The sequence below is a fragment of the Rhinatrema bivittatum genome, chromosome 5 (genome assembly GCF_901001135.1).
Source record: "Rhinatrema bivittatum chromosome 5, aRhiBiv1.1, whole genome shotgun sequence".
Taxonomy (NCBI): domain Eukaryota; kingdom Metazoa; phylum Chordata; class Amphibia; order Gymnophiona; family Rhinatrematidae; genus Rhinatrema; species Rhinatrema bivittatum.
The window spans coordinates 65,708,759-65,852,937 of record NC_042619.1 but is presented as its reverse complement, the minus strand read 5'-3'; the positions used below and the strand labels follow the sequence as shown (position 1 = coordinate 65,852,937).

The 144,179-nt window shown below is 44.6% G+C and overlaps 1 protein-coding gene across 2 annotated transcripts; it reads left to right on the top strand.

Annotated features, from left to right (window-relative positions):
- The first annotated feature begins 42,859 nt into the window (after positions 1–42,859).
- DCUN1D5 (defective in cullin neddylation 1 domain containing 5) lies at positions 42,860–123,688 on the top strand. Of its 2 annotated transcripts, XM_029602425.1 has the most exons (10): positions 42,860–43,216; positions 50,183–50,306; positions 62,116–62,207; positions 68,583–68,653; positions 74,582–74,673; positions 91,112–91,220; positions 91,313–91,417; positions 101,358–101,460; positions 101,917–101,941; positions 123,192–123,688. In XM_029602425.1, the coding sequence occupies exons 2-9, from the start codon at positions 50,236–50,238 to the stop codon at positions 101,931–101,933; spliced, it is 660 nt and encodes a 219-aa protein (XP_029458285.1). In that variant the 5' UTR covers positions 42,860–43,216; positions 50,183–50,235; the 3' UTR covers positions 101,934–101,941; positions 123,192–123,688. The 2 variants fall into 2 exon arrangements, with proteins under 2 accessions (XP_029458285.1, XP_029458284.1); XM_029602424.1 differs by lacking the exon at positions 101,917–101,941 and having other exon boundaries at positions 42,862–43,216.
- The last annotated feature ends 20,491 nt before the right edge of the window (positions 123,689–144,179 follow it).

Genomic DNA, 144,179 nt, shown 5'->3' with positions numbered 1-144,179 from the left:
AAAGGAGGAGGCGCCGCCTGCTGGGCCTCTGTCTCTACTGCGGAGGCAAGGGGCACTTCCTCGCCAATTGCCCGGAACGTCCGGGAAACGACCGTGCCTAGGTTATACCGAGGAGCTACACCTAGGCTCTACAGGATCAGCTCCTCTATGTACCTTGCCAGTGACTCTGAAATACCCCGGTGGGGAACTCCAGATCCGCGCTTTCATCGATTCTGGTGCTGAGGGGAATTTCATTGTGGCCGACCTGGTGAATCAGCTGTATCTCCCCACGCTACAGAAAGTTCCTCCACTGCGGATTTCCTCTATCCGGGGCACCCTGCTCCCTGGTGTCATCACCTGCTCTACAGCCCCCTTGACTCTTCAGACAGGCTTGTTTCATTCCGAGGAGATCTCTCTGCTAGTCCTGGAGCGAGCTGTGCACCCCCTGGTTCTTGGATTACCCTGGTTACGACAGCATTCGCCCGTAATTCAGTGAGACAACTTTCAGCTAACCCAATGGAGTCTCTTCTGTTTTGAACATTGTTTACGTCTCCCACGTCCACTGAAAGCCCTGCACCTTTGCTCCTTGCTTCTGCTGCCCAAGCTATATCGAGACTTCGCTGACGTCTTTTCCAAAGAGATGGCTGAAATACTCCCTCAACACCGGCCTTTTGATTGCCCTATTGACTTGTTGCCGGGCACCACGCCTCCCCGTGGCCGGGTGTACCCTTTGTCTTTGCCAGAAACTACTGCTATGTCTCAGTATGTGACTGAGAACCTTGCCAAGGGCTTCATTCGTCCTTCTCGCTCGCCTGCGGGAGCTGGCTTCTTCTTCGTGGCCAAAAAGGATGGCTCCCTCCGTCCATGTATAGACTATCGTGTCTTGAATGCCATCACCAAGCGAGACCGGTACCCGCTTCCTTTGATCCCCGAGCTTTTGGACCGCCTTCAGGGAGCACGCATCTTCACCAAGCTAGACCTCCGAGGGGCCTATAACCTCGTCCGCATTCGCCCTGGGGATGAGTGGAAGACGGCCTTTAATACCAGGGATGGGCATTACGAGTACTTGGTAATGCCCTTTGGACTCTGCAACGCCCCAGCCGTCTTCCAGAACCTCATGAACGAGGTCCTACGTGACATGCTCCATTCGCATGTCATTGTCTATCTCGATGACGTGCTCATCTTCTCCAAGGATCTGAAGACTCACCGTTGCCATGTCGTACAAGTCCTGCAGGCTCTCCGACACAATCACTTGTACGCCAAGCTAGAAAAATGCGTTTTCGAGGCTGAGGCCCTGCCCTTCCTCGGCTATATCATCTCCTCCACAGGATTTCGAATGGACCCCGAAAAAGTAGCTGCCATAACTAGGTGGCCTCAACCCAAGGGGCTCAAGGCCCTCCAGAGATTCTTGGGCTTCTCTAAATTTTACAGACATTTTATTCCACAGTACTCACATCGGGTCGCTCCCCTTACTGCCTTGACCCGCAAGGGAGCCGACACCAAGAACTGGCCTGATGCTGCGGTTGCGCTTTCACTGACTTAAAGGAGGCATTCCTCACAGACACCTGTCTCCGTCATCCAGATCCCGCCAGACCTTTCATCGTCGAGGTTGACGCCTCCAGCATTGCTGTCGGAGCGGTCCTCAGTCAGCACTCCGACTCCGGACAGCTCCTGCCATGTTCCTACTTCTCCCGGAAGTTTTCCCCCGCCGAGATTAATTACTCCATCGGCGACAAGGAGCTCCTGGCGATTAAACTCACCTTTGAAGAATGGAGGCAATGGCTCGAGGGGGCCCGGCACACGACCACCGTATACACAGATCACAAAAACTTAGTTTTTGTCCCAGGCTCAACGACTAAACCCTCGCCAAGCCCGCTGGGCCCTGTTCTTCAGTCGCTTTGATTTCATTTTACAATACCAGCCGGCGGCCAAGAATCTCCGAGCGGATGCTCTCTCTCAGACTTCCTTTACCGAAGAGGACCAAGAACCTCCACCATATATCCTCGACCCTAGTAAGGTTCGCCTGTCCGCCCTGATGGTCCTCTCGCAAGATAGAACCGTGGTTCCCCGACAAGACCGTTTAAAGACGCTACGCTGGGCTCATGACTCCCTCACTGGAGGACACGCAGGACGCAAAAGAACCCTGGAACTCCTTAATCGCTTCTACTGGTGGCCCAACATCCGACAAGATGTACGCAACTACATTGGTTCCTGTCCCACCTGTGCCCGTCAAAAACCCAGTCCCGGACCCCCGTGCGGTCTTCTACAGCCTCTGCCCGTTCCCACAGAGCCCTGGACCCATTTAGCTACAGACTTCATGGTGGACTTGCCCCCTTCTCGCGGTCAAACGGTTATCTGGGTTACCGTTGACCGCTTCTCTAAGATGGTGCATCTTGTTCCGTTGACCAAGTTACCCTCTGCACCCGAACTAGCTCTCCTCTTTGCTCAGCACATTTTCAGGCTACACGGCCTCCCGCAGGACATCGTTTCCGACCGGGGACCCCAGTTTGTTGCACGCTACTGGAGGGCTCTCTGCAAGTGCTTCAAGGTAAAGCTCAGCTTCTCTACAGCTTTCCACCCGCAGAGTAACGGACAGTCCGAATGAATGAATCGTTCTCTGAAGACCTACCTCCGAGCCTTCACCAATGAAAAGCAAGACAACTGGTCGGAACTACTGCCCTGGGCCGAGTTTGCCTATAACAATCAAGCTCATGCAGCCACTGGGCTCTCACCATTCCAGCTAGTCTACGGGAAACAGCTGAGACCTCCACTTCCCCTCGCTATCCCCAGCGCCTCTCCAGCCGCCCAGTTGACGGCGCGCCAGCTACAGACCTTGTGGCAGAAGACCCAGAACAAACTGCTCCGCTCAGCCTCTTCCGCCAAACATGCGGCTGACCGCCACCGACGACCACCCCCTACCTACCAGCCAGGAGACCGGGTCTGGCTTAGCACCAAAAACATCCGTCTCCGTCTCCCCTCACGAAGATTTGCGCCCAGATTCTGTGGGCCATTCCAGGTCGCCGAAAGAGTGGGGTCAGTTTCGTATCGGCTGAGGTTGCCGTCCTCTCTTCGAGTCCACAATGTTTTCCACGTATCCTTGCTTAAGCCCGTAGTTCTCTCCCGCTACCACCGCAAACCTCCGGATCCTTCTTCTACCACCATCGATGATGATCCCACTTACCAGGTACGCGAGGTCCTGGACGTTCGCTTCTACAACCGCAGGTAGAAATATCTACTCGCATGGGAAGGTTGCTGTGATGAGGACAGCATTTGGGAACCTAGCCGCAACATCCTGGACAAGTCCTTGTTGCAGCAGTTCCACCGTGACCATCCAGAGAAACCTGGTCCTCTCAAGAGGGGCCGTAAAGGGGGGGGTACTGTTGCGGTCTCCACTGCTTCCCTCCGCCCACGGCTCAAACCTGCCTACCTCCGCCTTAGGAATCGCCGCGATCCGCCCGCTCTGGACCCCGGGGGCTTCTCTCACTCCACGTGGCGGCCGCCATTATGTGCCTGCTTCTCGTAAGTCTCGCGCAGGTGCGAGGATGCCCGTCTTGAGCGCTCAACTCCCGGAAGCCTGGCCCCGCCCGTGCTGCTGACGTCACGCCCAAGCCCCGATATAACCGGCATTCAAACTCTCTCTCATCGCCTTGCAACGAGGTTCACAACTCCATAGTTGTTCTTACTTGCGTTCCTGGTGATCTCCTCGTTTCCTGCTTTTGACTCTGGTTTGCTTCCGACTCCGCTTCAGCCTGCTGCCTGCCTTTGACTCCGGTTTGCCTCTGACTCCGCTTCAGCCTGCTGCCTACCTCTGACTCCGGTTTGCCTCTGACTCCGCTTCTGCCTGCTGCCTGCCTCCGACCCCGGTTTGCCTCTGACTCCGCTTCAGCCTGCAGCCAGCCTCTGACCCCGGTCTGCTTCCGCTTCAGCCTACAGCCTGCTTCAGCCTCCGGTTTGCTACCGACTCCGCTTCAGCCTACAGCCTGCTTCAGCCTCCGGTTTGCTACCGACTCTGCTTCAGCCTACAGCCTGCTTCAGCCTCCGGTTTGCTACAGACTCCGCTGCCGCCCACTGCCCTGTCTTCAGCTGGCCCTCGGCCCTGTACAGCCGGTCCCTTGCTTCCCGGGTACCTTTGGACTTCCATTCCCCCTGTTTGCTCTAGTCCCGGTCTAGCCCTTCTCACTCCCTGGACTTTCTGCCTGTATTTCCAAGTCCCGAGGTCCCAGGGCCCTACAGGCTCCTCCTGGGGGGCTCCTGGTTCCCGGGTGAACACCTCCTGCCTGTGGCTCTGCCTCCCGGCCTACCCTGTCACTCTAGGTAGGCCGGCCCAAGGGTCCACCATCTCGCCAGCAGTGTCCGACTGCAACAATGTGAGGGAGGGGGATTGTAAGGAGTTCCCTCTTGGAATTTGGTCCTTTCAGTGATTTGAAATGCTGCAGAAGTGGGGAGTCAGGAGTCAAGCTACACAGAAACTGCATGCCAGTAGAATACCTCACCTCAGTCACACATGCAGAACACAAACAAAGCCTCACCAAATAAAGAATAAAGAGACCATAAAGTATAAATAGAAACATGCAGTCAAAAACCAAACTGGAAACCACAAGCTCTCACACATATACACGCACACAGGCTCTCATCACACTCTCTCTACTTGTTCATGCTCTCACACACTCCCTTTCTCATACACATACCCATACTCGCTCACACACTCCCTCTTCTCACATGCATAGGCTCTCTCTGACACACACATGGACTCTTACACAGGCTCTCACATACACACTCCACACTAAGGGCCATGCACTTAAATAATGAGAGTAACTTATTTATTTATTTATTTTTTATTTTTATATACCGATGATCCTGTATACAATACATATCGCACCGGTTTACATAGAACTGAACAGTCGCCTCTGGGGCTGAATACATTAAAACAGGTGTACAGGAACACTTTTAGGGAGACATTCAAAAACTCAGTTAACTGAAACTAGGATCCAAACTCAGAAAACATATGTACATAGGTATATATAACGACTATTGTATTATCAGGTTTTAGCTCTCAGGGAAAGCTTTGGTGAATAGCCAAGTCTTAAGCTTCTTTTTGAAAGTCAAGAGGCTTACTTACGTGGCTGGGCCTTGCGCATACCGCGCACATTTTTGGAAGGGCCTGGCAATGCATAATGTGCATTATGGCATTATGCATTGCCAAAGTGCCAGGCCTCTAAAGGGGCAGGGCGGAAGTGGGGTCTGGGTGGGGCGGGGGCAGACCAGGACAGCTCCATTTGACACTGTCCCAGAGAAGCACGCACTGGTTACTTCTGCTCATCAAAGCAGGTAAGTGACAGAACAAAAAAAATAGGGTAGGTAGGTAGGGGTTGGGGTAGAGAGGGGAAAAGGGAGAAAGGTTAGGTAGGGGTTTAGGGAAATTCCTTAATAGGAGTGGACTGGGAGGGAACTGGAAAAAAGGCCAATCGCATCGCCACACATAATTTGAACATTGTGTCAGATCGATCCAGTAAAGTGCGGCCACGTTTACCCCGCTCCTAACTCGCGTTCTACTCACTTTCCGGCCGCGTTAGCCCTTCCTGCGATACACTAACCCCTTTAACCTACTCCTACCGCGTCCTAAAATCCCCGGGCAACCCCTTCCGCACGCAGCATGTATATTGCATGCAAGCGATCGAATTAGCTATTCCCTACCATCCAGTAACGCGCGCCCCGACTATCCCTTTTTTACCCTGCCGTTTTGCCGCGCATTTAACCTGCTAACTTACTGCCTACCCCTACCCCTGCGTTAGAGGCAGGGGTAAGGGTAGGCGGCAAACTTTCCCCCAGCCCCCGCTCTCCTGCCCTGGCCGCGTCCATGGGTGCCGGTCTCCGGGGCAGCCCCAGTCCTCCTCTCCCCTCCTCCCGAAGCAACAAAAGCAAAAAAAATCGAAAAAAAAGTTGCAAGAGAGAGAGGGGAGAGAGGACGGGCAATCCTACGCTCGGGATGGCCAGTCCCTCTCCCCTCCTCCCGAGGCAAGGCGCGAAAAGCAGCCTTGCTCCGGGAGGAGGGGAGAGAGGACTGGCAGTGTGAAGCGACCAAGCGACTTACTTTTTTTTGCAGCCCTCCGGAGGAGACGGCCATCAGCAGAAACGGATCGCGGGTCCCCTCCCCTGCCTCCCGGCGAAAATGGACGCCTGCACGGGGGAAAGCGGCCCCTGTGCGTGCAATTGGCCGCTCAAGACGTGACGTCACATGCCTTGACGCCAAACGTCGTGATGTTAAGTCTTGAGCGGCCAATTGCACGCACAGGGGCCGCTTTCCCCCGTGCAGGTGTCCATCTTCGCCGGGAGCAGCGATCCGTTTCTGCTGATGGCCGTCTCCTCCGGAGGGCTGCAAAAAAAAGTAAGTCGCTTGGTCACGTCACACTGCCAGTCCTCTCTCCCCTCCTCCCGGAGCAAGGCTGCTTTTCGCGCCTGCCTCGGGAGGAGGGGAGAGGGACTGGCCATCCGGAGCATAGGATTGCCCGTCCTCTCTCCCCTCGCTCTTGCTACTTTTTTTTTCGCTTTACACTGCCAGTCCTGTCTCCCCTTCTCCCGGAGCAAGGCTGCTTTCGCGCCTTGCTTCGGGAGGAGGGGAGAGGGCTGACAATCACCCGCCCGCCGGCTCCCGCCTTGATGACAGCCCGCCGGCTACCGCCTCGATGAACTCGCTCCCGCCTCGAACGTGCGCCCGCTGGCTCCCACCAGTAAGTTAACTTTTTTTACACTTTTGTTTTAATTTTCGCCTGCGCCTTGCTTCGGGAGGGGGGAAACCATCCACTTCCTGGTACCTGTCATTTCAAAAGGAAAATTAGTTTCTTACCTGATAATTTTCGTTCCTGTAGTACCAAGGATCAGTCCAGGACACCTGGGTTGTGACTCCGCACCAGTAGATGGAGACAGAGCAAAACTTGTGGGCGGAGCCATATATGCCCCTGTGTCAGTCACAGCCCCTCAGTCATACGTAATGTCAAAGTAGAAAATTCCATAAGGCAACCATAGCGAACCATACAAACTTGCTATTTAAACGGAAATAATTCCGACACCCCCATAGGAACCAGACTCCGCAACCGGGAGAGCGAATAACCAAGGGGTCAGCTTACTGAAAACAACGATGAGCGGACTCCCCGTTACTTTAATGTAGCACTGCGGGCGGGATCCTGGACTGATCCTTGGTACTACAGGAACGAAAATTATCAGGTAAGAAACTAATTTTCCTTTCCCTGTACGTACCAGGATCAGTCCAGGACACCTGGGATGTACCAGAGCCAACTCATCGAGGGTGGGAAGCAGAGAGTCCCGCTCGGAGTACCCTCTCTTCAAACCCCCCAGAATCAGTAGCCTGCATATGCAATCGGCAGTGCCTAATGAAAGTGAGTAACGACTTCCAGGTGGCCGCCCTGCAAATCTCTTGAGGTGACACCTGAGAAGAGTTCACCTAAGACGCTGCGTGGGGACGCGTCGAGTGAGCCCTGAGAACCACTGGAACCGGTTTTCCCCCAAATAGATATGCTGAGCCAATGGCCTCCTGGAGCCAATGGACGAGCGACATCCGGGAAGCCGCGATACCTTTCGTTGAACCCGAAAACAGAACCAAAAAAAAGGTGATCCATCACCCGGAAAGAATTGGGGACCTCCAGATAGCGCAGGAGAGACCGCCGTACATCCAGCTTCCGCAAACTTTCAGTTTCGGGTCTGAGGACTCCCGTACCGCAAAAGCGGGAAGCGCAATAGACTGATTCAGATGAAACGCCGCCACGACTTTGGCAAGAAGGAAGGGACCCTTCGCAAGAAGACCCCAGAATCGGAAATACACAAAAACAAAACGGCTCCCGACAGGAAAATGCCTGCAACTCCGAAACTCGCCGCGCCGAGAGGATCGCGACAGTCTTCAACGTGAGATCCTTAAGAGTCGACCGCCTCAAAGGTGCGAACGGCGCCGAGCACAGAGTAGAGAGAACCCAAAGAGGTTCCAGGACGGACAAGGATGACGTAAGGGAGGACGGAGGAGCTGGGAGGTTCCGCGAACCTTTTCCCCCGCAAACAACCAAGCGCCGCCACATGGACTCACAGAGAACTGCACACTAAACCCTTGGCAAGGCCGGCCCGGAGGAACGCTAGGATATCGGAAACGGAGGCGGAGGTAGGATCCACCCCGCACTCTACGCACCAATCCTCAAAAACACCCAGACTCGGACATACGCCAACGACGTGGAACACCTCCTGGACCTCAACAGCGTGGCTACCACCGCAGCTGAGTAACCCTTACTCTTCAACCGATTCCGCTCACAAACCATGCCGCGAGACAAAAGTGATCCGTATCCTCCCAACAGACGGGGCCCTGACGGAGGAGCCCCGCAAACCCCTGGAGACGGAAGGGGGCTTCCACCGACAACTGCATGGGGTCCGCGAACCACGGACGTCGTGACCACTCCGGTGCTACCATGACCACGTTGGACGGGTGCAACTCTATGCGCCGAAGAAGTTTGCCTATCATCGGCCCCGGGGAAAACACCTACAGCAACAGAACCGTCGGCCCGGGAAGAACTAACGCATCGACACCCTCGGCTCTTCTCACTTGACGTCGGCTGTAAAATAGTGGGGCCTCCGCGTTGTAGTAAGCGGCCATCAGATTCATATGGGGCATCCCCCACTTCTCGCAGATGAGAAGAAAGGCGTCGTCTGCCAGCTCCCACTCTCCGGGAGCCAGGTGATGACGACTGAGAAAATCCGCCTGGATGCTGTCGACTCCGGCGATGTGAGACGCTGCGACGTTGCTGAAATGTTGCTCGGCCCAACTCATCAAGAACTGAGCCACCTCCGCCACCAGTGGGCTTCTTGTCCCTCCTTGGCGATTGATGTAGGCCACGGTGGTCGCATTGTCCGACAACACTCGGACCGCCTGTCCCCGAACCAACGGCAGACAGGACGGGAGCGCCAGGCGAGCCGCTCTGGTCTCTAGCCGGTTGATGGACCATTGCGCTTGCGTCACTGACCACCGGCCTTGTGCGGACTTGCCTAGGCAAACCGCTCCCCAGCCGGAAAAACTGGAATCCGTGGCCACCACCGTCCAGCTGGGAACTAGCAGGGACACACCGCAGGCGAAATGATGTGAGTTCAGCCACCAGGACAGGCTGGATCTCGCGTGAGACGTGAGAAGAAGTGGCAGATGAAACTCCTCGGAAAACCGGGTTCCAGCGGGATAGCAACAAGGACTGGTAGTCGAAGAGACAATAACCGCCTCACCCGAGACTGAAGCTTGCATATCCGGTCCTGGGCCAGGAACACCTTGCCCTGTTTCGTGTCGAATAAAGCTCCAAGGTATTCCAAGAACTGGGGGGTACCAGTCGACTCTTGCTGAAGTTGACGACCCAAGCCAGCGACTGCCAGAGCTGAAAGACCCTGGTCCCTGCCAGACGGCACTGGGTGTCGGACTTGGCTCCAAACAACCAATCGTCCAAATAGGGATGAGCCAGGAACCTTCCCGGCGGAGCTGCGCTGCCACCACCACCATCACCTTTGTGACGGTCCGAGGGGCCGTAGCGAGACCAAGCGGAGGCACCCGGAACTGGTAATGCTTTCCCATAATGCAGAACCTGAGAAAACGGTGGAACGACTGCTGGATACCGACATGGAGGCACGCTTCCGTAAGTTCCAGAGAGGCCAGGAATGCGCCTGGACGTACCGAGGCAATCAGCAATCGAATCGTCGCCAATTGAAGTGAGGAACGCGAAGACATTGGTTTACGCCCTTCAGATCCAAGATAGGACTTGACATGCCTTCATTCTTTGGCACGATGAAATAAACGAAGTAACGGCCCTTGCCTTGCTGACCGGGAGGTACGGGGGCAATAGCCCCCAGGCTCCCCAAGCGTTGAAGGGTTCCTAGCACTGCTGCCCTCTTCTCCAGACACTTGCAGGGCGAGACCAGGAACTTGTCGGATGGAGTTCGAGCAAAATCTAACGCGGAGCCGTGTCGTATCACGTCGAGGACCCACTGATCCGTCGTTACCTTGGCCCATTCCCCGAAGAATACCGTCAACCTCGCCCCGATGTTTGGAACAACGGCTTGAGGTTGAAGCGAGGGATGGGTCGGCCGTATCTTATGGCGAAGCTTATTGCAAAGCTTTGGGCCCCGTTCCTGACGGGGTCCCTCCTTGTCTACCGAACCGATTCCCCCGAAAGGACTGCGGCCACTGAGAGGAGCGAGAGGAGACTGACCTGTAGGAAGACCCTGCAGAACTCTGAGGACGCGACCTAACGTTTCCCCGAAAACGGGACCTACCAGTGAATAAGGACCAAGCTCTGGACCTGTCCTCAGGCAACCTAAGCCCTGTGCTCCCTAAGAGACAGCATCAAATCATCCACCTCCTTGCCGAACAACAGCTTGCCCTTGAACGGCAGCGCATCCGCCGCCCAAGTGCGCGGCCACGAAAAAAACGGCACGCCGAGACGGAAGGCACCATGGCTCGCTCCGATGTGCGAAGAAGATCATGTAAAGCCTCCGCTCCGTATGCGATTGCCGCCTCCAAACGATCCGTCTGTGATGACTCCTCTGCAGACCGATCCGCGTTAGCCTGAAGAACCGGAGCCCAGCGCAGACTGGCCCGTATAACGAAGTTGGTACAGATGGCGGGCTGGACCCCCAAAGCTGAGACCTCAAATCTCTTTGAGCTGCACCTCCAGCTTCCTGTCCTGTATGCCTCGGAGAGCAGTAGCCCCCCGTGACCGGGATCGTCGACCTCTTCGTCACCGCGGACTGCCGCATCCACCTTCGGGAACATCTTCAGGGAGCGGATAGAGCCTATTCCTAGCCTTACTGATCTTGAGGCCGAACTCCGGTGTATCCCATTCCCGAAACAGGATATCCGTAGACGAAAATGAAAAGGAAAAGCCACTGCTGGGCCCGTGACACCCCACAGTACCGGGTCCAAGTGGGCTTCCTGTCTGGTACCACCGGCGGCGCAGCTATCCCCAGCTCTTGGAGAATGGCCGGAATAAGTGGGGACAGTTTTTCCCTGCGAAACGACGGACCACCTTAGGGTCGTCCCCTTCTACGGCCTGCGCCCCTTGCCTGCGGAGGGCTGAGTGGGAACATCGCCTGTCGGCCCTTGGGACCCCGATGGAGGCTCTTCCGAGTAATCCTCATCCTCCTCTGAAATGGAGTCGCTGTCAGAGTCCTGCGGGACCCCCCTGAGAGGCCGCTTCCCTTTGGGTGGAGCATGGGGCAAATCCGTGGGGCCCTTGGACCCCTTCTGCGGAAGACCGGACCGAGACGCTCCCCTGGACGCTTCTGGACGATTGCGCTTGCGGCTTTTACAGTGGAGAAGTTTGCGCAACAGCAGCGCAAAAAACCTCAGAAAACTGCCCGGAGCCCGACGAACTCGACGAACTCATCGCACTAGTAGCCTCAGGGGACCCGTTCCCCCCAAGACATCCCCTCCCGGCTGGCCCCCGCCGCGGGGAAAAAAACGCGGGAAGAGGGCCGACATCCCCTGCCGGCTCCCGCGGGCGGAGCCTAAAATGGCCGACACTCCCGCTCTGGGCGGGAAAGCTCAGGAGGCTTGACTGCTGCTGCGCTGCCGCGCGGTGGCGAACGAACGGGCCGCAAACGGTTGCTCCGCGGCGCCCCAGAGGGACCTACACCTCCCGGGACACAAGAGGAACACGAGTCCTCCCGAGAAAGGCGCGCGCGCGTCGAGCCACAGGCCCGACAAATCGATCCCCAAGGCATTCGCGCGATCGCGGCGCGAGAAGAAATCAAAATACAATTAAAATTAAAATTTACCCCCCCCCGGCAAACGGCGACCCCACCCCGAGGTACCCCGAGACAGAGCCGAACGTAAAGGAGAGCCGGCGGGACGCAAACTGAAAAGAAAACTTTTTTTTTTTTTTTTCAAACCTGTCGCTGTCCTCGGTCCTGGGGCCCTGCTCCAGCGGGGTGAGTGAACCGGGCTCCCCGGTGTCACCCCCGACGCTGCCACTAGAAAAGCCGGGTCCTCAACCCTGGCAGCGGCCTCAACCCGGGGGGGGGGGGGGGTAGTCCCCTCAGGACCTCTCAACCCCCCTGGGAGGCAGGGCGGACGGGACATCCTCACAGGAAATTTAAGAAAAATTAAGAAAAAATAAGAAAATACTTTTAAGAAACAAAAGACTGGAACTATAGCAACCAGCACTGACTAAAAAACACAAAAAAAAAAAAAACTCAACCCTGACTAAAAACCAGTACCAGGGCAGGCAGAGGCTGTGACTGCACCTGCACCATCTACTGGAGACAGAGTAAGACTGAGGGGCTGTGACTGACACAGGGGCATATATGGCTCCGCCCACAAGTTTTGCTCTGTCTCCATCTACTGGTGCGGAGTCACAACCCAGGTGTCCTGGACTGATCCTGGTACGTACAGGGAATGTCAGTTGAAATGACATTTGAAATGACAGGTACCAGCGCACCCAGGATACTGTATAGGCGCTATATTAAGCGCCAATACAGTAAAATGGGTTGCGCAGGCCTAACCCTTCGCCTAACGCTTCGCAGACACGGCTTGCATTTGCAAGCAATTTAAATAGAGTATCGAGCGGTATGTGAGCAGGACTGTGCGTGCGGGGAACGAGGGTGCGCCCGGCACTGCCGCACTCTTTCTAATGCGGCCTTGCTGTATCGACCCGTGTGTGAGTCGCGGTCCATCGCCAGGAACCTCGCGCATATGGACACGTGCACTTCTTTTAAAATTGACCTCATTATGTGTGCTTTTGAGAGAGAAAGCCTATGAGTGTGTGCATGTGAGAACCTGTATATGACAGAGGCTCACACACATGCACACAAGGTTTCTCTTACACATACATGCACTTACACACAGGCTCACGCTCCCTCTCTCAAACACACGCGCACACACATTTATACATGATCATTCTCTCACACACTCCCATTCTCAGGCATATGCCCATCCTCTCACACACATTCCCTCTCTTTCACATACACAGGCTTTCTCTCCCTCACATACACAAACACATAGACTCACAAACACACATAAACATAGGCTCTCACACACACACATGCAGGCTCTAACTTTTTTTCACAAACTTACATGCAGAGTCTCACATACACACACTCTCTCAGGACCTCCCCCTCTCTTCAGTCTGACCCAGCTCCTCTATCCTTCCCTTTTCAAGTTGTGACAGGATGGAGTCTGCCATAGCCTCACTGCATCTCTTCTCTCTTCGAGCCATGACAGGAAGGCTCTGCTGGCCTTCTCTTTCAGTCTGCAGCAGTATGGAGTCTGCTGCAGCCCCACCAGGCCTCCCCTCTGTTTGGGTCATGGCAGGATGCAGTTCACTGTGGCTTTGCCTCTCTTCTCCTCAGGTCATGATGCCCCCTGAGTCACAATGCCCTGTGCAGTCGTACAAATTGCACACCCCAAAAGCTGGCTCTGTCTGGAACTTGGATGAGACGAGGACTCCAGGACTTGGACGAGACGAGACTCTGGAGACTTGGACGAGACGAGATGAGACTCTTGGAACATGGAAGAGACGAGACTCTTGGAACTTGGAAGGTGCTGTCCCTCAGGGCACCCTACACAGCCTGATGTGGACTGGTCATGGACCACCCTGTCCTGCTGCGCGCCCAACACAACCTGGGAGGCTGTGCACAGAATGGAGGCATTCTGCTGCGTGATGGAAGAAGGAACAGGCGGAGGCGGCTCCTGCCACGAAGAGGAGCCACGCTGGGGGCGACTTCCTGACCCAAAGATGAAGGGAAGACGGTGGTGGCTCCGTGCCGCTGAAGGAGATCTCAGTGGGGCCTCCCCACAGAAGGCGGAGTCAGCAGCGCGGCACCAGCCGCAAGGGAGGAGAGCAGCAACAAGCCGCGCAATGGAACACTGGCGGCAGCCCAAGGCCGCAAAGAGAGACAGCAACGTCGGCAGCGCAGGAGAGATGAGAACCTGTCTGCGGGATGGGGTCCGCGGGCAGGATCGTAACACTCACACCACTTACAGTAGAAACACCTGTTGCTGAGGCAAAATGCTGTTGGAAGTCTGCCCTTTTATAGGGAGCATCGACAATGTCATCTCTAAGGGCCGCTGGGACTTTCCTGCTGCGGTCCCTTTAAGGAAGAAAAAGTGACACATGTGCTTGCCTAGGGAGGTTGCACCATGTGGGAATCATCATCGGGGTCTCACCGCAGCAAGGAATAGCGGTTGGCTCGGCCAAGATCAGCGGCAGCTGTCTGCCACAACTCGGGCCGGCCTGGAGGTCCGTGGGGCCGCACATGGACCGACAATCGCAACACATTCCTTCCACCTCCATCCCTTTTCCTCCATCTACACATTAGCCATAATCCATATAATGCCTCCATTTCCATTCTTAACCCTTGCCAACAGCAACCTTCTATTTCCCCATCCCCAACATCCACACTTTTGCCTCCTTCTCCCCCATCCCAGCATCCACCCTTCTGCAATCTCCACATATGAATAGACATGGCTTAACGGGGAACAGCCAAGATGGATTTAACAAAGGAAGTCTTCCTTACCAGTCTATTAGATTTTTTTGATAATATAAATAAGAATGTGAATAAGGTAAACCTGTCAACATGGTGTATCTGGATTATCAGCAATCATTTGATAAAGTTGCTCATGAAAAGGCTCTCAGTTAATTGAAAAGTGATGAGATAGGCAATGTTCTATTGTGGACTGGTAACTGGTTCAGGATAGGAAATAAAGTAGGATTATATGATCAGTTTTCCTAAAGGACAGATGTAGAAACAGACTGCTACAGGGATCTGTACTGGGACTAGTATTTAATAAATTCATTAATGAACTGAAGAAGAGGACAATGAGTAAGATGATCAAATCTGCAGATGGCACAAAACTATTTAACATAGTAAAAACACAAGCAGACTGTGAGGAATTGCAGAAGGCAGGTGTTATGAAAACAAAGTTACAAACACCACAACCAGCAAGAGATTGGAAGTTCTTTTATGTTAACCCTTTATTCATTCATGAATGCCTGCATAGGGTGTCAGCATGAAATACTGATTCCAAATTGACATGGCATATGCAAGTTTTAAATACACTTTCTTACCAAAGTAAAATGTTAAGATAAGTACTTTTTGTTTGAAGATGAAAGAGTGAAGACATCTGCATTCCTAACTACTCTGGGAAAGCTAATTTAACCTTGAAAACATCCTGAGGGAGATTAAGTTTACAGCCTCCTTTTATAATCACAAGGGAAGCAATGAAACATTTGTCCATCCTTATCTTGCACCAGACAGCTCAATTTATTTCTGAGACCTCATGGTGCAAATGTTTAAACGAACAATGTATAGCACTTTGAAATTCTTTATTGAAAGCATCTAAATTATTTTAACTATTTCAGTCCCTCCATGAGGTCCAGAACAGTGGGAGGGGGGCCTAGAGACTAAGGAACCTCTAATATATGATCACTCATAGCACATAATTTACCAAGTTCTTCATTTAAGGAGGTGTCCTGGGGTACTGCAAGAGTTGTTGAGGGCATTATTTAGGGATGCTTCTTTTACATAGCATTAATATATTTTGAACTGATATACACAAGATGAGAAGAAATACAAACACAATAATAAGCATCATTAGTAACCTTTGACCAAAAGCTCCCAAGATTCGACCTAAACCCAAAAAGTCCCAGGAGAGGTTCTCGGTGTCAGTAAAGTGGATTAGATGTGATTGCAAAGTATCTATAGTCTGTATGTGATTTCTAATGCTTCCATCATTATTAATATAGGAGCAGCAAGAAGAGTTAATAAATTAACAGACCCCCTCCTTTGGCAGCAAGTAATATATATAAAGCTATATGATTATCTAAAACTACTTCTTTAAGAGACTGGATCTTAATTTTGCATTAATCATGCAATTTTCATATTCTCATTCATAGTGACTTCCACAGTGGCAGAAAGATTTTTTAAAGTATTTTCAAGTTAAAAACTCCTAAACCAGGAAAAAAGATTTTTAAAATATGATGAAAGGGGTTCTTGTCCAATTGAAAGGTTTCCGTCTTCTCTTAGAAGTAAGCCAGTTCTGATAATGCTTGTTTAGGGAGAACAGAGGGACAACATATTCGAAGGAGAATTGAGCAATAGTATTAAAGGAAATAGTGTTTACTACTTCCCATGGTGTAAAGAACCACAGTCCTGAAGTAATATAAACAGATAATCTGCTGTCATTTCCTCTTACCTCAGAGGTGGCAAAGTAGATTTTTGAGATGTTTCACCCCAGGTATAACAGGGAGGCCCAACATCAAACAACCTTGTGCTTTGAAGTAAGCCTTGGCAAGCAGGAACATGGGGGAAGGGGTATACTCATCATGAGTGTAATTATCAGTACATCTGAGGTTGTGCCCATAACCTGTGGAAAATGTCCCTCAGATGGGATTTCCGGCTTCCTTAGGGCACAACTGACTAATGGAATGTACTGATCGTCTACCACCACCATAATTGCAATGGTACAGAGTCCTGTTAAAGCATGGAGGATAGGTGGGACACTTGAGTCGATAGTCTCCTCAATACTATTTTGTTGTTGACCTTGTACAAATAGACAGTCATGTTTAGTTCATGATCAAAACATATATGTAAAATGTTCCACCATGTAGACAAGTGATATTTCACCTCATAGTAGGAACCTTTTCTTGTTAGTCACTGTTATTATGTCAGTATAGTTTGCCCAAAGTGTGGCAATTCTCAGGTTTAAAACACCAGCCTGCCTGTTTGGTGCATAGAGGCAGGGCATAAGGGTTAGAATGGGCAAGAGAGACAGTAGTGGGTGCAAGGTAGGTGGCTTGGTTAAGGATGGAGGATTCATTAAAAGGAATTGGAGTAAATCTAGAGCCATCTGATTTCAAATGGTAGCATAGCCAACAGTCTGAAAGATTCAGAGACTCCTGCAATGTCTTAGTATAGGCCAGGTAAGTCTGCACATGTCGTCCCATATATGGCCATGCTATAGTGGAGTGCAGACAAATCAGGAGAGGAAGCAATATCATGTTATTGGTAGGCCAGAATAAGTCTTTAAGTGGTAGCAAAGGTCCAGGGATTCAAAATCAATGATTAGGTGCTTCCTGTTAACTCAGCACTGTAGGCTTTCTTACAGCGTGATAGATGTGCCCACGTAGGGTGTCTTCTAATTTCACAGCAGAATGTGAAGTTAACAATACCTGAAAGTGCCCCCTCCACCTGGGGACCAGAGAATTCTTCCACTGAAAAATCTTCAGAAAAACAAAATCACCTGGTTGCACATGTTATGGTTTTGAGGTGTTTGGTGGATGCTTAGGTGCTGCAGTGATGACCAATCCCAAGGGGAGGAACCCCGCAGGGAACTGCAGTACCAGGCTAGATTCCGATGCACAAACACAGAGATAGTTTTATTATACAGCTTGTAGAGTTCACCAGAGGTGGCAGTAGTCAGTAGATTCCTGCAGCAACAGTCTTGGGTCCTCGGCTGAGGAGACCCACCTCACAATGGTGGTGTAGGGAGCTCCGACGCAGGTTTCCAATGAGGAGCTGTAGGTGAGACAGACTGGTAGATGTTAGATTACTCACAACTCTTGTAGCTGTAATCAGTGGCGTAGCCAGAATTGATTTTTTGGGTGGACATAAGGTTAACATGGGTGGGCTATAGGCATGCAGGTGTGAGACCTACTAGTTGTATTCTTATTGATAAATAATGCCATATACTGCACCCTACAATGGCTTTCTAAGTAGTTTGCAACAGCCATTATGCATCATGCAAGAAACTTTAAAATATTTTACCTCAATTATTTCCAGCACTTACCAGCATTAAAAATTCCTTATTAAGAACATAAGAACATAAGAAATTGCCATTTTCTTCAAAATAGAAAGCCCGAGAAACTAGACTCTGAACAGTGGAATACTGAAGAAAGAGCCAAATTAAAAAATATAAGAAATGCACATTCCCAAAGATGGCATAGTCCAACTGCTAAAATCCCAAAATAATTTATTTTTATCTTTGTTGTCTGATCTTTGTACTTTTCTAATCAGTTGGTCCTGGTCTCTTTTTCCCATTTTTACCTTGTCACTCATTTCCTAATCCTTTTCAGTGTCTCTCTTCTCCTACTGTCAAATTGTCAATAAGCCCACTCATAAAGCTGGCCATACACTAGACCTTATTTTCATTAATTCGGGATTCACACACTCCTTACCTCCTAAATGTGTTCCCGTCCCTTAGTCTGACCACTCCTTGATTTCCACCACCCTCAAGATGGAAGAAAATCCTACACCGCACCCACTCCAATCCACATTTCAATACAGGAGATCATGCACGTCAGATGTCCTAAGCGAACACCTAGCCAAAGAACTCACTAACCTAGATGTCTCAAACCCTAACTCGGCCCTACTCTCATGGCATAACATCACTGAAATGGTAGCAAACAAACTATGCCCTCTGTCAACCAAAAAAATCAACCCGGTGTTAAAAAATAAACAACCCTGGTTCTCCAATGAACTCCGGAAACTTAAGCAAGACCTTAGACAAAAAGAAAACAAATGGCGCAAGGCCCCATGCCCCAGTACATGAGCGGCCTACAAATCCGCCCTCCACTTCTATAGGAATTCAACACTACGAACTAAAAAAGACTTCTACGCTCTCAGAATTCACGACCTCGTATTTGATGCTAAGGCACTATTCTCATACGTATCAGAACTCACAAAAACGACCACTCCGCCCATACCGGACGACCAAGCACAAACCAAAGCCAACGAACTGGCATCATTCTTCCAGAGCAAAATTTCCAACCTCCTAACATGCCTACCCCCAGTTCTACCACTCCTCCCATCCCCTTCTCTTCCTTCTCAAATAAGGGAGCATCACTTGAATCATTTGAACTCACATCTGCCATGGAAATTGAAATCATTCTAAAAAGAATGAAACCCTCTACCCATCCTTCCGACCAAATCCCGACTAAACTACTCCTATTCATCCTGGATACTATCTTCAAATATCTGGCCGAGATCATTAACTGCTTTCTTTCACAAGGAATCTTCCCGGATGCCCTAAAACTCGCCACCCTCAAACCACTTCTTAAGAAACCAAACTTAGACACAAAGACCCCAACAACTTCCGCCCTATCCCCAACCTTCCCTTCATCGCTAAGGTAATGGAAAAAGTAGTTAATGTTCAACTCTCAAACTATCTCGAAGACCACAATATACTCTGCAACACTCAATATGGATTCCGAAAATCGCTAAGCACTGAAACCCTACTCATCTCCCTCACAGACCACATCATTATGGGCCTAGACAAAGGGCACTCCTTCCTGCTAGTGCTCCTCGACATCTCGGCGGCCTTCGATACGGTGAACCACACCATCCTCCTCAACCGACTATCCGACATAGGGATAACAGGAACGGCCCTCAGATGGTTCAACTCCTTTCTCACCAGTAGAGGCTATAAAGTTAAAGTCAATAACAAAGAGTATCCACGCATCAATCCCACACTAGGAGTTCCCCAGGGCTCCTCCCTGTCTCCCACCCTCTTCAACATCTACCTCCTTCCCCTCTGCCAACTGCTAACAAACCTAAGGCTGAAACATTATCTGTACGCCGACGATGTACCAATTCTGATCCCCATAACCGAATCCCTCACAAAAACCCTCAAGTTCTGGGACAACTGCCTCCAAGCTATCAACCTCCTCCTCTCCAGCCTAAACTTGGTACTTAACTCGGCCAAGACGGAAATTCTCCTCATATCACCAGAACACAGCGACACACCTCAACCAACTCAACCCAACACTCTAATCACACAAGCAAGAGACCTTGGAGTAATAATCGACAACCATCTGAACCTTAAGAAATTCATCAACAAACCACCAAGGACTGCTTCTACAAATTACAGGTACTCAAACGACTTAAACCGCTCCTGCATTTTCAAGATTTCAGATCGGTTTTCCAAGCCATTCTGTTCTCTAAGATTGACTCCTGCAACTCCATTCTGCTTCGTCTCCCCGCCTCATCCACCAAACCCCTTCAAATGATCCAAAATGCGGCTGCTAGGATCCTTACAAACACCAACAGAAGTGAGCATATCACACCCATTCTCAGAGATTTGCACTGGCTGCCTATAGGCTTTAGAATCATGCACAAATCCCTTACTATCATTCATAAAACTATTCACCACCAGGTCCCCATCAACCTACAACTCCCACTCAGACTCCATACGTCATTAAGACCTATCAGGGAAATGTACAAAGGATCCCTACATGCCTCCTCCACCAAATCAACTCACCTAACAACCACTAGAGAACGGGCTTTCTCGACAGCGGGGCCAACCATATGGAATGCCATCCCCCCGGATCTCAGACAGGAACCTTGTTTGCTGACTTTCAAAAAAAAGCTTAAGACCTGGCTGTTTCTACAAGCCTTCCCGTAACCAGACCAGCTCCAGATTTGTCACGGATATGTCCCGTGACTAGACCAGCTCCAGCTATGTCACGGACACATGTCTCAAATATGTCACGGACACATGCCTCAAATATGTCACACTTATTGAAGCATCCAACCCAATACACACCCTCTCAGACATTGTTACTGCACTGTTATTATTATTGAGTTACTCTGTCAACTTCTAGCTTCTCCTCCTCCTTTACCCACTTCCCTTGTTTTATTGTAACTTTTTTGCATCTTTGTTAATGTTATATCACACTGTTCCTTGTAAACTGATATGATATGATTTTCTTCATGAATGTCAATATAAAAAAAAAAGCATAAATAAATAAATAAATAAATAAATAAATAATAAATACTGTCTTCTTCCTTTCCTCCCTCAAACACACACACACACACACGTTTTCTCTCACAGACTCCCTAACACACAAGCTCTCACTCCCGCACAGGCTCCCATTCTTATGCACACAGAGATGCGCACCCAGGCTCCCATTCTCACCCACACACACACAGGGCTTTTTCATTAGGCACCGCCAAAGTCCTACTTCTGCCACCATGGGGATGGAACCTATGGCAACCTGTCTGGCCCCTTCCTGTCCACGTTGACTCTTTAATACAGTGGTTCTCAACCTTTTTCCCCATTGTGACACACCTGACAGACCATGCTCACATGTGTGACACTGTTCATTACAATTCACAGCGGAAATAAAAAATAAAGGTCCAGTATTATTTTTATTGTTAAGAATGACACAAGGAAAGATACATATTCTGTCTGAACAGAAATTGCATAAATAGTAAATATCCCACACCAAAACAGCACCAATTTCCAGCACTTAAACAGTAACCACCTTACCTAAGAAAAGGCAACACTGAAAATATTACACCAGGCCTTAAGACACCAATACATACATCTCCTATTAGGAAAATGGATCAAGTCAGGCTGCTATAGAGCCCTACACAGAAACTACACGCCAGCAGAAAACCTCACCTGAATCACATGTGCTGACCCTCACCTAACAAATAATAAAGAGACCAAAACGCATAACTAGAAGCATGCAGACAAAACTGAATTGGAAACCGCAACAAGCCAGAGACTCTGTATGCAGTGTAACAAAGGAAAAAAAGAAACATCACCAGTCCTTATAAAACAAATCAAGAAATATAAAATCAGTAGCAGTAAAACCATATTAACTAAAAGAACAGATTATTTCAAAACAGCTGATGAATGGAATATCCAATAATTAAAAAATCACGCGCGCGCACCCTAGGAGGCCCTCAGGTGAATCATGGCAGAATGCCTTGCCATAGCCGATCCGGGGACGCCGGGAAGTGCAGCAAGCCGATGCGGCGGTCGCCATTTTCCCGAGGCTGGTGGAGAAAGCGAATATTGAGGTGAGGCATGTGGGATAAAGCCATCTGAGTCCGACGGACACAAAGGTACCCCCCCTTCAAAGGACCTCTTCCAGACCCCCTACCTGGTCTTGGTTTCTGAGGATGCGATTGATGATACTGATTCAGCACCTCTTTGTCCATGATATTAGCCATAGGTTCCCACAAGTTATTTTCTGGTCCATAGCCCTCCCATGACAGGAGGTATTCCCAAACTCTGCCTCTCTTCCTTACATCAAGTATTGCATCAACTTTGTACTCGATGTCCTCTTCTGCGTCAACAGGAGGAGGATCTGGTGTCTTGGAGCTGAATTTGTTGAGAATGAGTGGTTTCAATAGAGAGACATGAAATGCGTTATGGATCTTCATTGCTGGAGGAAGTCTGAGACTGTAGGAGAGGTTGCCCAGATGTCGGAGGATGGGAAAAGGTCTGACATAGCGTGGAGCGAAGCAAGCTGATGGTAGCTTGAGTCTAAGGTGTTTTGTAGACAGCCAGACTTTATCACCGGGCTTGAAGTCAGGAGCCTTGCAGTGATGAGCGTCAAAGCCCCTTTTAGCTCAGATTCCAGCTTTAATGAGCATCTCCTTGGTCTTCTTCCAAAGTTGTTGAATCTCGTCGGCAGTAGTTTGAGCTGCCGGGGACGACATTGACAGCGGAAGTGGCAAAGGTGGTGAAGGTAGTCGTCCATATATCACTACGAATGGTGTTGATCCAGTAGATGTAGCTGGATGGGAGTTGATGGCAAACTCGGCCCATGGTAACAGTTCAGCCCAGTCATTCTGATGTGAACCAACGTAGGCACGGAGGAACTGCTTGAAGGTATGGTTCATCCTCTCAGTTTGACCATTAGAATGAGGATGGTATGATGAAGTGAAGTCGAGAGTGATATCAAACTTCTTGCACAAAGCCTTCCAGAATTTGGCTGTGAATTGTATACCTCTATCTGAGACGATGTGTTTAGGTATGCCGTGCAGGTGGAAAATGTGGTTGATGAAAAGCTTTGCAAGTTCACTAGCAGTTGGTAAGCCAGGAAGAGCCATAAAGAGAGCCATCTTTGAGAAACGATCCGCTGCTACTCAGATGGTACTGTTGCCTCCAGAGAGTGGTAAGTCCACCATAAAGTCTGTGGCGATGTGCGTCCAGGGCTCGTCTGGTACTGGCAGGGGTAGAAGCTGGCCCCAAGGACGTCCGGGCGGAGGTTTCTGTCTGGCACAGTTGGCACACGCCACTACGTAAGCAAAAGTGTCCTCTTTCATCAACGCCCCACCAGTAGTGTTTCTGTAGCTTTGCCAGAGTTCTCCGTTGACCAGAATGTCCAGCCAATTTAGAGTCATGAGCCCATGCTAGTAGTTTCTTCCGGAGGTTGTTAGCCACAATAGTTTTGCCAAAGGCACTGGGTGAGTAGCAGACAGAATGACTCTCTCTGGGTCAATATGTTGCGGAGCATCTGTTGCGTCCGTCGCTGCTCGACGCCCTCACTCCACCCTTTTTACCTCTGTGGTGACTCCCTCTGGGTCTGATGGATGGCTAGCTGCCTCGGCGTCTTCTTGCCATCTCCCTCCGGCGTCCCTGGACTGGCATGACACTGTGGATCCGCCATGTTGCCTGATGACGTAGGGCGCGCGCTCCCATTGATGTACCAGCAAGGGCGCAAACTTCGGGGGCGTTCCCCGAGATGACGACATCCGCTTCCAATATAAAAGGTCTCAGAATTTACTAACGAATTGAGTTAGCAAGGGTTTCGCTATCTAAGCTACTCTGCCTCCTCGGACTTACCAGAGGTACCCGCTCCTCGGGGGCCTCGCTCTCTTTTCTTTATTTCAGATTGTCGATAGGAACCGGTACTCGCTCCTCGAGGGCCCATGTTCCTGAACACTCTGAAGATTCTCTACTGCCTGGAAGCTATCGCAGATACAGACATTTGTGAGTTACTTTCGCTCTAGCAGAGCTTTCCCTGGAACCAGGTACTCGCTCCTTGATGGCCTAACCTTTTCCAGCTACTGAGCTTCATTAAGACCTTATGTGAGTTTTGTCATCCAGTTCTGGCTATGAACACAGCATACCCTGTCTACTCACTATCTATAGTTGCTCTACAGCTCAGCAACCCTGGGATCGCTGTTCCAGTACCTGAGGGACTTTAGCCCTGCCGGGCATATCAGCTCACTACTGCCACCTCTGGTGGTTCTACTAACCTGTCTAATAAAAGAACTATCTGTATCTGTCTCCATACCCAAGCCTAGACTGTGGTCCCTCTCGGGATATCCTCCTAGGGGCGCAGTCATCTGCCATCGGCCCAAGGATCCACCTATCTACATTCCTCTACAGCTGAGTGTCCTCTCCAAGCACTCCACTGATAACAGATTGTTACTCCTTTCTCATCAGGAGCTGAGCATATCAGATGGCTAACTCCTCCTTCCACAGGAGCCAGTTCATAACAGATTACTAACTCCTCCTTCTACAGGAGCAAAGCGTAACAAAAAAAAAAGCGTAACAAACAAAAAAAAAGGTTCTTTCAAGTTCAGATCAACAACACACTATCAGACAAATTCAATCTTGAAACAGGTGTACCACAGGGATCAGCCTTGTCCACAACCCTTTTTAACATATACATGCTTCCATTATGCCATCTACTAGCAGGATTAGGAGTCATACATTACATCTATGCAGATGATATTCAATTAATTCTACCAATCGACGACACAATAGAAAAAACATTAAACCTAGCTAACATGTACCTAGACATCATAAAACAACTATTAAACTGAATGGAACTAGTGATCAATATTGAAAAAACTGAATTTTTACACTTAGAAAGAAAAAATATCGAAATCATTCAAATCCCAATTATACTCAAAAACAACCAGAAAATAGAACTATCAGAAAAAGTAAGGAACCTTGGAATAATAATGGACCCCGAAATTAATCTAAAACAACACATATCACTCAAAGTAAAAGAAAGCTATGCTAAATTCATGATCCTCAGAAAACTTAAACCGTTACTAACTCCTGCAGATTTCAGAACAGTGCTTCAGGCACTAGTTTTCACCAGTACCGATTACTGTAATGCACTTTTTCTAGGACTCCCAAATACAACAATAAGACCACTTCAAATTCTACAAAACACAGCAGTGAGAATACTAACTGGAAAAAGAAGAAGAGACCATATAACTGAAGCTCTGGCCGAACTTCACTGGCTACCCATAGAACAAAGAATAAAATACAAAGCACTATGCACCATACATAAACTAATACATGATGAAAAAGTGGACTGGCTAAACACTGCACTACGGGTACACGTACCACACAGGAACCTTCGTTCAGCAAACAAAGCTCTCTTAACCATTCCCTCAGTCAAGACTGCGAGACTAACCCAGGTAAGAGAAAGGGCATTGTCTTTAGCAGGACCCACACTCTAGAACACAATGCCTTTGGAGATCAGATTACAGAGAGACCCCAAAACATTCAAGAGAAGTCTAAAGACATGGTTTTTTAAACAAGCCTTTTATAAAGAGACCGGAAAATAGAAAATACACTGGAATAAACAGAAGAGCACCGGCACACAGCACTATTCTCATAAATGTGCATTACAATATTTTAACAAATTGAGTTCACAATAAATGTAATAATATAACACAGTAAATGTGATTTTTTTTAACCTGTAAAAGTACTTTCTAGGCACACCTGGCCAGAACCTACATCACTAAACATTTGTATGTATTTTTATGATTTAATGTAACCGAAACTTAATGGCACCTGTTAGAATGTACTATAGTATGCTAACTCCAAACTTACTTATGTGCCTACATGTAAACCGTTGCGATGGTATAGAAAAGACTTTAAATAAATAAATAAATAGATAAATAACAGATTGTTGACTCCTCTCCTCCGCAGGAGTAGAACCTAACAGATTGCTAGCTCCTCCCTTCTTTAGGTGCAGATTCATAACAGATTGCTAACTCCTAGCTCTAACACAGAGCTTTCCTAACAGATTGCTAATTCCTATCTGATTGCTCTGCCCATCTGGCATCAGATTCCTAACAGATTGCTAACTCTTCCCTTCATGGGAGCTAGTTCCTAACAGCATCAGTTACGTCTTCAGATATGAAGGAGTAAGATAGGGCATCCGCTTGATGTTTTTATCTCCAGGTCAGTATTTCAAGATGAAATCAAACCTGTTTGTTTTTAATACTGAGTACATTGTATTGAAAAAAAAAAAAACCCCACAAAAAAGTAGCAAGAAGCTAGAAATAAGCTAGGAGCAGTATATACCAAAGTAAAAAAAGTTGAATAGTTCAGCTCAGTTACTCACCTTGGAAAGGTGTTGAGGTAGTGTGATTGGGTTTGAATAGGGACCAACATTTGTTAATCAAGGGAGCAGTGAGTCACTCAGGCTGACTAACTGAAGTTAGACTGTTTGTATTTCCCAACCCTCGCTCATCCCTTAATTTATAGGCAGGTGCCACTTTCACAAAAAAAAAAAAAAAACAAACCATCAACAAAAACTTTATTGAGAGTTTGATCAGACTCCGGTAGGCCACTACCAGACATATAGTGAATTCACTAATACATTTAAAGGAAGTTAGACACATTCCTACTCCCATAGCAAACTAAAACTTAACTAGGAACTGATCAAAATTGAGATGAAGGCAGCAGTCCAGCAGCAAGAGGGGGGCTTCCCAGTCTTTTGCATCAAGTGTCACATGTATGATTTTTTACCCACCGGTGAGAAGTTGTACATGTGCATGTGATGCAAAGAGCTCCTGGCTCTCAGAGAACGAGTCCGATCTCTGGAGGCTAGAGTGGCAGACCTGGAGGAGCTGAGGCAGACAGAGAGGTATATAGATGAGACCTTCAGGGACATAGTAGTCAAGTCCCAACTTCAGACTGGCAGCCCTGGTGCTGCCTTGGAGGAAGAAGGTCTCATAATGGGAGAGCACCAACCAGGTGTAGCAGGAAAGGATCCTGTAGCAAGGGCCTGCTCTCTAGGTGATGCATTGTCCTTTCGCACTGAGGATATCTCCCCAAGGCCTACTGCCCAGGAGGGAAGGGTTAGGTCGGCCGTCATAGTTGGTGATTCGATTATTAGGAATGTAGATAGCTGGGTGGCTGGTGGGCGTGAGGATCGCCTGGTAACATGCCTACCTGGTGGCGGACCTCACGCGTCACCTAGATAGGATTTTAGACAGTGCTGGGGAGGAGCCGGCTGTTGTGGTACACGTGGGCACCAACGACATAGGAAAATGTGGGAGGGAGGTTCTGGAAGCCAAATTTAGGCTCTTAGGTAGAAAGATTAAATCCAGAACCTCCAGGGTAGCATTCTCTGAAATGCTCCCTGTTTCACGCGCAGGTCACCAAAGGCAGGCAGAGCTCCGGAGTCTCAATGCGTGGATGAGACGATGGTGCAAGGAAGAGGGATTCAGTTTTGTTAGGAACTGGGGAACCTTTTGGGGAAGGGGGAGTCTCTTCCGAAGGGATGGGCTCCACCTTAACCAGGGTGGAAACAGACTGCTGGCGCTAACCTTTAAAAAGGAGATAGAGCAGCTTTTAAACTAGAACAAAGGGGAAAGCCGACAGTCGCTCAGCAGCGCATGGTTCGGAGAGAGGTATCTTTAAAGGATACTAATGATGCATTAGAATTAGGGCATCCCGACAGTGAGGTTCCAATAATTAGAAAAGTAGTCCAAGTGCCTGTAACTAAAAACTCACCTGAGCTAAAAAATTCTAACTTATCCCTATCAATTAAAAAACAGAATAAAAATACAAACAAAAACCAAACTTTGAAATGTTTGTATGCTAATGCCAGAAGTCTAAGAAGTAAGATGGGAGAATTAGAATGTATAGCAGTAAATGATGACATAGACTTAATTGGCATCTCAGAGACATGGTGGAAAGAGGATAACCAATGGGACAGTGCTATACCAGGGTACAAATTATATCGCAATGACAGAGAGGAGCAGTCGGGAGGAGGTGTGGCGCTTTATGTCCGGGATGGCATAGAGTCCAACAGGATAACCATCCTGCATGAGACTAAATACAAAATTGAATCTTTATGGGTAGAAATCCCTTGTGTGTCAGGGAAGACTACAGTGATAGGGGTATACTACCGTCCACCTGGTCAAGTTGGTGAGATGGACAGTGAAATGCTAAGAGAAATTAGGGAAGCTAACCAAATTGGTAGTGCAGTAATAATGGGAGACTTCAATTACCCCAATATAGACTGGGTAAATGTATCATCGGGTCACACTAGAGAAATAACGTTCCTAGATGGAATAAATGATAGCTTTATGGAGCAATTGGTTCAGGAACCGACGAGAGAGGGAGCAATTTTAGATCTAATTCTCAGTGGAGCACAGGACTTGGTGAGAGAGGTAACGGTGGTGGGGCCGCTTGGCAATAGTGATCATAATATGATCAAATTTGATTTAATGACTGGAAAAGGAACAGTGTGCAAATCCAAGGCTCTCGTGCTAAACTTTCAAAAGGGAAACTTTGATAAAATGAGAAAAATTGTTAGAAAAAAACTGAAAGGAGCAGCAACAAAAGTAAAAATGTCCAAGAGGCGTGGTCATTGTTAAAAAATACCATTCTAGAAGCACAGTCCAGATGTATTCCACACATTAAGAAAGGTGGAAAGAAGGCAAAACGATTATCGGCATGGTTAAAAGGGGAGGTGAAAGAAGCTATTTAGCCAAAAGATCTTCATTCAAAAATTGGAAGAAGGATCCAACAGAAGAAAATAGGATAAAGCATAAACATTGGCAAGTTAAATGTAAGACATTGATAAGACAGGCTAAGAGAGAATTTGAAAAGAAGTTGGCTGTAGAGGCAAAAACTCACAGTAAAAACTTTTTTAAATATATCCGAAGCAGAAAGCCTGTGAGGGAGTCAGTTGGACCGTTAGATGATCGAGGGGTTAAAGGGGCACTTAGAGAAGATAAGGCCCTCGCGGAAATATTAAATGATTTCTTTGCTTCGGTGTTTACTGAAGAGGATGTTGGGGAGGTACCCGTAATGGAGAAGGTTTTCATGGGTAATGATTCAGATGGACTGAATCAAATCACGGTGAACGTAGAAGATGTGGTAGGCCTGATTGACAAACTGAAGAGTAGTAAATCACCTGGACCGGATGGTATACACCCCAGAGTTCTGAAGGAACTAAAAAATGAAATTTCAGACCTATTAGTAAAAATTTGTAACTTATCATTAAAATCATCCATTGTACCTGAAGACTGGAGGATAGCAAATGTAACCCCAATATTTAAAAAGGGCTCCAGGGGCGATCCGGGAAACTACAGACCGGTTAGCCTGACTTCAGTGCCAGGAAAAATAGTGGAAAGTGTTCTAAACATCAAAATCACAGAACATATAGAAAGACATGGTTTAATGGAACAAAGTCAGCATGGCTTTACCCAGGGCAAGTCTTGCCTCACAAATCTGCTTCACTTTTTTGAAGGAGTTAATAAACATGTGGATAAAGGTGAACCGGTAGATATAGTATACTTGGATTTTCAGAAGGCGTTTGACAAAGTTCCTCATGAGAGGCTTCTAGGAAAAGTAAAAAGTCATGGGATAGGTGGCGATGTCCTTTCGTGGATTGCAAACTGGCTAAAAGACAGGAAACAGAGAGTAGGATTAAATGGGCAATTTTCTCAGTGGAAGGGAGTGGACAGTGGAGTGCCTCAGGGATCTGTATTGGGACCCTTACTGTTCAATATATTTATAAATGATCTGGAAAGAAATACGAGTGAGATAATCAAATTTGCAGATGACACAAAATTGTTCAGAGTAGTTAAATCACAAGCAGATTGTGATAAATTGCAGGAAGACCTTGTGAGACTGGAAAATTGGGCATCCAAATGGCAGATGAAATTTAATGTGGATAAGTGCAAGGTGATGCATATAGGGAAAAATAACCCATGCTATAATTACACAATGTTGGGTTCCATATTAGGTGCTACAACCCAAGAAAGAGATCTAGGTGTCATAGTGGATAACACATTGAAATTGTCGGTGCAGTGTGCTGCGGCAGTCAAAAAAGCAAACAGAATGTTGGGAATTATTAGTGTCCTCATCAGGGTACGGTGAGGCTGCATAGCAGCCAAAATTGTAACACTGCTATTGTCCTTCCTATCAGAAATCAATCTGTACCTCATGATTTGCCAGTAGACTACGGATACAGGACTGCTAAGCTGTAGCCTTTACAGAAACTTTGTATCTATCCATAAAGCTAGCTACAAAGTGGCAGGTATTGTTCATGAGTGACCACTGATGTCCTCAGTAGCAATGGTGAGAATTTGTATATACTTTCTGACTGAGATGAAATCATACCAGAAGCCCACCGATTGCATGTCTATAAATGATAGTAACATCCAATCAAGATCAACATTGGAACATATGTATATGTAATGAAGTCCTGAACAAAGACTCTGGGCTACACAGACTGTGGAACCTTTTTCCCAGGACTACTGCTACTGCTGCTGTTTTGCAGATTGAGAACGTTTTCTTTATTCTCTTGCTGTTGTTCACATGAAATCTAAGTGGTGAACTAATCAGCACTGAAGACTGGTTTCAAAGTTTGACCCAGCCCTGCTCCATAACAATGGCATGCCTGTCAGTCTTGAGCATCCCGGCCCTGACAAAGTGATCTGTTCTTCATTGTTCCTGCTTCGCTTAACGAGACATCTGTGAGTCTTCTGGTCTGCTTTCCTGAGATTGTTGCCTGCCAAAGGTGTTGCTGCATTCCTTTCGTGTCGTGAGACAGGTCCCGGATCTCATTATACTTGTAACCCACCTACAGCTAAGGGAAGAGCTCTAGCTTAATTACTTTTAGCTGGAATAATTAATTGGCATTACATATTGAGAAATGCAGGTTGATTTTGAGTTATTACAGGAATATTTACTTAATCTTTACAAACAATGCTTTGCTCTGTAACATTAACAAAATTAAATCTACTGTACAATTTTGTATACTTATACTTGTATACTTATGCTGCTATTATTAATGTGACAAGGCGATAGCTAAAGCCAGAAGAATGCTGGGCTGCATAGAGAGAGGAATATCGAGTAAGAAAATGGAAGTAATTATCCCCTTATACAGGTCCTTGGTGAGGCCTCACCTGGATTACTTTGTTCAGTTCTGGAGACCGTATCTCCAAAGAGACAGAGACAGGATGGAGGCGGTCCAGAGAAGGGCGACCAGAAAGGTGGATGGTCTTCATCGAATGACTTATGAGGAGAGATTGAAGAATCTAAATATGTACACCCTGGAGGAAAGGAGGAGCAGAGGTGATATAATACAGACTTTCAGATACGTGAAAGGTTTTAATGATCCAAAGACAATGACAAACCTTTTCCGTCAGAAAAAAATCAGCAGAACCAGGGGTCACGAGTTGAAGCTCCAGGGAGGAAGACTCAGAACCAATGTCAGGAAGTATTTCTTCACGGAGAGGGTGGTGGATGCCTGGAATGCCCTTCTGAAGGAAGTGGTGAAGACCAGAAGTGTGAAAGACTTCAAAGGGGCGTGGGATAAACACTGTGGATCCATAAAGTCTAGAGGACGTGAATGAATGTGGAAAAAAAGATTTGTATTCACAAAACAGCGGGGAGTAGCTTGCTTCTTATGGCAGTTACTACCCCAAACCAAATAAGCCTGATACTTCACTTTCAATGCATATCCAGCATAGCTCTCTGCTTCAACTGCAGGGGAGAAAGACTGATACTTCTCACATATCCAGCATAGCTGTCTGCTTCAACGGCAGGGGAGAAAGACTGATACTTCACTTTCAATGCATATCCAGCATAACTCTCTGCTTCAACGGCAAGGGGAATGAAGAAAAGTGGATCTATATACAGACAACCAACAAGGACTGAATTACATAAGAAGATAAGAAAATGCCATACTGGGTCAGACCAAGGGTCCATCAAGCCCAGCATCCTGTTTCCAACAGTGGCCAATCCAGGCCATAAGAACCTGGCAAGTACCCATGCAGAGTTGTGGACTGAGCCAGGTGGAGGTGTCATCGTTTAGAAAATTATGAATAATGGAAAGAATTTTGAATCTGATCCTGAATTCAATGGGTAACCAATGTATATAGTACGGGCGAAATGTGGTTTCTATGTGACTTTCCGTTGAGGATGCATGCTACTGCGTTTTGGATTAACTGTAGCGGGCAGATGGCATTTTGGTGAAGATCAAGAAATAGAGCATTACAATAGTCTAAGTTACTGAAAATTAAGGACTGCAGAATTGTTCTAAAGTCTTGCTGGTATAGTAGAGATTTAAGATGCTTCAACATATGTAATTTAAAAAAAGAGTTTTTTACTATTAGGGATGTGTGGTGGGATATGGAAAGACTGGAGTCAATTATGACTCCAAGATTGCGGGCCTTTGATATAATGGGTAGGAAAGTGCCATTGAGATCTAGCTGAGCGGAAGGGCTACAGTCAGACAATGGAATGGAGGATAGGTGTATGATTTCTGTTTATGAAGTGTTAAGTTTCAAATGATTGTGGGAAAGCCAGGAATTTATGATATTAATATATAAGGAAACTAAAGACAGGTAGGACCAAGATATTGAATATGATACGAAAAACTGGCTATCATCTGCATATATTTTGAATTGAATATTGAGAATGTCTATCAAGTAGCATAGTGGTACGAGATAAATATTAAAGAGAATGGGTGAAAGTAAAGAGCCTTGTGGAACACCAGAGGAAATTGAGTATTGCTTGGATGAACATGAACCAATGTGTTTTTGATATTGTCGATTGGTGAGAAAGGAATTGAACCAGTTGTAAACTGTGTCTGAAATACCAATTGAGCGTAACCTTGATAGTAATATAGAGCAGCGGTTCTCAACCGGTGTGTCGCAACACACCAGTGTGTCCTGAAGCACTCCACAGGTGTGTCACTACACTTCCTGGTCCCCTGCTGGCCCAGAGCTCCCCCTGCCCCAGCGAAATAGGAATTCATCCTCTGCCCAAGCTTAAAATGCTGATAGCCTGGCCGGAATGCAGCAGGAGAGCTGGAGTTAGCGGCACCAGAATGGTCTCTTCTTCCTGCCCCCCCCCCCCCCGTGGTCTGGAAGAGGAAGTGGAATGTAGTGGCCGCGCACGTGGGAAGAAGAGACCATGCTAGTGCTAGCAGTGTGGCCCGAAGAAGAAAGGCATGGCCTTACGAAAGAGCAGCGCAGCACAGAGCACAAGAGGAGCAACGTCAGCCCCCGCGGCTGATGGGAGTCCTTTCTCGAGGCTGTGAGGACTGGAAGTGGAGGAGGCTGCTGCTGCCGCTAGTTAGCTGGGGGGAGTGAGAAAGCATGTATGCATATGTGTTTGAGATCCTGTGTGTGTGTGTGTGTGTGTGTGTGTGTGTGTGTGTGAGAGAGAGACAGCATGTATATAAGTGAGTGACTGAGAGCCTGTATGTGTAAGTGTGTGATTGAAAACCTGTTTGTGTAAAAGAGAATATGTGTGTGTGATTGAGATTCTTTGTGTGTGAGAGAGATAGCATGAATGTAAGTGTATGTGTTCTGTCCCCAGCAGTGGGTACATGTTTGTATCTGTACATATTGTAGTTTAACTGTGTTTAGTGCAGTCCTCCCTTCTGAGGATTCTTGATGCTGAAACACCCTTTGTAACCCATGATAAAAGTCTGTGAGCCTTTGCCTTTAAGAGGAGCCTTTGCCCTTAAGAGAAGCTCCCTCCCCCCCTCCACTCTCTCTATCGAAAGAGCTTGAATGCCCCTCAATCTAACTTGAGTCTTCCTAGGTGCCTTATAGGCTCAAGGGACTGCCCTCCATGCTCCCCCTGTGTCACATGGTTCTTAGGCTCGCTGCCATTGGACCTTGCCCCCCTGCCCCCAGCTTGTGGAGGCGTTTCCTTTAGCAGCTCTCGACGAGAGCGCAGTCTTGCCCATGCTTGCTTCTGAGCCATCAGCGCTCTGTAAAACCCTGTGAAACGATCGGGTTTTTTACCTTTTCTCTTACTGCCTTCGTCCGAAGACTAAATCAGCCTCATATATCCCTCAAGCTTCCTACCTCTACCATAAACTATCTCCTGCAACACAAGAGTCCTCCTTCTCCCTCCTGCTACCCTGTCTCCAGTTACCAAAGATCTTTGCCTAGGAGCTCACGTTTGAAATGCAACAATTGTAAGTAGAATTTATCTGTACAATAAATAATTTCAAACTTAAAGAATCTTTGACTTGAGGACTGATTGGAGAAATAGTTTAGCTGCCTGATTAGGAAAAAGCATGGATGTTTACCTGATTCAGAACAGTATGACTGAGATCCTGTATGTGTAAATGAGAGAGATCATGTGTATGATTAAGAGCATGTGTGTTTGTGTGTGACTGAGAGCCTGTGTAGGTGAGAGAGTAAGTGATCGAGAGCCTGTGTGTAAGTGAGAGAAAGAGAGAGAGCATGTTTGTAAGTGTGTGAATGAGTCTATGTGTGTGAGTGAAAGACACAACATATATGTAAGTGTGTGACTGAAAGCCTGTGTGTGGTATGTGTGAAAAGACAGCATGTGTGATTAAGAGCATATATAAGTGAGAGAGAAAAAGCATGTGTAAATGTGCATGATTGAGAGTCTATGTAAGTGAGGGAGAGAGCATGTGTATATTTATTTATTTTTATATACCAACATTCGATTTGACATATCACATCAGTTTACATTCAGGTACTGTAGGTATTTTCCTATCCCCAGAGGGCTTACAATCTAAGTTTGTACCTGAGGCAATGGAGGGTAAAGTGACTTGCCCAAGGTCACAAGGAGTGACAGTGGGACTCAAACCCTGGTCTCCTGGTTCATAGCCCACTGCTCTAACCACTAGGCTATTCCTCCTCCCATATGTGTGTGATTGAGAGCCAGTGTGAGAGAGAGCTTGTGTGTGACTGAGAGAGAGGAGAAAGTTGCAAGCAAACCATCCCTCCTCCTGCTAACTCAAAACAATCTCAGGGTACCTGGATATCAAATGTTCCCAGGTATGCAGAGCAAAGCATTATTTTTATCATTATTATTTTTCATTATTAGGTCTTTGTGCCTGCTATTTGGAAATATTTTGTTGGTCTCTAGAAAGTTTTGGTATGAGTTTTTAATTATTGGATATTTCATTCATCAGCTGGTTTTACTGCTATTGATTTTATATTTCTTGATTTGTTTATGACACTGGTGATGTTTCTCTTTTTCCTTTGTTACACTGCACACAGAATCTCTGGCTTGTTATCGTTTCTAGTTCAGTTTTCATTGACATGTTTCTATTTATACTTTATGGTCTCTTTATTCTTTGTTAGGTGAGGATCTGAACGTGTGACTGAGCTGAGGTATTCTGCTGGTGTGTAGTTTCTATGTAGGACTCTATAGCAGCCTGGCTTGGTCCGTTTTCCTAATAGGAGGAGTATTGAAGTTTTACGGCCTGGTGTAATATTTTCAGTTTTGCCTTTTAAGTTTGAGTGCTGAAAATTGGCGCTGTTTTGGTATGGGATGTTTATGCAATTTCTGTTCAGACAGAGTACTTATCTTTCCCTTGTGTCATTCTTAACAATAAAAATAATACTGGGCCTTTATTTTTTATTTCCACCATGAATTGTAATGAGCAGTGTGTCACAGATGTGAGAGTGGGCTGTCAGGTGTGTCACAACGGGAAAAAGGCTGAGAACTACTGATATATAGTGATCGAGAGTATCAAATGCTGCCAAGATGCCTAAGAGCACTAGTATATAGTCAACGTTGGAATCAAATCCTCTTAATAAGGTATCAAAAGAAGATATCAGTAGAGTTTCCGTGCTGGTTTTTTTTTTTTTTTTTTAAGAAGCTCATTGTCATAGAGATAATTGTTTAGTTGGTATAGAACAATGGATTCTGTTACTTTGGCTAATGTGGTAAGTGAAGCTATGAGGTGTAAGTTGTTTAAGTTGGAAAAATCTTTGGGTTTTTTTTGTTTTTTTAATTGGTAGGATTGAAATCAATTTAAACTGGTCAGGGTATACACCAGTGCATAGTGATTGATTTATTAAATTGACAAGAAAATCATATATCGTTATGGAGAGTGATTTCAAATAATATTCGGGACAGAGATTGAAAGGGGAGAAGGAAATTTTTGTTTTTTGAAGAACACGTATAATTATATCTGAATCGGTAGGAGAGAATGAAGACCAGGTGCAATTGGCTTTGTGAATAAAGTCTTTAGGGTAGGGTAAATGTATGAAATCTGATGATATGTTGATTATTTTATTTTTGAAATAGGAAGCAATTTGGTTACAGAAATCGTTACTTAGAGCAGGAGGGACAGGTGATGGGAGGGATGTTACACCATATTAAATAGCACCAAAGTGTTACCATTAGCTGCTTTAATTTTTGAAGAGTAAAAGTTCTTTTTTGCTAAAAAGACTTCTTTTCTATATTTTCTGAGACAAATAAAGTAGTATCTTTTAGAGTTGGGAGTTTTATGATTTTTCCAGGCACATTCTGATTGTCGCAATTTGGTTTTTAATATTCTGAGTTCGGTTGAGTACCAGGCAGCAGCATGTTTGGATTTAGAACGGAAGCCAGATATCGGAGCTAAGGAGTCTAGGACATTGGAAATAGTGTTATTCCAAAGATCAACTGTTGAGTTAATATCATTTAGATTAGAATCGGGTAGGTTTTCTGAGAGATGTGTTACAAATTCTTCAGGGTCAATTTTTTTCCATTTGGGAAGTGACTGGGAGGTTGCAGACAGAGTAGGTTTATTATTGGACCTTAGATAAATGCTTATATGAATCAGGCTATGGTCAGACCAGGGAATAGGAGCTATAGCTAAGGTAGTATCTTCAGGTTTTATAAAACTGTAGAATTGCAAAAAATGTGGTCTAAAGTGTGACCAAATTTATGAGTGGGGGTAGTGATATTGTAAAGCCAGCCTAGTCCGGATAAAGCGCCAACAAAAGAAGTCGTGATATTTATTTTATTTATTTATTTATTTATTTAAATTCTTTTATATACTGAAGTATAGCAGATTGCCTTCACTCCGGTTTACATTGTAACAATTCATACAAGAAACACGTTTTTTTTTTTGTTTTTTTTTTTTAACTCATAACGTAAGAACAGAAAAATATGAAAATAACACCTCAACAGAGGTAGAGTAAAACAAGTTAGCAGTATACAATGTACATCTTAAGTTCGAAGAAATTTAATACAGAAGTATTAGGGTTCAAGATGAGGATTAATGTTATTCGAAATAGTCTGTGAACGATTGTCTAAACAACCAAGTTTTTAGTTCTTTTTTGAAAGATTTGGAATCTCTGATAGAACTTAAGTAGTTTGGAATAGAGTTCCATTCTAAGGGTCCTGCTATCGAGAAGGCTCTATTTCTAGTAGCAGATAGTTTCACAGATGACAAGGGGGGAATGATTAGTTGTAATTTGTCAGAAGATCGTGAAGAACGGGGAGACTTGTGAATTGCGATCATATTATCTAGAGAGGAATTCTTTTCTTTGTAAATTTCGCTATGTAGAATAGTTAAGGTCTTGTACTTGATTCTTTGTGAGATTGGTAGCCAATGAAGGTTTTTTAAAGTTGGAGAGATATGATCAAATTTCCTTTTGCCCGTGAGCACTCGTGCTGCTGCGTTCTGTAATAATTGTAACGGTTTTAAAGTGGATTGAGGAAGTCCTAAAAAGATTGTGTTGCAGTAATCTATGCTTGAGAAAATAAGAGTTTGTAGAATCGTTCTAAAGTCATTTGGGTACAGTAAGGGTTTGAGATGTTTGAGAATCTGTAGTTTATGAAAGCCTTCTCTCATTTTTATGGCTATACAGTTTTTAAAGCTCAGTTCATTATCTAACCAGATACCAAGGTCCTTTATAGGATTCTTCATTTGGATGTTAGAGTTGTCAATTTGAATGTTGGGTATTTGAGAAGATTGAGTTGATATGTTTCTCTTTATTAATATCCATTCAGTTTTGTTCATATTTAATATGATATGATATGAGGGTTTACTGCGTCGAAATGAATATTGAAGTCTCCTGCAATGATGGTTTTGGTGAGATCTACTGGGAGTGTGGATCTAGCTTCAATAAGTGTTGATGGATCCTTATAAATTGTCCCGGGACGGCAGTATATCAGGAGGATGTTTAGAATGCTGGTCGAAATTAGAAGAATTTCATAGGGAGGAATAAGAGGAAGGATGATTTTTCGTGGGGATAGTGAGGATTTCCAGATGGCTAGGAGGCCTCCTCCTCGCTGATTTGGTCTGTGTTCTGAGACTGGAAAATAGCCAGGAGGGCATAGTGAGTTGATAATAACATCATCTGTTTCTGTCAGCCATGATTCTGTAATAAGGAAACAGGTTTTGTTTTTCCTGTCAAAATGTCACATATAATGGTAGTGTTTTTTCTGATTGATTGCACATTACAGAGCAGTAGTCTGAATGAGTAAAGAAAAAGTAGGGGTGCCATTAATGAAGTAGAAATGTTAATTAGAGATGATCTAGTGACTGTTTTTGATTTCAAAGGTTTGTATTTATTATTATGGTGAGTCAGGTCACCGTATTTACCATGACCACTTATTGTTGGTATATCCATGGCAGTATCTAGCCAGACGCGTAGTTATGAAAGCAAAGTAGCAGAGACAAGAAATGGTTAATACAATAGAAAGTCTGTGTTTTTTTGTTTTGTTTTTTGACTTAAGTTCTTTTGCTAGTTGCATGATGGACGCACGAAGGGGCACACAAAGGGGTGTGCTCCTTTGTCACATTCCTTCGGCACGTGGCGCCTCTGGCGTCACTTTAGGCTATTTGAGCTTCCGTTCCAGATGACGTTTGGGGGGGAGGGGAGCAGAGCGACTTAGTCCCAGCGGCAGGCAGCAGTAGAGATTGTACAGAAGCTGCTGGAGGTGAGTTTAAAGCGCAGGAGTTGATGTGGCCCAAAGGATTTGCTCCAGTGTCAGCAGGAGCAGCACAGAGACAAGGGTGCTTTGGCCCCTCTGGTGTCGCTGCGGGCTATTTGAGTTTCCGCCCCAGATGATGTCAGGGGGGGGTGGGGGGCGGAAAGACTTAGTCCCAGTGGCAGGCAGCAGTAGAGATGGTAAAGTGAGATGGAGGTGAGTTCAACGCACAGGAGTTGATGTAGCCCAAAGGATTTCCTGAAGAGTGTCAGCAGAAGCAGATATCTATGTAGGTTTGTTTCTTGATCTTTTTCCTCAAATCTTTTGGGACACTCTCCCATAATTGTGATAAAGCTGTCAGAGCTAGGGGGCCTCTAGATGCATCTGACTCCGTTGCATCCTGCTTATCTCGGATGAGGAATTGGTGCTGGAAAAATCGGAGGAACTGGATGCACTAGAGTCGGATTTGTTCTTACCTCTTGATATTTTCTTACCTTTCCCTGACTTCTTAATTATTTCGCCTTTTTCGTTGCAGCAGTTCACCCTTGTGATGCCTACTAACTCATCCGTTATATCTGTCGCTGGATCTCCTGCACTGCTTCCAGGATTCGCTGTTGGTGGCTCTATCTGATCTCTATCTTCACTCCTATCCTGGGAGACATGCTGTAATGTGTTTGCGACTGACGCTGGGATAGCCGTTTCTTGCCCAGTCGGAGCGTGTTCCTCGCGTTGTGCTCCTCTAGCTGGCTCTGTTCGGCTGAGGGTGCCTTCAACCGAAGGCTCGGTGCTGGGTTGTCCTGGTATACCCCAGAATCCCCACTGGTGCACTGGCATCGTATTAACTGCTATGCCAGTGAGACTGGGGTAAAATCCTGAGCACCAAGATGTATGCTGACTTAGGTTCCCGCCTGCCCAGGGATAATTGAATGGCATGACTGCGAGTGGGTTCACCTGTAGCCAATTTAGCGTGGCAGTGAAAAATAAGCTTTGTCTGCCCACTCCCTACTCCCACCCATGCCAAACCCCATCATACCAAACAGGCAGAGAAGACAGGCACTTACATTCTGACTGCAGCACATGAAGGTTGCCAACGAAGATAGGGCACGGGCCCAATCGCAGGGCAAGAACGCTTTCGCCTGAGCTGTGTCCAGTCTAGCTCCTATGAAGTCCAACTGGGGAGGCAGGCAGAGGTAAGATTTCAGGAGTTGATGACAAAACCCAGAGATTGCAGCACCTGCATCATGAAGGCCAAAGTGTCCAGCGCTCCTGCGTGGGAGTTGCTTTTGACCAACCAGTCGTCCAGGTATGAGAAGACATGCACTGCACGGTGCCTGAGATGTGCTGCCATCACTACCAGGTACTAGGTGAAGATATGAGGGGCTGAGGCCAAACCAAAAGGCAGCACCTTGTACTGCTAGTGAGCCTTCCCCACCACAAAGCGAAGATACTTGCTGTGTTCAGGGAAGATGACATGGGCGTAAGTGTCCTTGACATCGAGGGAGCACAGCCAGTCTCCTCTTTTGAGGAGGGGAATCAGGGTACCCAGAGAAACCATCTAGAACTTTTCTCTTCTGAGGAATTTATTTAATACCCTGAGATAGAGAATGGGGTGCAAGCCCCCAGTCCTCTTTGGAACTTCAAATAGAATCCTTGGCCCTGCTGATGACGAGGAACGGGCTCTACTGCTCCCACCGAGAGAAGGGCGGATAGTTCTGTCTGAAGTATGACCTGCTAGGCAGACGACCCCCACGCTGGACATGGGGAAAGTCCTCTGGGATCCTGCTGAAATTTAGTCGATACCGCTGGCAAACTATGGTGTGGACCCAGTGGTCCGAAGTGATGGTCGACCAGTGGTGGGTGAAGGTTATCTCTAATGAATATGCATGAGATTTATTTGCATGCACTACCTCCTGTGTATGCAAATATTTCTCATGCATATTCATTAGAGATATCCTGAAAACCTGACTGGCTGGCTGGGGGGGCTTGTAGAACCGGTTTGAGCACCCCTGGGGTAAGGGATGAGGCGGGAGAGGTCAGGGGGACTCCTGGCAGCTGAAGAAACTAGTGCAGTGATGGCAAACTCCAATCCTCGAGTACCACAAACAGGCCAGGTTTTCAGGATAGCTACAATAAATATGCATGAGAAAAATGTGCATGCCCTGTATTTCCGATGTACACAAATCTCATGCATATTCATTCTGACAATCCTGAAAATCCAATTGGCTAGGTGTGCCTCCAGAAGAGGATTGAGAAACAATGGGATAGAGCAGTAGATGGAGTTCAAATCCCAATGACTATTTGGGGCTTTGGGAAAGTTTCTTTTCTATCCATTGCCTTAGGTACAATCTTAGATTCAGTGTTTCCCAACCTTTTCAAGCCCAAGATGCACCTACATTAACATAAATGTGTTGGGTAGCACCCCAATCTCCTCAAAGCAGGCACTGTGGACATAGAGATGACTTGTACGACCAAAGACAAAAGAACTAGGGAAGCACTGAAAGCCAGTCTTCACATTTTAAAACAATGGGAGAGAGGGGACAGAGGTATAAATGAATCCATCACCGTGGACCAGGAGAAGGGAAAAGTCAGTGTGGTGTAGACCAGATGTTTTCAACTCAGGCCTCAGGACACACCAACCAGTCAGGTTTTCAGGATATCCACAGTGAATATGCATAAGATAGATCTGTACACAACAGAGTTAATATATGCAAATCAACTTCATATTCATTGTGAATATCCTGAAAACTTGACTAGCTAGGTGTCTCTCAAGGAGTGGGTTGAAAACTATTGTGTAGACAGCCATTACCTTGACTGCCACATATAGAGCCAGCCTTCTTTCACTGTACCAATCCCAACGGTCTGCGAATCACAGCCAGTAATTGGTGCATACTTCCCATCTCACTCAACCTGGGGATAAGACAAAGGCTGGAAGAACTCAAAGGAGGAGGCTCAGTAAAGGCAAAATAAGGATGTGCTATGTGTATTACACAAAGTAGGGACCAACTATCCATGTCCTGCATGCTGCCCATTAAATATCACACTCCAGGGCTTATGCTATAGCTAGGAAGAAGAGACATGTATGACTACACATGTTCTCAGAAAGGAACTTCTTGAACAACCACTGCTGGTGTCTTGTTGCTGGGATGTACTGACAGCAGAGCCTGGGTGCTGGCCTGGATCAGAATATGACAGTGGTGATTTTTCTGGGGCAAAACCTGATCAAGTCTGAAGGCAGACCAGATAAGAAATCTGACTTAGATTGTAAGTCCTCTAGAACAGGACCTATCCACTGTACTTGAATGAAACTCACCTTGAAATACCCAGTGCAACAGGCCTTTGGTTCTTCCGTGCTTCCCCCATAACTTGTGAATTTTCAAAATGTTACATGCATAAGTAGCATATACTCACATATTCCATATTTTATAAAAATTGAAAATATGCACATATTTTCACTTTCACACACACAAATGCATGTAAAAAATGGGGCAGTCTAGGGACAAATTTGGATGGGGCCAACATTTACATATACAAGTAGCTATTTTAAAAGACACTTATACATGTAGATTTAACAACTTACTTTGGTAATTATATAGAGGTTAATTATATGGCTGATATTAAATATGCTCCTATAGTACTAACTGGGACTTGGAAACAAACTGGTGGACACATTTTAGAATAAATTGATTTACAACTATTTCATTTTTATTGCATATAATCAACCATACATGTATATAGCATCACGTGAGTTACATACTAGCATAGATCCATTCGTGGCCATATACACCACCATGTGCATTTGCTCGAAAGCTATTCTCCGTTATTTAGGACAGCTATAATTCTCACCTGAACAAAGCTCAATCACTGCAGAGCCTATTTTCCTCAAAAAGCAGACTTAAAATAACGCTGTCCTTTACAAATTGTATCCTCAGATTGAGAGGGAAAAATAAGTTGGACCTATCTGAAAAATAGTGTAATAGGCACATTCCACAAAAGGACGGACACCGCTATTTCAAAAGCAGTTGCTTGCAATACCCTCTAACTCTCGGCACCACAGCCACTCCAGCAACTCACTTCTTCACCTCCGCGAGGGAACTACAAGCACCCTAGCAGGAGGGATTGCGACAACCGTTAGCGTAGACTCACGTCACGATCCCACGTTATCACGGGACCGCGCTCCTCCCCCGTCACTCCTCCCACTGGCGTTACGCAAGTTCTCGCGCTCCTTTCCAACCACCGCCGGTCGCCGCGGGAGAAGAAAAGCTTCCGTCGGCCATCTTCAACGGAGCTAGGAGCTGTGGCCTCAGGGATTAAAAGAGAAACCTGACAGCGGACTGGTGGGGGTATAGACAGCCTGGCTACACGTGAGACCGGCTGTAATAGTCCAATTCGCTACCGCAACTGTGCGTCAGGCGGCCCACTGTAGCTATGCAGCCCTTGGTTGCCGCTCCTCTTTGATATCCGTGCGCGGTGTGCTGCGGTGGCTCCTCCTCCTCACCCGGTTATTCCGCCTGTGCCTCCCGCCCCCTCCTCCCGGCACAGGTAAGTCCCTCCCTGTCCGATCCTTGCATCGTGCATCTACGCTTTTACCTTGTCTTTTTTTCCCTTCAACTTTATTTTTTGTCAGTTTTGTTTCAGATTTTGCTACCAGCTTTGCTTATTTAGTTTTGTTGTACAGTTTTGCCATACGCACAGTTGCATGCTTTAGGCAGGAGTCATACTGGATTCTGTGGAGGAAGAAGTTTCATATAAGAATGTCTGATGCCCTTATAACTATAAATTAACTCCGAGTCTGGGTTGGTTTGAAATTTCTGGACAGACTTGAAGCGTGATCCCTCATGCAGCACCTGTTTCATCTTCGGAGTCAGCTTTACTGGGTTGGAGTCTACCTGGTTACTTTGCACCTTGTAACAAGATAATGTGAACAGAGTATAGCAAAGTATAATCACTGTTTTGTATCTTTTTGGTTAAACTGTGCTCCGTTCTTCCAGTTATATGAAAACCGTACAGGAACCGGATGGCAATAAGTTAAGTAACAACATGATACAACTTCTCTCAGCTTCTGTTAGAAGGGTATGGTTTCTAGCAGAAGTTCAGAGTGGATCTTAAAATTGTTTGTCATGCTGTGGAAAAATAACACACATCCCACTGAAAAAAACAATTTAGAAATGTAATCCATAATTAAACTTCAAAGTAACAACTGAAAAATTTTATTACAGAAATCATCTAAATAAATAGTGCAAAAAGAGTTTACTGGTATAAGTTTTTAGAATGGCATCCTTTTAACCAGTTTAGCTGGTGAAATTTTCTGAAAATATTTGCAAAAAACAGTCAAGCCAATTCAGTAAAAGTCGTGGGAGAGCGGGCGAGCGCCCACTCTCCCGAAGCGCGCACAGGCCACTCTCCTGTGCGCGCGATTCAGGAGGGAACAACATGCAAATGAGGGCCTGCAGTAAAAGAAGGTGCTAGGGACACTAGCGTGTCCCTAGAGCCTCCTTTTTGACAGAAGTGACGGCTGTCAGCGGGTTTGACAGCCGACGCTCAATTTTACCTGCGTCTGTTCTCGAATCCGCTGACAGCTGCGGGTTCGGAAAACGGGCGCTGGCAAAATTGAGCATCTGTCTTCAGACCCGCGGGCTGCGGGCATATTTTTACTTTTTTTTTTTTTTTTTACTTTTGGGGCCTCCTACTTAATATTGCTATGATATTAAGTCACGACGTTTGGCGTCACGGCATGTGACGTCACGTCTTGAGCGGCCCAATTGCATGCACAGGGGCCGCTTTCGCCCGTGCGATGCGTCCATCTTCGCGGGCAGCTGGAAGCACGGGAACCGCGGTCGTCTTCGCCGATGTCCGTCTCCGGAGGGGGGCTGCAAAAAAAGTAAGTCGCTTCGTTGCTTTACACTGCCAGTCCTTTCTCCCCTCTTCCCGAAGCAAGGCTGCTTTTCGCGCCTTGCTTCGGGAGGAGGGGAGAAAGGACTGGCAGTGTAAAGCAACGAAGCGACTTACTTTTTTTGCAGCCCCCCTCCGGAGACGGACATCGGCGAAGACGACCGCGGCTCCCCTGCCTCCAGCTGCCCGCGAAGATGGATGCATCGCACGGGCGAAAGCCGCCCCTTGCTTCGGGAGGAGGGGAGAGAGGACTGGCAATCCTGAGCGTCGGAGAACCATCCACTTCCTGGTACCTGTCATTTCAAATGACATTTGAAATGACAGATAGCGTGTCCGTGAGGCGTTAGGCCAGCGCACCCAGGATACCGTATAGCGCTCTATACAGTAAAATGGGTTGCGCGGGCCTAGTGCTTCACGGACGCTTCTTAGACGCAGCTTGCATTTGCAAGCTATTTACATACAGTATCGAGCGGTAGGTGAGCTGGACTGTGTGTGCGGCAACCGCGGGTGTGCCCGGCACTAATGCAGCTCTTCCTACCGCTCCTTACTGTATCGGCCTGATAGATAGGATATATGTATATATAAAAATATATATATGTGACTGGCTTCATCATTTAAAATCTGTCATGTCCTTTATTATTATTGAGTATATAATTTATTAAAGCGAGGCTTAAAATTTAAAGAGAATTCAAGAGAATTCTCAGACTCGTGTTCTTCAATCTAAAAAATGGCTTAGAATTTTACAGTTCAATATCACATGCTGTTTGAGCTTAACCCAAATGCAGGCCTGCATTTCCCACTAGTCACCATAGCCTAGGGGTGCTGTGGTGAAAAGGGCATCTCCTCCACTCTCAGTGGTGCTTTTTTCCAAGCACTATTGAGCCTGCATTCCATCAGATATGTCCTTTTAAACACAGGAATTTGCAAGCCTGTCCTTGTACCTTTTTAAGGAGCTGGGTTCAATGATGGATTTATGTTTTTGTCCCCTCTTATGCCTGTCTGCAGACAATAGACCAGTGGTTCTCAACTCAGTCCTTGAGGCATGCCTGGCCAGTCAAATTTTCATGGTATCCACAATGAATATACAAGAGAGAGGTTTGCATATAATGGAGGCAGTTCATGCAAATCTGTCTCATACATATTCATTACAGATATCCTGAAAACCTGACTGGTTAGTTGTGCCCTGAAAACTGGGTTGAGAATCACTTTAATAGGGAGCAGAAGATCTAAGGCAGGAATGGCCAACTTCAGTTTTCAGGCACCACAAACAGGTCATGTTTTCACAATATCCATAATGAATATGCATGCAATAGATCTGTCTTCATTGTATGACATTTGTGCCTCTTGAAGTTTGGAATTGGCCACCCCTAGTCTAAGGCAAGTGCTTCTTTACTCATTTGCTCGAGGCCAACCCCCTCCCTGAGTGACAGGAGGGAGGGTCTGGATAAGGGAGCAGAGTGGCTCTTTTTTTCTCCCTGCTGCAGCCTCACTTCCTCCCCTCCCATTTTGTTCCCTACATAGCACAAGCGGGGAGGGTCTGGGTTAGGGAACAAAGTAGCTTTGCTCCGCTCTTCCCTCTCTAGCCTTGTCCTATCTCATTCTCTGCACTGGAAAGAGTGAAATCAGCACAGTTGAGAAGCATCAAATCTTTAGCTGGTTTGCTACCCCCAGATATTTGCCATGTTAATCATAGGCCCAATGTGCCTATCAGCAATCCAGGCCTGGGCAGGAGCAAGAGGATGCTGTTTTTTTTTTAGATGAATGCTCAGATACAGGAGGGGGGCATTCTTCATTTTGAAGCATCATGTAAGTGGTGGAATCCCTCTTAGTGTTTGCTTTCTGAGAAGGGGGAGCATTTTCCATTGCTCTTGTACTTAAAGAAGTCCAAGAGATAAATCTTGCTAGGTTTGGCAGTTTCATAATTAACATTTTGGAAATTTGTGTTCCCTATGTGCACATAAAAAAAATTCAGGTCATGCTAGGAGTGCCTGGTTTCTCTTTTTTTTTCTGTGCATCACTTTCTGAAGTCTTTTGGTCAGAAAGGCGATTGATACATTTTAAATTAAATTAATATACCCATATACTTTGTATATGGTATGTACATGGTTACGTGCATATTGTCAATATTCATACCGGTTCAGAACAGCTGTGGAGATGGACAATGACTCTTATTGCTGCTCCTCAAAACAGTTCTTTATTGCTGTGGATAGCACTCGGGATACTTGTGGTCGTAACAAGTTCATATTGGGACATTCCTTGTCAAGTGGACCAATTTAGAAAATTGTCCATGCTCGACTTTCAAATTGAATAAAATTTTGTGTGGATGTTTGCTAGGGCTTCAAAGAAAACTGTGCAACATTTTTCAGATGGATCTCTATTGGTTCAAGAGCTAGAGGCAGCTGAATGAAGGTCACTCTTAAGAGTACTGTGCTCCACGCAACACAAAATGGCCACTTTGTCTGGGCACTTCAACCAAACAACCCCTGTTAGGGGCCTGAAATTTTGTGGATTATTACAGCTTCTGGTGCTATGTTCCTATGCATAGTTTGGAATCTAACATGAGCTTGCCACCCTTTCTATGGCCAGTAAAGTATGTGAAAAAATTTACAAAGAAATGTAAGGCCTACTTTGACTCCTCATTGCTCCTGATGTATACTTCGATTCAGGCCATAACTGGATCAGTAGTCAAGGCCCATGCCATTATACATATAAGATTTGCACTAAGACTTTACAGGCAACTGGAAGCAAAGATATAATTACATAAAGACACAATGTCACTTTTTTATGCAAGTTTTTGTCATTTTTTTGGGTGCAAATATCTCTACTCTGTAGTCTTTTTTTTTAAAAATGTTTTCTTTCTAATATAATTTGAAAGAGTACCTATTTTGCTACAAAAGTCACCCTGTTTCAAGTTGGACCCAGCCTTGCTTTGCTCAGAATTACAGTCTTAAAAACAAGTATCATTTGCACTTTGTTAAAAAGAGCCATCTTTGGCACTCAACTGTGAACCATGCAAATGATCTAGAGATGTGAAATTTTACAATGCAGCTCAGTTTGCTGTGCTCACCACACTTTTAGCTTTTGACACATTTGTTTAGACATTTTCATAGATTAGTCATCAAAGTCAGTGCAAAACTTTGTATGCTGATTAGTTACCTTGCAATGGTCAACAGTGGCTGAGCCATTGACAACGCCATCACCTAGGGGTCACTTCAGACAGCCAGACAAGGTACCAGCCACAGGTTTCCAAGCTTTTATTTAAGCACAAAACAAGAAAAGGCAAGACACTTCATACAAGAATTGCTTAAACTGAAGATTTCACAAAAAGTCACTTAGTGTTTTTTCCTGCCTTTCACAAGCTTTTGAATGTCCCATCAATGTGTGACAAACTGGCTTGTGAATAAATATACTGCCTGCCTGATAAAGCTGTTAATGGTGCATCAAGGGTAGCAATACTGTGCTCTTCTGGAACCCAACAGTTGTCTATACAGGGCAGCCAGTAAAATGACCTGGCAGACCTTGGGGGGTGCAAGAAATTGACCAAGGCATTACGTTCTTCGATTGAAACTTCACATATATGGCCAAGCCACCAGAAATTATCATAGATGCAAGCTAAATACTGACCAGGTTGGAAGCTGGATACTTGAAGAGCAGGAAAATATTCACGTTCATGTTCTAGAACACTTGAAATGAATGAGGTGACGTCATTTGAAATTTTGCTAATTCAAATTTTAGTTGCATCAGTGGGCTTGAATTGATGATTTTCCCTTGTGCCAGCAATTGTATGACTTTTGCTAAACCTCATCCTGAACAGGGGTTATTGCTTCAATGTCTTCCTTTGGAACAAAGAAAAATTTGATACCACAAAGAGCACAATGGTGTCACAGGCCAGGGCATGTACCCAAAATCTCTGCCCCAACACACTGCTAACATTACATTACTATAGTTCCTTGTGAAGGTGGTACTTTTGCATGTTCAGACTTGCATGCAGTACATAACAGCACAATAAAATGTCCATTTTGAGGAGTCATTTATAAAAGTATGTTGAAGCAAGATGTGTCATAAGCTACAAGCATGGTAAGCGCAACGAGCTTCACCACACTGTAAAATTTCACATTTCTAGCTCATTTGCGTGTTACACAGCAGGGTGCCGAAGATGCCTCTTTTTAACATAGCGCACCCATGCATGCAAACGATGCATATTGTTGGGGCCTTAATTCTGACCAAAGCAAAATTGGGTCCAAAATGAAACAGGGCAACTTTTGTAGAAAAAAAAAGATGCTCTTCCAAATGACATAAGAAAAGATTTAAAAACTACACAGTAGAGAGATTTGTACCTGAAAAGGGCAAAAATTTGCATTAAAAAAGTGACATTGTGTCTTTATGTAATTATATATTTGCTTCCAGTTGCCTATAAAGCCTCTTAGTGCAAATCTTATATGTATATGCCATGGGCCTTGACTTCTGGACCCGTCAGGGTCTGATTTAAAGTATAGGTAAGGAGCAATGAGGAGTCAAAGTAGGCCTTATATTTCTTTGTAAAGTTTTTCACATACTTTACTGGCCATAGAAAGGGTGGATTTGGAAGAGATTGAGCCAGGACCCCTGGTCCACTTGATATGGAATGACCCATTGCTATAATATTTCTATGGAGATGAGACTCTGATCCGACAGTATGATATTGCTACCGACAGTGTTAGGAACCAGTTGAAGGTTAAAGTGAATTTGTGGTCTTTCAGCTCCTCCAGCTTTAAAAAGGTCTTGCTAAAACACTGATTGGGCTTGATTCATAATGGTCCTTTTTTCATAGTCACAGAATGAAAGAAAAGCTTTTAATAAATCAGGTTTTTAATGTTTGAGAGCAACACCTGAGTGAGAATGTTCACAATAATACAAAATAGACATCAATATTGATAGTAATCATCTAGCATAAACAGCTGCATTTAGCTATTGCTACCCATGCTAAGTGAATTGCGGGATTGATATGAACATAGATGCTTTTAAATCCTCCAAGAGATTGATTAGAAAGGCAATTACTTGGATAGGTCTTATAAAACCAGAAAAATCCTCATAAATTCTTAAAGAAGAACTGTTAGAGTAATGTTGAAGGTTATAAATTTATTTATTTATTTATTTAAGGTTTTTCTATACCGAATTTCTTGATGCAGATCAAATCAACTCGGTTTACATCGAACAAAAGTTTTAACAATAACATAGCCAATAAACATATTACATGAGGCAGATATTTGCAGAGTCAAAAGTTACATTATAACAAGGGCGAGCAACTGGGGATTAGGAAAAGAAAGGGGGGAAAACAAGAGTATACAACAATCGGCAAACTTTATACAGAGAGTGAGGGTGGCTAGGATAGCCAATCTCTAAGGATACTTCTAAATATTAAGACATCTATGCGACATAATGAGTGATTATGTGAAGCGTAGCGAAAAAATAAATAAATGTTCAAAAGTCAAGAATTTCAAGTAACATGTTTTCTGTCTTGTATTACTTGATTTCTATGAGTTTATAATATAGCATGGTGTATGTATGTAATCAAATACCTTCTGTACTTATATCATGCAGGAAATCTGTGATTGATAATTCAACTATATTTTTCAGGCACGTCTTCACAGTGACACTGTATAGAGAACTTGTCTGCACGGAAGAAAAATATGCCTGTGAAAAAAAAGAGAAAATCATCAGGTTCAGAAGATATGGGCCTAAAAAAATGTAAAATTACAAGGTAGTGCTGCAATTTATTTTCCCCCTTTGATAGATTTTAAATTATCTTCTCTTCTCTCCTCCCCCTCTTCACCCCCCAAAAAATCCTACTGCTTTATTTCTCTAGTTATGATTAGTATTACTGGTCCTTCCATACCTTTTTCACTGGAAAAGAGAGAGGTTAACATTGAGTGGGTTGATTTCATTTTTTTCAGTCTTTAAAAGGACTGCTGTAATACTCTTCTAGATGTGGCATTTTCTGTTACAAGATGTCAGGATGTTGACAATTTGGGAAAAGTCACAAAGTATACATTAAACATAAAGAGAGGAGAGATATGATAAATGTCTATAAAATAATGACTGGAGTGGAATGGGTGAACACGAATCGGTTGTTTACTCTTTCAAAAAGTACAAACACTAGAATATTCAATGAAGTTACTAGGTGATACATTTAAAACAAAAGATTTTTTTACTCAATGCATAATTGAAATTCATTGCTGGAGGATGTGGTGAAAACTATTAGTGTAGCTGGGTTTAAAAAAGGTTTAGACAAGTTTCTGGAAGAAAAGTCTATAAACCATTTGTAAGGTAGACTTGGGGAAATACATTGCTTAACCCTGGGATAAGCAGCATGGAATATATCGACCTTTTGGGATCTTGCCTGGTACTTGTTTCCTGGATTAAGGACTTTGTTGGAAACAGCATTCTGGGCTTAGTGGACCTTAAGATTTGCCATTGTGGGTCAGACTAATGTTCTTATGATATTCAAAGGCATTTATCTGGTTAAATGATAAGTTTTGAATGTCGTTGACACTTATGTGGTAAATTTTTATCCAGAATAACTGAGAGGCATTTTGGTGTGGTTAAGTGAGCTGACTAACTTATCTGGCTAACTCTGATATTTGTTGCCAAGTTATTCAGATAACTTAAGACGGAGTCAAGTGCAGAGCTAAAATGAATCCAGCTTAGATGTACTTGGTTAATTTATATTCAATATAGTAGAGTAGTGATTCTAACTTAAAAAAAAAAATTAAAACCTTAAAGGCCTTCCCCCACCTGGGTAAAACAAATGTTTGCCTGATGGCTGAGCCCCTCCCCCTCTCTAAAAGTTGTTCCAAAATGTTGCTGGCCTTTAGGCCTGAAAAGCTTCTTTTCCTGTACGTACCCTGATTAGTCCAGACTCCTGGGTTTTGCCTCCCCTTCTGCAGATGGAGACAGATAAAGTTTTTACAGACTCTGCCTTATATGCCAAGGTGCCACCCACAGTCTGTCAGTATTACTCTGTCTCCAGCAGATGGTGGAGGTGCAAAACTCAGTTTGTACTGGTTACTTGGTTAAAAAAAAAAAAAAGTAGTCTTAGTCGGATAGGACTTAGGGTTTAATTTAATTAAAAAAAAAAAAAAAAGACAAAGTCAGAAGGAGAGCGTCCTTCAGCCTCCCAAGGGGTTGTAGGGTCGTGAGGGGACCATCCCGCCTGGTGTTTGAGGCAGCTGCGGCTAAGGGTCGAGGGCCCTTTTGCCACGGTGCAGCAGTGCTTGGGGTGATACTGGGGAGCCTGGATCACTCACCCCAGCAGGACCACACCAGGGCCGGGAAGGTTTGGGGAAAAAAAAACATTTTGCTGACCAGTTTTTTGGTTTCCTCCCGGGGCTCTCCTTTACTCCTCTGCCGCGGCCACGGGGAGCACTTGATTTTTTATTGCCATCCTTTCACCGTTTAAAAAAAAAAAAGTTTCTCTGTTCTTTTTTCCTGGCTCTCTCATGCCGCGCAGAGTGTTGTGTCGCATGTGCGGCTCGGGTGCGCGTGCCTTTCAAGAGATGGACTGTGTTCGGCCTGCATCCCCGGAGGCGAGGGAACCTCCGAGACCGCCGGGGGGAGGGGGGGGAGGTTGTTCTTTGCGGGAGGTCAGTGTCGCTAGCTTTTGGAGACCTGCAGGCTCTTTCCTCCAGTCCATTCCTGCTGAGCGCGGGAACCGGTGCCATTTTAGGCTCCTTCACTTCGGCGGCTCAACTTGCGATGGGGGAGGGGAATCTCCCGCCCCATTGTCTCTCCAGCAGCCAGCTCCGCGGCCTAAATCTCCTGTGCTTGCTGACTCAGATGCATAGGGAGATGACAAAGGGACGAAATCTGATGGCTCTTCTTCCTCTTCCTTTTTATCAGACTTTATTTTATTATTACATAAGGCATTTAAGGCCAGGAAGGCCAGTAAAAAGCAGTCTGCTAACAAGGTAGCCTTCTTGTCTCCACTTTCTAAGGTCAAAAGCGGCCACAGTCTGAGGGCAAACTGGGCCCTCAAAAGCAAAACGCCTCTTAAGGACCATGGCGCCACAGGATGACTCGGCACGTCTTCAGACATAGCTGATCCTGGTCAGGACCTACCAGCCCAGCCCCCAAGGGGGGGGGGGGGGTGGAGGGTGATGGGGATCCACAGCAGAGTGATGCTCGCGAGTCCCATGTTGTTGAGGGAGATGACCCGAAGGTGGACCGCCTATTTAGAAAGGAGGAGCTCGGGCCTCTCATTCTCACTATTTTGGAAGAATTGATGCTCCACAAGAAGAATCTCGCTTAGGTTCTATGGTTCCTGTGTTATTGGGCCTGAGGGGTCCTCCTATGTCTTTCTCTTTCCATTTCTCAGGGAAAGGGATACCCCAGATTTGGGGTTGAAAGTCACTAAAGCAATGGACAAGCTCTATCCTTTGCCTGAGGAAGCTTTGGATATTCTTTGAGTTCCCAAGGTTGATGCAGCAGTGTCAGCAGTCACGAAAAAGAGCACTATCTCAGTCACAGAGTCGACGGCCCTCAAGGATTTGCACGATTGAAAGCTGGAGTTGCACCTTAAGAAAATCTTCGAGGTCTCTGCACTGGGAGTCTGAGCAGCGATGTGTAGCAATTTTTCTTTGAGAGTGGGCCTCCGCTGGGTGCAGCAGCTACAGGCCAACGAGTCACTGTCTGAAGGAGAAGTTCTTCAGGCAGGGCGTCGTGAGGCTGTGATCGCTTATAGTGCGGATGCTCTTTATGACCTGTTATGGACATCTGCTCGGTCCGTGGTTTCTGCAGTCTCGGCGCATAGATTATTGTGGTTACGAAACTGGTCTGCGGATGTTTCTTCTAAATCCCAGTTCAGGTTCCCGCCTTTTAAGGGCAAGCTGCTGTTTGGAAAGGAGCTGGAGAATAAGATTCACTGGCTGCCGGAAGATAGGCCAAGGTCGAGAGAGTTCTTTTCTTCTAGGTCTCGCTTTCGTGGGAATCTAAGGCCTCGAGCGCCCCGAAGCTCCTCTTCCTCCTTTCGGCAGAATTCTAGCCGACAACAGTCGTGGTCTCAGTCCTTTCGTGGGCAACGCTTTGGTAGACCTGGTAACACACAGTCCGCACAGGTAGGTAAGCCTTTGCAATAATGTGCGGCCAGTCCATTCCTCGGTTCCAGTTGTAGGGGGCAGATTGTCTGTTTTACGAGGAGTGGACCAAACTCACATCGGACCAGACACGGCTATGCGTTAGATTTAGCATGTCGGCTCCGTCATCAGTTCCTGGTCTCCCCATGCGGCTATGCAACAAAGCGTCGGGCAGTAAAGGAGGCGTTGCAGCGCCTTCTCGACCTTGGAGCAATTACGCCGGTGCATCCATTGGAATAATGGAAAGGCCGCTACTCCATCTACTTTGTAGTACCAAAAAAGGAGGGGACCTTCTGGCCCATACTCAATTTAAAGCGGGTCAAGAGATGTCTTCGGATCCCCCGCTTTTGCATGGAGACACTGCGGTCCGTCATTGCTTCAGTTTGACAGAGGGAGTTTCTAGCATCCCTAGATCTGACGGAGGCGAATTTACACATCGCGGTCCGAGCCGACCACCAGAAGTTTGAGGTTTTCTATCCTGGGGCATCATTATCAGTTTCAAGCTCTGCCTTTTGGCCTCGCTACAGCACCCAGGACGTTCACCAAGATAATGCTGGTGGTGGCGGCGCAGCTACGCAAGGAAGAACATAAGAAATTGCCATGCTGGGTGAGACCAAGGGTCCATCAAGCCCAGCATCCTGTTTCCAACAGAGGCCAAAACCAGGCCACAAGAACCTGGCAATTACCCAAACACTAAGAAGAACCCATGCTACTGATGCAGTTAATAGCAGTGGCTATTCCCTAAGTATAATTGATTAATAGCCATTAATGGACTTCTCCTCCAAGAACTTATCCAAACCTTTTTTGAACCCAGCTACACTAACTGCACTAACCACCTCCTCTGGCAACAAATTCCAGAGCTTTGTGCGTTGAGTGAAAAAGAATTTTCTCCGATTAGTCTTAAATGTGCTTCTTGTTAACTTCATGGAATGCCCCCTGGTCCTTCTATTATTCGAAAGTGTAAATAACCGAGTCACATCTACTCGTTCAAGACCTCTCATGATCTTAAAGACCTCTATCATATCCCCCCTCAGCTGTCTCTTCTCCAAGCTGAACAGCCCTAACCTCTTCAGCCTTTCCTCATAGGGGAGCTGTTCCATCCCCTTTATCATTTTGGTTGCCCTTCTCTGTACCTTCTCCATCGCAACTATATCTTTTTTGAGATGCGGCGACCAGAATTGTATACAGTATTCAAGGTGCGGTCTCACCAAGGAGCGATACAGAGGCATTATGACATTTTGCGTTCTATTAACCATTCCCTTCCTAATAATTCCTAACATTCTATTTGCTTTTTTGACTGCTGCAGCACACTGAGCCGACGATTTTAAAGTATTATCCACTATGATGCCTAGATCTTTTTCCTGGGTGGTAGCTCCTAATATGGAACCTAACATCGTGTAACTACAGCAAGGGTTATTTTTCCCTATGTGCAACACCTTGCACTTGTCCACATTAAATTTCATCTGCCATTTGGATGCCCAATCTTCCAGTCTTGCAAGGTCCTCCTGTAATGTATCACAGTCTGCTTGTGATTTAACTACTCTGAATAATTTTGTATCATCCGCAAATTTGATAACCTCACTCGTATTCCTTTCCAGATCATTTATATATATATATATATTGAAAAGCACCGGTCCAAGTACAGATCCCTGAGGCACTCCACTGTTTACCCTTTTCCACTGAGAAAATTGACCATTTAATCCTACTCTCTGTTTCCTGTCTTTTAACCAGTTTGTAATTCACGAAAAGACATCGCCTCCTATCCCATGACTTTTTAGTTTTCGTAGAAGCCTCTCATGAGGGACTTTGTCAAACGCCTTCTGAAAATCCAAATACACTACATCTACCGGTTCACCTTTATCCACATGTTTATTAACCCCTTCAAAAAAATGAAACAGATTTGTTAGGCAAGACTTCCCTTTGGTAAATCCGTGTTGACTGTGTTCCATTAAATCATGTCTTTCTATATGCTCTACGATTTTGATCTTGAGAATAGTTTCCACTATTTTTTCCGGCATTGAAGTCAGGCTCACTGGTCTATAGTTACCCGGATCTCCCCTGGAGCCTTTTTTAAATATTGGGGTTACATTGGCCACCCTCCAATCTTCAGGTACAGTGGATGATTTTAATGATAGGTTACAAATTTTAACTAATAGATCAGAAATTTCATTTTTTATTTCCTTCAGAACCCTAGGATGTATACCCTCCAGTCCAGGTGATTTGCTACTCTTTAGTTTGTCAATCTGGCCTACTACATCTTCCAGGTTCACACTGATTTCGTTCAGTTCGTCTGACTCATCACCCCTGAAAACCATCTCTGGAACTGGTATCTCCCCAACATCCTCATTAGTAAACAAGGAGGCAAAGAATTAATTTAGTCTTTCTGCAATGGCCTTATCTTCTCTAAGAGCCCCTTTAACCCCTCTGTCATCTAATGGTCCAACCGACTCCCTCACAGGTTTCTTGCTTTGGATATATTTAAAATGTTTTGATTATGAGTTTTTGCCTCTATGGCCAACTTCATTTCAAATTCTCTCTTCGCCTGTCTTATCAGTGTTTTACACTTACCTTGACAATGCTTATGTTTTATATATGAAATTAAAACTGAGAAACGTAGAAAAAGGACAATATTTTTAACACTTTGCAAATAGCCTTTATTACTAAACTATGTTACCGGACTCTAATGGCACTTCCTATAGATAGTATTAACTTATATATTTTCCAAAAATGTATATATGTGCCTCATTGTAAACCGTTGTAATGGTATACTACTTGACGACGGTATAGAAAAGATTTTAAATAAATAAAATAAATAAAAATCCTATTTTCTTCAGATGGATCCTCCTTCCAATTTTTGAAGGATGTTTTTTTGGCTAAAATAGCCTCTTTCACCTCCATACTTGGACGATTGGCTGATTCGAGTGAAATTGGAGGTGCTTTGCCACTTGGCGATCCACTGGGTGCTTCAGCTATTACGAGCGCTCAGATTGGTTGCCAACCTTGCCAAGAGTCGTCTAATTCCCTCCCAGTCATTGGAATTTCTGGGGGCTCTATTTGATATGCAACAGGGCAGAGTATTTCTGATGCTCTTAAAAAAAAAACAACTTAAGACCTGGCTTTTCCTCCAGGCCTTCCCTTAACTTTCACAACCATTAATTGTCAACCGGACAGGATTCCGCTTACCGGACTAATTTTCCCCGTCACGTTAAACGTCATATTTATGCCTCTGTTTCTTGGTCTCATTGCCTCATCTAGTTTGTTATTCTGTCCTTTACCTCTGGCTAACCTAGCCCCCCCCCCCCCAAGTTATTAATTCCTTGTTATATGTAACTTTCGCCTCTGGTTAATAGATGTTTAAGTTCTATCCCTTGTTTACATGTAAACCGATCTGATATGAAATCTTTTCATGAAGGTCGGTATATAAAAGTGTTAAATAAATAAATGTCTGAACGAATCGTCAAATTCAGGTTTGGTTGTCCAAGCATCCTCCCAAAGTGTGGGATTACTTGCGGGTCCTGGGCTCAATGATGTCTACGCTGGAACTGGTTCCATGGGACTTTGTGCACATGCATCCTTTACACTCCAGTTTCTGAACAATTTCATCTGCCTCTGCCTCTGACTGAGTCTGCACGGTCCAGTCTGGATTGGTGGCTGCTCTCGGACAGCTTGAGTCGCGTGGTTCCAGAATGGATGGTGGTCACCACGGATGTGAGTCTTTCCGGTTGGGGAGCAATGTGTTTCGGGAAGTCCGTGCAGGGCCAATGGTCCCAAGAGGGAGTCCCAATGGTCCATCAGTTGTCTTGAGACCAGGGCGGTACGGCTGGCATTGCATGCCTTCTTTCCGATCCTCAAGGGGAAATCGGTCAGGGTGCTGTTGGACAATGCGACCACAGTGGCTTACATCAATCGACAAGGAGGAACAAAAAGCCAGCCAGTAGCATTTGGAAGCTCATCAGCTCAGCTGGGTGGAGCAGAACCTGGTCAGTATAGCTGCATCCCATGTTGCCGGGGTCGACAACGTTCACGCGGATTTCCTCAGTCAACATCGGCTCTATCCAGGAGAATGGGAGTTGGCCGACAAAGTGTTTCAGCTCATCTGCGACACGTGGGGCACATCCTGCATGGATCTGATGGCGACGTTCAAGAATGCCAAGGCTCCATGCTTCTATGCTCACCGCAGAGACATGGGAGCAGAGGGAGTGGACGCTCTGGTTCTTCCTTGGCCGTCGAACGTCCTGCTCTACGTATTCCCGCCTTGGCCTCTAATTGGCAAAGTGCTCAGGTGAATAGAACTACATCCAGCAGAAGTGATCCTGGTGGCTCCTGAATGGCCACATCGTCCATGGTTTGCGGATCTGGTCAATCTAGCTGTGGTGTGTCCCCTGTGGTTTCTGGATCTTCCGGACCTGATGCATCAGGGGCCTTTCTGTTTCGACCAGGCCGATCGCGTTTCTCTAGTGGCATGGCTTTTGAGAGGCAGCAGCTGAAGGGCAAAGTTTATTCGGATGCTGTAGAGGCTACTCTTTTAAGGTCGTGTAAAACTTCCACTTCCATGTCTTATGTCCGAGTATTGAAGATCTTCGCGTCTTGGTGTTAAGAGCGACAGATTGTCCCTACCCGGGCGTCCGTGCCAGATTATTTTGGGTTTCCTTTAAGCTGGGTTAGCTAAGGGTTTATTGTGTAGTTCCTTGAGGGTGCAGGTGGCAGCTCTTGGTTGTTTACGCGGTACCATATAGGGGGTAGCATTGGCTGCGCATCCAGATGTCTTGCGTTTTCTTCGGGGAGCGAAGCATTTAGGTCCACCGGTGAGACATCCTTGTCTGTCTTGGAACCTGAACTTAGTCCTCACAGCCTTGTGTGTGGCGCCCTTTGAGCCTTTGAAAAGGGCAACGTTGAAAGACCTCACGTTGAAGGTGGTTTTTCTAGTGGCAATTTCCTCTGCTCGTAGAGTGTCCAAACTTCAGGCATTATCTTGCAGGGAGCCCTTTTTAAGGATTTCAGATTCTGGAGTATCCTTGTGAACGGTTCCTTCCTTTCTTCGAAAAGTAGTTTCCTCTTTTCATTTGAATCAATCGGTGGAGCTTCCGTCCTTTTCGGAACTGGACCGGTCAGATCCCCTTTCTAAGGACTTAAGGAAGTTGGATTTCCGCAGGGCTTTACTGTATTATTTGGAAGTTACCAACAGTTTTCGGGTCTCAGATCATCTCTTTGTGCTCTGGAGTGGCCCAAAAAGGGGTAATATGGCGTCTAAGACCACGATAGCCCATTGGCTGAAAGAGGCTATAAATTCTGCATATTTGCTACGTGGTAGGCCCTTACCGGTGGGACTTCGGGCACATTCTACCCGTTCCTAGACTGCTTCTTGGGCGGAATGTTAACAGGTTTCACCGCAGGAAATTTGCAGAGCAGCTTCATGGATATCCTTACATATCTTTGCGAGGCATTACAGGCTGGATGTCCAGGTCCCGGAGGCGGGAGGATTTGGAGAAGGTCTGCTGAGAGCGGGCCTCTCTGGATCCCATCCCAGGTAAGAAAAGCTCTGGTACATCTCAGGAGTCTGGACTGATCCGGGTACATACAGGGAAAAGAAACTTGGTTCTTGTCTGATAATTTTCGTTCCTGTAGTACCATGGATCAGTCCAGAGTCCCGCCCGCTTGGTGCAAAGAGGTAATGGAGAGTCCGCTCGTTCAGCATTTGTTTACTTCTGGTCTGCAGATAAATCTTATTTACCCTATTTAACAGGTTTGGTTCACAGTTGGGGGTTAGTGATCCAGTTCGAGTTTATGGTTCGTGTATATAGTTAGTTTAGTTTTGAACCATTCTGCTTTGACACTGAGTAATACTGACAGACTGTGGGTGGCACCTTGGCATATAAGGCAGAATCTGTCAATTTTTTCTGTCTCCATCTGCTGGAGGGGAGGCAAAACCCAGGAGTCTGGACTGATCCGTGGTAGATTATCAGGTAAGAGCCAAGTTTTTTTTGCACTCCCTCCCATCCCCCACTGTCAATTCCTGTTGGAACTCCCAAAATCTCTTACCACAGCCAGGAATGCAAAACAATCATCTGGTTCCTGGTGCATCTAATATCGCTGTTGTATTGCTTTGATAGCAACTCTGCACTTGCCAAGAGCCAGATGATTGTTCCAAATTCCTGGTGACAGTAAGGGGTTTGAGGGATTCCAGGTGGGGTTGGGAGGATTCAGGTAAGGTTTACAGGGAGTGGGGTGGGTTTATGACTGGGACCTACCTCACAATTCTATTTTAGCAAATTCAGTGGTGGAGGGGATAGGCAGGAGGACTTTCGGGCCTACAGACCCCCACAACATTTTGGAACTACTTTGGGGGCTTGGCCTGTAGGGTCAACATTTTTCACTGAGGTGGGGGGGGGGTGAAGTATTGGGCTGGCAGACCCGCAAGGGTGGGTTATTTTTTTGTTTTGTTTTGTTTTTTTAAGAATCACTACTTCACTGGCTATATTTTTGAATATAGCTGGTTAAAATTATCTGGGAATATGTTTCTGGATAATGTTTTGAAACCTAAGCAGCAATATTCAAACCTAGCTGGTTAGGTTTCAAAGTTATCCTGCTATGTATGCCTGGATAATTTTATTCAAGGGTATTCAGTGGTGTGTTTTATCGTGCTGAATAATATCCCTGATAACTTATCCAGCTAACTTTAGCCAGATAAGCTATTCATTTTATCCTTTTTTTTTTTTTTAATATTGACCTCTGATCTCTTCAGCAAACATCTTGGAAAACCAGTCATAATTGAGAAAAATATACCTTTCATTCTGCTTTATATTTTTTTGTTTTATTTAGATATATTAGGTTTTTATGTGTTTGGCAGGTTTTGGATTTCTTGAGGTACTGGTGTGATTCAGGAAATGTTGTTTTGTTTTGTTTTTTTAAACCCATTCTGTTTCTCTGGGTTAAGACTTTAATGAATTAAGCTCTGAATCCTCTCTAAATTCAGCTTTAATTCAGGAGCATTTTCATACTGCTTTATCAGTTTTTGGATGTAATTTTAGTTATGGCTCAACTTTCCAATGCTAAATATATGCATAACTGTCTAGTTTTAATATATGCTGAATATTTTTGTGGATGCGCAAACCTCCAGCATTTTTTCAAAGTAAGAACCTCCAGCTGTGATGACACCACCACTGAACATTTTTAAATCATTTTTATAACTGTTGCATCAAAATATAAAACCGATCTGATGCTGCTTGTTTGCTTTGGTTTAGACGACTGTGCCATTGAAGATATTTTTGCCTACACAAACACATCAGATTTGCAGAGCAAACAAATACCTCAGGTTGTCTTCCATGTTCTTTGAAGGATGAAGAGGGAATTGTTTGCCTAGATTTTTGTATTTTCACTTTTGTATGAATTTGTGAAGAATTTTCATTTTTTAGCTATTGAATTTAAGTACTTTCATTTTTCCTTTTGACTAACAGGAAAAGACCTTGATATTGTGTTCTTATCTGGTTAAGAATTTATCCGGCTAATTTTATCTGGCTAACCTAACTGGAATATTGAATATGCAGGTCTAACTTATCTGGCTAACTTTACCACCCATTACTTAGCTGGATAAATACTTGGCCATTAAGTACTTCTCTGACTATATGGCGGCTGCTGAACAAAGCACAATATTTAAACGCTGTCACTTAGCCGGATAAGTGGCGCTAAGTACCGGTAGTTACCTCAACATGATTCTTTTTCCCTGATGCATTTTTACTGAACTTTTTAAAATTTAATACACAATCCACCAAATTTATCAAATCCACCTATATCAAATTTAGAATAATGATTTGAGACCTGTTGTTCATAAATAGGGCCCACTGAGATTAATGGGACCAATTTACTAACAACATTTGGTAAATACTCCCCATTAGGATTCTAACAGCTTAACTTCATCTGCCTTTGAGAATACCTAAGATCTGAAGAAATGACAAGAGGCCAGTGACACCTTATAGACTAACCAATTTCTTGAGGCTTCTGGTTTCTAGGACAGAATCTACTTTATCAGATGCAGAGGAACAGGTTTCCCCTGAAAATGTTAAGGAATGTGTGTATCTGTTAGACATGTGTTCAATATATACATGTCTAATTTTCACATGAGTGTGAGGCTACAGGGTCTGATCTGAAAATAGATGGCGGGCTAAGCATGAGCTAGACACAATTAACTGCCAAAAATAGGAAGGGCAGGATATATTAAGAGAAAATCAGCTTGTTATGACACTCAGAATGAAGTTGCACATAGTGGAGGAAAATGCCTGAAAGTATATGCAGTTAACTGTAAGGAAATGTAACTTGAAAACCCCAGATGTCTTACTTTAACACAATGGTATATATAAGCATAAATCCCTAAAATGTGCTTTGTACACTTTTTGTGTGCTGTATTGTATTTTATTTAAGTAATTTTGCAATTGTTTTTAAAAGTTATTGCAGATCACAAACACCTAGTAGACTAATAAGTGGAGATGATCTTTTTTCAAGCAAGAAGTGCCTAGCTTGGTTTTATGAATATGCAGGTATGTAGTTTTTATCTGGGTGCTAATTTAAGTTTAACCCTTTGCCGGGGGGGAGGGGGTTGATGTTTCTCCTAGGGCCATAAAAGTATTTGTTAGTTGGGGGGGGCTACTCTTTCCATCCTACCCCTTCTCTCTGCAAATCCCAGGGAAGGGAGTTCTTGCTTTGGGGGTAAAGGAAATCCTCCTTGGCCCAAGTGATGGAGTGTTTCTCCATAAGTGTGTGTATTTTTCAGATATTGTATTCTCCTTAGGGACAGACAGGCTGGACACTGACTGGGTGTTCAAATAAAATTTACTAATTATCTCCAAAATATCAATCTCTGTCCCACAAACTTTCCACAAATGAAATTGTACATTTGAACTATTTACATAGTCTTTCTGCTGGGGTGCTTGTGTCCATCTCTCTAGCTCCTGGGAGGGAGCTTGCCACTCTTTTCTCATCAGGGTACAAACAGTCCGGTAAGATGGGGGGGAACCCTAAGCCATGAAAAGGTCCTACCTGAGTCCAAAATTCTGTCTTTTTGCCCACAGCCTGTGTCCTGGTCCCTTTCGGATAAAGATCTGGTTGGGAGTCTCCAGATCTTGATGTTCCAATCCTATACTCTCTCTCCATGCTATATGACTTTTCTGGGAGTAAAGCCTGATTTTTCCAGTTTTGAACAAAGTTCTTTATCTTCTTACTCCAAGTTGTGAGGAGGGGTAGGAAAAAAAACCTCCACACAAAGAAAAGGGGGGAAAAATACAAATTGCTCAAAGTCCAAAAACCCCATGCTGGGTAGTATTGTCACTGCTTTTCCTCCTTTAGGGAGTAGAGGGGTAGCTCACAGGTCTCCAGCCCCTGCCTTCAGGATTGGGGCATGTCCCTCTCCCAAAGCACAAAGTGTTCCCCAGAATGAGGAAAAACTAATCAAAAACCTGACTAAAATGTCAAAAAATCTTTCTTCCAAAAATGAGACCGACAAAACAGGGAATGTACTGATGAGGAATCTCCTCTGAATACAAGAAAAATACCAGATTGGTTTATTGGGCTCAACTTAGCAGGGTAAAGGGAAAAATAGCTCTCTTTACTTTTCAAGAGCCAGCTCAAAATGACCACACTCTTGCTACCTGTAGCTCCACCGTATACACTTGGGATAGCAAGTCACAGTCGGCTCATTGAAGAGACTGAAAAAGGAATGGAAAATCCCACTATGTTGCCCTGATGATAAGGGACCTAGGACCATCTAGTGGCTAACTGAAGGGCTGGCCAGATAAGCATAACCAGAGCCTCTGGTACTCTTTTGTGTTTAGGTGGGTCCAATGCATTTCTTGTGTTTGCTGTGTACATTTTATTGTCTTTATGGTGATTTGTAATCACTCCACTTTACACTAAATATGACTCTACTATCATTAGTGCAACCAGCATTGCTGGCTTATTGAAACATGTTTCTCGACAGCTTTAACTAGAGTAGGTTCTTTTAATGTGTTTTACAACTGGAAGCCTTTTGTGAGGTTAAAACTGTGCTGCCATGTAAGGGAATGGAAGAATACATTTCTTAACATAGAAACATAGAAATGACGGCAGAAGAAGACCAAACGGCCCATCCAGTCTGCCCAGCAAGCTATGCACTTTTTTTTTCCTCTTACTTGTTATGCTTGGCTCTTAGTACCTTTTAATTTTATTTCCCTTCCACCCCACCATTAATGTAGGACAGCAATAGTTTCCTAATTTCTGACTTTTCTTTTTGACTTGTAAAACCTTGTTTTGATTTCCTGTTCCATTCTGCTTGTATTGTCATGTGTCTTTGTTTTACCCAGCACATCTTTAGCATTTCTAGAGCCTTCCTGCTTCAAGCCAGTGATAACTCAACTGTGATACAAGTTGCAACAGCATGGGAAAAAGGATTGTTCTGTGGCTACAAATAGACTAGAATTATTGTTGCTTCTGAGAACCGCAGAAGTGGGTTACAGAACTAGAGGGACAGAAGACCCCGTAACCTTTATTGGAATTTAGAAAATGTTACTACTGCTTTTCTTAAAGCCCTTCATGGCAAGTAAAATGTGATATTTTGTCTGCATTCCTGAACTTTTTGTTTGTTTGCCCAGATCTCTTGCTATCATGGTAGTCTTTCAGTAGACTAAGGTACTTGCAAATTCAGATTTTTCTGCCTTCTCTTTCTAGGTCAGGCCAACAACTTATTTGACCTTGAACTTTAGACCTCTAGTATTTACTGAGAACCCCCTGATACTGTAACCCGTTGTGGGGTGGCTATATTGATGCATGCATTCGTGCTGATACAGCATCACTACAGAGAAAGTTTTTAATGCATTTAGTCATAGCTTTTATATTACCTAATAGGAAGATCGATATGGATACTAATACCAATTCATTGGTTTTTATAGGAGTACAGTAGTATTCTCAACAATATTCTTTATGCCATTTTTATCATTTTTAACATTTGTATATTGCTGTATCCAAAGTTCTAGGCAGCTTACATAAAAATAAAACATACATAAATATAGGATGGATTCTACACCTCAAACAAATTCTGTAGAACAGACTGGCCAAACCTACTGTCACATCAGCCATCCCTCTCTAAACAGTAGTGGGATGTGAATTTGTGGAGGGAACTCCACATCGCAGCCTTGCATAATGCTGTGAATATCAGTATGAGCCCTGAAGAATTCAAATGAATATTGGCAGTTAACATCCCTCTGATAGTTTCTTGAATTTATCATCTGTGCTTAAGAAGCAGAAATTATAAAGTTAAGGATTCCCCCCACAACTATAACTCATCAGCTTTTTACACTATCATGACAATGAGTATTCTATGATACACAGTTACTGTATTTATATCTAGGTAGGAGTTTTATGTGGTACCCCTAATTGAGGATGTAGTAAAGCAAATTACAGGTACAGTGAATCCTTGCCCTGAAGAATTTAGAATCTACCTGAGTATGTGAGACAAGGGGAGATAATGGCCTGCTGAAGGTCATTGCAAGTATCAATGACAGAAGCAGTGCTTGAATTTATATACCCTGCTTCCCAGAATATTATTCTAACCTCTAGATTATTTTTAATATTTAGAAACCTAATGCATCAGTTTTTTCTGGAGCCATGTCCAATATAAAATGCAGCATGTGGTCACAAATGTGTGCATTAACAATTACATGCAGTAATATCAAGCATGCATACATTGGAAACACATTTTCATTTCAACAATGCATAATCTATGAATCTGATAACTAAACTTTCAGCTTGATGTATGAAGACAGCATTGCTTCTTAACTTTCAAACATTTTGTTTTGAATAAAACTGGAAAACATGTAACTTACTGCATGATGACATGGAAAGAAAAGTAACTTGTTACTGTTACAGCTGTGATGAATCCTTCTTGAATACTTATGCTGAATTAGTGTAAAAAGCAATGCTTGCTACAGGTTCAGGGAGACAGGCAAATGAGTGGCGCAGCAGAATCTTTATTTAGTGAGGCAAATCTCTGCACTGATGTTTCCCCAATTGGAGCAAAGTTTACTACTTTTCTGTTAAGAGCAAATGTGGTGAATACTAATATACAGGCCGATACAATTCATTGTGCTCGGTTGAGCGCATGACTTTACCGGCACTTAGACGCTCATTTTGGACGCTTGTCCAAAACCCCTCATGCAATAAGGGGATTAGCATGTCCAAACAAGCACAAAGTTAATAGAGCTCGTTACAGTTCATGTTGATGAGGCTATTGGCTATTACCTCCTGATGCAAAAAAAAAAAAAAAAGTGCACCCAACGTGCACATTTTTACTCTCAAAAATTAATACATGCCCTGGAGAGGAACCTAAAAAAGAACAGAAAAAAAAAGGTATTGCCGGCGGTCAGGTTAGGAAAATGGACACTCAGTTAACAAGTGTCCATTTTCCTAACCCGTGGGTGTGCTTGTAAAATTGAATGTCTGTTTTCCTAACCCGCTGACAGCCACCTCTCGTGGGCGCCAGATGCCGAGGAGGCGCTAGGGATGAAAATTGTTCCCTGGCACCTCCTTTCTACCGCGGCAGCGCATTTAAATATTAAGTTGGATGCTTGGGAGAGATAGATTGGCACGTGTTAAGAAAGCGGGCGCTCAATCATGAGCGCCTGTTTAATGCACACCGATATTCCATTGGCCTCATGGTTATTTTCTTACCACTAGATGACAGCATAGTATATAAGCATACAGAACATTGAAATTCAGAATGACAATATAGCTTGAGATTACTGTGAAGCCGAAACAAGGGATATGAAGTGCAGATCTACATCAACGATGTAGCTTTTCGGACATTATAGCCTGCTTCCAGGTCCAATATGGTTACTAGAATTTTATACTAGATTTGCAGAATAACATTTTTGACAAATTTTTTGTTTTAACTGTGATCTGGACAAAAGGGCATTTGCAAACATTTTTTTCTTTTAATTATGGTTTAAATTCTAGGTTTTCCACTGCTGATTTACATTTTTATCAGAGCAACTGTAATGTATGGAAGAGTATGTTCCAGGTAGTGTAGCGGAAACCCCATTAGCATGCTATGAGACAGGCTTACATTTTTGATAAATCACCTTTTCTAGATGTAGCCTTTGCTTTTCTTCTAAAAGCAAAATATTTCTTCAGGAAGGAGAGGCGTTCATTCAGGGCTAGCTTCTTAAGGCATCTTCTGGTTCCGATTTTGAACAGAATACCAAATAGTTTGAATGAAAGAACGATGATCTAACTCCAGCATCTCTCTCCGTTTTGACAGTGGGGGGCGGGGGCGGGAAAGGGTTTTGGATTCTGAAGACAGCCAGTGCTGGGCCCTGACTTTTATAGTCTGGGGTACTGATTTGCAGACATTAGGGATAAAGCTCAGGACTTCTACGGCCAAGTCCAAAAGCAGCGCATGTTCAAGCTGCATTGTCTGACTTATCAGGAAGGCCAGCAGTAATTGTGTTCTGGGTTTGACTGTTGCTCGGTTTTGATTGTAAATATTACTATCCTTAACATTAAGGCATGAGGGTAACCTTCAAAGAGTAGCAGTTATTACCATAAGAATCTTGCTGAGCAGACTGGATGGACCATTTGCTCTTAATACTATGTTACTATGTAAATTACAAAACTTATTAACAGATTAAGGGTGTCTTGGTTTTTTTTTTACATACAAAAGAAGAAAAAATTATGGCTCATAATTGGGGTTTGAAAAATCTGCTTGTCTAAGGAGGGTGGATTTATTTACGGGTGAGACAATGGTGTCTTTGGCCTAGATCAGGGCCTTAGAAGAGGAGCTGGCATCTTTGACACCAGCTGGGACCTGGGAGGACAAAGAGGGCTGCGGAAAGTGGTGGAGTGAGATAGCAGGGGGATGGGGAGTAGAAGAAAAGAGTGAGGGGTGGGGGGAGGGGGGAGGGGGGAGGGAGTTGAGAGTCAGGAATGAAGGGGTTGGTAGTGAAAGAGGGGTTGGGGACAGAAGGAAGAGAGAGGACTGCACCTAGATGGAGTGTGTAGGAAAGAATGGGCTGCATGGGTGGAGGGGAGGGGGGGGGTATATACATTCACTAGGGAAGAAATGCACTTGCCATGTAATTTTGCCACCTGCCTACCTCAAAGCAAATTATTGGGGTGGGTGGAATATGTGATGAGTACATTTTGGAAGAATTTTTCAAACCTTGTTCATAATGCATACTATATTAATGACCATTTTCATAAATCAAACATGTGATATACAATTCTGTACTCCTTAGGGAAATGCAATCAGAAATGCTGTAAAATGGGATAGAAAAACCCCCCACAAGACTCAGTGTTGTGGAAAACCTGACGTGTTTCAGTCACAAAGAAGCAATATGGGATGAGGGAAATGCTGAAAATAATGGTGTGTGCACAAAGATTTGTGGTGATAATGTTCCTTTCATAAATTCCTCCTGGTATGTTGACTGCTCTGGGCTAGCATACCATCATCAGTTGTTTGAAGAACATGATGCTGTATCAGATCACGTGAAAAATAAAATAAATATCACAGTTAAAATATAACTGACAATTATTTCTAAATGTATGGAAAATGAATAACAATACAAAATAACCTGTGACTAATAATCAGTTATTTAGAATCTAACTAGTCTCCTGTAAAAGTTCATGAAAAAAATATAACCTGTTAAATGACCATGCACAGAGATTTAAATAATATACAGAAATTAGAAAACGCTATAACTACTAATCATTTGTATTGATGATAGCCTTGGCATAAGTCTCAAGAAGATCACTGCATACAAGATGCAAAGCCCATGCTAAATTTCATGGATTGGTAATTAGGATATTTATTAGGATATTTATTTTTGTCTATGTAAATGAGTATAACATTTAGACCATTTGTAAGTAATCTTTATTGTGTGTTAAAGGTCCTGATGAAGTTGTAGGGCCAGAAGGGATGGAAAAGTTTTGTGAAGACATTGGCGTTGAACCTGAAAATGTACGTTTCCTTCTGTGAAAAATGTTATATATGAGTTATGTAGTTAATTTAACTTTGTATACTTGAATATTTGTCTTCAATAAGTGCTAGATCATTTGTTGGCTTGTAATTAGTTGGTTGATCTTTTCTGTATTTGAAAAATCATTGCAGATATCAGCAGATACCAGTGTTGAAAGTCTGCTAGAACATTAAGGGCTAGATTTTAATAGCCCTACGCGCGTAAATCCATAGGGGCGGATTTTAAAAGGGTTATGCGCGTAACCCCGAAAACCTGCTCCTGCGTGCGCCGAGCATAGCGACGCGCGCAAGCCCCCAGGACATGTGTAAGCCCCAGGGCTTGAAAAAAGGGGTGGGGTGTGGGCGGCCGGGGGCGAGGCATGGCCAGAGGCCTCTCCACTGCCTCTGGGCCCGGGGATCATGCGCTGGCACTCAGCCGGTGTGCGCAACCTACGCCTGCCCAGAGGCAGGCGTAAATAAAAAAAAAAAAAAAGGTAGGGGGGAGATTTATGTAGGGCTGGGGGGTGGGTTAGATAGGGGAATGGAGGGGAAGTTGTGGGGCAGAGGGAATGGGGAAAGCCATCGGGGCTCCCCTAGGGCTCGGCATGCACAAATGGGCACCTCCTTGCGCGCACCGACCCCGAATTTTATAACATGTGCGCGTAGATTTGTGCACGCTGCGTTGCACGCACAATTCTACGCCCACGCGTAGGTACGAATATCTGGCCCATAGAATTTACACGCATAGGTGGGGTTACGTGCGCTAAGCCTATTTTACAAAGGCCTGGCGATGCACGTAAAGCCCCGGGATGCGTCTAAGTCCCAGGGCTTCGAAAAAGGGGCGGGGGGTGGGTCCGGGGGGCGGGGCCAGAGACCTCCGGCACAGCGGCCATTTGCTGCTGTGTCGAGGGATTGCAGGCCGGCGCAAGAGGTAAAATAAAGGTTGGGGGGGTTAGGATAGGGCTAGGGGGCGGGAGGGTTAGGGGGTTAGGAAGTGGAGTGGCCTTGGAGGGAACCGGTGAAGGCCACGGGGGTCGGCGTGCACAGGGTGCACAATTGCGCATTAACCCCCGATTTCATAACATGCACGCACCTGCGCGTGTCCCGTAGCGCACCGCACGTTCGTGGGGAACCTGGTGCTAAATCATTCGTAGACTACCTGATTCTGGGTCAGGGTTTCGTAGCAGAGCAGCTAGTGTGCATGTTATAAAATCAGGCATTCATGTGTGCGCGCACATGGACGCCCGCGCACAATTTCTTAAAATCTACCCCAAGGCTATCAGTAATAGTTGGTACAAGTTTCTAAGAATCTGTCCCAGTTTCTTACTGTTTGTTCTAATGGCAAATCTGATACATCAGATACACTAATGCTAGCTACATAATACCACCCATGCCCCAATAGCTCCAATTCCTTGAATATTTAACTAATTGAAATGTGCTCAAGCATCTAAAATCAGAAAACCCCCCCACTGGTTTTCTAATCAGGAATGTACAAAAATGTCCTAAAAAAAAAGGTTGAGATATTTTGTATACAGCCTTCAAGATTAGTGCTTGCAAAATGCAGTCAAATTTATTCTTTGTATTACAATATGCTTTCAGCAACGTTGGGCACTATACAGAATAAAGTAGTCAATACAGAAGGAACCAGTGAACAGCAGAACCATGCCCTGAATATTAATCTTTGTGCAATTTTCCACTAATATCCAAATTATATTTTCCAAAATGTAATAGTGAATTAAATGAATGCATTGTCATCATAAGGGCATGTAACACAATTAATATTTTATGAAAGTCAGGATATTGACATGTAAATAAGTAGTTTTGTCTAAGTAATTTGATTCCTTTCACCATAGCTACTATGAAAGCATCATATGAGGTGCTAGTAATGTTTGAATATTAGAAAGTAGATTTTTTTTAGATGGATTCCAAAGGTTGCGTACATATATGTTTGTAGAGAGAGTTACATGTAATCCTTACTAGTCAGCAACCAGAATGTCTATGAAAAAAAAAGTTGTTTTTTTTTTTTGAAGGGAGAGGGGAATTATACTGTTATGTGCTGTTTTTTATTTTATTTTTTTAATTGAATTAGTGTAGTTGCTGCTTTGGGATACAAATTACTTTTCTGATGACAGACAAGCACATATAATGGAGCCATCCATACATGTGGGCACATGTGACCCCCATCTCATGCCAGAATGGAGGATCATTGCAGAGCTTTCAAAGAAATCTTTCTAGGCATGATCAGTGGTTTTCTGCATATTACTGGACCTTCAGCTACTCAGCTTATACCTTTTTCTGTCAAAGAATATCCCACTGAACTGCTTTGGTAGCCATTTTTGACCCGAATTTTGTGTTTGCATGCTTCAGAATTATTTTTTCTGTACTCTGTTTCTACTACTTTTTCTCAGATATCACCTTAGTTACGCTTTTTTTTTTAATTTTTGTTTTTGACACTGCAGTATATGGTTGCAATTGTTTCTGTCCTGCAGATGCACATTCGATGTTAGTGGCCTAATAATGAAACCTCTCCCTCTCTTGGTATGTTATCTTGAAAATTGTCTTTACATTTGATTTTGCATCAAAGGAAGGAAGGCAGTTGTTACAAGGGATGCTCAAAATGCTCGCAGAGCATATCCCTGATGAATCATCACACTGAATGCAGCAAGTGTTCTGGCACAGGTTACATTGACTTTTTGTGTGGCTTCTGCACCTAGATGGCACCAAAAAGTCTGGTCTAGCAGGAAGAGACTTTGAGCTTTAACCATCCATAACAAACGGCCAGCACAAAGCTGGCCTCAAAGCCAAAGAAGACCCAGGAAACCAACCTGAGACCCACTGTTGACCAGGCCCTGTTGGCGCAATCCTTAGCTGCTTTAAATTTCACAGACTAAAATTAGGCTCTTAAACCAGAACAAATCCCTCTCAAGTTGTCATAAAGGCTGGACAGACTTGATTCCTGAATTGAGGCAGGTGAGTGGCAAGTGGCCGCAGAAATGCAGCATCTACCTGGCAGCCATCTTGACTCCTCCCCCCTAAGTAGTACAGGGGACTACTCATTTTAACAGTTAGCCAAGCTAGGAGCAAGGGAAACAATTACACCTCCACAAGGAAGAATCAGATAAACTGTATAAGAGAATTATAATTTCCTCTGCTTTCTCATGAAGGAGAAACTGAGTTCTGTGGGAAACAAATTTGGATCAAAGAATTTGTGCTATTATGGTCAAAAGTAAGGGGAAATGGCAATTGTATGCAGTTGCCTCTTCCCTGGTGGTCGGTCCTATTGATATCTCTATCTCTAAAATCCAGAAGGTTAATGCTATACTTGATGTTCGGGTAGTACATAATAAAACTGAGGTTTTGATGATCATTCCCAAGAGACCAAATTTGCATTATTAACTTTCCTAAATTGTCACCACTTCATATGCTCAAAAAAAAATTCTTTGAAATTTTGAAATATTCAGCAGAGGCTTTCCTGCCCTTATCTCAGATCTATTATTTATTAGTTGGCAATAAGGGAGGTGGACAACAGTTTGGTTTTGAACAAAATAGATTTAACTGACTCACTAAAACAGGAATTGTAAATAATTTGCAGAACTTTGTTACGTTTGCTTGGAGCCCTCTAGAGATTTGGCTCTTTTTTTCCAGAAAAAAAAATGTATTGTTTTATAATGCTAAATAGAGGGTATATCTGTATTTTTGAAAGCAGTCCCTAGAAAAGTGTAAATCTGTTTTGTCCTTTAGGCAATGTTTTTGAAGTTTCCCACAAATTGTATAGGGGCTTCCTATGTTTTTAATATTTATTTAATTTTTATTTGTTTTTAAATTCTTTACAGCTCTGGAGATTTGTTGCAAATAATTCTCAGTGAGGTTACGTTATTTCTTTTCCTTCTTTCCCAAGAAATTGTTGGGTTTTTTCCCGAATGATTTTTTTTCCTTTTGGAGTTATTTCCTTTTATTGTTATGTATAGCCGTGAGGACCTTTGTCTTGTTAGTGATTTTCCTGTTTAATTTTGTTATAAAATGAGAAAAAAATGAATAGCCTTACGTCATCCAGTGGCATGCAAGAAACCACTTTACATACCTAGAAACATTTTCCTAGAAAACGCTGGCATGATCCTCTAGCATTAGGTGGTATCACAGGACCCCAGATGTGTGGATTTTTTACATCGGTGCCTTGTAAGTAGTTTTGCTTTTTTTTGCCTGTTATATTGTGTATTTCTTATAGACGCCAGCATTTCATTTATATAGATTTTAGAAATACAGTAAAAGCTGCAGTATCCAGCATGTAACCAACTCTAAAGCTCAATCAACTGGTGTCCAACAGTGTTGCTTTTAAATTTAATTTTTTTACTGAGAGACTGCACAGGGTGCAGGGACTTTCACAGAGCAGGGTGCCATGGCATCAAAAAGGAACACATGTTCCTTTCTGATGCCATGGACCACACCAAGCTAGGGCATATATCAACCTTTAAAGGTAAGGGAGTGTGTTTTTTTTTGTTTTTTTTGGGGGGGGGGGGGGAGGAAGAGAAAGACAAAGTATGGGAAGAAGGAGGAAGAGTATTGGGTGGAGGGAGAGCAGTGGGTGGGGTGTGACTGATATTCTGGGGGATGACATAGAGGACCCCATTCCACATGTCAGTACGGGCACTTTTTTCTAGAAAACCCCCCCACCATTCTAGCTTATCCTGCAACTGTGGTTATAAATGCTTCCATCAACAAGTGGAGGACAGAAGCAAAAGCATGCTGTATTGATTATCGCACAGAAATTGGACATAATCACCTGGAGAAATGAGAAAACAGAAGCAGGTTGAGACAGGAATTCAGTGTTGGCTCATATAAAATCTGTGACATCATTTCACAGAAGACAGAGTTACAACATTTAGTGACAAATGCTGAAATAAAGCAATTAATCAATGTATGCTGCATGAACCAAAACTGGAACATTTAGAATAAGGTATTGTGTGAATAATTTGCCATAAATCATTCGTAGGGAGCTCTAACTTGTACCACAATTCTGATTGGAAAAAGTTACAAAAGACTTGGAGAAAATTGTGGACAGCAGTGATTTTTGCAGAGGAATTTGAAGAATTTGAAAGTTTGTGTGCAAGAGAGAGAGAATTTGCTAAGATATTGTTTTTGCCCTTCCAAATGTTGATTCCACAACCCTGTCACTGAACTTGAAGAGTGGGTTGATGTTGATCAAAACCTTGATGTTACAGCAACCTGTTACTGTGCTAAAATTATACAAAACATGCATATGAAGAGAGACACTGCACCTAAAGAAGATCAAAATGAAGAAACTGAAGTGATCTGCTGCATATTGCATTGAATCATTCTTGAAATTTGCTGAACTTATTCCACTAAATTTATTCCACTAAAGAGGTGATGTAACTTTAAATTCACAACTGTTTTCTAAAGAAACATTCGCAAGTTGCTTCAAAGAGCTTCTCCAAGCCTGTATCAAGGATTAAGGAATTTCATCACCATTGATATTGGATATTATTAATATTGATGTTTAAAACAATACAAGGGTATGAACAGTGTGGTGAAGAGAGGAAGTGGGAATAAGTAGTGTAGTGGGAAGAGGCATGAGTGAGGGAGCAAATGGGGTAGTTTGTGTGTGAGGGGGGGGGGCAAGGGAATGGGATAAGTAGTAAGTGGAGTGACCATTGAGTAATCTGTGTCTTCTATATCATTAATTATTGGGTTTCAATCAATACAGCATACATTTGTAAACAAAAAATATAGTGCATTTAATTTTTCACTCAAGTAGTTTTCATGAAAGAGAAATTCTCAGATACCAGTACAGTCAGTTAATTGGCGTGGAATATTCTCCATGCATGCCGGATAATGGGGCTTTTACTGCATACATTTTTCTGTTTTCTTGTTGTCTGACTTTTTTCTCTTTTCTAATTTATGCATTATTTCCAGATTATTATGTTAGTTTTAGCCTGGAAATTGGAGGCTGAAAGCATGGGATTTTTTACAAAGGAAGAATGGTTGAAGGGGATGACCTTATTACAGTAAGAGTTTTTGGTTGGCATATAAAAGCATTATTTTTTGATTTTTCTTTTATAGTAATCTAGTTCTTCACAGGTTATTAACTAGAAATGTTCAAGTCAGCATCCCTTTGTTTTTTGTTACTTTTGATACTTCATGACAAAATAACTTTGGTTGTCTTAGATTAATATAATCTAAACTATTAGATGACAACCTGTTGAATACTTTTTTCCACAGTTCACCTGTCCATTAATAGTATGTTGATTTGGAGTCAAAATAATATGAATATGGTAATTTCCCTTGTTTGGAATGTTCATGACTTCCACCCCATTTTTAAAAATATTGTGGACGATGGCTCTAAGCATAACTATAGTAGGAATAAAACTCCTCTTGAACAGGGAAATGTATGTCCTCTGGTAAAAAACCTTGCTTTTCAACTCTTCGGATGGCACAGAATTAACAAAAAATGTCTTGTCATTTGTATATTATCTTACATGATTATTGTTTGGAAGTTTTGTTTTTTTGGTGCTTGGGAAGATATTGGGTTGAAGTGGATAAGTAAGAACTAATCAGTTTTAAAAAGGTTACAATGTCAAGATGTTTGTGACTACAAAATGTTACTAAATAAAGGTCATATTTCACAAAAAAAAATTATAGCATTTGTAGAATATCTCTGCTGTACATATCTGTCACCTGGATCCTTGCTTACCATGAATCAAGAGGAGACTGGACAGTTGTTTAGAAAGTGGTAATTGACCAGGTTCCCCTTGCTTGCTGACAGTAGCATTCTGTTGGAAATAACATCGTGGCAGGATGTTATAACTAAATACATTTGATTTGTTTAGAATTGCAGCCATGCATGCAGCAGCCCAATTAGAGGCTCTGCTTTTTTACATCTGGGAAAAGAATGCAATTATAACATTGAAAAAGGGGTCTGTAGAAAGAGTACCCTACTGGGTCATAAACTTGTAGAGTTTCCCCAAACGTTTAGCTAATGTGACCCCATTTTAGCACTTGGAAATTCATATGACCCTAGAGAGGTTAGCAAGCCCTGGGAGGCGCGTATGTCCCGGGGCTTGCAAAAAGGGGCGGGGCCTGAGCCTCCAGGCACAGCGGCCATTTGCTGCTGTGCCTGGGATTGCGGGCCGGCCGTTGGCTGGCGCGCGTAACTTCTTCAACAAAGGTAAGGGGGGGCTTCTAGGTAGGGCTGGGGGGCAGGTTAGGGAGGGGAATGTGCAGGGGGGCAGAAGGAAAGTTCCCTCCAAGGCCGCAGTGAATTCTCAAAGTTATGAGCAGCATTGTGTGATGCTAGATAAATAAATTGCATTGGATAGTAAAGTCATCTACCGATGCGCTGGCAGTTTAGAGATGCTAGTGAATGTACTAAATTACCTCATGTTTGTAAGATTTCGGAGCGGCTTCGGAGGGAACGGAGGCAGGCTGTGCGGCTCGGCGCGCACAAGTTGCACAATTGTGCATCCCCTTGTGATCGCCGACCCTGGATTTTATAACATGCGCGCGACTGCGCGCACATGTTATAAAATCGGGCATAGATTTGTTCACGCCGGGTTGTGCGAACAAATCTGTGCTCGCGCGCGGGTTTTAAAATCTGCCCCTGAGAGTGTGTAAAGATGAAAATAGTTCCTTTCCCTCTGCTACCTGTCGGGTCGATACAGTAAGGCCGCGTTAGAGTGCGGCAGTGCCGGGCGCACCCTCGTTTGCCCCATGCACTGTTCTGATCACATACCGCTCGATACGCTATTTAAATTGCTTGCAAATGCAAGCCGCGTATGCAAAGCGTTAGGCGAAGCGTTAGGCCCGCGCAACCCATTTTACTGTATAGGCGCTTAATACAGCGCCTATACAGTATCCTGGGTGCGCTGGTACCTGTCATTTCAAATGACATTTGAAATGACAGGCACCAGGAAGTGGATTCCAACTTTAACCCAGGAAAACCTAAAAACCGAAAATCCTCTCCTCCCGAAGCGGCTCGACATGTGCCAACTTACCTTTTGTTGCTTTTCAGCCCCTTCCCTTCTCTGCCACCCTCCGGAGGGGGCAGCCGGCAGCGAAAGTGGCTCGCAGCGGTCCCCCCCGCGCAGGTCCCGGTTCTCCTGGCTCGGCAACAGCAGTACAACAGCTAGGGCTCCATCCATCCCAATCCTTCCTTCCTTCCTGGCTTGGACAAATTGTGAAGCGGCTTGCTTCACAATTTGGGGGTTAGGGTTGTGAAGCGGAGCGAAGCGTTCTTTCGTTGGCCGGAGCGCCCGTCGATTTGGGCGCTCCGGCCAATGAAAGCACATAGACGGGCGCGCGTGACGCACGCCGTGACGTCACGCGCGCCCGTCTATGTGCTTTCATTGGCCGGAGCGCCCAAATCGACGGGCGCTCCGGCCAACGAAAGAACGCTTCGCTCCGCTCGTGATGGAGAGGGCACAGAACAGTGGGCTCTCACCTCTCGCCGAGCCAGGAGAACCGGGACCTGCGCGGGGGGGGACACGCTGCAAGCCGCTTCACAATTTGGCCGAGCCAGGAAGGAAGGAAGGAAGGAAGGATTGGGGTAGATAGAGCCCTAGCTGTTGTACTGCTGTTGCTGTTGCCGAGCCAGGAGAACCGGGACCTGCACCGGGGGGACCGCTGCGAGCCGCTTTTGCCGCCGGCTGCCCCCTCCGGAGGGCGGCAGAGAAGGGGCTGAAAAGCAACAAAAGGTAAGAAAACAACAGAAAGTAATGTCGAGTCGCTTCGGGAGGAGGGGATTTTAGGTTTTTAGAGGTTTCCTTTTGGGGGAAAGTTTGTCGTCTACCTTACCCCTGCCTCTAAAGCAGGGGTAAGGCGGTAAGTTAGCAGGTTAACGCGGGGGCAAAATGGCAGGGTAAAAATGCGATAGTTGGGGCGGCGGCGTTACTGTATGGGAGGGAATAGCTAATTCGAATCGTTTACATCTCATATACATGCGCGTACGGAAGGGTTACCCGGGATTTAAAGAGGCGGTAAAAGATGGGTTAAACGGGGATAGTGTATCGCAGGAAGGGCTAACGCGGGCCGGAAAGTGAGTAGAAAAGCGGGTTAGGAGCGGGGTAACCGCGGCCCCACTTTACTATACCGAGCTGTGTGATACTACTGGCTGACCACAGGCTCCAGGTATCCGGATGCTGGTACTGACTTTGCCCTGCCACAGTGTTCTCCAGTGCCTGCTCTTTTCCCCCAGGTTGTGTGGACACCTATGTCTACCTAACAGCTTTTTTTGATTTGTATTCTGGTCAAACACTTCAAAGCGGAATGCCTACACTATTTCCTTGTCCCCAGAGGGCTTAAAAATATTAGTCATTTAACAAGCTCTGACTTTTATTATCATGGGAGGGAAGGTGTCACTGCAATATCAAGCTCCCTGATAAACTATCATGGTGTAATTTTTTTTATTTCAGCAAAAACCTGTGACAAAATATCATGCCAAGGTACCAGGGCCTATTAGTGTGGCGGCCCACCATAAAGAGCCAAATGGCCCGAAACAATCCCCTCCCTCCAAACTCTTACAATTTCCCCCCAGAAGTCTTTGGAGACTCCCAGCATCCCCTCTGCCACCTTCTGAGGCAATTCTGGATTCCCCATGAAAGAAAAAACTAGCATATTTCAATCCAGGCAGCGACAACCCATCCCTTTGCAAACTCTTCCCCTTTTATAAAAACAAAAAACAAAAAAATGCTCCCATAACTTCAAACCCTCCCCCCCCCCTGCAGCAGCACCCACCTTTCCCTTCCCTTCCCCTGTCCAGGATCCGAAGAAGCAACAATCACCAGGGTCTAGTGGATTTTCCCCAAACCCTTGCACATCCCCCTGCCACAGAAAATTACATTGGTGGTCTGAGGGTACCCTACCCCCAGCCTCCCTACCTTTCTGAAGGCTCAGTGCTGACTAGTGGGTTTCCTGGAGTGCCACCTAGCTCTGGGCCTGATTTATTTTCTAAAAGGACATTAACCTGACCTTGCCCCTATCGCATATGACTTTAGGTTTTTACTTTAATGAATGGATATTTTTGTATTTGTTTTAATTATGAATAGATGTATTGTAACCCTCTTGGCACGACAGGTTTGTTATAAATGGTCTATAAATGTGTTAAAATTTAAAAACAAAAATGTATATACCTTCAAACCTTCTAAAAGGTAGTGGGAGGCCAAGGGTGGGGAATTGGGGGTGAGGTTTCCCCAGCCCACCAGGGTTTCTTTTTTTTTTTTGTGGGAGGAAGCTTGGGGGCCACTAGTCCCAGGGATTGTTACTTCTTCAGATCTGGGGGTGAAGGGAGAGGAGGGGTAGGGGGCTGCTGGGGGGGGGGGGGGGATTAGGGTGTTTTGAAGACATTTGGGGGTACTTTTTTTGATAAAAGGGGACAGGTTTGGGAAAGGGTTAGGCTGTCACCACACAGATTAAAATATACTATTTTTTCTTTTTTTGGGGTGGGGGGGGGGCAGTAGGGTTCTCCAGGTTTGGGTGGGGTGTTTCAGGCCACTTTGCCTGCTAAATTTTCTTGTGTGCCCATCAGGTCTTGCGCTAGGCTAGTATCCCGATCCTCCCGCAAGAAAATAACTACACCTCTCTCAAACATGATAAATAAGGGCTTATTTTATTTATTTTATTTATTTATTTAAGGTTTTTATATACCGGCATTCATGAAGCGATCACATCATGCTGGTTTACAAATAAACAGGGGTGCAATAAATACATCAAAACAGAAATAACGTGTCGAAGAAAGCAGTTACAATTAACATAACATAAGAAATTGCCATGCTGGGACAGACCAAGGGTCCATCAAGCCCAGCATCCTGTCTCCAACAGAGGCCAAAAACCAGGCCACAAGAACCTGGCAATTACCCAAACACTAAGAAGAATCCATGCTACTGATGCAATTAATAGCAGTGGCTAATCCCTAAGTATAATTGATTAATAGCCATTAATGGACTTCTCCTCCAAGAACTTATCCAAACCTTTTTTAAACCCAGCTACACTAACTGCACTAACTACCTTCTCTGGCAACAAATTCCAGAGCTTTATTGTGCGTTGAGTGAAAAAGAATTTTCCTCCGATTAGTCCTTAAATGTGTTACTTGCTAACTTCATGGAATGCCCCCTAGTACTTCTATTATTCGTATCGGTAAATAACCGAGTCATATCTACTCGTTCAAGACCTCTCATGATCTTAAAGACCTCTATCATATCCCCCCTCAGCCGTCTCTTCTCCAAGCTGAACAGCCCTAACCTCTTCAGCCTTTCCTCATAGGGGAGCTGTTCCATCCCCTTTATCATTTTGGTTGCTCTTCTCTGTACCTTCTCCATTGCAACTATATCTTTTTTAAGATGCGGTGACCAGAATTGTACACAGTATTCAAGGTGCGGTCTCACCATGGAGCGATACAGAGGCATTATGACATTTTCCGTTCTATGAGGTACCCTTCCTAATAATTCCTAACATTCTATTTGCTTTTTTGACTGCTGCAGCACACTGAGCCGACGATTTTAAAGTATTATCCACTATGATGCCTAGATCTTTTTCCTGGGTGGTAGCTCCTAATATGGAACCTAACATCGTGTAATTACAGCAAGGGTTATTTTTCCCTATGTGCAACACCTTGCACTTGTCCACATTAAATTTCATCTGCCATTTGGATGCCCAATCTTCCAGTCTTGCAAGGTCCTCCTGTAATGTATCACAGTCTGCCTGTGATTTAACTACTCTGAATAATTTTGTATCATCCGCAAATTTGATAACCTCACTAGTTGTATTCCTTTCCAGATCATTTATATATATATTGAAAAGCACCGGTCCCAATACAGATCCCTGAGGTACTCCACTGTTTACCCTTTTCCACTGAGAATATTGACCATTTAATCCTACTCTCTGTTTCCTGTCTTTTAACCAGTTTGTAATCCACGAAAGGGCATCGCCTCCTATCCCATGACTTTTTAATTTTCGTAGAAGCCTCTCATGAGGGACTTTGTCAAACGCCTTCTGAAAATCCAAATACACTACATCTACTGGTTCACCTTTATCCACATGTTTATTAACCCCTTCAAAAAAATGAAGCAGATTTGTTAGGCAAGACTTCTCTTGGGTAAATCCATGTTGACTGTGTCCCATTAAATCATGTCTTTCTATATGCTCTACAATTTTGATCTTGAGAATAGTTTCCACTATTTTTCCTGGCACTGAAGTCAGGCTCACTGGTCTATAATTACCCGGATCGCCCCTGGAGCCTTTTTTAAATATTGGGGTTACATTGGCCACCCTCCAGTCTTCAGGTACAATGGATGATTTTAATGATAGGTTACAAATTTTAACTAATAGATCAGAAATTTCATTTTTGAGTTCTTTCAGAACCCTAGGATGCATACCATCCGGTCAAGGTGATTTGCTACTCTTTAGTTTGTCAATCTGGCCTACTACATCTTCCAGGTTCACAGTGATTTCGTTCAGTTCGTCTGAGTCATCACCCCTGAAAACCATCTCCGGAACTGGTATCTCCCCAACATCCTCATTAGTAAACACGGAGGCAAAGAATTCATTTAGTCTTTCTGCAATGGCCTTATCTTCCCTAAGAGCCTAAGACTATTGAACTGGGATCAGAGGAAATAAAGATAGTTTAGCAGAGACTAAATTATATACAAGGAGATGAGGTACAGCTGCTGTGTTGGATTATGTTTTTGGGAGTCATCTGTATCATTTTATTAGCATAGGATTAGCTATATATGAGCTGCTTTGCGTGGATTTGAAAAATTCATGTATGCAAATTCCATGCAAAGCAGATCATTGTAATAGTAGCGGGTTTCATGTCCTAACATTACGCAATATCCAGCATTTATCGCGTGTTGTAACATAATGTGACTTAGTACATCTAGCTGTTAGTTTGTACCTGTAGCTTCAAGGCCTTGGCTGCCTTGGCTATTATTGCCAGCATAGCATCTCCTCCAGGACATAAAGCAGTTTCATGCAGAAAGAGTACCTAAAAACAGACAAAACAGTAAGATGTAAAAAATAAAAGATAAACAATTTTTACAATGGTTCTCTATTTTGGTTTGCGTTCAATTTTTTCACAAAATTTTCTACTCCTGGTATAAAATATTGACCTCTTAAGGCAGTGATGGCGAACTCCAGTCCTCGAGTGCCACAAACAGGCCAGGTTGCTTTCACTGTCCTAGGGAGAAAATATTGACTGCCAAAAGATGAAGTGCCACTTTTTCCTCCTCTATCCCACCCTCAAACCTTATAGCACATCACTAATCCTTATAGCTGGGGGTCTTAGCTTGTATAACTGACTGCCTATAAGACAAATAACCTGGAACCTAATCCAGAATATATGGCATGAAATTAAAAAAAAGAAAATGGCAATACACAAGTTAACATGTTATCACTATCCCTCCTGAGGCTTCAGAGTTTCTCCATTATTATGTAGGAATAAGTCAACAAATAGATTGAAGGTGTTACCTTTTTTATTGAGTAACTTAATTCATTTCACAATTTGTTTGATCTTTTATTTCTTCATATTCAAATAAACTAATATGGCAACCATGATACTTTGCTCCATTAATAAGTGAAAGTGTCTGTCTGTATTTGCTTTGATTGTATTTTTTTAAAAGTATTGATGACATTTTCAATAATGTCATCAACAACAACCAAAGCAGTCATGCTGTGTTGTCCACTGCAAGGATCATTTCACCATAGAATAATAAAATCAATATATATCCATGAAGAAACAACAAAATTGCTTTAAAAAATGAGGCTAAATAATAAAGATCTCTTTCCATAGTTTGTTTCTCAGACATTTTCTTTGAGGCCTGTATTAGTCTGGAAGGTACTGTTTGGAATATTTTCTCTCACAAAAATGTTTTTCACGTAGATAAGCAGCTAAATTAGCCATGCTGTCTGGGTACGTCTTTTGTGCCACTAGGTGGCGGAGCTCTCTAAGTCTAGGAAAGTCTTTCAGCTAGGTGCTCCCTCTTGCATCCTGTCAGGATTGCCTCAGGCTCCTCAGTCAGTTTTTTTTTCCGCTAGGTGCTCCCTCTTGCATCCTGTCAGGATTGCCTCAGGCTCCTCAGTCAGTTTTTTTTTCCGCGGAACTCTTCTCCAGAGAGAAAATTACATTCTGTGAGGAAACAGTTTCCAGAAGTTAAAAAAAAAAGATTTAACATCTATCAGGGTCTGAGTGAATATGCCTCGACCAGGTTTTAAATTTTGCTTCTGTGGCAAAATTATGTTGGCCACAGATGGCCATATCTTCTGTTATATATGCCTTGGACCCCAGCGTGACCAAAGAAATTGTGTGGACTGCGGACGCATGTCCCCACGGGCCGAAAGACAACGAGCTGCGAAGTTTCAGGACCTGCAGTCCAGGGCTTCAGGCTCTTATGCCCCTTCAGAAGCCTCTGTTCGCTCTTCTCCAGGTCCTAAACTGAGAAAGAAGGCTCCTGTGTCGAGGAGGGCCTCCTCTGTCGAACCCCCCCCCCCCCCCCAGGTCAGGACACCGACCTTTAAGCGCCAGCCAGGATTTGCCGCACGGCGTGGGGGATGCGTCGGTGGCATCGTGGCCGCACGTTTCACTAATGCACTCTGCAAAATCGATGCATTGATGCTCCGAGGACAGATGCGCCAAGACCATGTCAAAGCGCTGGAGTGTCGAAGCATCGACGCAAAGTCTGCTTCGGACAACGCACCTGCGACGCGTCCAACCACAGTTGATGCACCTGTTACTCCCTTGACGCAGCCGATGCATAAACAGCCAAAGAAGCACAATTCTGCACACGAGACGCAGAGCGGATATACCACCCTTATTAGTAGAATCTGAGCATGAAGTTTCACCATTACATCTCTCAGACACGTCTCCTTCGTCACCAGCAGCATCGTCATCTCTTTCCTTAACCTCGAATGGTGCGCATGTTCCAGGCAAAACACATTCCATTCTACAGCCTGATTCATCGCCTGCCCCATCTACATCTGGGTTAGCAACACAGGCTATATCTCAGATTACAACTATTCTCACACAGTTTTTGCAGTCAGTGGAAAAATCTTATTTACCACTCACAGTGCCTTCACCACTAGCACAATCAGTTCCAAAGGATCCAGTCTTACCCGGTCCAGCACCAAAGGACCTCCAACTTTACCTTCACCTATCGTAGAGGAAATTTCTGATTCCGAAACTTCCTTAAATTCTTCAACCGGTTACTCTTGTGACCCAATAGAAGTGCCTCCACAGACCACCTTCACCTCCTGAAGACCTGTCCTGTTCATAGTTTATAGAGAAGGTAGGACAAATGCTGAATGTGGAAACCAGGAGGATTCCGGACCCCCAACAAGAAATGTTGGGCATACTAAAATTTTTGACACGCCCAATTAACCGGTAGCCTTACCACAGCACCCTGTGTTAACATCATTACTAGAAAAGTTGTGGGACACTCCTTTGTCCACCCCTCCAACATCTAGAAAGGTGGATCTTTAAATATAGGATGAAAGATTCCTCTTTTCATGCTGCAGTTCAACTTCCGCATCAGTCAATCATAGTGGAATTGGCGATGCAAAAAGCTCGCAAGTTGAGAATTCATTCTAACACGCCACCAAATAAGGATAATACATCACTTGATGACTTCGCAAAGAAGTCCTTTCAATCGGCAATGCTCAATACTAGAATTCAGAATCACCAGTTCTACATAGCTCAATATCTGTTTGAGAATCTGCAAGCATTAAAACCGCACCTTCAGCAGGGATCTCCAGATGTGGCGATACCTCCTCAGTACCATAACATAGAGGAAGGACTGAGACACCTTTTAAGATCGATCTATGAGGGCTTCGATGTCTCTTCTAAATCCTCTGCAAATGCCTTAGCGGCCAGACGTCTCGCATGGCTGTGTTCCAGCGCCATACGTGATGACGTCCACGACAAGCTTGTGAATGTACCTTGTCGGCTGGATAATTTGTTTGGAGACCAATTCACTAATACCGTTACAAAATTAAAAGAACAAAAAACAGCAGTTCTTTCCTTAACAACCCCTCAGCATTCATTCTCAACACAACGTCACTACACCGCTTCTGCCCCGTATAGAAGGTCAACCTTTAAAACCTTCAAGCCATACTCCTATTATAAGCCTCAAACATATTACCCAGCAAGACAACAGCCCTATCAGCAGCAAACACCACGCCAGCGTGCAAGGACCACTCGTCATCCGAGACAAGCAGCTGACCCTCAACCACCAAACCCCAATTGGGTTTTTAAAAATAATTATGCTACCGTCACCACCGTGGGAGGACGATTGTCCAACTATCTCCCAGCCTGGAGTCAAATCACATCGGATTAATGGGTATTGTCCATAATAAAACAAGATTATTCTCTTCACTTTTCATCTTTTCCCACCCTTCCACACTGGATTCATCAAAAATCTTTCACACCTCACAAAGCACATCTTCTGCAGGAAATCAAACTTATCTTACAGAACAACTGTATTCAGAAGATACCTTTCCCGGAGAAACATCAAGGGTTTTACTCCCAAATCTTCCTAATTCCCAAGAAATCAGGAGGACTATGACCGATCTTAGATCTCCGTTCACTCAACAAACACCTCCAGAAAGAGAAATTCAAGATGACTTCTCTCAAATCCATTCTTCCATTTCTCCAGCCCAGGGATTGGATGTGCTCACTGGACTTGAAGGATGCATATGCGCACAGTCCAATACATCCTAGTTCCTGGTGTTACCTTTGCTTCCAAGCGGACAACCAGCACTTCCAATACAGAGTTCTTCCATTTGGCCTTTCTTCTGCTCCAAAAGTATTCACCAAATGCCTTCGACATCAGGGGGTGCAAATATTTCCCTATCTGGACAATTGGCTCATAGTAGCATCCAATCAAACACTGCTACGAGACAATCTTCTTCGAACAATCTCTTGCCTGGACAATCTAGGCCTTCTCATCAATTATGAAAAATAAAATCTGGAACCCACTCAAACCTTACAATTCATAGGAGCCTACATCAACACAGTTCAAGACAAGGCATTCCTTCCTCACCGAAAGCATTAGCCCTCTCCACACTGACCACGTCTCTCCTACACGAGTCAACAGTTCCAACTCGCCAAGTCCTCACTGTTCTAGGGCACACAGCAGCATCCATTTACGTAGTTCCACATATGCGTCTGCATATGTGCCGCCTACAATGGGGTTTGAAACATTAATGGGTCGAATTCCTCCACCCGTTGTCCACTCCAATTTCCATAACTATCAGCATGAAAAGGAACCTACAGTGGTGGCTACTCCCAGGAACACTGCTAGAGGGCTCCCCTCTAAGCCCATTACGACATCAAGTCATACTAACCACAGACGCATCTCCCAAGGGATAGGGGGCACACCTGGACTACTTTCAGACACAGGATCAGTGGACCACATATGAGCAAACGCTACACATCAACCTCCTGGAACTAAAAGCAGTAAGTTACACCCTTCGAGCTTTCGAGGATTCCCTATGGAGGAAAATAGTCATGATTCACACGGACAATCAAGTTACAATGTTTTACATAAACAAGGAAGGAGGGTCTGGTTCATGGAACCTTGGCAAAGAAGCAGTTCAGATTCTGGAATGGGCCCACCACAGATCCATCTCACTCCAGGCAACTTACCTACCTGGCATTCACAATTCCAGAGCAGACAAACTCAGCAGAATATTTCATCCCCACGAATGGGAACTGAATCCGGAGATGACCCAGCACATATTCTCTATTTGGGGTCTCCCTTCCATCGACCTATTTGCAACAGAGAACAACAGAAAATCAAAGACCTTTTGTTCGGTTTACCTGAGCCTACACAGACTTGCTCCGGATGCCTTTTAAATAAGTTAATCGCACGGTTTGTTATATGCGTTCCCTCCGATACTGCTCATCGCTTGCACGATACAGAGATGCAGAGATGCATTGAAGACCAAGAGGATCTGATACTAATCCCACCAGCATGGCCAAGACAGCCATGGGGAACCACAAAGAAATAGATGCCAATAAAGTATTTTCCAAAATCTTTAATGGGTGGAGAAGTATGGGACAATTGATAAAATTCGCCCGACTCGGGCCGAGTTTCACCACCTTTTAGTGGCTGCCTCAGTGGCTATGGATAAACATACATATTGACATAATAAATACATATAAAAACATGAATAAATGTGTAAAAACAAGAAAACTTAAGAACATAAGAATTTGCCATGCTGAGTCAGACCAAGGGTCCATCAAGCCCAGCATCCTGTTTCCAACAGAGGCCAAACCAGGCCACAAGAAACTGGCAATTACCCAAACACTAAGAAGATCCCATGTCACTGATGCAATTAATAGCAGTGGCTATTCCCTAAGTAAATTTGATTAATAGCCGTTAATGGACTTCTCCTCCAAGAACTTATCCAAACATTTTTTGAACCCAGCTGCACTAACTGCACTAACCACATCCTCTGGCAACAAATTCCAGAGCTTTATTGTACGTTGAGTGAAAAAGAATTTTCTCCAATTAGTCTTAAATGTGCTACTTGCTAACTTCATGAAATGCCCCCTAGTCCTCCTATTATTTGAAAGTGTAAATAACCGATTCACATCTACTCGTTCAAGTCCTCTCATGATCATAAAGACCTCTATCATATCCCCCCTCAGCCGTCTCTTCTCCAAGCTGAACAGCCCTAACCTCTTCAGCCTTTCCTCATAGGGAGCTTTTCCATCCCCTTTATCATTTTGGTTGCCCTTCTCTGTACCTTTTCCATCGCAACTATATCTTTTTTTGAGATGCGGCGACCAGAATTGTACACAGTATTCAAGGTGCGGTCTCACCATGGAGCGATACAGAGGCATATGACATTTTCCGTTTTATTAACCATTCCCTTCCTAATAATTCCTAACATTCTGTTTGCTTTTTTGACTGCTGCAGCACACTGAGCCGATGATTTTAACGTATTGTCCACTATGATGCCTAGATCTTTTTCCTGGGTGGTAGCACCTAATATGAAACCTAACATCGTGTAACTACAGCAAGGGTTATTTTTCCCTATATGCAACACCTTGCACTTGTCCACATTAAATTTCATCTACCATTTGGATGCCCAATCTTCCAGTCTTGCAAGGTCCTCCTGTAATGTATCACAATCCGCTTGTGATTTAACTACTCTGAATAATTTTGTATCATCCGCAAATTTGATGACCTCACTCATCGTATTCCTTTCCAGATCATTTATATATATATATATATTGAAAAGCACCGGTCCAAGTACAGATCCCTGAGGCACTCCACTGCTTACCCTTTTCCACTGAGAAAATTGACCATTTAATCCTACTCTCTGTTTCCTGTTTTTAACCAGTTTGTAATCCATGAAAAGACATCGCCTCCTATCCCATGACTTTTTAGTTTTCTTAGAAGCCTCTCATGAGGGACTTTGTCAAATGCCTTCTGAAACCTCCAAGTACACTATATCTATCGGTTCACCTTTATCCACATGTTTATTAACCCCTTCAAAAATAAGAAATATAAAAACAATCAAAATAATTAAAAAAAACCGATAAACGATAAAAATCAATAAAAAGAACCTCACATCAAACTGAATTGAATGAGACAAACCAGAAGACATGCCATGAAATAATGTAGATAGAGTAACAGAGCATAAAACTGACAGCCACCATCTAGAGTGCAGTGCCTCATTCTGAAAGTACCTAAAGATCAGTCAGAGACCTACATATATTGAAAATCATTATATACTAAACTGCATTGATTCAAACTATCTATTAAAGAAACTGAAAAGATTAATAATAAGAAAGTATACCTCAAAATGACTTCTCAAATGTGAAAAACAAATATGGAATGTGTGTTCAAAAGTCAACAGCAGTGCAAACTTATCTGTAAGATGACAATGAGTGAAGAATAATCAAATATTGAATGAATGAGAGATTGAAAAATATATAGGAGGGGGAAAGGGAGGAATTATGGTACCACACCTTTAATGAAGCAGACTGCACTTAAAAATCTAACGGTTCCATTCAACCAAATGGTGCGCTTACTAAAAGGGGGTACAAGAAGAGAATGAATCATTCATAAAATGCACAGATACAAATTAGAGTGACTGGATATAACTTAGAAAATTCAAATGTGTGTAACAGAATGCAGTGAAAATGAAAACAAAATCTATTGTGTGTTATGAGATGATGGCGCTGAAAACAAAAGAACGCAGCGTTTCAGTGCAACTAATGGATAATGACACAGTGGAGGGTTAAAACCGTGTAAGACTTAAAAATAATAAGCTTGGTTACATACAAACACATAACTAAAGGGGTGCAAGGGGAATGGAAATAAATGATAGTATAAATTTAACTAAGGGTCTGCCGACTGATCAATTGACCCCGTATGTGTCAAACAGGGAGCCGTGAAAATGAAACTGATGTTTGATTTGAGGTTCTTTTTATTGATTTATTGTTTTTTATTATTTTTGTTTTTATATTTATTTCTTATTTGTTATCTTGTTTTTACACATTTATTCATGTTTTTATATGTATTTATTATTGTGTCAATATGTATGTTTATCCATAGCCCCTGAGGCAGCCACTAGAAGGTGGCGAAACTTGGCCTGAGTCGGGCAAATTTTATCAATTGTCCCATACGTCTCCACCCATTAAAAATTTTGGAAATACTTTATTGGCATCTATTTCTTTGTTGTTCCTCACGGCTTTTTTAGATTGCCTACCTTGTTGCTTTCTGGGCCCAAGACAGCATGGTACAGCTACCCTCCTCCGCCTCTCAATTCACAACCTAATGTCCCTGGGAAACAGTGATCACCTTCTTACCCAGGACAATGGAACACTACTACATCCCCTTCACTCTTCCCTACACCTCGCAGCATGGAGATTGAACGGCTCGCATATCACACTTAAACATTTCTCCTGCTCTTCAGAACATATTACTGTCCTCAAGAAAGATGTCCACCAGACTAAATTACCAAAGAAAATGGTCTCGCTACAATTCTGGTGTTTATCCACAGGTAATGACCCATTCACTTGTTCACCGGAACAACTTCTATTATACCTTCATCTCCTTTACACTGACGGCCTTGCCACTTCCTCCCTCCAGGTTCATTTGAGTGCCATCGCGGCTTACCACACTCCTCTTAATGGTGAGCCTATTTCATGTCATTCTTTAGTATCCAGATTTATGAAAGGTGTGCTACACCTACATCCACCTTTACAGAAACCACCAGTGCCATGGGACATTAATATAGTTATCGAACAGCTAATGCTTCCACCATTTGAACCTTTAGACACTTGTCACCTTTGCTACCTCTCGTGGAAGGTACTTTTCCTGGTGGCACTAACCTCAGCAAGACGGGTAAGTGAACTACAAGCCCTGGTTCACTACCCTTCTTATCTTCAATTTCACCATGACAAAGTGACCTTACGGACACACCCGAAATTTCTACCAAAGGTGATTTCCAGTTTCCATATTAACCAGGCTATCACCTTGCCTACATTCCACCCAAAGCCGCCTCATAATGACAATGATAGGAAACTGCATACTCTAGACTGCAAACGTGAGCTGGCCTACTACAAACAGCGCACACATTCCGCAATAGGCCATCACAACTATTCCTTTTGTTCAATCCAAATGCGCAAGGACGGCTAGTAACGAAGAGAACTTTATCCACATGAATATCCAACTGTATCCAGTTTTGCTAAGCACAAAAATCGCTAACGTTAGCTACGATACCAAAAGTGCATCAGGTGTGCGCCATGGCAGCTTCAATGGCCAGTCTCCACGAAGTACCAATTGTAGACATTTGTAAAGCAGCGACATGGTCATCGCTACACACTTTCACATCCCACTACTGTTTGGATAGCCAATCAGTGGATGATTTACTGATGGGTCGGACTATCCTACAGAAGAGCACAAATTCCACACACACAAAGCCTTATTGAGCACAATAGACTAATTTACATAACGAAACTGCTCAATACATCAGCTAGAGACTCCCAGACAGCGTGGCTAATTCAGCTGCTTTTCTACATGAAAAGAGCAAGTTTTCTTACCATAAACGGTGTTTTCCGTAGATAGCAGATGACTTAGCCATGCTGACTCACCCGCCTCCCCGGACAGTTCTCACCTAAAATACTACTTGCTTGGATACTGACTGAGGAGCCTGAGGCAATTCTGACAGGATGCAGGCGGGAGCACCTAGCTGAAAGACTTTACTAGACTTAGAGAGAGCTCTGCCACCTAGTGGCATGGAAGACGTACCCAGACAGCATGGCTAAATCAGCTGCTAACTATGGAAAACACCGTTTATGGTAAGCAAACTTGCTCTTATAGGTAGAAGCATTTTGAGCCTCTAAACTTGGAAATGTATATATCAAAACTATTGTAATTTAGGGATTTTTATGGTGTCTTCCTGTATAACATATAACCATATATATTTTTTTTTAATTTTAAGATGTGACTGCACAGAAAGATTACAAAGTAAATTTGATTATTTGCGCTTACAACTGAATGATATTTCATCTTTTAAGAACATATACAGATATGCTTTTGATTTTGCAAGGGTAAGTCCAATTCTTAATTTTCTCATTTAATAGCATTCCTAGAGAATTGTTGTTACTTCAAGAATTAATGTTTAAGTTTTTTTTATTTGTAGGACAAAGACCAGAGAAGTCTCGATATTGACACCGCAAAGTCTATGTTGGCTCTTCTACTTGGAAGAACATGGCCTCTTTTCTCAGTATTCTATCAGTTCTTGGAGGTATGTGTGTTTTTTATATTTACATCTGTTTCTTCTAGTGATCAGCATACAGGCATATCTTAACTGCATGAGTCATAACAGAGCTCCCATTATTAGAGCATATGGGGAGGTCTCCGGCAAGACTAGCCATTGATGCCAAATTAATCCTGCACCATTGCCCAAGCTGCATGAAATTAACTTGGATTCTTTGTATGTGAGTAAATCGCATCTGCTTGCTCATATCCTTTTAGTCTTCTGCCTTTTTCACTTTGTTCAGTTTTCTTGAAGGAAACTCTTCTATAAACTCAGGACTTCATAATTTATGAAGGATTACTGCTTAATAGTGGTTTCCTCTGAAAAGTAATCTCTCTCCGTTTTTTTTTTTTCCAACAGATGTATCATTCTGGTTGTTATGTAAAGTCTCAGCATTCAGGACAGAGAGGAGTAAGGGGAACTAAAAGGGTTAACTGTAGACCAAAGGGGTAGATTTTTATATGATCAACAGTTACTTACTAAAAGTATTGATGCTTTGATCACTGCTAAGTGTTTCTACAACAAATGTTTGAGCACTTAAACAGTATAAAAGGAATAAAAATATTTGGAGATGTGACTTAGGTTTAACTACATGTTTATCTTACCTGTACCCACAGCCACTAGGAAATTGTTGAAAACTTAAATCAAAAATTGTCAGAATTTATTTAGACATAGTTGTACAACTTCTTTGGAAAATCTGTGCTTCAGGTTTGGAATTGTTACATCCTCATTTCTTATCAAGGGGCTTTTCCTTGAAAAAGATTGTACAGTGGACCCTCGAGTTACAATCGGCTTGACAATCGAACAACTTGGGTTTCAACCAAAATTTTAGTTTTGAGTTACAACTAAAGTCTTGAGTTACAACCTGAATGCCGGCCAAGGCCATGTGTAACCGCTCGTGCGTGCGATTGCTTCTAATTGGGCGTTCCCTGTACATACCCGGATCAGTCTAGACTGTGGGTTGAGCCTCCTGTCCAGCAGATGGAGACAGTCTAAAACTGAAAGGATATCCTATATCAGGACAGAACCCTACCCTGCAGCCCTTCAGTATTTGTCTGTCTCCAGCAGATAGATCAGCTCACCCTGCGGTCTCCTGATCTGGGCTGTTTAGTCCTTCTTTTCTTTCCGTATAGGGTCAAGCAAGTAGTATCGTAGTTCTCATATTTATTTAATCTTAAAAAAAAAAAAAGCAATTTTACATTTGTAATCTGCCTCATATTGGACTCTGTCCCTTCCTTTCTCAGGAGACGCTCCGTCTCCTGGCTCTTGCCGGACCTAGGGGGGCTTGGCCCCTTGTGCAGGGCATAGCCTAGGTCCGAGACTGCTTCCTTGGCGGGGGGGAATTGATATTGGTGGTCCAGTCACTCACTCCCCTCCCCCTCGCTGGCTGCCTTGAGGGCTCCGGGCTCTCCTTTTTCTTCCCCTCAGTTTAAAAAAAAAAAAAAAAAAGTCTCATAAAAGAATTTTTCGTTTTATTATACTAACAGGCTGGCAGAAAGGGGGGACTAAGTTTTATTTGTTAAGTTTTATTTGTTAAGCCGGCCAGCAGCCAGCCCAGTAGAGCGTGCAGGACTCACCCCCCTGCCTCCGCTCCTTACCGGCACTTTACAGATTTTTCTCATCATCTGTTTATTCATTTCCTGTGCAGTTTTGCGGCTCCTCTTCGCTGGGGATGCTGCGGCCAAGTGCCTGTATCGCATGTGGGGGAGCCCTCGGCGCTCTGCTCAGCGTGCCTGCCGGGTGAGGAGGGTCCCTCCTCGGCAGCGCTAACAAATTTAGCCCGGGGCCGCGCTCCCCCACGCATGGCCAGGCCGTTCCCGGGTCGGTAAACCGTGGGAACGGCGGCCATTTTGGGAATCTCGGCAGCTCCTGATTCGGAGCTGCCAGGGACTGGGGATGCGTTTTTAGAGGAGTTTCCCCCCCGATTTAAGTCCCGAGGCCCCTAGGGATTAGGTCCCTGACCCCCCCCCTCCGGCAAGACTAGGGCCTGTTTCTCCTCAGAATTTGTGTTCTTTTGCACAAATCTTATTTGGCCAGCTTGCAGGAGGAGGAGGACACCCCCCCCCCCCCCGGTCCCCTGCCGGTGAAAATCCCTCGGTCGACTCGTCGCCCGTCCTCCCGACCCTGGAGCCACAGGGGCCCGTCAGGGTGCGGTGGTCCCAGGGGTGCCCCTATTCCTGACCCCCTGGCGCCCCTAGTTGCCCCAGATCCGGATCCCACTACAGATTTAGCAGGGGCTCTCCCTCCCCTGGAAGGTGATGACCCCCGAGTCCGCATGTTTCAAAAAGAGGAGTTGAGCCCCTCATCCCCTTTGTCCTCCAGGAACTGGGGCTGGGGGGGGCCCCCCTGCGGATGTGCTTTCGGCTTCTTTGCCCAAAGAAATGGACCCAGTCCTGGCAGGGACTCGGGGCTCCAGCAAGTGCTTTTCCCTTCCACCCTATGCATAAGTTACTACTCCTACGGGAATGGGAAGCTCCCGAAGCGGGGCTCCAGGTGGGGAGGGCTATGGACAAGCTCTACCCTCTCCCGGAGGACTGTCTGGACATGCTGCAGATCCCCACTATCGATTCTTCCGTCTCTGCGGTCACCAAGCACACCACTATTCCAGTGGTAGGGGTGACGGCCCTGAAGGACATACAGAATCGTAAGCTTGAGGCCCATCTAAAGCGTATCTTTGAGGTTTTGGCCTTGGGAGTCCGGGTGACTATCTGCAGCAGTCTCATGCAGCGGGCAGGTCTCAGGTGGGTTCAACAATTGCTTGGCATCCAGGACCTCCCGTCTGCAGAGGCGGAGCAGGCTGAACGTTTGGAAGGTGTCATCGCGTATGGGGCAGATGCGCTCTACGACCTCCTCCACGTCCAGGCGAAAGCGATGGTCTCTGTGGTCTCGGCTAGAAGACTTCTCTGGCTGCACAATTGGTCCGCGGACCCGTCCTCCAAGGCGAAGTTGGGCACTTTGCCCTTCAAGGGTAAGTTGGTTTTTGGAGAGGACCTTGAACAGCATATCAATTCCTTGGGGGAAAACAAGGTTCACAAGCTACCGGAGGACCGTCTGAAACAATCTCGCTCCTTTGCGCCCTCCCATCCTCGTTTCTGGGGGCAGCGAAGATATACTCCCCATGGACGAGGCGGCTCCACTAGAGGTTACTCTTCCCGGTCTCAATCTTTGTCCCAGAGCGTCGGTCCTTCAGAGAGGGACCGTCCCAGCATACCACTCCAAAGCCAGCCCCTTAATGAAGTTCGGTTGACTCATTCCTCTGTTCCCCTCCTGGGCAGTCGACTCTCCCTTTTCCTCGAGGAGTGGGTCAAAATTACCTCGGACCAGTGGGTCCTTGAGATTGTCCGAGACGGCTCGCTTTCGAATTTGTTCGAGACCTACCGGACCTCTTCGTATTCTCCCCATGCGGCCGTCTCGAGCGAGAAGCGGTGGAACAAACCCTCACCAGACTCCTGAATCTGGGCGCCATTGTCCCGGTCCCGAAGAAGGAACTCTGGGCCGGCCAGTATTCTATTTACTTCATGGTACCCAAAAAGGACGGGACGTTTCGGCTGATATTGGACCTCAAGAGGGTCAACCGAGCCATCAAGATCCCACATTTTCGCATGCAAACTCTGATGGCAGTCATCGTGGCGGTTCACCCCGGAGAGTTCCTCGCCTCTCTTGATCTGATAGAGGCCTACTTCCACATTCCGATTCACAGAGATTACCAGAAGTATCTTCGCTTCCACATCCTCAACCGGGACTTTCAGTTTCGGGTGTTACCCTTCGGCCTGGCCACCGCACCCCATACCTTTACCTAGGTCATGGTGGTAGTGGCGGCTGCTCTCTGCTGCGAAGGTGTCCTAGTCCACCCCTATCTGGACAACTGGCTCGTGAGGGCCAAGTCAGAGAGTCTCTGCGAGCAGGCGGTTGATCGGGTTCTGTCTCTCCTCGCATCTCTCGGATGGATCGTGAACTTTCCCAAAAGCAATCTTTGGCCTTCATGGGTGTTAGAATTCCTGAGGGCCCGCTTCGATGCTCGGCAAAGTGTCCCTACCTCATGCCCAGGCTCTCAAGTTGATCAACCAGGTACAGAATCTCCTCTTTCTTCCTCTCCCGATGGCGTGGGACTACCTCCAGGTCCTGGGCTTGATGGCCTCCACCATCAACCTCGTCTCCTGGGTGTTTGCTCATATGCGACCATTACAGAGAGCTTTGCTATCCTGTTGGCAACCGGTGTCGGAACAGTTCCACGTAGTCCTTCCTCTTTCGGCCTCTACCGTCGCCGCCTTGCAGTGGTGGCTTTTGCTCCCTCATCTTCTCCGGGGAATGCCCCTCCAGACTCCACATTGGATGATAGTACCCACGGATGCCAGTCTCTCTGGCTGGGGTGCAGTCTGTCAGTCCCAGTCCACGCAGGGGATCTGGTCCCCGGTTCAGTCTCATTTGCACATCAACAGATTGGAGGCCCGGGCGGTGCGTCTGGCTCTCCAGGACTTTCTGCCCCTGATACGTGGCAAAGCAGTGAGGGTCCTGTCCGACAACTCCACCACCGTGTCTTATATCAACCGCCAGGGAGGCACTCGCAATCGCCTGGTGGCTCTAGAAGCCAGCCGCCTCTTCGACCGGGCGGAACGACATCTGGATTGTCTGGCGGCCTCCCACATAGCGGGCAAGGAGAATGTACAGGCAGATTTCCTCAGTCTCTCGATCCGGGAAAGTGGGAACTCTCAGAAGAAGCCATGGCTCTCATCGTCGACAGGTGGGGTCCCCGCACCTGGACCTCATGGTGACCTTGCGCAATGCCAAGGCCAACAGGTTCTTCAGCCGCTGGAGGGAGCATGGCTCGGAGGGAGTGGATGCCCTAGCTCTTCTCTGGCCTGCGACCGTCCTTCTTTACGTGTTTCCTCCGTGGCCTCTGGTGGGAAAAGTTCTTCAAAGAATAGATCTCCACCGAGGACCGGTGATTCTAGTAGCACCTGAATGGCCCTGCAGACTGTGGTTCGCAGATCTCGTCAATCTGGCAACGGACGGGCCTCTCTGGCTAGGCCATCTTCCTCGTCTGCTTCGGCAGGGGCCCGTATTTTTCGACCAGGCCGATCGCGTTTGTCTAGCGGCCTGGCTTTTGAACGGGTCTCTCCAAGGGGCTCTCCTTCAGTTCCCTACACGGCTGAGTCTAAGGTCATACCATAGCAGGCCACCTGGATGTGGTTCGGTTCCTGAAGGGAGTCAAACACCTGCGACCGCCCGCTCGCTCTACTTGTCCTTTGTGGAGTCTTAATCTCGTCCTCCGGGCTCTCTGTGTGGCTCCGTTCGAACCTCTCTGTTGGGCTACGTTAAAGGACCTCACGCTCAAGACTGTCTTTCTCGTTTTTATCTCTTCTGTGTCGTGTCGGGAACCCTTCTTGCGTTTTTCCGATTTGGGAGTCTCTCTCAAGACGGTGCCTTCCTTCTTACCGAAGGTTGCTTCCACCTTCTACGTCAACCAGTTGGTGGAGTTCCCAGCCTTCTCTACAGAGGAGATTGCGGGTACCTCTGGGGGCGATCTTCGACGGCTTGATGTCAAACGAGTTCTACTCCGGTATCTCCAGGTCTCGGATCACCTGTTTGTCCTCTGTAGTGGTCCAAACCGGGGGAAACTGACTTCCAAGACTACTATTGCTAGGTGGTTGAAGGAGGCAATTTCCTCAGCCTATCTTTGCCAAGGTCGGGCAGTTCCGGAGGGCCTTAAAGGCTCACTCGCTGCGTTCTCAAGCTACTTCCTGGGCAGAGAGCCAATCGGTTTCTCCGCAAGAAATTTGCAGGGCCGCTACATGGACGTCCCTACATACTTTTGCTCGACACTTCTGCCTGGATGTGCAAGCACTGGTTTTTGGTTCTTTTGGTCGGCAAGTGCTTCGAGTGGGACTGTCTCGGTCCCACCCGGTTTAGGGAAGCTTTGGTACATCCCACGGTCTGGACTGATCTGGGTACGTACAGGGAATGGAAAATTAGTTCTTACCTGTTAATCTTCGTTCCTGTAGTACCACGGATCAGTCCAGATGCCCTTCCCTGTTGCTCTTTCATGTCATCCACTCAAAGCTTTTCCTACAGGTATTAGGATATCCGTACTGTTTTATTCTCTTCTTAACACTGGAAGCATTGATTATTGATGACCAAATACATGCAAGAGCGTTTCTTTCTACAGAGTTCGTTATAAAGTTACTCCATTGAGTCTTTGTTGCTTGCTTGATCTTGTTTTTCTGCTTTGACAATAGTTATACTGAAGGGCTGCCGGGTAGGCTCTGTCCTGATATAGGATACACTTTCAGTTTTAGTCTGTCTCCATCTGCTGGACAGGAGGCTCAACCCACGATCTGGACTGATCCGTGGTACTACAGGAACGAAAATTAACAGGTAAGAACTAATTTTCCTATTTTTCCTGTCAATCGTGTTTTTTTGGGCTTGGTGAGTGGGACTTCTGCTCTGCTGTTGCAGTGTTTGGCGGCTGCTGCTGCCAATGAGGCCAGTCCATCTCAGGTGCCACCCAGAGCTGCAGTTGTTCACAGGAGCACATAGGCAGACCCGGAACAGCTTTGCAGCAAGCAACAACATCACTGGTGACCAAGGAAGCTTCTGAGCAGCAGCAGAAGGGGAGTGTAGCACTTAGCTGGCTACAGCAAGGTATCAGGAGGGGAGGAATGAGTATGTTAGGAGGGGAAAGTGAGTGTTTGGGGGCCAGAGATGTGTTCTGAGGGGGTGGGGAGGGGGGATCCTCCCCCTTTTCCCTTCCTGCAAGCCAAAGATGTCAACTTGAATGGTGAGTACAGTATGAAATTGTTGTTTCTGGTAGGCTAGGCACATTTTCTAACTTTTTGGTGAGTACACTAGGAAAATTATGGGTGTTTCTGGTAATTACGCACATTATACAACCCTTTTTTATTATGAAAATGTTAGGTAAGGGGTGCTTTTGGGAGGTTCAGAACGCATTATGGGTATTTCCATTATTTCTTATGGAAAAAATAGTCTTGACTTACAACAACTTGAGTTACAACCAGCCCTCTGGAACGAATTGAGTCCGTAAGTCAAGAGTCCACTGTACATGATGATAAAATGAGTTTCCAGTTGCCTCAAAAGTTTTATAAAGAGAAATATATATATTTACCAAAACAAGTGAATGCTGTGACTCTGCATACTAATCATTCATGCTTATTTCATGGTCATTAAAAAAAAACCCAAAAAAAAAACAAAACCCCCAAAAACAGAAAATTCTGGTATACACATTATGATATCAGAAATTGCTTTGTTAGTGCTGATGCACCTGCTAGCAGGAGAGAGACATTTTAATCTGCATAGTGATATCTGGCACTATCATATGTACCAGAAAATGCAGAATAACTCCTAGAGTTTTCCCTATCCTTTCTTTCCCCTTCGCGTCTGCTTGTACTCCTTTGTGCAGGGCCATGGTTCCTCCTTCACACCACAGCTTTGTCTACTGATGCTCCCTGGCCCCTTTCTCCTTTTTTTTGCTTTCCCTGCCCTCCCAACTTTGCACTCTTTGTTCTCCTCTTTTATTTGCTCTCCCTCCTTTCTCCACAGTTCTGTCCTGCCCTGTTCCTTGCTCTCCCCACTTAATTTTCCCCTCATTCTTTGCATTGCCAGGGAATGTTTTATGCCAAAGATATTCAATAGCACTGCCACATAAGAATTTTGTGTAGCAGTGAGGCAAATTTGTGTAGAAAATTTAAAATGATCGCAAATGCTTTTTAAACCTTCCTGTATGAGCTATTTCTCCTCTTCTGCATCTCAGTTCTGCTTCCTGTTTTTCTTTTCATTTATTTTTCCCTTCAAACTCATCAAGTTCACTATTTCTTGTCGGATCTTCTTTACTTCTTTCCCTTCCCTTCCTCAACCCCATTTTCCTCCCTCCAAAACACTTCTTGGTTTTTGTGATTTCTTCCCTCCCTCTTTAACATCGCAATCTTTTGTCTCTATCCTTCCCTCTATTTTCTCTTGACTATAACATTTTTCGCTCCCTCTCCTTTTTTCTCTTCACACCTTAATTGTTTTTGTCTTCTTCCTCCCTCCACAGCCTTCTGCTTCCCTCTTTCCTTTTCTCAACATTCTTCTTTTCCTCTCCTTTCCTCCACAAACATTTTTGTAGTGTGCTCTTTTTTTCCTTTCCTATCTCTTTCTACTCTCCCCCTTACAATCCCTGTATTCCCGGTATGCTTCCTTATGTCTTGTAGCTGGCTCCAGATCTCAAGACTTCTACTGGCTCCTGTTTCTATTTTAAATGGCAAGGAAGAGCTCCTTAGACTTGTGCTGGCTATTCTGACTGGTACAGGGAAGAACTCTGCATGCCCTCAGTTACACCTCCTCATATTGCACCATGGGAAGTAACACATTAGACTCTCCAGCTGATGTGAGGAGAAGCTCCCTGGGCCCACAATTCATCCTTTTTCATCTCCATTCCTTAAGCCTGCATTGGCCCCGCTGGTGGTTGTGGTGAGTCGATACCCAGCTCAAACCCTACTGCCTTACTTTTAGTTCCATGTACTAGCAAGAAAATCTGTTACCTGCCAAGAGCCATGTGTTGAGTGGGCTATAAACTTTATTAATAAATTAATACATTTCAGCATATTGCTCTTTTCCTGTGAGTAGAGCAGTGTTTCCCAATCTTTTCAAGCCCAAGGCACACCAACATTAACAAAAATGGGTGGCACTTCAGGCTCCATTGAGCAGATGGTGCAAACATGGAGAGGTCTCATATGGCAAAAAAAATGCTAGGAAACACCGAAAGTCTTGTTCAAATTTTAAAACAGAGGGCAGAGAAATGTGAACCCATCACAATAGACCAGCACCTTCTATATACAAGTGCAGCAGAAGGGAGAACTCAGTATGATGTGGGCACCCAGCTCAGTTAGTTACCTTGACTGCCAAATGTGGCTGCCAGAGCTCTTCCACAATGCTGCTCCCAACACTCAAGAGTGAGTCATATCTACTGTTCAGTGTACACTTTCATCTCACTCAGCCTGGGGATAAGACAGAGGATAAAAGAAATCAGAGGCTCAAGAAGTGGAAGACAAGGATGTGATGTGTATATACTACACAAAGCAGGGTCCAGCTGTCTGTGCCCATTATGCTGCTACTTACCACTCTGGAGTCAGGCTGTAGCTAGGAAGAAGAGTGTTCTCGGAAAGGAGCTCCCTACATATTGAAGAGTCACTGCTGGTGTTTCTTGTTGCTGCAAAGTGCTCAGAGCACAGTCCAGGTGCTGGTATGGATCTGAGTGTCAGTGGTGACTTTTTTGTGGCAACCCTGATCAGATTTGAAGGTACACTGGTTGGGAAACACTGGAATAAGGCATGCTGGCAAAAGTTACATGGCATTTGTTACTATGCTAACTTCCTATTGCATCCGAAAATGAGGTTTGCTTCATGATTTGCAATGGTTTTGTTTCCTGCTTCCTTTCTTCCTCTCTCCCTATTATTGTCTCTGCACACTTCTCTACTCCTCTCCATATGATTATTAAAAAAAAAAAAAAAAAAAAGATACTATAATGGCAGTATAATACGAACAGCCACAGAGAGAACCATTTTCTCTCCTGTTGCTGTTTTCTACCCCCTGTAGTTTCCTCGCTAAGAACTGGTAGGTGGCAGAAGTAGCAGTGATAGAAAAGTGCTTCCTATTGACTGCCTCACTGCTGCGCTCTCCATGTTGTATTTGACACAGGAGCTCTCGGAACAAAGGGTTTATAGAAGTCTCATTACTCTTTCCTCAGACCCCTGCCCCTCCCCCCACCCTGCAGTACATCACTGATCCTCAGAGCTGATGGTATTAGATTGTCTAATTGGCTTCCTGGTAAATAGCCTGGGGCTTAATTCAATATGCATGATATGAAACCTGGAAATATTAAGGTGTCAATATAGAGTAAACAAGTTAACATTTTATGTTCTTTTTTTAATAGCAATCAAAGTACCGAGTTATGAACAAGGATCAGTGGTTCAACGTGTTAGAATTTAGCAGAACCGTCCATGCGGATCTTAGTAACTATGATGAAGATGGTGCATGTAAGTGGATGTTTGTTTCCATTTTTTTCAGTTTCTGCAGAATGTGGAAAGTAAATGAAAGCAAAATTCAGAGCATTTGCAAACAGTTCCTTATTCATTTGATATTTATTTCATGAGGACTAAATGAGAACAAGACTGCAATTCTTAAATCTTACCAATTGCAGGATGCAGGAGCTTATGGAAAGACTGAAGGACCACCACTGTCTTTTCCCCCCTCCCCCTCCCCCTTGAATTCATATTTATTTTATTTTTTATTTAAAAGTTTTTTTTATACCGCCCATACAAAAATAGGTCTAAGCGATTTATAGTATTAACATATATAATTAAAGGAATAATATTACAAAGCAAAATAAGTTAGGGAACAATAAAAACACATAAATTAAATAAAAATTGAAATTGTCTCACATCCCTTATCCTAGGGTCATAATATTTATTGTTGCTTCTGTCATTTTTCAGTGCAGGATATTATTTAGAATATCAGGTATGTATGTTTTATTATGATTGTTTTGATGACCCTCGAAAGGAGCAAGTGCAGGTTATAAATGCTTTTAAATAGAGTGCTCAAAATACTTAAGCATGCATGACAGGCAATATGGTAAGTCCAATGATAATTTTCTTAATTTAAAAAAAAAAAAGCCACTGGTAGTTTCCATCTCCTGCGCCAGCTGCAATGGGGAAGAGAAAGCAAGTGCAAAAAAATTCCAGGTCAGTGGCCTGGCAGATCACCACTGAATAAGTCTGTGGTATTCGAATGGTAAATTGACTATGTGAATCTCACAGTGTGTTAGAATCCAAGTGAGGTTCAATAGGTAAAGCATGCAATAAAGGATTTAGCAGTTACATTGAAAACACCCAATGACAGATAATGTAAGCCCGTAAAAATCACATAAAACACATATAATCAAAACTCCAAGCTCAGCCTTGTGTCTGTAAAATTATGAAGATTCAGAGGTTCTAGTAAAGAAAACAGTTTTTTCTTAAAATCAGGTATTCTTGTCCGTTTGTCTGGGAGTGCATTCCAGAGAGCTGATCCTGAGACTGATAAAGCATGGTCCCTTGGAATGCATAAAGGACACTTATCTCACGTCCCCTAATGAGCAAAGAATACGAGCAGGAACATAAACACGACATAGCTCCATTGTGTATTGCAGGATGGACTGTACACAAAATTTTACATTTCACTTGCTAAGCTATTGGCAGCCAATGAAAAGTTTTAAGAACAGGTGCAATATGTTTGGTATAGAATTTGTAAAATAGCCTTGTGACCTCATTTTGAATTGCACAAAAAAGAGAGCTAGAATTACCACAGTATAAAGCATTACAGTAATCAAAATTTGGCATCACCAAGGCTTGTATCGCTGATCGAAAATCATTGATGGATAGCAGCATCACAATCTCTTCAGAGTTTTTAATTTGAAGAAGGCTTATAAGTGTTCTTACCTATGGTTTCATATTAATGTTTTGATTAAGCATTATGCCCTTTCTTACCTATTTTGTGTCTGCTTATTTTCTTCTTTCAATGCTGGACCAGAGGCACAGCCTCTCCTCCCCGGTCCTTTGCCCAAAATGTCTCCTGTTTTCCATTCTTAGCTTTTCTTTCCCACCTCTCATTGCTCACTCTATCTTATTACCTTTTTTGCTTTCTATCCACCCCTTTGCTCTTCTTTATCTGCCTTCCCTTTATCTCTTTGAGCTCTACTTAAGTACAAGCAACATAGCATGGTACTGTGCTGGTTTCCTAGTATGAACAGCCAGCAGTCAAGGGTGGCAGGAAGTATTTTTCTTGCACTTTTGCTTCTGCCTCCTGTGGCCTGTTGGTTCTCAACATGAGTGCCTAGGACACATGGGGAGAAGTTAGAGCAAAAGTGCTTCCTTCTAGCACTGGTAGAGTGGAAGAGCAGCATTGGCAGTAGAGCAAAAGCAGCTGAGAACTTGGAAGAGTTATCAAGGACCTAGATCGAGGGTCTCTGATCCCAGAAAGTTTTATGGTGAGTTTGCAAATTTGAGTAGGTACCAGCCCAGCAAACTTTGTAAAGGGGACCTCTGAATGTCTAATTCAAAGTAATGGGTTAGCCATCCAGTTTAAACTAGTGCAACACCATGCATGCAACTGAACAATAAGATTTATTATCCCAGGACAAGCAGGATGATAGTCCTCACACATAGGTGACGTCACTGGACGGAGCCCTATCACGGAAAACTTTCTGTCAAAGTTTCTAGAAACTTTTGACTGACATACTGAGCCCACTGTGCATGCCCAGCATGCCATGATCCCTCGAGCCACAGGGGTCTCCCTTCAGTCTTCGTTTTTCCGCACTGCAGTAAGCATCGTGGTGAAGGAGCCCTGTGTGACTTTTCTCACACAAAATACTAAGAGAAAAAAGTTTAAAATTTCTCATTTAATCCCCTTCATAGGGGTCTCCCTGTCTTCACCGGCCGGTGAGTACTTGTGTTTTCCCAGTCGATTCCGGTTAAACAGAATTTTTCTGTCAGAAGGCCGTTGATGGCTGTCCGGCCTTCATAATGGCAACGGGTTTTAAAAAGTTCCTGAACTACCCTTGCACTATGTCCATCACCGACCTGCATGTCGAGTGTGTGCTATGCTTGGGTGATTCTCACAGGACAAGCAGGATGGTAGTCCTCACAAATGGGTGACATCGAGGATGGAGCCCACCACGGAAAACTTCTGTCAAAGTTTAATAGAACTTTGACTGGCCCCTACTGGGCATGCCCAGCAAGGCACTGACCCTGCAGCCAGCAGGGGTCTCCCTTCAGTCTTCTTTTTTTCCACGCAGCAGTTGCCACGCGGTGAAAGGAGCTCTCTAACCACATTCCTGACAGGAATTTGGAAATTAATTTCCTAAGAAAATTTGCCCCTCAGGGGTCTCCCTTCGACAAAATTTTTAGTCATCTTACGGAACCTGGTAAGTTTTTTGCCTTCTTCCATCGACTGCCGTCGAATTTGGCCCTCGAGGCCTGTTGGCACTTACCGATCCCCAGCCTAAATTTTGGCTTCCAGCCATGGCAACGGGGTTCCGTCGTTGTCCGGATTGTACCCGGACTATGTCCATCACAGACCCCCACAGGGTTTGTGTAATGTGTTTGGGTAGTGAGCATGATGTCCTGACTTGCACCAAATGTGCCTTAATGACACCCAAGGGTCGCAAAGCCAGGATGGAGAAGATGGGGCTCCTCTTCCATGCACCCACCCCAACGCCATCGATAGCATCGACGTCATCGGAACCGGCACCGTCGAAGTTGTACCATCATAGTCAACCCTCCGGTGACCGTCCGCCATCGATCGCTTCTCGGCCGTCGACTCCCGTCCCTTCCCCGGATGGGCAAGGGGATCGGAAGGAAAAGCACCGCCATCGACGGCACAAGTCTCGGCCTGTCGAGGATCCACAGCCATCGACCTCTGTTCAAGCCGAGCCACCGACAAAGAAGCCGCGAACAGACCGGACGCCCTCCACGTCTCGTTCGCCGGCATCGAGGAAACCCTCACCCTCTCGGGGTGTGGGGGCCGTGATCCCACCGGTTACGGTGGTCCCTCCGGCCCTGCCTCAGCCTCCCTCTCCCGTCGAGCCGGGTATGGTTACCCCTGGTCTCCGGGCAGAACTGGACCGGCTGGTCCAGGAGGCCATCGAGAAAGCGATGAAGAAATTACAACCTCCATCGGCACCGTCTCCGGCACGGTTCCAGTGCCGCCCCCGGCACCGACGCCGGCACCGGCTTCGCCACCGAGGAGGGAACCGACCACCGAGCCGTTGATACAAGCGCTAGCACCGCTACTGAGCCGCATGGAGGCACTCATGACGGCCCTTCCATCGGTGATTCCAGTGCCATCGACAACACCACCGTCTCCGACTGGTTTCTCATCGGCAGGAGAAACACCGTTTCGAATTCCCCCTTCCGGGGTAGTTCCATCGGTACCTTCTGGTATATCTCCACCGATTTATCCTTCGGCTCCATCGATTCCGCGCCAGGCACCGATTCCATCGGCAGCACCGAAGCCATCGATGCCATTTCTGGTTCCACCTACCGCACCGATTCCACCTCGGTTTCCATCGATGCCTTCAGAGCCTCAGCCAGGTCCATCAGGGCTACAAGCCCCACATGATCCCTACGATACCTGGGGTGATGATGATGATACCTCTTCTGACACAGATTTGCCTTCGCCACCATCTCCTACAGAGAGTAGAAAAAGATCTCCTCCTGAGGATCTATCTTTCATTAATTTTGTGAAAGAGATGTCAGAAGTTGTACCTTTTCAACTACAATCTGAAGCTGATGACAGACACCAGATGATGGAACTACTTCAATTTCTGGATGCTCCAAAAATCATCGCTTCCATCCCTATACACCAGGTGTTTTTGGATCTGCTCAAGAAAAACTGGGAATCTCCTTCATCGGTGTCACCAGTTAACAAGAAAGCTGGCTCCACATACCTTGTCCAGTCAGCACCAGGTTTCCAAAAACCTCAACTGGATCATCGCTCTGTTGTGGTTGAGTCCGCGCAGAAGAAGGCCAAGCGTCTTAATCCGCACTCTTCTACCCCACCTACCAGGGACAACAAGTTCCTGGATAGTGTGGAACGGAAAGTGTATCATGGAGCTATGTTGATTTCACGCATAGCTTCATATCAACTTTACATGACTCAATACAACAGAGCCATCCTTAAGCAGATGCAAGACTATGCTGACACGTTGCCGGACCAATACCAACCGCAGCTTCAAGTCCTTCTTCACAAGGGATTTGAGGCAGGGAAGCACGAGATTAGGACTACCTACGACATATTCGATGCTTCCACGAAGGTTTCAGCCACAGCCATCTCAGCCAGACGTTGGGCTTGGTTAAAGTCATCCAACCTTCGCCCAGAGGTCCAAGATCGTCTTGCTGATTTGCCCTGCTTAGGCGACAATTTGTTTGGAGAGCAAATTCAACAGATTGTGGCGGAGTTAAAAGACCACCATGAGACGTTGAAACAACTCTCATCTGTCCCACCTGAGGTGACCTCCAAGCAACCGCTAAAGAAGGACTCTAAGAAGTCGTTCTTTCGACCGCGCCGCTACTACCCTCCGTCAACTAGGGCTCGTCCTGCACGGTCCTCTAACAGGCCTCAGCCTCGTCAGCCGAGAAAGCAAAGACCTACTGTAGCCCCACCTCCTGGGCCTGCGGCGGGCCTTTGACTTCCCTGTATTGAGCACATGCCAACTCCCTCTTCCACACATCCCTGTGGGAGGTCGGCTGTACCACTTCTTACCCCGTTGGAAACAGATTACCTCAGATCAGTGGGTGCTAGCAATTATTGCACAGGGTTACCACCTCAACTTCATAACACTTCCACCAGACTCCCCGCCCCTTCAGGCATGGAGTCTAACCAGCCATTTGACTCAATTACATCAAGAAGTATCCCTTCTTCTACAATCAAATGCTATAGAACCCGTCCCTCCTTGTCAACAAGGGAAAGGATTCTATTCCAGATACTTCCTAATACCAAAGAAATCAGGGGGGTTACGTCCAATTCTGGACCTTCGGGCCCTCAACAAGTATCTGCAAAAAGAGAAGTTCAAGATGGTAACCCTGGGCGCCTTGCTCCCTCTGTTGCAAAAGGGGGATTGGCTGTGCTCTCTCGACCTCAAGGACGCTTATACCCACATTGCGATAACACAATCTCATCGCAAGTATCTGCGTTTTCTGATAGGCCACGACCATTATCAATACCGGGTACTACCTTTCGGGCTGGCATCTGCTCCACGAGTCTTTACCAAATGTCTCGTAGTAGTAGCAGCATTTCTCAGGAAGGAAGGTGTCCACGTCTACCCCTATCTGGACGATTGGCTAATCAGGGCCTCCACCCCTCAAATTGCGCAATCCTCCCTAAAGTTGACAATTCACACACTCCTCTCCTTAGGGTTTCTTGTCAATTACGAGAAATCTTGCTTGGTCCCATCTCAGACCTTATCCTTCATTGGAGCAGACTTGGACACCTTACAGGCAAAAGCCTACCTTCCACTTCAACGAGTCCAAACTCTCATGTCTCTAGCTCGCCAGCTCCAGTCTCAACACACTGCCACAGCTCGCCAATTCCTCATCCTCCTAGGACACATGGCATCCTCGGTTCAAGTTACTCCCTTGACCCGACTAGCCATGAGAGTAACGCAATGGACTCTGCGACACCAATGGCTTCAAGCTTTCCAGCCTCTGTCCTACATCGTCACAGTTACACAAGCGCTACGCCTGTCTTTAACCTGGTGGACGAATCAAGTCAATCTCCTTCAGGGCTTACCCTTTCTCCTACCAGATCCACAGGTAATCCTAACCACCGATGCTTCCCACATCGGTTGGGGGGCCCATGTGGACGAATTACAAACCCAAGGGTTGTGGTCGCCAGAGGAAGCCGAACACCAGATAAATTTCTTGGAACTTCGAGCAATTCGCTACGCGCTCAGAACTTTCAAAGATCATCTATCAGATCAGATAATCTTAATCCAGACAGACAACCAAGTGGCCATGTGGTACATAAACAAGCAGGGAGGCACAGGCTCCTTCCTTCTGTGTCAGGAAGCTGCGCAGATTTGGGCAGAAGCCCTCTCCCATTCCATGTACCTCAAGGCCACTTACTTGCCGGGAGTAGACAATGTATTGGCAGACCAGCTGAGCCGTGTCTTCAAGCCACACGAGTGGTCACTCGATCCTCTGGTAGTGACCTCTCTGTTTCACAAGTGGGGTTTTCCCCGCATAGACCTCTTTGCGTCCCCTCAGAACCACAAAGTGGACGATTACTGCTCTCTCATTCGGAGCCAGCACTCTCGGCCCAGGGATGCCTTCTCCCTCAAGTGGACGACAGGTCTGCTTTATGCATTCCCTCCACTTCCTCTTCTGTCAAGGACTCTCGTGAAGCTACGCCAGGACAGGGGAACCATGATCCTGATAGCTCCCCACTGGCCACGCCAAGTGTGGTTTCCCATACTCCAGGATCTCTCCATCCGCAGGCACATCCCTCTGGGAACGGATCCGCGTCTGCTCACTCAAAACGACGGATGCCTCCTCCATCCCAACCTCCAAGCCTTGTCCCTGACGGCATGGATGTTGAAAGGTTAGTCCTTCAGCCTTTTAACCTTTCGGATTCGGTTTCTCGTGTCCTGATAGCTTCACGAAAGCCCTCCACCAGAAGATCCTATTCATATAAATGGAAAAGGTACACATCATGGTGCACTTCTCAGTCCCTTTATCCCCTTTCCTGTCCAATCTCTAAGTTCTTGGACTATTTATGGCACCTATCAGAATCCGGTCTAAAGACCTCTTCCATTAGGATGCATGTCAGTGCGGTAGCCGCCTTCCATAAAGGTATAGAAGGTGTCCCTATTTCAGTACAACCCCTGGTGACACGCTTTCTTAAAGGCTTGCTCCATCTGAAGCCACCCTTACGTCCTCCGGCCCCATCTTGGGACCTTAATCTGGTTCTTGGTCGTCTAATGAAACCACCTTTCGAACCTCTGCACTCCTGTGAATTGAAGTATCTCACATGGAAAGTATTATTCCTATTGGCTATCACTTCAGCTCGCAGGGTTAGTGAGTTACAGGCCTTAGTCACCTATCCGCCTTACACTAAACTCCTGCAAGACAGGGCGGTGCTCCACACTCACCCTAAATTTGTACCTAAGGTAGTTTCTGCATTTCATATCAATCAATCCATCATACTACCTACCTTTTTTCCCAGGCCCCATTCCAACTCTGGGGAACAGACTCTGCATACCCTAGACTGTAAACGAGCTCTAGCGTTTTATCTAGACCGTACAGTTGCTCACAGGAAGAGCACTCAATTGTTTGTCTCCTTCCATCCTAACAAGTTGGGACAACCTGTGGGTAAGCAGGCTCTTTCCTCCTGGTTGGCGGACTGCATTTCTTTTTGCTATCAGCAAGCTGGCATTCCTTTTCAAGACCGTGTAAAAGCACACTCTGTGAGGGCCATGGCGACTTCAGTAGCACACCTTCGATCGGTGCCGCTTCCTGACATCTGCAGGGCTGCAACCTGGAGTTCTCTCCATACCTTTGCAGCCCACTATTGTTTGGACAAAGCTGGAAGACAGGACTCCATCTTCGGCCAATCTGTCTTGCGTAACCTTTTTCCAACATGATGTACCAACACCCTTCCACCTTCCCGGTAGGGTGCGGATGCCCTTTCCCAAATTCCACCCCAGTTGTTGTGCCTGTTGCACATCGTTGGGTACATTTGGTGCAGGTCAGGACATCCTCAGCTCGGTACTCACCCATTTGTGAGGACTACCATCCTGCTTGTCCTGTGAGAAAGCAAATGTTGCTTACCTGATGTAACAGGTGTTCTCACAGGACAGCAGGATGTTAGTCCTCACGAAACCCGCCCGCCACCCCGCGGTGTTGGGTTCGTTTTAGTTTTTACTTTTTTAGGCACTGCCTGTAGCTTTGAAAATCAGACTGAAGGGAGACCCCTGCTGGCTGCAGGGTCAGTGCCTTGCTGGGCATGCCCAGTAGGGGCCAGTCAAAGTTCTATTAAACTTTGACAGAAGTTTTCCGTGGTGGGCTCCATCCTCGATGTCACCCATTTGTGAGGACTAACATCCTGCTGTCCTGTGAGAACACCTGTTACATCAGGTAAGCAACATTTGCTATCCCATAATGTCTCCACCTGTCCACAATGTGCCAAAATGATGGCCAAGGGCAGGCGGGCCTGCCAGGAGAAGATGGAATATCTCTTCCATATTTAATTAATACCATCGACGTCCACATCGACTCGGTGACTCCGGCTGGAGTGGCTAAAAAATTAGTCATTTGAAAGCGTCGCCCTGTCGGCTCCGGTGACCGATTATCACTGACTCCATCCCGGTCATCGGTGAAATCTACATCTGTGCTTGAGAAGAAAAGCACAGACCATTGGGAAAAGCATCGCCATCGTTATCGATGGATGTCGACACCCGATGTCGCATCGATTCCGGGAACCTCGTCGATGCCAAAGGAACAGTCGCCAAAAAGGTCTTGAGTGGAAGAGCCATTGATGCTCTCTATGCCTCTCCAAGGCATTCCCCACTGGTAACTGTGCTGGGTACCGAGCCACCACAGGGACCTGTGTAAGTGCTGGTTCCGCCTGCTCTGCCACCCCCTATAGCTGGGTGCTATAGGGGGTGCTCCCACAGCCTCACCAGCTATATGGGAGGAACTGGATGGTTTTATCTGCCAGGCAGTTAAAGATGCTCTCCGAGACCTTCAACCTTTGATGCCATCCAAGCCGACACCCATGCTGATGCTGGCACCGATGTCAATGCCAACGCCGGACCTTTCAATCTTCGCACCAATCCTGTTGAAGCTCGATGCCCTCATCGGTGCTCTCCCCGCACAACCAAGGACACCGCAAATACCAATCCACATGAGTGAAGACGAAGCCTCCGGGATTTCTCCCATGCCTGAACCTGTTCCAGGACCACCTGGGATTTCTTGGCCGAGAATTCCGGTGTCTCCATCGATGCCTTTTTCTCCTTCATTGATGCCACCGCAAAAGCCATCGATGCCTTTGTTTATACCTCACTCTACTCCCCCACGACGCCCTTCATTAGACACCTGGGAGGAGGGAGACATGGATTCCTCATCAGAAAATGTACTGTCTGAGCCATCCCCATCTGAGGAAAGGCGGAAGTCACTTCCAGAGGACCTCTCCTTTTTCAAACTTTGTGAAGGAGATGGCTGATATCTTCCCCTTTCAACTAGTAGTGGAAGAGGACACCAGGCAGAAGACCCTGGAAGTTCTGCAGTTTGTGGATCCTCCTAAGGAAGTTCTAGCAATTCCAGTACATGAAGTCCTGGTGGACCTGCAGCACAGGCTGTGGGAGCACCCATGTTCAATCCCACTGGTGAACAAGAGGATGGATGCTACCTACCTGGTACAACCTATCCCAGGTTACCAAAAGGCCCAGCTCCCACAACAATCTGTGGTGGTAGAATCCACCCAAAAGAAGTCAAAGAGGATACGTGCCCACTCATCGAAGCCTCCTGGCAAAGAACAAAAGTTCTTAGACACTCTGGGCAAGAAGGTCTTTCAAGGCTCAATGCTTGTTTCCAGGATAGTGTCATATCAACTATATATGACTCAGTATCAACGCAACTTCTGGAAGCAGATGCAGCAACTATCTGAGACTTTACCTCAACAGTATCAAGACACAGTTAATGACGTACTACATAAGGGCATAGAAGCAGGCAAACATGAGGTCTGTGCAGCCTACGATAGCTTTGAAACCTCATCCAGGATGGCTGCAACTGGAATCAGTGCATGTAGGTGGGCCTGGCTGAAGGCCTCCGACCTCAGGCCTGAGGTTTAGGAAAAGCTAGCAGATTTGTCTTGTGCTGGTGACAACCTTTTTGGAGGAAAGGTTCAGGATGCAGCAGCACAATTAAAAGAACACTCTGAAACTCTACGCCAGCTCTCTGCTGTTCCAACAGAAACACCAGCTTCTACACATAGAACAGTACGGAAAGACACCAGAAAACCCTATTACCGGCCACGGCGGTATTATCCACCAGCACCCCGTGGTAGGGCTTCTAGACCAGCACAGAGAAGTCAGCCTAGACAACCAAGGGCATCTAGGCCTCAACCTCCGCCTCAGACGGGCCCTGCATCAGGATTTTGAGAACCTGCCAGAGGACAGCAGCCACTCCACCAACCCGATCCCAAATCTACCAGTGGGAGGTCAGGTCTCTTTCTTTCAACCCAATTGGTCAAACATCACAACAGATCAATGTCCATTATAAAGCACGGTTATCCATTATAAAGCACGGTTACCATTATAAAGCACAGTTACCAACTAGATTTTCTCACAGTAAAAAAAAAAGACTCTCCACCAAAGTCTCTTTGGACACACAAACATCATATCACTCTCCTGAACACAGAATTATCCACCCTTCTGAGAGTCAAGGCCGTTGAATCAGTTCCCCGACCACAGCAGGGCAGAGGATTCTACTCCCGTTATTTCCTCATTCCAAAGAAAACAGGAGGCCTATGTCCCATCTTAGACCTTCACAATCTCAACAAATTTCTACGGAAAGGAAAATTTCAGAATGGTCTCCTTAGGCACCATGCTGCCCCTTCTTCAAGCCAGGAGACTGGCTCTGTTCTCTGGATCTGCAAGACGCTTACGCTCACATTCCAATATTCCCTCCTCATCGCAAGTTTCTGCGTTTCCTGGTGGGTCATCAGCATTTCCAATACTGGGTTCTGCCATTCGGACTTGCCTCAGCACCCCGCGTATTCACAAAGTGCCTAGCTGTAGCAGCAGCTCATTTGCACAAGGAAAGTGTACACGTTTTTCCTTACCTGGACGACTGGCTCATCAGAAGCCAGTCAAAGCAAGGAGCTCTCACCTCTCTCAGGCTCACAATCAATCTGCTCCACTCATTGGGATTCCTAAACAACTACCAGAAATCCCACCTCATACCATCTCGCCTACTACAATTCATCGGAGCAGACTTGAACACGATAATATCAAGAGCCTTCCTCCCAGAGGACCGGGCAGAGACACTCTCCTCATTAGCGAACTCTCTGCGCACAAAGAAACACGCGACAGCACATCAGTTTCTAATTCTGCTCGGACACATGGCCTCCACAGTTCACCACTCAAATATCAGAGACAGGGCATTCTCAACAATAGGTCCCTCCATCTGGAACGCCATGCCCCCGGACCTCAGGCAGGAAACCTGTCTCCTAACTTTTAAAAAGAAACTCAAGACATGGCTTTTCGGTCGAGCCTTTCCCTGTTCTTAGTCCAATAGCTTGACTCAGAACTGTTCCCATCTCCACTGTAATTAAACAAGCACTAAGACACACTAATACGTCATAACGACATTGGCTCCTTTGCCTCCCTCCCACACCCTCACCTGTATATAGTATACTATCTCTGTTCTCCCCCCCCCCCCCCCCTTTATTTTCCTATCCCCAGTTTTTGCTCCCTTGTTATAATGTAACTTTATGCTTCATCAAATTTTGTCTTTTGTTAATTGGTTATGGTTAACTGCTTGTTCGATGTAAACCGAGTTGATTTGATTTGTATCAAGAAAGTCAGTATATAAAAGCCTTAAATAAATAAATAAATGTCACTCCTATGGCCAGATTAGCCATGAGAATAACCCAATGGACATTAAGATCACAGTGGATACAAGCCATTCAACCACTGTCATCTCCAATTCAAATAATCCACCAGCTACATTCATCTCTCCTCTGGTGGGCGACAGGAACAACCAGTTCCACAAGTAACTTTAACTACAGATGCATCCACTTTGGATTGGGGAGCACAGATAGGCAATCTCCAAACTCAAGGTACTTGGACAAAACTCGAAGCAACATTTCAAATCAATTTCCTAGAGCTTCGAGCTATATGTTATGCTCTACATGCATTCAAGGCTGCCTTTCACACAAGACTATTCTTATACAGACAGACAACACAGTAGCCATGTAGTACCTGAACAAACAGGGAGGTACGGGCTCGTATCTCCTATGTCAAGAAGCCGCACAGATTTGGGACTGGACCCTGACACGTTCTATGTTTCTCCAGGCCACTTATCTAGCAGGGATCCACAACGTTGTCGCAGATCTCCTCAGTCGTCAGTTCTATCCCCACGAGTGGTCCCTGGATCCTTTGGTAACAACCAGAATATTCCAACGCTGGGGCCAACCAACCATAGACCTCTTTGCATCCAAACTGAATCACAAAGTGAACAACCTCTGCTCCCTATTCCAGCGGACCAACAAGTACGCCAGGGACGCCTTTGCTCACCCCTGGAATTTAGGTCTTCTATATGTGTATCCCCCAATACCGCTAATAACCAAAACACTAGTAAAGCTACAACAGGACAAAGGGGATATGATACTCATAGCTCCATATTGGCCTAGACAAGTGTGGTTTCCCATACTTCTCGATCAGAGAGCCAATTTGCCTGGGGTACAGCTCCCACTCTCCCGCCATCCCAATCTTCAATCCCTATCCCTGACAGCCTGGATGTTGAAAGGTTGATCCTACAACCCCTCAATCTTTCAACTAATGTGTCTCAAATGCTGGTAGCTTCACATAAACCTTCCACACGAAAAACGTATCGGTCTAAGTGGAAACGATTCACCACGTGGTGTGCACAGAAAAGTATTGACCCTTTTTCCTGCCCCATATCATCTTTATTAGACTATCTCTGGCACCTTTCAGACTCTGGTCTCCAGACCATGTCATTAAGGGTATATTTAAGTGCTATCTCAGCTTACCATCATACAATAGGGGATGCATCAATATCAGCGCAACCCCTTGTCAGTAGATTTATGAGAGGTTTAATTCAGCTTAAACCCCCGTTACGGCCACCAGTCACAGAATGGGACCTTAATGTAGTACTAACAAGACTCATGCATTCTCCTTTTGAACCCATGGATTCCTGTGATATTAAATTTCTTACATGAAAAGTTCTCCTCTTAGTAGTTATTACGTTTGCTAGAAGGGTTAGTGAGTTACAAGCACTTGTCACGTACTCACCCTATACAAAGTTCCTACTTGACAGAGTGGTTCTCCGTACACATCCAAATCTAGACCAAAAAATACCCCAAACCGTGCACAGAATTTTTCCTTGCACAATGGGGAAAAAAGTAGACCAGTTGGTGTGAACTAACCCAGTTTGGTAATGCTATCCTTTGCTCGAGCTCTGTTTTCTCTTTCCTTCAATGCCATCTAATAGCAAGCTCTTGTTTGTTTCTTGAAGAACAGTATTGTGAAACTTTTCCTTACCTGAATCCTTTGAGCCAGTAGTTAAAATAAAAGTGGTGGAGGGAGGAAGTGACGTCATCGCAGCAGATGGCAGCATAAACCTGAGTCTCTCCCCCACCACTGAACAAATCCACTGACATCGAGAGGGAGGAAGTGACGTCATCGCAGCAGATGGCAGCATAAACCTGAGTCTCTCCCCCACCACTGAACAAATCCACTGACATCGAGCTTCCCAGTGTGCGTTTTCTTACACGAGAGCTTTCCCTAGCATTGCGAACGCCGGCAGATGTCGACTCGGCGCAAAATGCTTGACCTCAAAAAATATTCATACAGTAAATTGGCGCTGGAAGGCGAGCCTCCGGGAGCCAGCATGGCAGCGGCAAGCGAGGAACCTGCGGAACAGCTTGAAGAGGTCTTGGGGTCCCAGCCCGATGAAACTGCAATTCCCTCGAAGGCGGACATGAAACACTGGTTTGAGGAAATAAAATCTGAAATCGCAGCTAAAACGGCGGTGATCATGACGTCCATAGAGGAGCTTAAGGAAGATGTCGCTGAACATGGCCGCCGCATATTCGAGGTCGAAACCAGGGTAGAGGCTAACAGGGCTGATCTTAAAGAACACCAAGACAAATTGAATTCCATGCACGAAGAGATGGAGCGAGTTAAAGAAAAAATGGAAGACCTTGAAAATAGGTCTCGGCGGCATAACCTCCGCTTTCGCGGCATCCCGGAAGGGCCTGATTATTTGGACTGCGCCTCCGTAGTAGCACAGATCAGTGCCATGCTTCTTCGAGAAGGTGAGACAGCCAGGCCTGCAGATCAGGAAACGGAGGTAAAGATAGCCTGGGCCCATCGGGTGTACGGCCCGAGAGTTAACAATCTGCCGAAGGATATAATTGCGTGTTATCACGAATATGTGATTAAAGACAGAGTAGCCAGCATAGCGCGACAACAACTTACCTGGCAATGGCAGGGGCATGAGGTTATGATCTTTGTTGATCTCTCTCCACTTACAATTCAGAAACGGAGGGCCTTCAAACCGATTACAGATCTGCTACGCAAAGGTAACATAAAATACCGATGGCTGTTCCCGTTTGGAATCAACTTTACAGTGAAAGGCGCAGAGCATCGGGTGAAAACGCCGGCGGCGGCCTCTCAGATTCTGCGGGAGGCTGGATACCCGGAGATAGCGGGCTTCTCGGACAACTCCAGGCCGACAAACAGGAGGGAGGACCCTCCAAGATGGCAGCGGCTGAATCGGGGAGATAAACGTCTCCGCAGGCATCTGGATGCTAACTCGCAGAACTAAGACCCAGCCGGGAAGGGAAGCTTGAGTTACTAAAGGGTTGCTTCGCCTTTCAGCGCATTGATTCCGGCTCAGCAGTCTGGAGCAGTAATAGCACATAAGTATTTGATCTTGTGTCTCGCCTTATCAAGGACTTGAGACTCTTTACGTCTTTTGTCCATCTTACATACCTTGAATATGCTATTAGTAGCTACAGGGCTACACGGTATGGATTGGGGTGGGCTCTTGTGTATACATGGGGAGTTCTGAATGTTAGAGGTACTTAAGCTTATGATTGTATACGGTGGTGGGGGGGGGGCTTACTGCTGGGATGACTGACTCCTCCCCAGATCAGGCAGCATGGCCCTGGGAAAGGGAACCAGCTGTGGGGGAGAGGGGAAAGCGGGAGGGGAATCTAGAGGGTAGCAATATAATTAAGATAATGGGTAAGGAGATTGCCTGGGAGGACTGGGTTCATAGCACGGCCTGCTCTAGAGAATGGCAGAGGTTACCTGACAAGTCATGGGGACCACTAGTCCCATTTACCCATTACCCATGATAAACATAAACATCATGTCCCTTAATGTTAAGGGACTGAACACGCCATTAAAGAGACAGTCTCTCTTTGCTGACATGGCCCATCATGCTATTGCGATCGCCTTCGTTCAGGAAACTCATTTGAAAAAGAGGTATGAACGTTTACTTAAGAATCCCAATTACCCTAAACAGTACTGGGCTGCTAGACCGCTTGCCCACAAATATCTTGGGGTTGGAATATTATTGCATAAGGATTTGATCTATGAAGAAATATCACTCCATGCAGACCCCGGGGGCAGATACCTCATATTGGTTATGGCTATAGGGGGAGAAAAGTATTCTTTGATAAACTCTTATGCGCCAAACACTGAGCATGGTACTTATTTAGAGGGTCTGTCTCAGATGATTGACCTCTGGGATGAAGGTCACATATTAATGGGGGGTGACTTTAATGTGACGGTTGATCCTCGCTTGGATAATTCCCATAGCAATAGCCTGACCAGGAGAACTGACCGCCAAGCCTTTCGTCGGTTCATGCAGCGTCATGGTCTTCTCGATACTTGGAGGACTTGGCACCCCAAAGATAGAAATTATACATTTTTCTCAAGGGCCCATAAAACATACTCTAGAATTGATTATCTCCTTGTGGATAGAAGTTGCTCTAATCAGGTTACTAACCCGTCCCTGGGCCCTATTACGTGGTCCGACCATGGCCCCGTGTTAATGCAATTTAATGTATCGGGGTATGATAAAGGACAGCGATATTGGAGGCTTAACGACAGTCTCCTAGAAGATGAGGCCTTCAGTTTACAGATACACTCGGATATTCAGGAATACTGGATGATTAATGATTTCCCTACATTGTCGCCTGTCATATTGTGGGATTGTTTAAAAGCCGTCCTGCGAGGTAAATTCATAGCAAGAGGGGCCTATATGAAGAGGTGTAGACAGCGGGATAAGGCGGACACAATACTGCAACTGCAGCGTCTGGGGCAAGAGCATTTGGCAACTGGGGATAGTCGCTTACTTGCAAAAATGGACAGCCTACGGCATCACCTAGCAGGCATTGAAGCAGCCCAAATAGCATACCACCTAGATTGCATAAAACAATCATATTATGAGGGGGGAAACAAGGCGGGTAGACAATTGGCCCGGAAGCTGAAGGTCAAACACACTCAAAATAATATTGTTAAATTAAAAGATGAGAATGGGGTAATACTAACTTCTAATACTGAAATTAGGGAGCGCTTTACAAGGTTCTATACGGATCTCTATGCCCCCCAGGCTACAATCCCTCAGGCCGAGATTGAAGATTATTTACAGGACACTCAGCTACCGCAAGTAACAGCTGACGCCCAAATTTTTCTAACCAGGGATATCACTGCGGCAGAAGTCACATGGGCCATTAATTCGCTGAAAGTGGGCAAGTCGCCGGGTCTCGATGGCCTAACGGCAACATTTTATAAGAAATTTGCCACCTTGTTAGTGCCCCCTTTGGTTAGCCTATATAACTCCCTTCAGGGAACGGTGTTGCTATCACAGGAAAATTTGGCAGGGGTGACACTTATTGTTAAGCCTGGGCGGGACCCCACGCTCTGCGGATCGTACCGTCCCATTTCTTTAATTAACATAGATATGAAATTCCTGGCTAAAATATTGGCTAACCGGCTTAATGTTTCTCTCCCTGGCCTGGTTCATTCTGACCAATCTGGCTTCATTCCGGGCCGTATGGCGTCAGACAATGTTCGCAAAACCGTAGCAGCTATGGAGTGGGCTAGATCTCAGCACATTCCTTTGCTTCTGCTAGCCTTAGATGCCGAAAAGGCTTTCGACTATGTGCATTGGCCATTTTTGTTCCAAACCCTGAGTAGGTTTAACCTGGGAGATAAATTCATCAAGTGGATTCAAAAATTATATGAGGCCCCCACTGCAAGTTTAAAGATCAATGGCGGGTACTCCCCACCGTTTACAGTGGGGCGCGGGACCAGACAGGGGTGTCCGCTTTCTCCATTGCTTTTTGCCCTTTTTTTGGAACCTTTTACCCACCGAATTCGAAACAATAATTCGATACTAGGAATTCAGGTGGGAGAATTCTCCTCAAAAATGTCTCTCTTTGCAGATGATATTCTGTTTACCGTTACCGAACCCCAGCAGTCTTTAGAGGCCATCACAGAGGAGCTTGCAGCCTTTAGTAGGGTTTCCGGATTTTCCATAAACTGGGAAAAGTCTGAAATACTGAAGGTCCATTTGAAACCTGAGTTGGAAGTACATCTGAAACAGGAGTTCCCTTTTAAATGGGCCAACAAACAACTCAAATATTTAGGGGTGTACTTAGGCGCCGGGGGGGGGACCTGATGCAACTGAACTATATACCACTAATGAATAAAATATATAAGGACCTTGAGGAATGGGATAGGTATCATATTTCCTGGCTGGGTCGGCTGGCAGTACTCAAGATGAATATTATGCCTCGGATTCTGTATCTGTTGCAAACATTACCGATAGTTATTCCTATGCATTTATTGGATAAATGGCAAAAGAGATTGAATAAATATTTATGGAAGGGGAGAAGGCCTAGAATAGCTAAAGCAACATTGTATATGCCCAGTTACAGGGGTGGCCTGGGTATGCCTAATCTCAGTCGATATCAAGGTGCTGCTCAGCTGAAAGCGGCGGTAGAATGGCACAATACTACAAACAGGAAGCAGTGGGTACAATTGGAACAGGTGATGTTGGGAACTCTCCCTATTTCAGCTTTATTATGGCAGGCTGGGGAGACCTGGACTCCGAAAAGGAGCCTTCCCGTGACGGTGCGGGTTACATTATCGATTTGGGAGAGGTGGAGGAAAGTCTTAGTGGGTACCCAATCCTTTTTCCATAGCACACATTTATTTCATCACAAGGCGTTCCAACCGGCTAGCCATCCAATAGCATTTAAACAATGGATCCTCAATGGAATTTTCCAGTGGGCTCACATTTGGACCCCGGAAGGGCTGATACCGTTTTCTACATTATGTACTCAGTATCAACTGGGTGCGGCTGATCTGTTTAAATATTTGCAAATCAGACATTTCTTTCTCAGTACCCAGATTCATTCTGAACTGGCACGGGGTATTTCCTCTTTCGAAAGTATGTGTAGACATGCTAGCCAGGTTACTAAACATATTTCTAATTTATATGGTTTATTAAGTGGAGACTTTGATATGGAGGCATCCCATATAAAAGCTTGGCAATCAGATTTACAATGTGACTGGACAAAGGAGGACTGGCTGCGGACTTTTCAGACTATGAGGAAGGGATTGATCTCCGCTCTACACATTGAAAATGGATACAAATTGTTTTTCCGATGGTACATAACCCCGGCCTCTATTCAACATTTCTCGCCGGATTCTTTGGGACTTTGTTGGAAACTTTGCCAAGAACGGGGCACTTTCTTTCATGTCTGGTGGCAGTGTCCCACTGGAAGTCAGTATCGACCTGGATCTCAATGATTCTGGGCCTGACCATCCTACTTACACCGTCGCAAGCACTGTTGCACGAGGACATGGACAGAACGAAATTTCATAATTACTTTATTAAATATGTGGTGACAGCTACCAGATGCGCCATAGCACGCAGTTGGATGAACCCGCGAGTGCCCACTTTATCAACAGTGCAAGAGTTGGTCATGACCATGCATACCCTTGGGAAAATAACGGCTTACCGGAATAAGTCGGTACAAAATTTCTATAAGGTTTGGGGCAGATATGAACAATGGACCACCGCCCCTATGGACTAGCTCGGGTCAGTGCTTGTATGCTGGGGAACTGGAGCCGGATGTCTCTTGGAGGTCGGATTAGAGTAAGCATGACCGTGGACTCAAAATATTGGGGGGCCATCGTACTCATTGGGGCAAAAGGGGCAGGCATGTTACTCTGTATTTCGTTCTCTGTTTATAGCTCTCATAATTCATATGTTACTTACCAGGTACGTTAATAGTTTCTTTCTTTCTTGACGCTACCCCTAAGGGGGAGGGGGGAGTATAGGGGGTATATCTCTCTACATAATGGCTCTAAATAATGTTGAACAATTGCAAATTTTTGTTAAAGTTCAGAACTCTGTTTATTGAGTTTATTGCAATTTTGTACTTCTGTTACATGCCAATAAAAGCTATTAAAAAAAAAAAATAAAAGTGGTGGCATTCTCTTAAACAAGCTAATTCTGTCCAAGTTAACAGAACATAGGATCATAAGAACTGCATGTTGGCTCAGACCAAAGTCCAAACCCTGCATCCTGTCTCTGACTGGACAATCCAAGTTGCAAGTACCTGGCAGATCCCATAAAGTAGATCTAATACCTGTTACTCACTCCCAGGTATAGCAATAGCTTTCTTTAGTCTATCTGGCTAATAGTGTGTTATGGACTTTTCCATTGGATTTTCAGAAGGCATTTGACAAAGTTCCTTATGAGAAGCTTCTAAGAAAAATAAAAAGTCATGGGATAGATGGCGATATCCTTTCGTGGATTACAAACTGGCTAAAAGACAGGAAACAGAGAGTAGGATTAAATGGACAATTTTCTCAGTGGAAGGGAGTGGGCAGTGGAGTGCCTCGGGGATCTGTATTGGGACCCTTACTTTTCAATATATTTATAAATGATCTGGAAAGAAATACGACAAGTGAGGTAATCAAATTTGCAGATGATACAAAACTGTTCAGAGTAGTTAAATCACAAGCAGACTGTGATAAATTGCAGGAAGACCTTGTGAGGCTGGAAAATTGGGCATCAAAAAGGCAGATGAAATTTAATGTTGATAAGTGCAAGGTGATGCATATAGGGAAAAATAACCCATGCTATAGTTACACAATGTTAGGTTCCATATTAGGTGCTACTACCCAAGAAAGAGATCTAGGCGTCATAGTGGATAACACATTGAAATCGTCGGTTCAGTGTGCTGTGGCAGTCAAAAAAGCAAACAGAATGTTGGGAATTATTAGAAAGGGAATGGTGAATACAACGGAAAATGTCATAATGCCTCTGTATCGCTCCATGGTGAGACCGCACCTTGAATACTGTGTACAATTCTGGTTGCCGCATCTCAAAAAAGATATAATTGCGATGGAGAAGGTACAGAGAAGGGCTACCAAAATGATAGGGGAATGGAACAGCTCCCCTATGAGGAAAGACTAAAGAGGTTAGGACTTTTCAGCTTGGAGAAGAGACAGCTGGGGGGGGGGGGGATATGATAGAGGTGTTTAAAATCATGAGAGGTCTAGAACGGGTAGATGTGAAACGGTTTTTTACTCTTTTGGATAATAGACTAGGGGGCACTCCATGAACTTAGCATATGGCACATTTAAAACAAATCTGCGAAAGTTCTTTTTCACTCAACGCACAATTAAACTCTGGAATTTGTTGCCAGAAGATGTGGTTAGTGCAGTTAGTATAGCTGTGTTTAAAAAAAGGATTGGATAAGTTCTTGGAGGAGAAGTGCATTACCTGCTATTAATTAAGTTGACTTAGATAATAACCACTGCTATTACTAGCAATGGTAACATGGAATAGACTTAGTTTTTGGGTACTTGCCAGGTTCTTATGGCCTGGATTGGCCACTGTTGGAAACAGGATGCTGGACTTGATGGCCCCTTGGTCTGACCCAGTATGGCATGTTCCTATGTTCTTATTAGGAACTTGTCCAAATCTCTCTCAAATTCCATTATCACATCCTCTGGCAACAGATTCACCAGCTTGATGGTGTGCTGAGTGAAAAAATACTTTCTACAATTTGTTTTGAATCTGTGGATTTTTAGTTTCATGGAGTGTCCCCTTGTTTTAATGTTATTTGAAAGGGTAAATAAAGAACAGTTATTTACCTGTTCTACCACACTCATGATTTTATAAATTTCTATCATGTTCCCTCTCATCTGCCTCTTTTCCAAGCTGAAGAATCCTAACCTGCATAGCATCTTTTTTTAGAAAAGATGTTCCATCCCTTTATCATTTTTGTCGCCTCTTCTGTACCTTTTCTAGTTCTGCTATGTCTTTCTTGAGATGGGGTGTCCAGAACTGCACACAGTACTCAAGGTGCAGTCGCCCCATGGCTCGATACAGAATTAAAGTGGATGCTGTATTCTACTGTTAATACATGTTTTATTTACAATTTGCAGGGCCTGTTCTCCTTGATGAATTCGTTGAGTGGCAGAAAGTTCGTCAGACATAACACAAACTATCCTGAAGAGAACCTATGCCTTTTGATACTTGTCTAGTCAGCCAGCATCAGATGAGAATCAACCAAAAGTTGAAGTGTCATCTCTACAAAGGCAGTGTTTTTTTTTTCGTTTTTTTTCTTCAGGAACTGAGAGTTTTTTGTTACATGTGCTATGGACATTGAGCTGCATCTTCTGAGACTGAGCATTGGAGGTCCTTGTTTGTTTTGAGTCTAATGATGTTTATAACATTTATTTCAAAACAATAAAGATTAAAATTTGCAAAGAATGGAAAAGGTCAAAATGTGAAGATATCCAAAGCAATCCCTTGAGCATGGTGTTTGATTTTAGAAACTGAATCGTGCCAAAAGTCTGTAAACATCATATACTGGTATGCAAGTACTGGTAGTTTCATGCTTTTCTATCTTATAAAATAAAATGCATGATTTGGACCCTTTCTAATTTTTACTTTTCATTGAATAGTTTGAGGTCCATTTTGAAAAGGATCTAGTGAGACAACTACCAAGTTAGCCAACTGGATCTCTGGTATGAATTTACATTCTGTGTAGTAGAAAAATGTGTTAATTGCATTAAAAGGCGTTCCTTTGGGTGTTTAGCTTGAAGAGAGTAAACAATGTACATAAAATTTGCTTTTTCAAATTTACAGTCATTCAGAAAGCATTCAGACCCTTTCACTTTTTCCACATTTTGTTATAGCCTTATTCTGAAATGGATAATTACATTTTTTTCCCTCAGTCTACACACAATACCCCAAAATAACAAAGCGAACTTAGGTTTGTAGAAATTTGTGCAAATTAATAATTTTTTTAAATCACATTTACATAAGTATTCGGATCCTTTACTCAATACTTTGTTGTGTCACCTTTTGAAATGATTACAGCCTCACTTTTGGGTATGACGCTACAATTTTGGCACACCTGAATGTGGGTATTTTCTCCCATTCTCTGCAAATCCTCTCAAGCTCTATGAAGTTGGATGGGGAGTGTCAATGCACAGCTATTTTCAGATCTCTCCAGAGATGTTTGTTTGGGTTCAAATCTGGGCTCTGGCTGGGCCACTCAAGGACATTCATAGTCTTGTCCTGAAGCCACTCCTTGTCATCTTGGCTGTGTGCTTTGGGTCATCCTGATGGAAGGTGAATCGTTGCCCCAGTCTGTGGTCCAGAGTGCTCTGGAGCAGGTTTTCATCAAGAATCTTTCCTTTGATCCTGTCTAGCCTCCCAGTTCTTGCAGCTGAAAAACATCACCACAGCATACTGCTGCCACCACCATGCTTCATCATAGAGATGGTATTTGCTAGGCGAAGAGTGGTGGCCTGGTTTCCTCCAGACATGATGCTTGGCATTCAGGCCAAAGGGTTAAATCTTGGTTTCATCAGACCAGAGAATATTGTTTCTCATGTTCTGAGAGTCCTTTAAATGCCTTTTGGCAAACTCCAAGCAGGCTGTCATGTGCCACTTACATTTTTTAAAATGTATTAGTTGCTTAATACAGTCAAGGCCTAAGTGATGTACAAACTGAAACATCCATAAAATGTTACAAAATCTTCCCTAGTACAAAAGACATAAAATGCTAGACATAATAAACACACAGATCAAGCCATATGCAGTGGGGGGGGGGGGGAACAGACCAGAAATTAATCAATAAGCCTTTTTGAAAAGGAAGGTTTTGAGAAGACCTCAAAGTTTTTAAGACTTGTACACAGATGCAGTTCCTCTGGGAAGGAGTTCCATAAAATAGGAGCTGTTACCGAGCAGGCAGATTCTCGTGTTTACAAAGAGGCAAGTATTTTTAATTGAAGGAACAACTAATAGACCTTACTGAGATGATCTAAGTTGTGAATATTAGTATAGTTTAAGTAAAGTGTTTGACCAAGGGCAAGAGTCTGAGTGTATAAGTTTGAAAACAGTACGACCAATTTTATACTCAATGCGCTATTGGATAGGTGACCCATAAAGGTCAATGAGTATTGGTATAATATGCGAAAAACGCGTAACCCCAGAGATCAGTCAGGCTGAAGCATTTAAAAGGAGTTGCAGAGGATGCAGCATGGTCATTGGAAGACCCAGATAGAGACCATTGCAGTAATCGATTAAAGGAAAGATAGAAACTTGAACAACAGTTCAGAATTCAGCCTCATTTAGTAGTCGTTTAAGCCTAGCCAGCATGTGGATTATGAAGAAACCTGATTTAATGACTGCTTTAATGTGAGTTTGAAATGAAAGGAGGGGATCAATCCAGACAGCTAGGCTCTTAATGCTTTTATGTAAATTGAAAATAGAGCCATCAAGCATAATGGATGAGTATTGTAACATAGAGTAAGATCTCTGAATCAGAAGAAATTCAGTCTTTTTCCTGTCAAGTACAAGTTTATTCTGTAGTAATCCTTCAATCGAAGAAATACAGATTTGAATATGTGTGACAGTATCCTACCAAGTGAGATGAAGACATGAAAAATTGAATATCATCTGTGCAAATTTTTACTGTCACAAAGACTGGACAAAAATTTACAAATTGGTGCCAAGTAAATGTTAAATAGTGTGGCACATGGAGCAGAATCCTGTGGAATACCCATTTTCAAAAGAAACCAATTAAAGTATTGATTGTGAACTTTGAATTGTTAAACGATTGTCCAAAAAAGAATAAAACCAGACTGACAACTCCAGCTATCCCATGTTCTTGTAGGTGATGCAGAAGAATAGAATGGTTACCTGTATTGAAAGCAGAGGAAATGTCAAGAGAACAAGAATATAATGAATCAAAACCTCTCCTAAACGTGTTAGTTAAAGACAGCAACAGCAGTTCTGTGCTCACGGATCTCCTAAAGCCAAATTGGTGAGGATATCTTTTTCCTCAATGAATTTGATGAGTTACTCTAGAACTACAGATTCTAAGACTTTAGATAAAAAGGGTAGGATGAACTCTGCCTATAATTGTTGAGGTCAGAGGTGTCAAGATTCTGTTTTTTTTAATAACAGACACAATACTGCTTTTTTTAAGGGGTGCATGGACATATCCTTGCTCTAGAGAGAGGTTGATGAAAGAAGGTAAAAAACGGGGCAACTGTGTCTTTAACTACTTTGAATAAAGCAGTCGAGTACTGACTCATAGGACAAAAGACATTATTCATAGAGGAAATGAAATGCTTTATTTCAATTTGAGAAGTATTAGAAAAGGATGACCAGAAGGGGAGGCATGTCACAAGAAGTATTACAAGGAGGAGCATTAGAAAAATTCAACTGAAGTTTATCAGATTTTAAGGCAAAATGTTTAGAAAAAGATTCAGCAGAGGAAATGTTGGCAGAAGTAACCGTAAAGGAGTAAGAAACTGTAAGCTTTTTTGCTAAACTGAATAACGCTTTAGGTTATAACCGATCTGCCTTGTGTAGAATAAAATGCCTTTTTGGCATCCATAATTTGTGATTGATATTCTTGAAGTAGTTTACAATAAGAATACAGTCTGTGGTGTGAAATTTACACCACACTTGCTTGCTTTTCCTTAAGGCCTGGCTAACGGATTTAAGAACTGGGGATATCCAGACAAGCAGTAGATCAAACAGTTGAAGTTTTAAGCGGAGCAAGTGAATCAAGAACAGTTAGGATTACAGTATCCCACTTGATGACACTGTCATCCAAAACATTGCTTGAAAAGGTATCAAGCAGAGGTGCAATATTTATTAGCAAATTCATCAGCGTCTATATGACTGCGCCGCAGTATGGAAGGGTGAGCAGTCAGAGAGGGTTGTTTGCACTCATAATATTAAATGAAAAACCAATGAGTGAATGGTCTGAACAAGGAACATCATGGATATTTAACGTGTTACAACAGTCATCTTGAATGGTACCATTAACAATGACTAAATGTAGACAGTGACTTTGTCGATGAGTGGGTTGTTGCACAATTTGGAACCAACCAAATGATTCAAGAATTTCTAAAAATAAAGCACATTCAGGAGCAAGGGGAACAGTATTAACATGAAGATTGAAATCTCCAATTAACAACATCTTGTCAAGATCAATGCTAGCTGAGTGAAGTAATTCAAAGAAAAGGTAAAGGCCAGATTGCAGCATTTTAGGCAGGCAATGGGCCAAAACAATAGAAAAACTTGGGTCAGAAAAAATAGCAATTCAAAAGGAGAATCTGCGCCAAGGTCCTGAAACTTTGGTTTCAAGTAATCCTTAGATAAGCCGCCACCACCTCTGCCCTTCTTTTTGGGCTGAGAAAAGCAGGTATAACCAGTGGGGCAAATAAGATTTAGGGTGACATAAATCTGAGTCCAAAAGCCAGGATTCTGTAATACAAAGTCACTCTGGTTGCCTTTCGGAAACGAGGTCATCAATAAGTTGAGCTTTCTTTCTAATTGCTTGGGCATTCACAAGCAAAATGGTGATGGTGACATAAAACGCCAAGACAACTGCCTTGGAACAAATGAGAGGAATTTGACAAGATGGCCAATGGGCACAGTTCAATCTTTTACAGTTAATAAAACATCATATCTCCCTCGATGAATAATAGGAATTTTGGCACCCATCTCTAAGGCATTAGAACTAGGCAAACTACCATGGAGTTTGGGACTCTACAGCACTTGGTGAGCACGAAGGAGCAAACAAAGCTCCTTTGTTGCTTTCCTTCGTGCATGCGACAGAGCGAGCACACATCCAGTGTTGACCGCCTGCTCTTGACCCTCCTGATCTGGTGACATCAACAGGGGGTGTGGTCTCATGCCCCCATTGACACTTGAGCCAGCGGGATTGTCTCAAGGCAAGCACTGCTTACCTCTTAAGGGCCAGCAGGTAACAAACGGCCAGATGAACCAGAGAGACACAGGCAAGCAGATCTGTTGGGTCCTTCTCCGGCATCGGCCCACTGAGAAATGGCTTCCGTCTGGCCACTCTACCATAAAGGCCTGATTGGTGGAGTGCTGCAGAGATGGTAATTCTTCTGGATGTTTCTCCCATATCTACAGTAGAGCTCTGTCAGAGTGACCATCGGGTTCTTGGTCACCTCCCTGACCAAGGCCATTTTCCCCTGATTGCTCAGTTTGGGTGGGCGACGAGCTCTAGGAACGGTCCTGGTGGTTCCGACCTTCTTCCATTTAAGAGTGATGGAGGCTGCTGTGTTCTTCGGGTCCTTCAAGGCTACAGCAATTTTTTGAACCCTTCCCCAGTTCTGTGCCTTGACACAATCTTGTCATGGAGGGCTACAGACAATTCTTTCGACTTCTGGCTTTGGTTTTGCTCTGATATGCACTGAAAACTGTGAGACCTTATATAGACAGGTATGTGCCTTTCCAGATTATGTCCAATTGAATTTACCACAGGTGGACTCCAATCAAGTTAGAGAAACATCTCACTGATGATCAATGGAAACAGGATACACCTGAGCTCAACTTTGAATATCATAGCAAGGGTCTGACTATTTATGTAAATATATTTCAATTTTTTTTAAATTTATTTTCACAGATTTCTACAAACCTGATTTCACTTTGTCATTATGGGCTATCTGTGTAGCTTGAGGAGGAAAAAATGCATATTATCCATTTTAGAATAAAGCTGTAACATAACAAAATGTGGAAAAAGTGAAGGGATCTGAACACTTTGGGGCGGATTTTAAGAGCCCTGCTCGCCTAAATCCGCCCAAATCCGGGCGGATTTAGGCGAGCAGGGCCCTGCGCGCCGGTGAGCCTATTTTACATAGGCCTACCGGCGCGCGCAGAGCCCCGGGACTCGCGTAAGTCCCGGGGTTTGGCGAGGGGGGCGTGTCGGGGGCGGGCCCGAACCGCGCGGCGTTTTCGGGGCGTGTCCGGAGCGTTCCAGGGGCGTGGTTACGGCCCGGGGCGATCCGGGGGCGTGGCCGCGCCCTCCGTACCCGCCTCCAGGTCGCGTCCTGGCGCGCGGGGATTTACGCCTCCCAGAGGGAGGCGTAAATCCCCCGACAAAGGTAAGGGGGGGTTTAGACAGGGCCGGGCGGGTGGGTTAGGTAGAGGAAGGGAGGGGAAGGTGAGGGGAGGGCGTTAGAGGATTCCCTCCGAGGCCGCTCCGATTTCGGAGCGGCCTCGGAGGGAACGGGGGTAGGCTGCGCAGCTCGGCGCGCGCCGGCTATATGAAATCGATAGCCTTGCGCGCGCCGATCCAGGATTTTAGCGGATACGCGCGGCTATGCGCGTATCTACTAAAATCCCGCGTACTTTTGCTTGCGCCTGATGCGCCAGCAAAAGTACGCCTATTCGCGGTATTTGAAAATCTACCCCTTTCTGAATGCATTGTATACTTGTATTTTTTTGCCTCTATTCCTTCACCAGCAGAGATAAGCAGCTCAAAGTATGTGGTCACTTTTGTACCATGCTAGTGCTAAGTAAATTTTCAAAGAGAAAATGTTTCTCTGAAAATTTTACAGGTACAAAATACCTGCATATCTTGCCCTTAGCCAGTTTAAAGAAGAATAATTTTGCCTGTCCTGCATCACCTTTCATTTCATGTTTCTGGACCATATTTCACAAGATGCAGTTCCATACATAGTTGTGGCTTAGTGAATTGCAACACACCCTTACACAATTACATGAATGCTGTCTTTTTTACGAAGCATGTGTGTTTAGACAAAAACTCTATGCATCAAGAATTTACAGAAAACACATTTTGCAAACATTTTTCTGCCCAAAGAGGGGAAGTGCATCAGACTTATTTTCTAATTTACCAGCTGTCCATGGTTGCTTGTTCTGTTGACACTTGTGGCTAAAAATGTCCCAGTGCAATAGAGACATCATCTTTTGAGGAAGTAGATGCTTATCCTCCAAAGATCATGCCTCAATAAATCTGTTAGTCTGTAAGGTGCCACCAGCCTTCTTGTTATTTTTGATGCTAAAGACTAGCATGGCAATCCCTCTGGAAGTTTTCATCATCTGATTTGGGTGTTAAATTAGTCAGCATAGAAGTAGTAGATTTTTATGGTGTTCTTGTGGCCTGGTTTGGCCTCTGTTGGAAACAGGATGCTGGGCTTGATGGACCCTTGGTCTGACCCAGCATGGCAATTTCTTATGTTCATATGTTCTAATGCATAAAAAGCACAAGTAGATAATTAAAAGTGTAATATATATAAAAAGGAGAAAAGTGACTTGGTCCACTGAGATTTGTAAATCAATGGCATACAAATTTTATAAGTAAATTAAAAATAAATAATCTCTGTTGTTGAATACATCATCTAAAATTGGAACCAAAAAGACCTTTTAATTATAGCTGTCTTTCTTTGAACATGCATTTGTAAAAATGTCTTTGGTTTGGGAAACTTGATAAAATACATCTTCTTTAACTTAACTGCATAGTAGACATGACTTAGATCTGTTGTAATGCTGCTTCATGGTCATTGCAGCTGCAGACACTGAAATTTTATTCTTAACAAAACAGGAAATGGAAACCAGATTAGTAATAAATTCAGTAACAAACTAATGTAACTGCACAAACATTAAGCACCATCTCTTACTTTGACATGATATTTTTGGTATCTGTTTTATTCATTTTTGCACAATTGATCCAGCCATGATTTCTTTCTTGACAATGTTAGCTCAAATGGTAAGGTCTTACAAGAGAGTTCATAGCTTTTATTTGAACAGTTATTGCCTGTATCTTGGATTTTCAGAGGTCCAGAATAAAGCATTCAGATATAAAGCCCAAGTGCAAAAATAATATGTGCCCGCCCATAAAATAGGATTTAATTGAGATCTTTCTCATTTCTTAGAAATACATTTATTGTATATGTATTTGGAAAGTACAATAATTGTACAGTACATTAGCAACCTATATGGATAAATAGTACTATATATTGTAAATACAAATTATGTCTACTGTATTTGAAGTTGGATGAAAAAAAAGAGTGCAGTGGGACTTGCTGATCAGTCTCTCATTTCCTCTATCTTTTCCCCCTTTTGTATAGGTATGGTGAACATTTGGCATCCATTGCATCACACACTGAAATAAAGATCTTTACCTATACGTACCTGGATCAGTCCAGACTCCTGGGTTTTGCCCCCCTCTAGCAGATGGAGACAGAAGTTTAGCAACAAAACTCCGCCTTATCCCAGGACAAGCAGGATGCTAGTCCTCACATATGGGTGACGTCACAGAACGGAGCCCAGCGCGGGAAACCTTTCTGTCAAAGTTTCTAGAAACTTTTGTCTGGCCCTGAGAGGCCACTGAGCATGCCCAGCATGCCATGATATTCTCTGCCACAGGTGTCTCTCTTCAGTCTTCGCTTTTCCGCGCTGCCGTTCGCATTGCGGGACTACAGCCCTCGTGTTTCGCAATTCTTGTGACTGAAAAAGTCATCAGTTTTTCTTGATATTCTCTCTCATAGGAGCTCTCAAGCTCGCCGGCTGGTGAGTAATATTTTCATTTTCATATTCTTCGGAAATTTTTTTTCCTCACACTCGCATCCATCGACGACCGTCGGTTTCAAAATGGCGACGGGATTCAAAAAGTGCCCCGTTTGCAATAGAAACATGTCAATAACTGATCCGCATTTGGAGTGTGTACTGTGCCTCGGAGAAAAACACGGTCAGTACATGCCCCAAATGTGCAGAAATGACGGTAAAAGGACGGAAAGCCAGACAAGAGAAGATGGAGCATCTGTTTTCTCTTCAGCTAATTCCTTCTCCATCGAAATCGAGGTCGTCTCCGGCTGGAGCGACCAAAAAGGTCTTGCTTAAAAAACCGCGTCCGAATGGCACCGGTGATCGCCCGTCCTCTCCATCCTCGATACTATCGACAAAATCGGCAGAACACCAGAAATCTAAACATCGACGTCCATCATCTTCTACATCGATGTCCCAGGATGAATCGATACCAAAGCGGCCCAGACAGCAGGAAACACCGGCACCTTCGATGCCTGGGTCTTTGCCGTCACCGATTCCAACCACCTCGTCGATGGACACTTCAGTACTGCCACCGAGTACATCACCGGTGGTTTCACCAATGGTACAGCCTGAATTGTCTACATTAATAAGACAAGCGGTTCTACAAGCTCTAAAAGAGCAAAATATTCCGACGATTTCGTCGATGCCGACATCCGTGTCGATGCCGATAACTTTCACATCGATTCCGATGCCCCCAGCATCAATGCCAGTAATGATACCGATGCCGGTGGTACCACCGATGACGGCATCCTTCTTGCTGCCCAGGATTTCGATTGGTTTTATAACCACTACACCGAGACTCGAGACACAATCCACATCACTTTTTGCACACATTCCACCATCGGTACCATATCCACTGACGACGACATCGACAGTATCCCCGCTACCATCGGGCCAACCTGCACTGGAATCTCCAGAAGTTCAAGATGAGACCTTTTATCTACGCCTTTTACAAAGGTACCAAAATGTGATCGATAATTTACCACCTGTTAGGCCACATACTACTTCTGCAGATGTTTTCATCGATGACCCACAGCCTGGTCCTTCAGGACTTCAGCCCCCACCTAAAACAATACAAAAATCACCTTACAGAGAAGATTCAGAAGACTCCTGGGATGATGAACCCTCTCAATTTTCTTCAGAGGAGTTCATGTCTAATCCTTCTTCTCCTGATCGAAGAAAGAAGTCACCCCCAGAAGATCTTTCCTTCTCCTCATTCATACAAAGCATGTCTGACTCAATTCCATTTAAACTTACAGCAGAGGAAGACACAAGAGCACAAACCCTTGAGGTACTACAGTTTGTGGATCTACCCAAACAAGTACTGGCGATACCAGTACATGAGGTGCTACTAGATCTCCAAAAATGAATCTGGGAACACCCAGCTTCTACCCCTGCAGTAAATAAACATGTGGAGACGACTTACATAGTCCAACCAGCTCCAGGCTACCACAAACAGCAATTACCACACCAGTCTGTAGTGGTAGAATCAGCACAGAAAAAATCTAAACGTGTGTGCCCACACTCATCCATCCCACCAGGCAGGGAGCACAGATTCCTGGATACACTAGGAAAAAAGGTCTACCAGAGTTCTATGTTGAGCACCAAAATCTCTGCGTATCAACTCTACATTACTCAATACCAGAGGAACCTCTGGAAACAGATGGAAGAGTTCATAACCTCTTTACCCACCCAGTTCCAAGAGCCTGCACAAGCTGTAATAACAAAAGGATTGGAAGCAGGCAAACATGAGGTAAGAGCAGTCTATGATAATTTTGAGACTGCCTCCGGAACAGCAGCAGCTGGAATCACTGCTCGCGGATGGGCCTGGCTCAAAGCATCTGACCTCAGAACCGAGGTACAAGACAAACTTGTAGACCTGCTCTGTCTTGGTGAAAATGTATTTGGGGACAAAATTCAAGAAGCTGTACAACAGCTTAAGGACCACACTAAGACTCTACGTCAGCTGTCTCAAACCCCTCAAGAGCCTACGACTCAGTCTTCTCGTCGTCCTCCACGAAGAGATATGAGACATTCCTATTACAGGCCACGCAAATACTACCCACAAACTTCTAGGGGTAGATCCAGTAGACTTACACAACGCTCCCAGGCCAGACAATCCAGGCCTGCTAGTCCACAACCTCCTACACAGACAGGCCCTGCAACAGGCTTTTGAAACAAAGACCAGAGAACAGACCCAACCTTGCAATCCCAAGCCAAATCTACCAGTGGGAGGAAGAATATCCCATTTTCACACAAATTGGCAAAACATAACATCAGATCAATGGGTACTTTCCATAGTCTCTCGAGGCTACAAACTAAATTTCACCTCAATTCCTCCAGAATTTCCACCAACTTCCTGCCCACAACAAAATGCTCAACTACATCAATTACAAGCGGAATTATCCACCCTTCTGAGATCCAGGGCCATACAACCAGTGCCCCGGACACAGCAGGGCAGAGGATTCTACTTCCGATACTTCCTCATTCCAAAGAAAACCGGAGGCCTACGTCCCATCCTAGACCTCAGAAATCTCAACAAATTTCTAAAGAAAGAAAAGTTCAGGATGGTTTCTCTAGGCACCATGCTTCCACTTCTTCAAGCAGGAGATTGGCTTTGTTCTCTGGATCTTCAAGATGCTTATGCTCATATTCCAATATACCCTCCTCATCGCAAGTACCTGCGCTTCACAGTACACCATCAACATTACCAATACAGAGTTCTACCATTTGGACTGGCGTCTGCTCCCAGAGTCTTCACCAAATGTCTAGCGGTCATAGCAGGACACTTGTACAAAGAAGGTGTCCATGTTTTCCCATATCTAGACGACTGGCTCATAAGGAGTCCATCTCAACAAGGAGCAATAACTTCTCTCACTCGAACAATTGCTGTACTTCACTCCATGGGATTTCTCATCAATTATCAAAAATCCCATCTCACTCCAACTCATCTGCTTCACTTCCTAGGAGCAGAGTTGAACACGGATCTAGCAAAGGCTATTCTACCTCTAGACCGTGCAGATGCCCTCAGAGAGTTTCCAATAAAAGCAAAAGTAGTCCATATGCCTATAAGTGAAGAATTACCTGAGCTAAAGGATTCCAAATTATCCCTATCAACTGAAAAGCAGGTTGTTAGTACAAACTAAAAACTCACTTTAAAATGTCTGTATGTCAATGCCAGAAGTCTAAGAAGTAAGATGGGGACTTTTAAAAAACCGGCGGCTGATCCAAGATGGCCGCACGTATTGAGACCTAAGCGGAGGGCTCTGTCTTTTCGTTGTTTTTTTTCTGCTGAAAAATGCCTGCTAAGAGAAAGGGTAAAGTTCGGACTTACCCGACCGAATTGAACCCCACCATGACTATTCAGACAGAGATTACCCGCTTTGTAAGTCCAACAGTTCAACAGAGAACCGAGGAAGCTGAAGTGCAGGACAGCGTGGAACAGCCGTTCGTGCCGGCAGGGGAGGTGTCTCTAAGTCCGGAACAGAGGGAGCCACCGACGCAGAGCTTAGTAGAGGAGACGAGGAGTGGAGGTTCGGCGGCGTTTCAGGCCGGCTCAATTCCAGATGTCCCCTCACTGATTACTGACGGGATAGCGGCGGGGCCTTATACTTCAAGCCCGGTGGAAGATCAAAGATCTGTAGGGCTAACCGAAGCCAGTGCAAACCTGGAAGAAGGGATGTCCCCAGAAAATAGTATAAGGAAAGAACTAATTACTATCCCTGCGAGACCTGCACAGGTGACTCTAGACTCCCTATGGGAGTTTATGGCCGGCATGGCCTCGGCAATAAACTCTATGAATGAAAAAATGGAGATCTCTAGTACACAAAGCGTTCAAAAATCAGTTGTTATGCAAACACAGCTAGATGGCTTAAAAGAGAAAGTGACTGGATTGGAAGAGGAAAATAAGCAATTTCAACAATACAAGATTGCAGCGATTAAAGACAGTCAATCTCTCTCCAGACGTATGGAGTTTGTTGAAAATAAGTCTAGACACTTGAATTTACGATTTGTTAACTTTTCTAAGGTAGTGGGAGAAATCCCTTATACTACCGTGAAGAGATTTCTCCTGGAAAATCTGGAGATAATCGAAGCAAACCTACCATCCATTAACTCCTGCTTTTTTCTTCCTATGTCGACACGCTTGGAGAACCCTGCTAATGCTCCCTTTGCAGGGAACCTGACGGGGTTTTTAGAGGACTCCACTTTGGATGTTATAAGCAGGGGAACACTTTTAGTGTCATTTATAACAGTTAAGGACATTCGTCTAGTTATGAAGGCATATTTTAGGAAATATCCGCTTAATTTTCATGAGGCAGCAGTAAAAATATTTCCTGACTTGGCCCCAGCCACTCAGGCCAGGCGTCGAGGGTTTCTATCCCTTAGACAAGAGGCTATAAGGCTGGGATATACTGTTAAGATTCAGTTTCCTTGTAAATGCTTTCTCATGAAAGGAAATGAACGCTATGTCTTTTTTATACCTGAGCAACTAAGAGAGTTTATTGAGGCCAGGAAAATTAATATCTTAACCCAGTAATAGATATAGAACTGTTGTTACGTGCAGACTGTTAAAAATATGGTAATATTTCTTTATTTTGTTCCTTAAATGATTTCTGGATCTACCCTTAGTACTCTGCTGGGAGTGGGACTAAATATATTGAATAATGGTTATAGAATTATGAAATCTTTTGCACCCCAAGGCTAATTTAAAATAGTTGGATTTTAAATTGTTATTTCCATTTATTAATGAGGGTGGCAAAAGAAGAGTTGTTTCTCATATTAATGTACCCACGGTATTTCTTTATAAGCAAAATGCTTTGTTTATGATTTAAAATGAATAAATAAAGAATTTAAAAAAAAAAGAAGTAAGATGGGAGAGTTAGAGTGTATAGCAGTGAATGATGAGAGAGGCATAATTGGCATCTCAGAGACCTGGTGGAATGAGGATAACCAATGGGATAGTGCTATATCTAGGTACAAATTATATTGCAATGATAGAGAGGATCAATGTGGTGGGGGTGTGGCGCTTTATGACTGGGAGGGCAGATAGTCCAATAGGATAAATATCATACAAGAGACACACAGTAGAATCTATATGGGTAGAAATCCTATGTGTGTTGGGTAAGAGTATAGATAGGAGTATATTACTGTCCACCTAGCCAAAATGATGAGACAGATGATGAAATGCTAAGAGAAATCAGGGAAGCTAACAAATTTGGCAGTACAGTAATAATGGGAGATTTCAATTACCCCAATATTGACTGGATAAATGTAACATCAGGACATACTAGAGACATAAAATTCCTGGATGGAATAAACAACTGCTTCATGGAGCAATTGGTTCAGGACCAATGAGAGAAGGAACTATTTTAGATCTAATTCTTAGTGGAACACAGGATTTGGTGAGTGAGGTAACGGTGGTGGGGCCACTTGGCAATAGTGATCATAACATGATCAAATTTGAACTAATGACTGAAAGGGGGACAATATGTAAATCTACAGCTCTAACATTAAATTTTCAAAAGGGAAACTTTGATAAAATAAAGAAAATAGAAAAATACTGAAAGTTGCAGCTGCAAAGGTTAAAAGTGTACAACAGGTGTAGACATTGTTTAAAAATACCATTTTAGAAGCGCAGTGCAGATGTATTCCACACATTAAGAAAGGTGGAAGGAAGGTCAAACAATTACCAGCATGGTTAAAAGGTGAGGTGAAAGAGGCTATTTTAGCCAAAAAAATCCTTCAAAAACTGGAAGAAGGATCCATCTAAAGAAAATAGGAAAAAGCATAAGCATTGTCAGGTTAACTGTAAAACATTGATAAGACAAGCTAAGAAAGAATTTGAATGAGGTTGGCCATAGAGGCAAAAACTCATAATAAAAAATGTTAAAATATATCTGAAGAAGGAAACCTGTGAGGGAGTCGGTTGCACTGTTAGATGACCGAGGGGGTTAAAGGGGCTTTTAGGGAAGATAAGGCCATTGTGGAAAGACTAAATTAATTCTTTCTTCTGGGTTTACTAATGAGGATCTTGGGGAGATACCAATTCCAGAGATAGTATTCAAGAGTGATGAGCCAGATGAACTGAAACAAATCACGGTGAACCTGGAAGATGTAGTGGGCCAGATTGACAAATTAAAGAATAGCAAATCACCTGGACTGGATGGTATGCACCCCAGGGTTTTGAAGGAACTAAAAAATGAAATTTCAGATCTATTAGTAAAAATTAGTAATATCATTAAAATCATCCATTCTACTAGAAGATTGGAGGTGGCCAATGTAACCCCAATATTTAAAAAGGGCTCCAGGGGTGATCCCAGAAACTATAGATCAGTGAGCCTGACTTCAGTGCCAGGAAAAATAGTAGAAACTATTCTAAAGATCAAAATCACAGAGTATTTAGAAAGATATCGTTTAATGGAACATAGCCAGCATGGATTTACCCAAAGAAAGTCTTGCCTCACAAATCTGCTTCAGTTTTTAAAGGGGTTAATAAACATGTGGATAAAAGTGAACGGGTAGGAGTAGTGTATTTTGATTTTCAGAAGGCATTTGACAAAGTCCCTCATGAGAGGCTTCTAAGAAAACTAAAATGTCATGGGATAGGAGACGATGTCCTTTTGTGGATTACAAACTGGTTAAAAGACAGGAAACAGAGTAGGATTAAATGGTCAATTTTCTCAGTGGAAAAAAGTAAACAGTGGAGTGCCTCAGGGATCTATACTTGGATCGGTGTTTTTCAATATATTTATAAATGATCTCAAAAGGGAGGTATTCAAATTTGCAGATGATTCAAAATTATTCAGAGTAGTTAAATCACAAGCGGATTGTGATAAATTGCAGGAGGACCTTGCGAGACTGGAAGATTGGGCATCCAAATGACAGCTGAAATTTAATGTGGACAAGTGCAAGGTGTTGCATATAGGGAAAAATAACCCTTGCTGTAGTTACACAGTGTTAGGTTCCATATTAGGAGATACCACCCAGGAAAAAGATCTAGGCATCATACTGGATAATACATTGAACTCGTCGGCTTAATGTGCTGCAGCAGTCAAAAAAGCAAACAGAATGTTAGGAATTATTAGGAAGGGAATGGTGAATAAAACAGAAAATGTCATAATGACTCTGTATTGACCCATAGTGAGACCACACCTTGAGTACTGTGCACATTTCTGGTAACCGCATCTCAGAAATGATAATAGTTCCACTGGAGAAGGTACAGAGAAGGGCAGCCAAAATGATAAATGGCATGGAACGGCTCCCCTATGAGGAAAGGCTAAAGAGGTTAGGACTGTTCAGTTTGGAGAAGAGACAACTTAGGAGGGGTATGATAGAGATCTATAAAATCATGAGAGGTCTAGAACAAGTAAATATGAATCAGTTATTTTTGGATATATGTTTTGGATAATAGAAGGACTAGAGGGCATTCATGAAGTTAACAAGTAGCACATTTAAAACAAATCAGAGAAATTCTTTTTCACTCAACGCACAAGTAAGCTCTGGAATTTGTTGCCAAAGGATATGGTTAGGGCAGTTAGTCTAACTGGATTTTAAAAAGATTTGAATAAGTTCCTGGAGGAGAAGTCCATTAGCTGCTATTAATCAAGCTGACTTAGGGAATAGCCACTGCTATTACTGGCTTTAGTAGCATGGGAGCTACTTAATGTTTGGGTACTTGCCAGGTACTTGTAACCTGGATTGGCCACTGTTGGAAACAGGATGCTGGGCTTGCTGGACCCTTGGTTGGACCCAATATGGCAACTTGATGTCACTTTTAAGATAGTGTCAAGACTGCCACATCATTTTTAAAGATCGTTGTGATAGAATATGGAACAACGGTATATAAACATTTTAAATAAAATAAAATAAATAAATAAATAAATAAATACATTTCTTATGGCTGTATTTATTGGGCCTGACTCTTAGTGAACTAGTTCCTACTTCCACCTCCCACCATAGTTTGTAGCTGGGGTTTATGTTCCCCTTTCACTATGGCTGCAGTTACATCCATCCCATGGCAGTATTTACTTAGAGCTGCTGACCTGCAATCTCCATGAGGGTGTTCTCTTCTAGAGATGTTCTCCACTACTCATCTCCTAAGTCTATCGGCTCAGGCTCATCTTCAGAGCTGCTGTGTCTCTTCCTCTGGTTCAAGTAAAACTCCTTCCCCTCCCCTCTTTCTGACTATTTCTTATTCTTTTTACACCATGTCTAGGCTTTCTTGTCTTCTCGATAAGGTAAAACCAGGGAACTTCCTCCCACTCTAGAGCCCCTGTGCCTTCTGGGAGTTGTTGTCTGACTCCTATTCTGATTTCTTTCACATACTGGATCCCCCTCCCTGGTTTTCCTTACAGCCCAGCTTTTTTCCTTTACCGAAGAATATAATGCCCATCACAAACAATAACTACAGAAATATTCCAAAAGTAAAAATAAAAAAAACCAAAGTGTTGGCTGTTCAACAATGAAGCGTTATGCCACACACAATGGGGTAGATTTTCAAAGGGTTGCGTGCATAAGATACACGCATAACCATTTAAACCCCCCCTGCGCGCGCTGAGCCTATTTTGCATAGGCTCGGCGGCACACGCAAGCCCCGGGACGCAGCTCATCACCTTATTCAAACTAGTCCTACAGTAAAACATGGCAGGGGCAGCATTATGGTATGGGGATGCTTTCCAGCAGTGTGGACAGGGAAGCCTGTGAAGATCGAGGGGAAAATGGATGGTGCAAAGTATAGGCAGATCCTGAAAGAAAACCCATGCCACTCTGTCATAGACCTGAGACTGGGGAGAAGAGTCAACTTTCAGAAGGACAATGATCCTAAGCAGAAAGCAAAAGCAACAATGGAGTGGCGCAGCAAGAAGAAAATGAATGTCCTTGACTAATCTAGTCAAAGCTTAGACATGAAACCAACAGAAAGGGTCCTATTTACTAAGGGGCAGATTTTAAATACTTGCGCGAGCGTGTACTTTTGTTCATGCAGCAGGCGCGAACAAAAGTACGCTGGATTTTATAAGATACGCGCGTATCTTATAAAATCCGGGGTCGGCACGCGCAAGGGGGTGCACATTTGTGCAACCTGCACGCGCCGAGCCTAGCGCGCGCTGCCTGTTCCCTCCGAGGCCGCTCCGATTTCGGAGCGGCCTCGGAGGGAACTTTCCTTCGCCCTCCCCCCACCTTCCCCTCCCTTCCCCTACCTAACCCACCCCCCCCAGCCCTATCTAAATCCCCCCCCTTACCTTTGTCGGCAAAGTTACGCCTGCTCAAAGCAGGCATAACTTTGCGTGCGTCGGCTGGCTGCCCCGCTCCGTGGTCCGGTCCCGGGGGCTGTTCCGGAGGCCGCGGCCACGCCCCCAGTATGCCCCCGGGCCGAAACCACGCCCACGTCGCCACCCCCGAAACACCGCGCCCCGCCCCCTAAACGCCGCGTCATCCCGCCACGCCCCCTAAACGCCGCGTCATCCCGCCACGCCCCCCGCCACACCCCCGACAGGAAGCCCCGGGACTTACGTGCGTCCCGGGGCTCTGCGCGTGCCGGCGGCCTATGCAAAATAGGTGCGCCGGCGCGCAGGGGTTTTAAAATCCGCCCCTAAGCATTTTTCCCATAGGCACAACATGGGAGAAAAGTTTTAGTAAGCAGGCCCTATAATCTGTGGCAAGACTTGAATGCTGCAGTACACAGGTGATCCTCAGCCAGCTTGAAAGAGCTTGAGCTGTTCTGCCAAGAAGAATGGGCAAAAACTATGCCATCCTGCTATGCAAAATTGATAGACTAATATCCTAAATGAGTCATGGATGATATTAATGCAAAAGGGGCTTCCACCATGTATTGAGCCAAGAGTTATGCAATCAAAACTGTTTGGTTTATTATTTTTTTTAATTATTTCTGGAATCTTTAATTGTTCTTTCATGTTGAAAATGAATATGTTGAGTATGTTGGGTAGATCAGTGGAACAAATTCCTACGTAAATGCATTTTTATTTGTATTATGTAGACAGCAGAATGTGAAAAATATATAAGAATGTGAAGATGTGCATGATTACATGAACATGTGAACACTATTATTAAATTGCAAAATCATAAATATACCTGTATCATATTTATTAATAAAAAACAGTAATTACTGAAGGTTATATTCAGAACTACCATTAAATTTACAAAAAACTTTTTATTTTTTTTAGTATATTATTTATTACATTTTAGCTAAAATAATAACGTAACAATATCAATATGTATATATATTATTGCACATACATATACATATCAGTTAATAGAAAGAATTTCAAACGTAAACTGAAGACATGGCTCTTTAGAAAAGTTTAGGATTTAACATAACATAAAATACCAATATACTGATAACCTCAATGTCAGTACAAGATACAATGGCAGTGAAGTGAGCAATAAGTAATAACTGATGAAAAGTATATAGGTAGTAGAATTAGAATCTGCATTTGCTGTCATGCCAACTTTTAAAATGTACGTATATGAAGTCTATAAACCTGCTGTCATGTTGACCAAGAATATGTACGAATATGTACAAGAACATAAAACTGCTCTGATGAATTATGAATGCTGGCACAGAATGTGATTGTCATCCAAGAATATGAACATAGATTTTGTAAACCATTGTGATCTTATTCTGGAAAGACAGTATATAAAATGCCTAAATAAATAAATAAATGTCTGTGTCACGTCATACATTTTAAAAATCTATGCATTTATTTATTTTGATTTATTTAAAACTTTTATAACCCAACTATATAACACTTGTTGTTCTAGACAGTTTACAATTCTAAAACTTTCATAAATTTCATCTTGACAAACAATACATATAATTACACGTTTTAAAATGCAATCTGTAATTCACATGGACCTGCATTCAGTCCCTGCTTCTATCCTTGTTAGTATCCATCAAATGCATGTTTAAAAAGTAGTATGGTCAAATTTTTTTAAAGTTTTAAGAACAATCTCTAGCTTAACCTTTAATGGATTGTTCTGGCTTTTTCTTTATTTACACAACATTATACAGTTAACAGTAAATATTGCTTGAAGATAGAATCCTTGATCCTTTTCAGAAAGGTTTTTTTTCTAACTTTATCTCTATAAAAAATAAATATCCTCAGAAAATAATAATCCTTATGTCCTAATTTACAAGTATTTTAACCATGGGCACAGACTGGACCATACATTTTACAAATCAGGTTCCTGCTAAAGAAACTGGAAGCGTCAGATCACTGTATTGAGTAATTTTATGTGTTCAACACAAGAGGGCAGCCTTGCATCTTGTAAGAATCTCAATATAGGCCAGTAATTTAGGGAATAAAACCAAACTCATGACAATGATTTTTAATCTTTAAAATTAGAAAATTGGATCAGCTTCGTTATAAGCAGTTACAACTCACTGAAAAAGTTATGGAACATTTCAGGTTAATTGACCCTGTAGGAATGGTAGCTGTGGTAATGGAAGTCCCTGCAGAAGCAGAAGTAAAAGATAGAACAGCTTTGACTGAAAGTGCATTCTTTTTATGCAAATGTTTGAAACACTTGCTGGTACAGAATCTGCGAGTTCTCTCTGACCTCTTCAGAAAGCATACTTTCTGTCAGCTTCCAGCTTAATCAAAATCAGGGCTAGGGTCCAGTGCAATAAGTTCTCATTCACAACTACCCGTTTTTTTTTTTTCCTCTACATCCAACTATCAACTCACCTAGGGCCTCATTTTGTAAAGTATCGCGGGCCTGCGATACTTTAGGTAATGAGGGGCGGGGGGCCGAAACGGGGGGTGGTCCTGCCCTAGCCGGCAGTGATTGCACCGCCGCCAATGCGATCACTGCCGGTTTCGCACCCAATAGCGCCACCATAGAAAGTGTAGCTATTGGGCGCGAACTCGGACGTGAAAAGGGCCTTACCTTTTTGTCATCCGCGGCGTCTTCGCGGAATCGGCCCCGGTGACGCCCCGACTCCTCCTCTTCTGGGGCCGACTCCGCCCCCATTCTGGTATCGCGTGCGAGCCACTTGGAAAATGACTCCCCTAGTCCAGTCATTGGAGCAGCAATCCTTTGCTGGGGGCCATGCACCAGAACTCCTTCCACAACCCTATAACTATGGGCCCTAAATATCAATCCCCCTTCCCCCCCCCCCCCCCCCCAACAGAGGGATGTGAACACTGTCTCCGTAGCATCCTCAGCCCCATCTGGCTCAGAGCATGGAAGATCTAATCCAGGAATAAACCAGTCGGCCATTCCCTGCTGTTTGCTCTTAAATCTCAATGCGTGAGAAAAAGGTAGACAGAGACATTCATCCAATCAGATTGGTTGGCTGTCTGAATGTCTGTACATTTCTGATTTTAAAACATATGCCACTATATTATTCCATTGCATTGCAGAAGAAAACCATTTATTCCATGGATTAGCATATTTTAAAAATGTTAAATTTAGATGTTATGGCTGGTTGCTGAACAGCAGTGCAATGATCCTTAATTATGCTGGATCACTGATAGCAAGAGCTCATCCTCTAAACTAGACAG

Coding starts and splice junctions, on each gene's coding strand:
- DCUN1D5 (XM_029602424.1), top strand. CDS start 50,236: ATGCCTGTGAAAAAAAAGAGAAAATCATCAGGTTCAGAAGATATGGGC. Junction 50,307..62,115: donor AAAAAATGTAAAATTACAAG/GTAGTGCTGCAA, acceptor TGTTTTTAAAAG/TTATTGCAGATCACAAACAC. Junction 91,418..101,357: donor TATTCTATCAGTTCTTGGAG/GTATGTGTGTTT, acceptor TTTTTTTAATAG/CAATCAAAGTACCGAGTTAT.